Source organism: Leiobunum rupestre, chromosome 6 (assembly GCF_980474605.1).
Source record: "Leiobunum rupestre chromosome 6, qqLeiRupe1.1.hap1, whole genome shotgun sequence".
Lineage (NCBI taxonomy): Eukaryota > Metazoa > Arthropoda > Arachnida > Opiliones > Sclerosomatidae > Leiobunum > Leiobunum rupestre.
The window spans coordinates 58,902,063-59,032,582 of NC_143389.1; the positions used below are offsets into that span (position 1 = coordinate 58,902,063).

The following is a 130,520-nucleotide window of genomic DNA, read 5'->3' on the forward strand; positions in this document are numbered from 1 at the left end:
GAAAGCCATTTATTAGTTTTAGTTTAATAGTTTTAGTTAGATAAAAATGAATTAGAGTCACGTTGAATTGAATTAAGATGTCCGAGAAAAAGAAGCATTCTGGTTCTTTTTATAAAAAAAAGGAAATTAAGAGAAGCCGTTGAAGCAGAAAAGCAAAGCGACAGCTTTAAAAAAATCCGCAAAATTGTGTTTTAATTAAGTTGTTAAAGCAATTAATGTAAGGAATAAAATAATTAAGTTTACTAAGAACAAACCGTGAGTTAAAAATAAAAATATACATTATTGTTATCTTTAACTCACGGGTTCTTCGTAAACTTAATTCTTTTATTTCACATATATTAAAGTTCTAAAGTTCTAAAGTATTTTAATTCCGACAAAAGGCGATGCTCATCACGTCAGAGTAAAAGAGAAGGTCAGCTTAGACCTGACCTAGATATTTCACGTGTGAAGTTTACGCGGTTTGGCAGGGACTTCAGGTGGTCCGGGAGAAAGTTCCAGTCCTTGATGGAGGAGGGAACAAATGCGTGCTTCCGAAGCTTAGTTTTCAGATAGGGGATAAAATAGGATTGGCCGTTTTCAAACCGCGGGGGGAACGCATCCACGATGATATTGTACGCGCGATTGGTGAAAAAGCCCCATTCGCCTTATGGATGATGGAATTTATCGCCACAAGACGTTTGATGCGGCGACGCGACGTGAGAGTGGGCCACTTAACATTCTTAAGTACTTGTGAGATACTGATGTCCCACGAGTACGCGACCGATGTGGCAAAACGGACGGCCTTTCGTTGAACCATTTCGAGTTTGTGGGTTTCCGCCGCGGTGTGTGAGCAGTACTCCAAAATCAGAGTGACGTAGGTTTTTATATGGCCGATGCTTTCGTGGGAAAGGAGCAGCCGTGGAGGGTTCGGCTGAGGAAGCCGAGAGCTCGGTGGGCCCTAGAGACAGTCACAGAAACGTGGACATCCCAAGTGAGCGTGGCAGTTAAAGTAACACTGAGATACTTGAACTCTTGAACGTGATCGAAGGCCGTGCCTTCAACTTGGTACCCGAAGGAGGTGGGTTTAAACCCTAGGCGGTGAAGGCTTAGCACTTTGCATTTTTAGTTTAGTTTCAGCTTCCAGTGGCAGCTCCAGTCAAGGTCCAGCTGCAGGGTGGCGTGATCGCAAGGGCAGCAAATTGCTCGAGACAGGGTGACGTCGTTGGCGCAAATGGACAAACGAGAGAATACACCAGAGCCTACGTCATTGACATAAATTGTGAAGAGAAGAGGGCCAAGTACTGAGCCCTGTGGTACGCCTGAAGTGACGGGATACCAATCTGACTCGGCACCACGAAGGACTACACGGAACTCACGCCCCTCCAGGTAGGAGGCTAGCCACCGTAGAGTGGGGCCGCGTACGCCGTAGCTATGTAGTTTCGAAAGAAGACGCTGATGAGGCACCGTGTCAAATGCCTTTCTGAATCTAGGAAGACCACATCCACTTGGGGGGTGGTCTCCAGACCAGTGCACCAAGCGTCCACGCTGGAGTGGAGCTGGGTTTCGGTACTGTAACCGCGGCGGAAGCCGTGCTGGGCTGGAGTAATGGCATTATGGAGCTCCAAGTGGGTGGTGACGGAGGAGGTGACAATGTGCCCAGCAACCTTTAGGAGTTGGGCCAACCGGGAGATTTGTCTGTATTACTCAGGATCATCTGGGGGCACTCCCTTTGGAATCGGCGTTACATTGGCACGCTTTCAGTCCTGGGGGAGTGTGGCTGTGGCGAGAAAGCAAGCAATCATGTCCTCCACCGGAGAGGCCAGCGGTCCCGCGCAACGTTTCAGGATTTCCGGGTGAAGTCCATCGGGCCCTGGTGCTTTATGGGGATTTAGCTGCTGAAATAGCTTTAGGATTCCCGTGCTTGAGATTGTGATATCTTCCATAGGTGGGGGGGGAGACCGTGGGGAGGGGGGATACCGAATCTGGATGAGATGTTGCGTGAGGGGTGTGACGTAAGACCGCCTCAGAGAGGGTAGCCTTAAAAGTGTCCCACTGGTCACACATCCTGGTTTGGGATGCAAAGTAACTAGTGTTCAGCGGAGATAGCTTCAGTATCCGCTTTGCCGATCGCTAGGAGGTGCGGGGGGCAGTCTAATTGGTGAGGGGAGAGCTGGCAGAGTGAATTGAAGGAAGTCGTGGTCCCCGAGACCTGGGCGGTGTATCACGTCACCAACAACTCCTGGGGAAGACTAAAGCGCTAAGTTGAGAATGCTTTCACAGGAAGACGTAGTTCTGGTAGCACTTAGAACGTGCTGCGTGTAGTTGCACGAGAGTACAGTGCCCAAGAACTTCGAATCGAGAGTTAAAGGGGTTTGTAACAGATCCCACTCTATGGATTTATAGTTGAAATCGGCAACTACTAGGATATCAGAGACACACTGGGATAGCTTTTCAAGTAAGGTGTTGACCCGGGCAGAATACGACTTATTGGATAAGGGGGGACGATAAACGCAAGCGACCCTCAGACATTTGGAGCACTACAACCGTCTCAACGGTATCCTAGGAGCGCACTGGATAAGATTTTATGCTATTGGCGACCGCGATCAGGACACCACCATCGTGTCGATTTCGGTCGTGACGATATACGGCAAAGTCCGAGCCAAATATTTCCGAGGAATTTATCGAGGAGTCCAGTTTTGTCTCAGTTAACACGACAATTGCAGGGCGGAGAGTTGAGAGGTAACCTCGGAAGGCTGGGATTTTAATGCAGAGCGATTCCATGTTGGCGTAGAGGAGAGTCCGTGGAGACCGTCGGGACAGTCAGGCCGACACAGTCGCTGAATTGGAAGTGTTTTTTGGCACTGATAAATTCAGTATGGACATTATAATTAATGTACTTAAGGTATATTAGTCTTGACACCTTAGTGTTTCAAGCTCCATGTAAAACGACCATGTACCATAAAGAAGGTATTAAATATGTTTACACAAAGTATTTAGAAAGTGATTAAAGGGATTATTTATTGTTATGAAAACCGTGAATTTATAACACGGACATGGTAATGTTTTTTACGGGGGGGGGGGGGGGGGTACTTTAATTTAGTTTCAAAATAACAGGGGCGCAAAAAATACCCCTCGCCCGGGTGAAAAAAATTACTTGAGCCGGCCCTGAGACTAATCATGGAATGAAACCTTTTTTTATTTTTTTCGGAAAAATACGGAAAATTTTCCGGAAAAAAGACCTCGGTTATTTTACAACACTAATTATTAATGTGAAACGTTTGTACGAACCCCTATTCCCACCGCCTTTTAGTAGGCTGCTTTTTGGCTGCACCTTTTTCCGAGGGCATTTCTCAGAGCTTAGTGGAAAATCATTCGTTCAAAGCAGATTCTGCTAAACAATCCACAGCGTAAACTTGGGGAACGCCTTTTTTATTTCGTAGTATACCGTAGTTCGGATTTCTCATTTTTCTGTTGACTCGCCATTGTCATTTTTTTTTTGTATCGAGGCTCGTACAAAAGCCACGTTGGCTTCGTGAGCTGTTTTTCACTACTAAATAAATAAATAAATAAATAAAATAACTAACAAGGAGACTACCCGAGGTGTTACACACCGATTTTGTTCAAACTCGGGGGATTGGTAGACCTTCATGTAACTTGAAAAATCCTAAAGGGATTTTATTCAATGGGCAACGGGTTTGCCATGGCAACGAAAAATGTTTTTTACATCAGAAAATAACATGGGATTTTGACCGATTTCCCTGTGAAAAAAATTAAAAAAATTGATAAAATGTGACCAATTTTGATTTTTTTCGTCAATTTTTATGAATTTTTTTTTATAATTTTGGTATTTTAATTTTTTCTTAATTTTATAAAATGTTTCACAGGGGGGGGGGGACCCTTGGAATCGGTCAAAATCCCATGTTATTTTCAATGGGAAAATTTCCGTTTCAAGTTGTCAAAAACATTTTTCGTTGCCATGGCAAAACCGTTGCCCATTGAATAAAATCCCTTTAGGATTTTTCAAGTTACATGAAGGTCTACCAATGCCCCGAGTTTGAACAAAATCGGTATGTAACACCTCGGGTAGTCTCCTTGTAAGTGTGAAATCGTGATTTGAAAGGAAATTAGTGTCCCCAATTTTCAAAACACTTTACATTTCCTTTAAAGGGATACATCGTTAGAATTTCAGAAACAGGTCTTGTAAATTATCCCTTTAAGTCGTCTCGATAATGCATTTATGTATTACAATCATAGAATATTATGTGTTTCAAGTTTCAACCATTGAATTGGGAATAGTACCGCTAGAATGACAATTTCAATCTGCCTTCCGCGAAACAAATTTTTCAAAATTGAGAACTCTATCATTTGTCGGTGGCGCCATCCGCTGTTAGCGGCGGGAACTATATACTATGCAATTGAATTAATAGTACTAATTTACTTTGAAAGTGATAGAGGGCGCCACCCGTATAATGATAAAGTTGAAGGCTGAGTGCGCCGACTCGAAATTTCAGAATTTGTTTCGCGAAACCACGACTTCCGAACGCGCCTATGTCATTCTAGCGGTACTATTCCCAATTCAATGGTTTCAACTAATTGTTCTATCAAAGGGAAAAGGGAAAATATTAAAAAAAAATATTATTTAAATAAAAAAATATAATTTATTTACAGTATTTGAATGTGTCAATTCCGAAAAACATTGAGGCAGAACAAAAATTGGGGGAGTGCTTACTTCTGTTTTCGTCTGCTGCATGTATAAACAGTTTGGCTTGCCTCCTTGGAAACCATGTCAAAGATACTTCGGTATCTTTTTTATCTCTCAAAAGATCAAGACGGTTTCCGTTTGAGACGGTCGTGTTCCACGAATCGTCTTTCGACAATGGAGAAAGAGACGAAATGTCTGGACAGTGGTGAGTCTGTGGACATCACTTATCTCGCTCTACGAAAAGCTTTTGATACAGTATCTCATTCGCTCCTCATACGTAAACTATAGGATTTAGAAGTACCCCTCGCGATCGTAGACTTTAGCGTGTGTTACTGAGGGGTAACTTTTCGTCATGGTGTGAGGTTATTAGCGAGGTTGCTCAGATTTCGATGTTGGTACCTACTCTTCTTGTCATTTTTGTTACGACCTCCCTTTAGTTACTAAAGAGTCTTTCCTGAGATTATTCGCTGATGGTCGGAGTATTGAAACCCTCGTCGAATCTCAATGATTTCATAAAGATGTAGATGCTCTTGATGCGTGGGTGTCTACTAACGGTACGCGTTTTAACACGTTCAAGAATCTCGCACTGTGGAGACCGTAACCCTGTTTTTCAGTACCGTCGTAGTGTCGGACTTATTTCAACCAAATCTGTAGTTCGGGACCTGCTTGCTGAGCGCACGAGTGTTACTCACCTGTAGTAGCTCTGCTTCTGCCTACTTTATGTTTAGCGACGGTCGTTTTCGCACTTCAGTTTTAAGGCTTTCAGGGATCTCTATCACCCGTCCTCATCTCGAGTACTGCTTTAGTATTTGGCTTCCCCGCCTAGTGAAAGATAGTGAGAATCTCGAGGGAGTTCAACATTAAACTTGACTCGGATTTGCGCTCTCTAGATCAGCGGTTCCCATTTGTTTTTGCTATGGAGCCCTAAATTATCCAGCTAATTCTGGCTGAACCCCAACTCATTTTTTTTACTTATCTTAAAAGACTCTTGACATAAATAAAGATGGCCTAGCTGCGAATTATCGGAAACCCTGTGACCCTAACCCTTCCGCGGAACACCTTTTAGGAACCACTGCTCTTGATGTTCCATATTCGGAAGAGACAAGGTCTCCTGTCCATCTCTGATCGGATTCTTCGAAATTATCTTGTCAAAATTTTCAAAATCCTCCACGACTGTTTTGCCCTTGCCAAACATGGCTGCCGGAAGTTTAAAATTTCTCGAATGATCTCGCAGGTGACCTTTAAATTAAGTAATCGGTTGTTTAACGTATTTGAAACTGTTTATTTTTTATTTTAAATGCCTTAACTATTTGTAGTATTACCCTATTATTATATTTAAATATCTATTTTTTTTCTCCATACATCCAATAAGAACTTATACGGTAGATATTTCAATAAAAGGGTTTTCCCACTAGGTTTTTACCTAGGCCTTTAAACCGTTGAATTTGTTGAAGTTATTGAACGTACCCAACGTATATTTCATTTCAAAGCCTTCGAGTAGTACGTGCTTTGGAAAATATAATTTCTGATTGGAAGTTAGAATTCTCATCTCCATGTTAAAACCGCCGTCGTCTGCTAAACCCAGTTTTGCGCAAAGTTTTAAATTAATTAAAATTTTAGTTTAATCTGGAAAAATTTTAGAAAATAATTTTCATGTAGAAATCTATAGAAAGCAAGTTATTTTCCGATTTCAGTAGACCTTTAAGCCACGCCCGTTTCTACGGGCATCATCACGGCCAACAAAATCTTCCTTAGATATTCCAAGTGTATACCTATATAGTTTCCTGGTATGATCATAGTATGACAACAGAAATACATGACAAGTTGAGGAACATTTTTTCAAGTTTTTATTTCATGATTTATTTAAAAATTACAAAAAATTATTATTTTATTTTACGTATCTAAATTTGCTGCCTGCAAAACGGGCACCAGGTTTGTAGTTCCATCCTTGTGAGACACTCACGGCAGGCGTTATGCAAACATGGTATTACAATAGTGGTTGGATTATTAACAATGCAAATATGACAGACGTCTTCAATTTGGGGCCGAAGAGCTGCATCAGCGGCTAATTCATTGTTTTCCTAAAAAAACAATGGTCATTGAAATTAGAATATTCAACCGAATAAAGTACGCGTTGCATATAACTAAAATCTCATTAAGATAAGCCGATTTATTACATATTATTGTGTAATAAGTAGGCTTTTCTTAATGCATTTATTCGCGACCGAAACGGGTCTAGGTCGCACAAGTCTTAAGAAGTTACGTGGATTTTGCAATGACGTCGTAGAGCCCAGCTGGTTGCCACAAAGGGAGTTTAGTTTCTTAGATGGCCGTTTGTGGCGCCACGTATTTCTTCCCTATAACGCATAGCTCGTGAAGGGGGATAGCAGCGCGGAACAAACCATAGATATAGGAAACGTATATAAAGGTCTAGATAAAATATTTCATAGGGAGTGAATACGGAGGTGACAGCTAGCAGAAACGCGTAATTTCTGCAGGCGCTATCTATCGGTAAGAAAGCTCGTGCTATCGTCGCGAGAGCTATTGTCTCCTAAAGACTACGGCCTTCGGAAAGGTCAAGCACTTACAAGGAGAGTACCCGAGGTGTTTATTGCCGATTTAGTTCAAAGTCGGCCGTAATGTAGACCTATATAAGATATGAAATTTCCCAAAAGGAGACGTTGCACTACCCATTCGATTTGCCATGGCAACCGAAAATATTTTTGACCACTTAAAACCAAAATAAGATTTTTTCATTATTTTACCCAAAATTTGTTACAAATTTACCCAAATGTGGTCCAAATTACACATTTCGTGATTTTTTTCAAAATTTTCGTAGCTAGGACCGAGCTGTGAAACCGAGAAAATCCCATGCTTTTTTAAAAGGAGATTTTATTGTTTTAAGTGATCAAAAACATTTTCGGTTGCCATAGCAAATCGAATGGGTAGTGCAACGTCTCCTTTTGGGAAATTTCATATTTCATATAGGTCTATATTACGCCCCACTTTGAACAAAATCGGCAATAAACACCTCGGGTACTCTCCTTGTTAGTACTAAAATGCTAAGAGAGCTCGCGCTCTTGGTCACGTGCCTTCCTCGGTGTCTGCTTGGTGTCAATTCCGTATTTTATGTTAGGCTTAGACGCCCCGAAATTTATCTAGACCTTTATATACATTTCTTATATCTATGGGCAAAACTGCGTGAAGCGTTAGCTTGACACCAGCATCCCGAGCATCCACATTACATTCAATTAAATTTCGTCCCTTTCGAGTAGTTACATCCGCCGCCGCTAGGGAGCATAGAAGCGTAACCATAGTTTTCGGTCGCGAATAGTACAATATTTATGTAATTTTTAAATAATCATTTACCACAGGTTCAGTGGCGTCACCAGGATTTCAAAACTGGTGGCGCTTAAGCCATTAGCACTGGTCAGGGGCGTCCTATAGTGAGTGATATGGGGGAGGGGGGGAGCTTCCAAAAGGAGTTTTAAAGTTGAAATATTGAGGCTGACTATGAAAAATTAAATTTTTGATGCCCATTTTTAAGTTCGAAGAAACTTTTCGACAAGTGAATTGGAAAAATTTTGAATTTTAGGTGGCGCTTCTCAGAAATTTTAGGTGGCGCTTCAGAAATTTGACAGGTGGCTCAAGCGCCGCCTAAAACACCCTAGCGACGCCACTGCACAGGTTCATCGTGAGCAACCTCTTCGGCATTTCCCTCGGGTTCATTTTCTTGTTCAACCACTTCTACTGGGCGTAAATCTTGATCCACTACTACTGAAGGTGCATTATCAGGATAGTGAGGTTCGAAAATGATGTGACCATTTCGGTTCCTCACTAACCAGAATGGCATGGGAGAGGACATTTGATTGCCGCGGGGTGGTAGCCGACGTATGGCTATCGCGATTCGTCTGTTGTTTGCTCCACCCATTGAACATTCGATTAGAAATATTTATCACATGTTGATCATTGAAGGGGGGAGGGCGTTAAAGTTATTACCGTTTCCAGCAGGTTGAAGTCTAATCACATTAAGCGGTGCAGATATCTGGGGTACGTTTGCAAGTCGTTGGGGCCGGACCAGGTTTTGCGCAGCCTGCTGGTGGGGTTCGCCTGTTAAACATTCGATTGAAGATACGTATTTCACGTTTTCATAAGAAAAATCTCTATAAAACTTATATTACCGTTTGCTTCTTCATAATTCCCATCTACAGGTGCACCGCCATGATTAGTGTAGTGCTTTGCAACTTCCAGAAAGCGCTCTTTCAAACTGCTCCGAAATTAAGGTTTCGGATTCGGCTAAATATAAAAATTATTATAAATTTTAGCTCTGAAGAAAACGAATTGGTAGAAGATTCAAATAGATATTTCCGAATAAAGATATTACGTGTTGTTTTGGTGATATCGTATATGACCAGATCGAATACTTTGACTTCTTAAAGTTAACACATGATCTCTCCTCTGCGCGTCTTATTATTATAAAGTTTTCTAAATATATAACAATTGTTCATTAGGAACACATCAAACCAGATACCTGTAGACCTTTATTAAAAGGTGGGTAGAAGTTTCGACTCCCTAAATTTATATGAAGACCTATTTCCGTCGTCAGCAAATTACATGCCAAAATAGTGGTAACTCCATTGAATTGGGAATAATACTGCTAGAATTACAATTATGATTTCGGTTACCATAGTTACGCGGGACCTGTTCTGATAAGACTGTACGAAATTCATCTTTATAATTAGGTGGTAGCGCCATCTATACTTTGTAAAGTTATATGGCTAAAAATAAATAATTATTAGCTAACTCACGGTAACCAAAGGATCGTGTTGACAGATTAAAATTATTTTTAAACAACTTCAAAGGTTTGTTTGTTACGAGTAATCATACATTTCAATTTCGCATCAGATTCGCGAAAAAATTCAATTGCAATATAGTTACTACCACTAGAGACAGATGCCGCCACGGTAGAACGATAAAGTTGTTAAAGTCTCCTTATTGAACGAAATTGGTCCCGCGCCAGCCAGATTTAGTTGTACCTCTATTTATTCCCAACTCAATGGGTAACTCCATAGAGATAGAAAAGAAATAGAGGCGCTATTGTATCTGGCGAAGTTGACCGCGAGTGCCGACCCCCTTTTCGCCAATGTAGGAAGCCATGAGATGGGCAGATTACGTGGCGCCATCGATGCGCGGTGAAATGAAATACATTATGCCTTTTGGAAAATCAATTGTAACTTGATGTAAACAAAGGAAGGATAGATGGCGTTGCAAATTCTGCCCATCAGCGCTTCCATACATGCGTGGGAGGGGGGATGAATTTTCCCGGTCAAAAACAGGGGTTCCTTATCGCGGTAATCTTCCCTCTATTTCTTTTCTATCTCTATGGGTAACTCAGTCACACACTATTTTCACCCGATTTGAGAAACAGGCCAAAATAGTGTTGGCCGCGCGGCTAAAATAGCTAAGCATTTGACGACAAGCTAATTTAGCCGGAAAAACAGGCCAAAATAGACACAGCCTTTTAATTTTATAACTACAGGCGAGACAACTCGGCCAAGGCTTAATGTAATTTTTAAATTAAATGCAAATTTCGTAATAGGCGCTTAAATAAAACATCTTCCCAGAAATTGCCAAGAAGTAATATTTCCGACAGCCAGGACTCATAAGTTACTATTTATATAGTGCTTGTTGAAATATTAGAAGGCACTCATGTTTTTGACCGGAAAAATTCATCCCCCCCCACGCGTGTTTGAAAGCGGAGATGGGCAGAATTTGCAACGCCATCTATCCTTCCTTTTTTTACATCAAATGACAATTGATTTTCCAAAAGGCATAATGTATTTCATTTCACCACGCATCGATGGCGCCACGTAATCTGCCCATCTCATGGCTTCCTACATTGGCGAAAAGGGGGTCGGCACTCGCGGTCAACTTCGCCAGATACAATAGTGCCTCTATTTCTTTTCTATCTCTATGACAGAAACCAAGAACTTCCTCTAGATGCTGCCAGCAGCATAGTATTATTGCGTAATACTTGAAACACATGTAAATAACTAAATAAATGAATAAAACAAATAGTGAAAAGAAGATTCAATGTAACTTCAGGGTAAATATATTATTTTAACATTTTTAATTAAATAATATTAAGTTGAAATATATTATAAGCCTAGAATTATATTGTATATTTTGTAAGGGACGGTTTGTAATTTTATCTGACTGAAAATGTTTTCCATAATAAAGGTACAAACCTGAACAGAAATCATCCTCCTTGAAATGCAGGCTGCAGACCTTGTGTGTATCTTTTGGTATAAAATCATCCCGACTAATGTTTTTTAACCATAAACTTCTAAGGCTTTCTTCGCTAGTAAACTCGTGAAAAGGTAGGTCTTTTCTATTTACATGGTTTGATGGTACGCAACACGAAGACATTATGATGAATATTTCTATCTTTTACCTATTTAGTTCCAAAGATGTACCGAGATGTACCTAAACATCTTTTAGTTTTTAAGATTCTTACTCTTAAAACTAATTAGATTTACAGAAAATACTACCTAAGAACGGTTATAAACTCGTGAATTTGTTATTTATATATACTATTAATAAAGATTTGTAATTATTAAAGATTTATAAAGTTTAAGAGAGACATTATTTACGCATCAAAACGCTTTAAACACCTCTACAGCCTTCAAAACTATGTATTCTAATTTGGCGCCTTCGCGTAAAAAACGCGTCTCTTTTTCTTCATTTAATATTTATAAGGTAATATTATTTTAAATTATGAATTATACATAAATATATTGCGAAATGATAGTTTAACATACTATACCTTATTTTTTCTAAATAGGAAAGTGGAAAACCGAAGAAAAAGCATTTTTCCGTGATTTCGCTTGTATTCCCCGCCTTTGATGATAGTAGGTTTTTGGTCGTATGTAGCTCCCCTATCGGGATTATTCATACACGCAAATTAACATTAGATGCGAGGCGATTGCGAGGCAGGCTTGGAAATAAGGTTTATTTCTAAACTGGTCTATTTGGCCAGTGACTCCCAACTCATGAATTATTTAAGTTGTCACGTAGACCAGTTGGTTAATAATACGGTAGATACTTTTGAATTACTAAACTGGACACTGGACCAGTGAACCCCAAGCTTTTGAATAAAAAAACTGGTCCGAGCAATTAATAAACTGGTCTTTGACCCAGTGACCACCACTTATTTCCAAGCCTGTTGCGGGGCCGCTAAAGCGCGCAGCGCGGTACGCGTGATCGAAGTTGGCCGTGTTTAAACGAACAGTTTTTAAATTTATCGTCTCGTGATTCATGACTTGGGTGGAAAGAAATATCGAATCTTGTAGTTAACAGGTTTTATTACGTTTTGAAATGAGTTCTGCGATTGAAAAAGAAGTTGAATTAGAAGAAGACGATGATGATATTCCAGACGTGCAAATTTGCGATAAATTAAGCAAAGATTTTGCTTCTATCACAAATACAGATGAAGCTTGTGCTCAGTTCTATCTTCAAGATAGAAAGTGGGATTTAGAAGTAAGTTATATCTTACTAATTATCAGCCTAAAAACGTTGTCATTATTGAATTGTTACTATAATAACACCATTAGAGATCTGTCAATGATTTTTTCGAAGATCGCTTAGGAGGTAGTAAAGTGAAGGAGTTAAAAAGCACTGATGGAAATGAAGTTGAAGTTGTTCTAGTCGTTGAGTTGGTTAATTCTTACTGATAGCTATTGAAAAATTGTAATAATCATTTTGTAAATTTCAATAATTTATTAAAAAGTGGCAGTCAGGAAAGTATAGCAGCAGCCGCTACTGCTGTGCTACGTAATTCTTCTTTGAGAAGTCAAGATAAACCAACGACTTCAAATACTAAATCACTGGGAAATTCAACCTCAGCTAATGCAACTGACGTTGGAGCAGAATTTCCAGAGGTCTTCAAATTTATCACTTGGAATATTGATGGCCTTGATGCAAAAAATTTACAAATTCGAACCAAAGCTGTTACGGACTACGTTAAAGAGTAACTTTTCTAAACAAGTACCTTTTATCACAAAAATTAATGTGATTTCTTTAAGAGTAAAAGCTGATGTAATATTCTTCCAAGAAGTAATTCCCAAATCAGAAGAATACCTAAGGAGTAACTTAAAAAATTACAAGTTCTTATTCGGAGGAGATAGAGAGTATTATACAGGTTTGGCTTACAACCCCAACACTGTTCAATACCAATTACATTCTGTGGAAGATTTCCCAGATTCATCAATGGGAAGAAATTTGTTATTATTCAAAGTAATTTTATAATATAAACCTAATTCCCTTTTCACAACTTAATTAACGTTGCATTTTTTTAAGGCAAATATTGGAGGTAGTGAGGTTCTCTTCATGAATTCACATATGGAAAGTGGTGGAAGCCACTCTGATGAACGGAAAAACCAATTACGTTCAGCCTTCCAAAAAATAACAGAATGCTCTTCGGATTTGAATGTCATTTTAGCTGGTGACTTAAATCTAAGGGACAGAGAAGTACAGCCGTTGAGTTTGCGAATATATAGCAATTTTATTTTTGTTTTAAATGTTTCAGCTATCTGAACTTGGTGGGATTCCTAAAGGAGTGAGGGACGCTTGGATATCTTGCGGAGAAAGAAAAGAATGTGCCTACACTTGGGACACGATGCGTAATGATAACACTATAATGCCCGGGAGTTTTAAGCCAAGAATGAGATTTGATAGGATTTATTACAAGACTGCTGACAAAGCCCCAATTAGAAGCACATTTTTTGGGTTAATTGGCTTATCCCGCTTAACTCCGTACACAACATTCCCATCAGACCATTGGGGTTTATTATGTTTCTTTTCATTAGATGGAAAATCATTTAAGAAGTAGTTGATAATCCAATACAATTTACAGTATTGTTTCTTTTGTAATAAAAATTTATTTTCTAACAAATCTGTAATTGTTTTGGACTTGTGGAATGCTTCTAACTGCCTAATCTAATTACACCTAAATAATGAAAAGTTTATACTGCATCTCTTACAGTGGCGGCGGAAGGTTCGTATTTTGGGGTGTCACAATATATTTCCAAATGGATGAAAGCTGGTTGCAGGGTGGGAAAATATTTTTTTTTTGAAAGTGGACAGGTGACCGGTGACCCCCCCTAGCCTAGAATAAATAAACTGGACCATGACCAGTGCACGTCGTTTGCTTCATTAGAATAGCGTGTTTTAACTTTTAACCGGTTTTAATACGAAGAATTCTAGGGCTGTGCGAGTACTCGGCATTTTTTGAAATCGAATACTCGAACTCGACCTCGAATAAGTAATTGGAGAATACTCGTTGATTACCGAGTACCAAAAATTCGGGTACCCGATTATTCGAATAAGCTGCTCTCTAAACTAATAGAGTATTTGTTTTTTACACACAATCCTAAGGATTTGTGTGTATTAGTCTCACGTACCTATCTAGGTTTCAATGGCGAACTAAAGGGGGCGTAGCGATAGTTTTCGGTCGCGAATTGCCCCCCATCTAGAATTTAAATTGCCATATAACAAACAACGAACACTTAGGGTGGACAAACAGCTCGTAAACCAGGCTTAAAGATAAAACATTTGGCGTTTAAGGCTCACTCCATAGCTAATTTTCAAAAAATTAATAAAATATTACGCTACATTTTAGACTAAAGGACCAGACCGGCAACTTTTCCTTTAAATAATATGTTATTTTAACCAAAGATAATTTAAACTCGTACCCTAGATTCGAATACTGAAAGCTTTCCCATTGACGGTTTTGTTACGAAGCGTTTACCCTTTTCCAGCACGTGACCTCAGAAAAATCGGGCTCCATCGGTTGCAGCCCTATGGCTCTATAGATAGAAAATTAGTAGAGGCCCAATGAAATCTGAGGGTTTGTTCCATAGATATAAGAAATGTATATAAAGGTCTAGATAAATTTCGGGGCGTCTAAGCTTGGAGTAGAAAAGTTGACTGGCTTGGAAAAGAGGGTGGGAAGTCTGTAAGCTCAAAGTTACCCAGAATCCTTTGCTCCGCGGTAGGGGCACCTTAGTGTCGCCCTCATTCGGGTTTTTATTGAAATAAAATTGTAAATATTCGCCATGCTTTAGTTTTGAAGCTTGGAGTAGTTTAGAATGAATTTTTTATTTCCGATTGTATTAGTTCTTTTTTATAATGGATTGTTTTAGTTTAAATTTTTTGGATACCAACATGATCACACATATATCAAATTTTCAAAAATTATTAAAAAAAATGAAGGTAAATTTTGTTCTATTATCTAATATTGTAATATAAACCAAGGCCTAACAAGTTTTTTTCTCTTTTATAAATTAAAATTATTAATTGAATCACATTTGCAATTTTTATAACAGCAGTACTTTTTCATTATGAACAATTCTAACTGTCAATGGCTAAACTATATAATACCGTCTTTAAAACATGATTTTGATTGTTACAAATTTGTCATTCAAACCTCTGAGTTCAAACCTTTAACGGTTTGTTCGGCCTTGGTTCTATAAAATCAAGATCAAATATTCACAACACCCTTGGAAATAACTCTCTTTTTTGTCGCTAGAGTAAGGTAAATCGTGGGCCCCTACCAAAAACGCAGTGCATGCTGGGAGGGCTTAGTCCGAATTGATGGGGGAAGAGACTCAATGCTACCGATATGGGAATTTCCCCTCCAGTCAACTTTTCTACTCCAAGGTCTAAGCCTAACCTAAAATACGGAATTGACACCTAGCAGACACCGAGGAAGGCACGTGACCAAGAGCGCGAGCTCTCTTAGCATTTTAGTACTAAGTGCTTGACCTTTCCGCAGGCCGTAGTCTTTAGGCACCATCTGTTGGTGACTTTTAGTATAATTTTTAAGCAGGAGACCATAGACATAGGAACTATACTTATACCTAGACAAACTGCTGGATCTACGAAATTGAGGCCGGTTTTGAGCAATGGCGCTTTCTTATGCGTGATATGGACAAAATTACGTGGCGCCGCCTACGGCGTCTACGCGCGGCTAACTATACCTAGGCTATAGCCTTGACTATACTAAAAAAAGTAAGTCAGCTGTAAGATGTAAACAAAGGAAGTATGGAGGAATGTACCAATTAATTTCCAAATTATATAATGAAATGTGAGTAAATATTAATGATATTTATCTGTTAATGTAATACTTATGAATATATTAGTTTCAATATTAATATAAATAATAGCAGAAATACATGATAATAGGAATAAAAATAAACAGTGTCTGAGTATTTGGCTATTGACATTGCAATCAAAGGATGTAAAAGGGAGGTATAATTGTGGAAGGGATTCTACACACACTGATAAAGGATTAAAGAACTCTTATTGCCCTTGAAAAAGTATTAGCTTGGTGAGTCTTTTTCGAATAGCTTCTTTCTTCATTTGATTGTTTATGTCTCTGCTTATTTTCCTCAGCCTTATGTTAACGTATATTTTGATAATCTTTTTCATCAAAACATTAACGTGGTGTTGTGATCCAAGTTCGTCATCAAACATGTGTTCAGTAAGAGTTGGAAAAATATTGTCCGTTACTAACTGGCGCAGAACCAAACATTCTATTTTTAAGTCAATGTTTTTAGCCACAGTTTGAATTGATCCAAAGTATCTCACTGCCTTCTCGGTCAAGCTACAAATCTTGAGAACACTAGCTGTCGGATGACATAATCCACCATTGTCCTTTAAAAGGAGAAGAAGTTTGGTTGGATCCCCCTTTACATAGCTATGACTTGATAGTGAGGAATGCCTTTCGTCTAAAGCGTGTAAACATGTTTCGGATTTTAATTCTTTTTGTAATTTCTTTACAACAAAACCAGCCATATAACGGATTATGTTTTCTCGTAAGATGTTGGATGTTGATGTTTCATCAGTAAGAAACATAATAAAGTCATCCATTTCTTCCTCTAGAGATTCTTCTTTAATAACTCTAAGTTCGTTGGTTGGAACTGGCACCATGCACAAATTTGGAACGTGAGTGTTGTCCAAAGCAATTAAGTGGCCAACGTGTTTTTGTATGCAGCAGTGAAGTTTCTACAAGTAGGATTGTTGTTCCAACCTCCTCGCTGACGAATTGTGTTAAAAACTTAAACTATAACTCTAAATGGTCCTGCGAAAGTTTTTAAGTTAAAAGGTACCTTAAAAAATAAACAATTGTTTGCAAAATCTGGTATTTTAAAAAATATACTTCAGTGGTCCATCAGGGGGAACAATGTACTTCTCTCCAATGTCCAAAACACTGTGAATTGTGACACCAAAACCAATAATGGCTGTCTTTCTTTGGCTTTAAAAAATCAAGTTGCCTTCCAGGTCTGTTAAATTGAATAGAAGTTATTTTGTCTCCATTATGTAACATTTGGTTATTTCAAGGTTGGAAAGCCGAATTGGTGCCTTGTAACCTTTAGCCCATGGATTTCGAGAGTTCAATACCTCAAACAAACTGCAAGGGACAGTGAGGTAAGATACGGTGTCAAAATTGTTGAGAAAAGTTGCTTAAAAATTGTTTTTTTGTAGATACCGATCAATTTTTGATATAAATTTAGATGTTGGCCCGCTTCTTTGAAACACTGGATCACCAGCCTCTTTCAAAAATTCTATGCTTTTTGCCACAGAACTGCTAACTGTTTGTGCGGCCAAGTTGACTTTCATTTTTTGAGTTTTAAACTGTATATGAAATTTTGATAATTTGTTAGCCAACGTTAATCCTTCATATTCTTGATACCTCTGAAGGATGGCAATATATGCCCATTCGAATTTCTAAATATTTACATTAAATGTTGTTCAATTTCCTTGATAACTTTTTAAGGTGAATGTTAGATCACTTTTTCCCCTTGCAAAAACCGAAGGAATTGAGTCTTCCTTAAGAATTTTCCGCGTGAGATCTTTCGCGTTTTTGCCAATATGATAATCTGATTCTTTAAAGTGTTTTCCACAAACAAAGTTATACTTTCCGGGTATTAAGTTCAATCGATTTATTGCCTTAAGATATTTTGAGCACAAGTTTAGGTTAGATTGAGGTAATCTTTATTGTGAAAAATGGACAATACAAGGTTTTAAACAAAGACCTGAAATTGTTATGATAAAAACCAGAAATACTTGTGAAATGGTATTTTTTCCTTTGGTGACCGACTTTGACGATTGGAAGCCACACAAGTTTGTACCATTTTCAATTGTTTGAAGTTTAAATTTACGTAAAATATTTTATTTCGCGTTGTATTTTACCAAAAACTAACTTTATTTTCGAAAATTAAACAATTTTTACAAGTCTCGGTAAGCAAATACGTTTTTGCGTCCAGCATTAGAATTTTCCGCTTTTATAGTTTCTCCATTCTCCACCAAACGATTTGGTGGCGCCACGGAATTTTGTCCATATCACACATGAGACGCGCGTGGGACTGAAAACCGGGCACAAAAAGCTAGTGCCTTCAGAATCTGCAATACTCCGTCTAGGTATAAGTATAGTTCCTATGTCTATGCAGGAGACAATCACTGAGACAATGACTCTCGTGACGATAGCACGAGCTTTCTTACCAATAGATAGCGCGTTATAAGGATAATAAAATACGCGAAAAAGTAGATTTGTTTAGGATTTAGATATATTATCCCTTTTAATTATGGACTAATCTACTTTTTCGCGTATTTTATCATCCTTCTCACAGTCCATAGGTGGTTTCTTTCTAACTTAACTTATCGTTATAAGGATAGCCTGCAGAAATTACGCGTTTCTGCTAGCTGTCACCTCCGTATTCACTCCCCTTGAAATATTTTATCTAGACCTATATCTATGGTTTGTTCCGCGCTGCTATCCCCCTTCACGAGGGTGCTGATTCGTTTCTCCGACTTTACGTTTCCCATTACCCCGACTTCCCATTACTCCGACTTCCCATTACTCCGACTTTCCATTTCTCTGCGTAGTAGGATTTGTTGGTCGGGAAAATTCTAAACTATTGAGCGGGATGTTTTTAATATAGACGGGTAAGTTCGAATATCAATTGTTTAATGATTTATTTCTTCAATTGTCCTTAAGATCCATTTAAGTCATTACTTGTTTCTGAAAAATCGCAGACAAATTTGAAATTGCAATAAGCATGAGTCTAATTGGTTTTGAAATACATATATTATTTTTTTATTTTTGGGTGTAATAGCACAAAAACGCATGTTTTCTATAAGATTTTTTCTAAAAAATTGTCTCCTAAAATGGCACCACTGAGAAGGCATAGGAATGAAGCCTCGAGAGATTCAGGCACAAGGTTAGTAGAGAAAAATACACTATGATTCAGGCATTGAGTTGGGAATAAATAGAGGTACAACTAAATCTGGCTGACGCGGGACCAATTTATTTCAATAAGGAAACTTTATCAATTTTATCGATCGTTCTACCGTGGCGGCTTCTTTCTCTGGTGGTGGTCATTATATGGCAATTGAATTTTTGGGCGAATCTGACGCGAAATTGAAATGTATGATTTATCGTAACAAACAAACCTTTGAAGTTATTTAAAACAATTTTATTCTGTCAACACGATCCTTTTTAACACAAGTTACAGTGAGTTAGCTAATAATTATTTATTTTCAACCATATAACTTTACAAAATATAGATGGCACTACCGCCTAATTATAAAGATAAATTTCGTAGTCTTCTCAGAACAGGTCCCGCGTAACCATGGCAACCGAAATCGTGATTGTAATTCTAGCAGTATTTTTCCCAATTCAATGGATTCAGGTGGAGTCGGAGAAATGAGGTTGAAGATCTATAATTCAACACAAAAAAGAATTGCTTATGTGGCTGGGAAGATGCATTGCTTCTTAAAACACTGGTTTTCATGATTACAAAACAAAAAGTAACAGGATTTTATTACCTAGACGCCAATCAAATAATCTATTGTCCTACGGCAAAACGGACATTGGTTTTTTGTTTGAAGCATAGAAAAGCACCTGTAACATGCTTTATGGCTACATGGTATTGCACTAGTGCTGGTAATATTGTCATAGCATATATTGCACTCTTCAGATTCATTTTGATCGTTCTAAAACCAAAAGGTTTAATACATTTTGAATATTTCCGTACAATAATTATTTTTTAAAAAACGTCAAAAAAAACTTGGCAAAAACAGATCTACGTCCCTAGTTTACGCTTTCCATTCCCTATCGTTGCGGGGTTTGCCGCGGTCGAAGACGGTGTCCGGATGGGTCCTTGGAGGCCATGGCGAACGTTGATGAATTGCCGGGGCCTTACGGTGGTTGACTGTCCTGGCAGCGCTGTAGCGGAATTTGGAAAAAACGTCAAAAAAAACTGGGCAAAAACAGATCTACGTCAGTAGTTTACGCTTTCCATTCACTATCGTTGCGGCGTTTGCCGCGGTCGAAAACGGTGTCCGGATGGGTCCTTGGAGGCCATGGCGAACTTTAATGAACTGCCGGGGCCTTACGGTGGTTGACTGTCCTGGCAGCGCTGTATGTCACTGAAAAAAACTTTTATTTTTGGGTGTAATAGCACAAAAACGCATGTTTTCTATAAGATTTTTTCTAAAAATTTGTCCCCTAAAATGGCACCACTGAGAAGGCATAGGAATGAAGCCTCGAGAGATTCAGGTGGAGTCGGAGAAATGAGGTTGAAGATCTATAATTCAACATAAAAAATAATTGCTTATGTGGCTGGGAAGATGCATTGCTTCTTAAAACACTGGTTTTTTATGATTACAAAACAAACAGTAACAGGATTTTATTACCTAGACGCCAATCAAATAATCTATTGCCCTACGGCAAAACGGACATTGGTTTTTTGTTTGAAGCATAGAAAAGCACCTGTAACATGCTTTATGGCTACATGGTATTGCTCTAGTGCTGGCAATATTGTCATAGCATATATTGCACTCTTCAGATTCGTTTTGATCGTTCTAAAACCAAAAGGTTTAATACATTTTGAATATTTCCGTACAATATTTATTTTTTTACTTGTGCTTCAAGAAGAACATTCTGAATTAGTGCTGCAACAGGTTCTTCCTCAGAACGATCAGCTTCAATTGGCATTAGGCCGTCGTAAAGATCATAATCTCTTAACATGCCTTCAACTGATTCAAGAACGCTCATTTATAATATATGTCAATGAAAAGTTTTTTGGCACACAAATTCAAGTTTACGCTTACCATTCACTATCGTTGCGGCGTTTGTCGCGATCGAAGACGGTGTCCGGATGGGTCCTTGGAGGCCATAGCGGACGCCGACGATCTGCCGGGGTCTTACGGTGGTTGACTGTCCTGGCAGCGCTGTGGCGGAATTTTGAATATATGTCAATGAAAAAACTTTGCATAAACAGATCTACGTCCCTAGTTTACGCTTACCATTCACTATCGTTGCGGCGTTTGTCGCGGTCGAAGACGGTGACCGGTTGGGTCCTTGGAGGCCATGGCGGACGCCGACGATCTGCCGGGGTCTTACGGTGGTTGACTGTCCTGGCAGCGCTGTGGCGGAATTTTGAATATATGTCAATGAAAAAAACTTTGCAAAAACAGATCTACGTCCCTAGTTTACGCTTACCATTAACCATTCCAAGAACCGCTGGAGCGTAGGCGGCGTCTTTTCGTGGAGCTTCGACCAGCTCTAATCTCATTCCGAGGGGTGAATTTGGATCGCGCACTACCCTCATGCGCACCGTCTCAATAGCAGCTGCAACTGCTGCTGCTGCTGCTGGTAGTTGTGGTGGTGGTGATGGTGGTAGTAGTTGTTGGGCTACTACCAGAGGCGCCACTGGTGGAGACGTTTGTGGAGACTGTCCTGGAGACGGGGGTGGAGATGGTTGTTGCGACGGTCGTGGAGACCGTGGAGAAGCTGGTGGAGACTGTCGTGGAGATGGTGGTGGAAACGGTGGTGGAGATGGAGGTGGTTGGTTGCCTGGAATTTGCGGGTCTCCGAAATCTTGGTCATCTTCGTCATTCTCAGGGCATATAAAGTGCTTTGCTCGCTCTAAGAATTGAACGATGTCGATTTGTTCGCTCTGAAATTCTTCGGTAAGAGCTCGTATTCGGCTACCAAAATTGTTACAGTTTGTATAATTGACACCCTTTAAAAGCAGAATTAAGTCAAAATATTGCTTACTTATCATTTTGTACGTAACGCTTATTACGTGTCGATCGAATTTTCATCCCTTCAAGAGCGGCGGAGTGGTCTCGTCTTTGAGAGTCTTCCGTTAATTGGAGATGATCTAAAGAACAGAAAATTACTGGTTAATATTAAGAACCGACAATATGGTTTTAATTTATACCAATGTATTTCCAAATTCCAATATTTTGATAGTTCACTAATCTGTTAAATCTTGAATTCCACGATCCATTATCATTATTGGTCCTCCTCAGTAAGTTCCAGACAGATATAACCGCCGGCGTTACAACTCTAATCCAGTAGTCTTGGACATACTGAGCAAGTCCATTTAATGCTGCAAACTTAGTGTTGGGTAGCTAAATAAATAATTACGTTATTGTAGCCGTTATACTCATTACTATTATATTACGAAAAGTCGAATAATTTATCTACGCACATAGGCCATTGCTGCCATTCTAAATCTAATGATATCCAATCCTTCCTGAATCCGTGCTGCTGGTAAGAGAGGAAGCGCCATAATCATTTTCAATGCGTCTCTAGCTGGTCCGTTAACTTTGTAGATATTTATCAAATGCATGGTTTGGATTTTTCGATATATAGCCTAATTTATTTTACAAAAATGGATGTTTTAAATTTACTACACAAATTACTGCGACATCAATGTAAAATGTATAAGGTGCTTTTATTTACCTGCGCAAAGTGGAACCAGCACCCATTCATTTGGGCGGCGGGAAAATGACGCCTGAGACTGTTTTGAAGGCCTAATTCATAATCAGTCATTATTTCGGTCGGACATAGTGCAGGAAACTCTTGTGAAACGTACTGGAAGAGTTCGTTGTACGCCTGCTGTGATTTTACAGTCATCAGCGCGTAAACGGCTGAGAAAACCTGCACCAATTTAAAGTTCCTATTGTCAGTACTTCTGCTAAAATAAGTAAAATATAACTTACATAGTTTGTACGGTTGGCTGCCAAATGAATCACAACTAACTGTTTGAAGAGTTTGGGAACTTTAAATGTGCCGTCTACAAACATTGACGTTGCTTCTGGCATCACATTGTCCGCCATGTACTGAGACACAAAAACCAGAGTGTGAAAAAGGGGTAGCATCACTCTGAAAAATGGGTTCCCACAAGAATCTCTAGAAAAGTGTTCAGCTATGCCTCTTGGACCCATATTTTCTGCAGCACCCTGAACGCTGTTGGGATTCACCGGAAATCTTTCCCGTGCTGCTCTACCCATCATGCTTTTCATGTTGGTATAAGTCACGTCGGTGACGTCATGTCTAAATATCAAATATACCGTTGTCATTTTCAAATCGTCTTTGCAAAACTGTCTGATTTTCGGAAGAAAATTATTTACTTACTCCATACGAAGGCGGTCGAAAACTGTCTTCTGAGACGAGGCGAAACTTGAGGCTGCTAAAGTCCGTAATTTACCTTTGAACTCCATTTTCTTGGTTCTTCTTGCTGGTGGGTTGTGATTGTGTCCATGGTTATTACACATCTCCAAACGCTCAGCACCAGGTCGCAAAACTGCAGTTTGTTTGCACTTTAATACGGTGTTAGTTTGGAAATAACACCGAAAGTAAATGGAGCCATTGGGCTTTTTTTTATTTCTTAAATACAAATAACCATCCTGCTTAAACACGCGACTGCCTTTTTGTTCACCTGTAATAATTTCCATGACTATTCTGGAAAGCAAAATCTCGTTGGAAAAGATTTTCAAGACGTGTATAATACAATTTATTTGCGGAACAAGTGGACAACGTTCGGTTTTATTCTGGAGGGCTGACGCGCTGTCCCTCTAGCCACTGGCTAACCACTCGAATTGTTGGGGGAGGTGGGCGTTTTTTATTTCAGAGCTAACAGTGAAGTTTACCTATTTCGCGCAAATTGGCTAAATTCTAGGAAGCCGGACTCTCCCATTGCCCTACAAGTTTCGGCCCATTAATCAAGTGGAGATAAGATTTTAAAGTTTGACAGGGTTTTTTTCCCACGTAGGCACTACAATTTGGGGCCCCCTCTTGCCCACCAATTTTAAATATATTTACTTCAACCATAAGTAACATAATAAACATAAGTATGACACTACCTATTTACCTAATGCATTTTTTTAATAATAGTCTGTTTCACCATTGACAACGTAAATTATTATGTCACTTAAGACTAATAACTCTCGGCGAATTCCTCTTAGTCTTTGGAAATCAACGAGTGATACAGCCAAGGCCCATTAAAAATTGAAATGCTTTAAAAAATGTAAATAACGCTTACTTTGTGTGAACATATTTATGCATAATTATATCAGGAGCTAACCATCTAATTGTACCACTATTGAGTAAACGCAATATTTCTTGCCCCGCCCCCAATCCCCATATAGGGCGGGCACGAAATAAAAAGAGAAAGTGAGTCTACATCTCTGCTACTGACGGTCATTTCATAATAGTCGTAAAAATATAGCGAAGAGAATTATATACAAGCCTTAAATCATTATACAATGGGTATTATCCTTTTTAAATGGAGTTAATATAAACCCATAAAATATGTGCATTAGTTGATAGTCACAAGTTTGAAATTTTTCAGCAATTTCTCTATTAATTCCGCTACGGAAAATTTACCAATATGAAAAAATAGGGCCCCTTTTTTAATAAATTTGGGGCCCCCTCTAGTTTTCCACGTAGGCACGTGCCTACTCGTGCCTATTTCTGGCGGCGTCATTGGACTCTCAGGGCCTAAAAAGAGAATGAATTCGTGATCATTACCATCCTTAAAATTTGTCAATCCAACTCATAAACGCAAAAATAGACGATTTAATCTTAATTGGAGCCGGCAGGGCGCATTCCATGAGTTTTCTACTCTCTGCGTTATTATTTCAATTAAACTATGATTTTAAATCGTTGTTATTTCAGTTAAACTATGATTTTAAATCGTTATTATTTCAGTTAAACTATGATTTTAAATCGTTGTTATTTCAGTTAAACTATGATTTTAAATCGTTATTATTTCAATGAAACTATGATTTTAAATCGTTATTATTTCAGTTAAACTATGATTTTAAATCGTTATTATTTCAGTTAAACTATGATTTTAAATCGTTATTATTTCAATTAAACTATGATTTTAAATCGTTATTATTTCAATTAAACTATGATTTTAAATCATTATTATTTCAATTAAACTATGATTTTAAATCGTTGTTATTTCAATTAAACTATGATTTTAAATCGTTGTTATTTCAATTAAACTATGATTTTAAATCGTTGTTATTTCAGTTAAACTATGATTTTAAATCGTTATTATTTCAGTTAAACTATGATTTTAAATCGTTGTTATTTCAGTTAAACTATGATTTTAAATCGTTGTTATTTCAATTAAACTATGATTAACAGATCAAATTAATGAAATTAAACTTTAATCCTCAATCCCTGGTTTGTACCGATTACCGAGCGACTTGTATGCTCTTAGACTATTTCGAATTGAACTTGCCTCGAAATTTATGATAAATTCTACCAGTTATTTTGTTTATTCCGTTAATATTTTATAAACTAAATATGTCTTCCTGTCTTCGGGAAGGGGGAAGATCAGTATTGTTTTCTTATAATTGTGATTATATCTCGGGACGTGGTATATAGAACTTAGGTTTCAACCAAAACAAAAACTATAAATTAAAATCAGAAGTTAAAATTCAATGCCTAGCAAAAAATCGTTCAAAAATTACGTAAACCTCAAACTGATTACTACCCTCCAACGCGTTATAACCCAGTCACTCACAAACAACATTGCTTATGTGGTCAAAGTTGGTATTTTTTTTAATGATTAGACAACACGCGACAAAATGAAAAAAAAAAACAGCCTTCAATTAATAAAATATCAACTACATCTCCTACCTAGACGCTTCAATATGTTTTTTGTTATTAAAGGTAGCCTCGAACGTAGCAAAGTATTTTACGGTTCTCAGTGACTTCTAAGATAAGATTTCAATATTTTGGTTCTAATCGGGAATATCAAAGTTTATTGTCGCCGCCGTTACCATGCATATACACTGAAACCTATAGTTCACATTAGGTGAATTTTCGGTATTAATTGCGCGACGAATTTAATCTCCGTAGTTTTGCGAAAACTACATTTCGCGCCAAATGAAAAAAAAGTATAAGAAACCAAATTTTTTACTCAAATTAAACTAATGTAGGAATTAAACGACAAAACTGGTAAAAAAGACCGTATATTTAATAAAAATAAATCGCAGTACTTCGGCAAAATATGCCTTCAAGGCGGTACAAGATTTGAAAGAAGACTAAGATTTGAAAAATTAAAAGCACGCGCGGTGGAATGCCTAATGAACGCGAGCCGTAAAAAGAGAGCTAGAAATAACTACACAGAAAAACTAAAGGGGGAAAAATATTACAGAAATAGAAAATTTAACGGAACGAAAGCTTTTCGTTCAGTCCGGCTGGGAATTCCGTTCCGAATTTGAAAATCAGTCGGTTTTCTTCAGTAACTCTAAAAGGTCGGTCACCGTTAAGAACCTTGAGAACGCGGACCGACCTTTTAGAGTTACTGAAGAAAACCGACTGATTTTCAAATTCGGAACGGAATTCCCAGCCGGACTGAACGAAAAGCTTTCGTTCCGTTAAATTTTCTATTTCTGTAATATTTTTCCCCCTTTAGTTTTTCTGTGTAGTTATTTCTAGCTCTCTTTTTACGGCTCGCGTTCATTAGGCATTCCACCGCGCGTGCTTTTAATTTTTCAAATCTTAGTCTTCTTTCAAATCTTGTACCGCCTTGAAGGCATATTTTGCCGAAGTACTGCGATTTATTTTTATTAAATATACGGTCTTTTTTACCAGTTTTGTCGTTTAATTCTTATATATTGACCGTTGGTGGCCTCCTACTTTTAAACTAATGTAGTATTGTTTCTGATATTTTTAAATAAAGGTTTGATTTATACATGAAAATATTTTAGCAAAACGTGTATTATTCTATATTAAAGTGTTTCTCATTATTTATACTGAAAAGAAATCTTGTCCAATGAAATAAATGCATCCTTAGAATATTTAGTACTCAGCTAGAGAAAAAAATCTAAATCTTCGAAGCGTGTTCGGAGCCTTATAAAATAGCTGAAAGCACTGAAGGAATATTCAATTATTTGTATTTTTTTTTATTTTCTATTTTTAACTCTAGTCTCCGTCATACATGAAGATGACATTGTAGTTCTCCCCTTCTTTTACAACTTAACGACTTCTTCTGAGAATTGCTTAAAAGGAGGGACGATGTGTCCCACGAAAGTGCCCCTAAGCTCCTTTGACGAGCCGCATATCGGCATCTTTCTCCAAACCTTTATGGCCCATTTTTCAATGTCAAAAAGGAAGGGGGCGGCTCAGATTTCCAATTAGCGTGAACTCAGGGACCCATCTTCGTTTGCTAAAAAACTCAAAAATCATGAATATTGGGACACTGTGTAACGTCCATAGCCCTATATGACATCATGTTTTAGCACTTAACTCGCCTTTTAAACTATACCTCCTAAATCCAGAATACTCCTACGGGCCCCTCTAATACCGAATTTTGGTTACAAAAAATTGTAACAAAATAGGTTGTGTCGGAAAACTTTTGGTGGTAGAAAACAATATATCGAAGGTAGAAATCAGCTCAGAGTTAATTTTCAATAACGTCCGTCCGTCGCGGTAAAACGTTTGATGCAGGGTTAGAAATAAGGATTTTTTTTAAAGTGGACATGTGACCAGTGACCCCCTGAATAAATAAACTGGACCATGACCAGTGCACGTCGTCTGCTACATTAGAATAGCGTGTTTTAACTTTTAACCGTTTAAGTGTTTTTAATTGGGTGAATTCGAATTGGAGTGTACAAACTAGTTAAATTAAACGTAAAATATCATTTATAACTTACTAGTATTTTAATGACTATTTATGAGTGTACAAAAAATGTATATAAAAAAATTAAAACACCTGGAATTAATTTAAAAAATTAATAAAAAATACGCCTCTGGCCTGGGCCGATCTAAAACTAAGAAAAGTAGTTAAGTTTAGATATTTCCTATCAACCCACCACTTTCCTTTCTACCACGAATAGGGCCGACCTAATTAACGATGGGGGTCCCGCTGACTGGCTTAAAAATTATCTAAAAATTCAAATTAAATGATATCGTCTCTACCGGTCCGTATGTAGTATGTGCCAAGAACTAGCTAAAAATATAACTTTCAATCAGTTTTAAATTTAAATAAGAAATCGAATGTTTACGGCAAAAACAAAAAAAAAAAACACTAAAAGGGATCCGCAACTTACGTTGCATATTTGAATTTAAGGTACCCTAAATATGCTAATCATTCCCTCTGCGTAGCTTCGGCGCCTACTTCGTATTCCCACAATACCCAACTTTTCACAAATTTCTGCAATGCAGCTGGTTGCGGATCCCTTTAAGTAAATTTCATAAACATAGTCGTGACATTTATTTTGGAAATGTGTGGAGACATATGCAAATCAATATTCATCTATAGCTAGGTTTCTACAATAATATGAAAAATAATTTAATGCAAGATTACATTTACTTCTTACATCCAATTTTAATGTAAGGGTTGAAAACAAAAAAATCTTTCAATATTGGTTTTAACCACTATCTAAATATTGATTTCGTATATAGAAATTAACGTACGCATATGAAACTATTCCTCTGGTCACACCAAGCGTCTCTCTCGCAGGCCGATTCAAATTTATATACAAAAACGTGGTCTCGACACTTTAGCTTGACAGTGATATCAGAGTATTCTAAAGGTCTTGAACAATTCCTACATGGTTTTGTTTCAACCCTTCCACTATACTCCAAAAATTGGTAAGCAACGTCGCAGCGCTTCTTTCGCTGGCCATTGTTAGCGCGGAAACTTGGGTATTGGCTTTTCTTATAATTTGGCCAAGAATAGATTTTTTAAGGGACAACTGGGAATATAGTTGGCGTTTTCTGACCTAGAGCTAAAGACGGCACAGTTCAAAAGCGCGAATTGTCCCTCGTCTTTTTTCGTGATAGGAAATTTGACCTTGGAAATGAATGCGTTAGTAGCATACTACCATAAGTCACATTCGATAAGTTTAACTCGTTCGATATTTAGTCACTTCGTCGCTGACTCGCTATGGTCGTCTTCTAATTGCTATAACCTTGAGAATGTAAATTCGGAATTTCCATTGCCAAGTAAACAAAATCCCAATAAATTAAAAATGAAAGTAAATATTTGTAAACTTATTGTTGTCCATGGATTGTAAAGTTAAAAGAATAAATATAAAAAAAATAAAAGAATTGCACATGGAAGTATTGTTCAATTTTAAAATAAATATTTATTGTAAATCTTCGAGTTCGCGGCTCTAGTCTTTATCAACTGATTTTAACAATGGCTCGGTTTACTTAAATTTACCATTCCCCCCAAGGTTTGATTTCTATGCAGTGGCGTAAATAGCGCCCGCGAGAACTAGGGGCCCCCCAAATGTGTATGCCTAAAATCGGCGCTATTTGAAAGGGCCCCGAGTCGTTTTGCGCGGGGGGGGGGGGGGGGCGGATTTCCTAGTTACGCCACTTTTTTTTATCCATATAGGGTGTATTCTAGTGACGTCATCATGACTGTAGTGGAAGGCTAGTGTCATCCACCTTTCCCCAATAACTATCTACCTTAGAGCAATGGCCGCCATCTTCTCGTGAATACCACCTATACGCTATCAATTGATCGGAAGGTACGAAAAACGATTAACACAGCAGTGAAACTATTATGTGAACCTACAGAAAAATAAAAACATTTTTTTATTACACTTCTTAAAAATGAAGTAAAAAATAGAATTTGAATTAAAAATGTAATATCGTTACCATATATAAAATCAATCAGTAAACAAACGAAACGACAATTGAAAAAAATTAAATGTAAATTTAATTAGTAAAACCATAAACTTATGTTAAAACCAATAATACCTTAAAAACGATTTAAACTACCGACGTAGTATACAATATTTTCCTTGTGATTGCGGACACTTAAAATTAGAAACAAGACGTACACGTACGACGGTCAGAATACACACAATCCTTCTGATGTGTTAAGTTTGTTTGACCTATTCACAGCGAGGGCAGGTCACTTCCTTGATTAACGACGCACCCCTCAAAAGATTAAATCCGATTTAATCGTGATTATTTTAGTCAAATTCAATTTAATCACGATTAAGTTGATAAAATTCAATTTAATCACGATTAAGTTGATAAAATTCAATTTAATCACGATTAAGTTGATCAAATTCAATTTAATCACGATTAAGTTGATCAAATTCAATTTAATCACGATTAAGTTGATCAAATTCAATTTAATCACGATTAAGTTGATCAAATCACGTTTAATCATGATTAGAATGTTTAAATCTGATTTAATCATGATTAAATGATTAAATCTGATTTAATCATGATTAAATGATTAAATCTGATTTAATCATGATTAAATGATTAAATCTGATTAAAATGATAAAATCTGTTTAAAATGATTAAATCCTGATTAAAAATTATATCGTGATTAGTATGATTAAATCGTACTTTAGTTTTGATTTTAATGACAAATTCCCGATTCGACCGATTATATTGATTAAATCGTGATTATGCCACATTCGACCAAAAGCATAAGTTTCGGTAGCGAATAGACTTAGGGTTGGTTTTCACTAGCGCAAAACCGTCGTGACGGCGGGCGTGAACGCAAAAATTTTCTATTAGGCCTAACGAGGATTTCAAAAGTTAGCGCCCGCCGTCACGGCGGTTTTGCCTTAGTGTAAACCAGCCTTTATGCGAAAACATTGCGCCATCTAAATTATGAAACTAGTTATAAAAATAAAGAAGAGATAAACTAGATTTACCAAAACATTTTTCAACAAACTTACATTAAAAAATATACTAAACTATATGTCCTATAATTAATATAAATATAATTATATAAAGGGAAAGCTATTTAAGACACCAGGGAGAGCGGATGAGTGACCGAACGATCCCAATCATCCCAGTCGATGGAGTTTTCCCTCCGCCGTAGTAACTAAAGACGTTTCGGAGAAATGGGAAGTCGGGGAAATGGGATGTCGAAGTAATGGGAAGTCGGAGTAATGGGAAGTCGAAGTAATGGGAAGTCGAAGTAATGGGAAGTCGGAGTAATGAAGCCTCGAGAGATAGGTTGAGTCGGAGAAATGAGGTCGAACCTTCACGAGCTATGCGTTATAGGGAAGAAATACGTGGCGCCACAAACGGCCATCTAAGAAACTAAACTCCCTTTGTGGCAACCAGCTGGGCTCTACGACGTCATTGCAAAATCCACGTAACTTCTTAAGACTTGTGTATATAGTTACGTGGATTTTGCTTTCAGGCGACGATTTCTAGTCCCTCCAGAACGGTGTGGTGGCGCTACGTGCTTCTTCCCTATAACGCATGCCACGGGGGGGGGGGGGGGGGGATGAAATTTCCATAACAGAAAGCAGCTCTTTTTTTCCCCTGTCTGGGCCTCTACTTATTTTCTATCTCTATGGTTGCAGCAGCTGCACCGGTAAGGCGCAAACCATGGAGCGAATTTTTTCTGAGTTCCACCGGGAAGTGGGTAAACGCTATCGGCAACCGCGAGAGAGTGATTTCGAATCTAGGGTACGAGTTTAAATTATCTTTGTTTTAACTGAAATTCGAAGAACGTTTTTTTTTTGATAGACACAAATCGGTGTCGACCCAGGCAAGACCTTAGACACCAACACACAATAAATGATTAATCAGGGTGAGATAAGTGTAACGGCCACGCCAACGGGGGGATACTTGGGGACAGGGGTGGGGACACCCTTGGCGGAAGTATTCCGATTACCCATTGGGGAATTGGTAGTCGTCCTCACACGGCCATCCACAAACTCTGCCTCCCAAACGCCTGAGATTACAGGAGTACGCCACCAGGCCTAAGTCCCGGCTCGACCTGCAAGGGTCTACCTCTGGTGAGACCCAATTGGTGGGGCAAGGGTCCAATAGGGGTGAGACCCTAGGCAAGAACCGAAATCAAAAGCGAAATCAACGCCGCAGTGAAAAGAAACGGTTGAAGGAGAACCACAATGGGGCGATTCCTCCTCCTCTTCAAACAAAAGATCTAGGGAGCATGACTCTCCAGATTCTCAGTCCCAGGCCTCTAAGAGGTCTAAGGCCCAGTACCAGACCTTAAGTGTGGTCTTAAATTCAGTAAAGATGGCCATTGTCAATGATGGATTTCCAGTGAATGCGATCTCGGTAGAAGAGATGACCACAATCCAGCATGGGGTTCTGTAGCGTATAGACTGGATACCTTCGCGTGACCCTCTACCTCGCTTCTGGAACTTTGAGCTTAGTTTAGGGGCTGTTCTCTACCTTTGTAAGGATGAACTTGCAGCGGATTGGTTGACGAGTGCGTTCGACCACAAGGAACAGGTACTTGGGGGCGCGCGGCTATCAGTAATGAAGGCCAGCGACCTACCAAAGCCATTCAAGGTTGCATTCCGCACCAAGGACATTTACACGAAGGACGCTAAAATCCTTGTTAAAAGGCTTCGAACACGCAATGTTGGAAAGTCGTCACCAAGGCTGAAGAACCAACTGCCATCCGCTGGATTTTTCCAGATGGTTGGAGAGTCGGTCAAGGCCATCAAGAAAGCTGGGCTTCGAGCTAAAAAGCGGCTTCGACGGGGGTATTTTTAAGGTACTCCATGATCCTAGCTTGACGATCCCGAAAGCCCAGGAAGGCGGGGTTGGCCCCGTATCTGGAAATGTTCCAGGAACTAATGCCTCAGAGGACTCAGAAATGGAAGGTGAGACTTTGGGTTGCGGGGACTCCGAAGGGGACACTCTTACGGAGGACCTAAAATCCATTGGCTTATCGGACATCTATGAGACCAAAGAGGATGCTCTTCTGGAGGGTGCAACGAGGGGAGCGGCTGGGAACCCTGACTGGGCTGCGTAGATTAGTCAGGACTTTGAACATGTTTTCAGAGAAGGGATCAGCTTATTACTAGACCCAGTAACTTTAACTGATGCACCAATTTATAGTGAATGGATAAAGCAAGATAATCGAGAATTACACGCGACGGCTTGAGGGTATGCGATTTCGTTTGGCAGGTATCTGATTTCAAATATTTCCCTAGCCCTGTGAAAACGATACGAGTTAAAGTTACCATTGACACTAGTGGGAGTGGTGTCATTCTCACACCTACCACCGGGGACGGCTCGGCAGTTCCGGCTGGAAACAAAGTTCTCCCTACTTAAGACGACGATGAAGGTGCTGCAATTTAATTTGTATCACTGCAAGGCAGCCTCTGCAGTACTCCGCAGAAGATTTGTCAAGGAGTGCTTCGATGTTGCACTCATTCACGAGCCTTGGGTTGTCAATGGCAAGATACTTGGTCTCCAAAGCGCAGGTAATATATTTTTGATTATAACTCTGCTATTCCCAGAGCTTGTGTGTTGATACGCAAGGGTATCCATGCCCTTCCGCTATCACTACATACCCCTAGGGATATTGCCACGGTCAAACTTACCACTTCCTCTATAAACGGAGAGGTGGAGCTGACTCTGGCATCAGCGTACTTCCCATATGACGATCCTCTTCCCCACCCCCGCGGGAAGTGGCCAGTTTGGTCAAGCACTGTGAGGGGATGGGAAGGAGGTTGGTGCAATCAGCGTGAAAATGAGCTTATGGAATACCTAGTTAGCACCAAGCTTAATATTCTTAACAGGAACAATCAACCAACTTTTGTTACAATTAACAGAAGTGAAGTCATTGATCTTACACTGTGTACAGAAATTGTCGCAGAAGCAATTACAGACTGGCATGCGTCCAATGAACCGTCTGTCGGATTACAGACACATATGCTTCAACATCTTGGTCAAACCCGTAGTGACTTGTACTGAGGTTCGCAATCCCAGACGTACAAATTGGTCTGGTTATAAGGAAGATCTAAATTTCTTCCTTAAGGATAAGCCAAAGCGTTCATCGGTATTGGATTTCGATTTAGCTGTTGATCGCATGCAACATGCCATTATCGACCCCTATCACCGCAATTGTAAAGCAAAGACTACCAACCAGTCAAGGCTAGTTCCTTGGTGGAATCATGAGATTGGTAGACTTCGCAATGAAACTAGAAGGCTTTTCAACAAAGCTAAGAGAGGTCAGGAGATTGGGCTGCCTATAAGCAGACCATCACTGCCTACCGTAAGGCTATCCGCGATGCTAAAAAAGCTTCATGGAGAAACTTCTGTGAGAATATATCACATGTTCCCAATTACCAGTACTTAAGACGGGTTCTGACATTTCGGCGTTTAAATTACACTTAAGTAATTTTTTCTAAATGTCATAGTCATTGCTTTTAAGTTACTTATGAAAATCAGTTAAGTAGCTGTTAATTTAATACAATTTCTTCTTTAATTTGTAATAAAGACATTTCTAACAAATCTTTATCATATTGTGTTTTTGGAACTTGTGAAATGCTTCTAACGGGCACAAATATTTTTTACATCTAACGGAGCGCAAGATAATACAGATATGAACAAAAGTTTAGGATGGTAAAATTTAATCTAAAATTTCTCCATCTTCAATCTCAGAATCATGCTCCATTTCTGTTTTCACAGATTGGTCAATTTCCAGGGATGCAATGACATCTTTCTCATCATTTAATTCCGTTTTCATGGCTTCTTCAGTTTCATCACCATCCGGAGAAATGGAGTTTGATGAAGATGATGATGTGGAATTCGATTGAGTACTTCCCGATGTAGGAAGGGACTCGTCACTATTGTTAGCAGAAAGCAGAAGCTCTAGTTGAGTTGGCAAAGGTTTAGGATCTTTCTGATTTTTTTTTCTCTTTTTGGCTAGATCAAAATTGAAGGTTTTAAAAGAATATCAGTGAGAGTAATGATGGCCAGTATCGTGGAAAAAATTAATACTTGAGGCGAAATCCTGGTAGGACTACCGGACTCTCGCAAATTGAACCACTTACAGATTTTCCGTAAACTCTTTTTTTTACTTTGAAATTTCTTGTTCATTTTTTGTTGAGATTTCTTCAGTCGTTTATGCTCCATGTAGCTATCATCAAAAATGTAATTCTTGAAACCTCTTTCAATTAAAGGATTGGTCTTGAGTAAATAAAGATAAATGCCCCCAGGAGTTCTCCTTCTGCTGCCATCCTGACATTTTTAGAAGAAATTGTTAATAATTATATTTCCTGATAAATGACCACATTCTTACCAGCACTTTCATTCCTCCATTCTTTTCAATCTCTTCCACGGACTGTAAAGTTTCCATCGTTTTCTTTGTTCCTAAGACTCTGACTGTTCTATCTGCCATAAGATTATTTAGTATTATTTCTTTTACTGGAAAATTATCATGTCGAAATCTTACAGATGAGCTTTTGATTTGGTTCATTGAGTTTAGCTGCAATTATTTTTGACACTTTTTCAGCTTCTTCTTTTCCCACAACGAAACTAACTTTCTTTTTGTCTCCCTGTATCTTATAGCAATCTTTAGAATCTTTGGCTGAACCATTAGTTATATTTGGAGTGCCAGTAAATATTTTCATTAGTTCTGGTTTGCCAAGTGAAAATTTGTTGGCAGTTGTGTAGTCGTAAGTTTCTACGCTTCTGTTGCCTTTAAAATGCTTCATTTTCAAGGCAAACTGATCTAAATCTTCAGCCAGAAGATTTTCACTCATGACTGTGGTCCAAACGTGATTGACTTTACGTTTTGGTATTGTAGTAGTTGATGAGGTGGTAGCTGTATCTTCAGTGGCAACTTCCATTGACTGTAAATTTACCACTTGGTCATCAACTGACTTGGTTGTTTGTATTTTCTTAAGAACATCATCTTCATCATCTGATGAATCACTGGAAACCGCAGCTTTCTCATGTCGGTATGAGAACATTGCGATTCTGGCCAACAAAAACATAAGTTTTGTATTAGTAATAGACATGATGGGTAAAATTATCTGCTAAAAATAAATTATATCTTTACAATATCATCAAGCAAAACCAATGGGGTTTAAACTTAAGTTACTGATTCAAATTAAAAAAATTATTCCCCCCTTTTAGAGCACTATCATTATATTTAAATTTCTGCCCTCCCCCCTTCAATTATAAAGATTAAATGTTCCTGAAGCAAATTATTACTTGTACGATTCCATAAGGAAACTATTAGCGCAGTAGGTGGAAAAAGCGGGGCCAAAATCTTTATCCCAGTGCAGTCGTCGTCATCTTTTTGGTTTCCCTTAAAATTGTCATTTAACATTTCATTAGTTTTTTTCTCTCCATTTTGCAATAGCAGCTTAATCCTCGCATATTGATTTGGTTCGTAATTCATGAACAATTAAAAGAAACACTATTTTTAAAATCTTAAAAAAAAAAGGATTTCCAAAACTTACTTCGGGTGACAGGAATAACTATCTGAGCTTAAATATGACTGACAAAAAATTACAATAAACTAACAGATTTCTTTAATTACTAACAACTTCATTACAATATTATTAATGCGAATTTTCTAAGCTATAGATAGTGACAAGTACATTAAGCTTGACTTACTTCCTATCTTTAAACAGGTATTTTTATAAACTGCGCTATTTAAGATTCCCCTTCTTTTTCATTATCGTTTCCAAGTCTTTCAGTGAAACAGTAGCAGAGCCTCTTTCAGCTGGTACTGGTTGACTTTTATCAGGCTTCCAACCAATGAAATATATGATTTGAAATGTTGCGGGAACACTCCCATCTTCATTTCCATAAGTATTTTTATAAATGGAAGTTGCTGCTATGATTGTTTCTCTCTTAAGTCGGAGTTTCCTAGACCAGGCAGCGTTACTTTCTCCCATGCCTTTCAAATCCCACATCAGCTCTAACATAGAAGGATACCCAACTACAATTTCATCACAGTCAATAGTCAACATGTTGAAACCAGCTCGATTTAAAAGGCTTCCTAAGTCTTGAATAGTTGTAAATGGAGAAATATGTGGTGAAAACCCGCCTTCTCTCTCAATTTCTGCTAGCTGTAAAGAGCATCGTAGCTCAAATAATGTTTCTCCTCCAAAAATAGAAGCAATGAAAACGCCATCTGGCTTTAAGGCTTTGCGAACTTGGGAGAAGGTTCCTGGTAGATTATTGACCCAATGAAGCGAAAGACTGCTCAAAAACATATCAACACTATTTTCCCGAAAAGGAAGATTTTCTTCATCGACTAGTAGTTTAGTTGAAGGAATATCTTTTGGTAATTGACTAAGTTCAAGACACTTTTTAGAAGTTTCACATTGGATGAGTGTGGAAATACTATCCGGAGTTAAATTTTTGCTTAGATGGCCCTTACCGCAGCCTAAATCAACAGCTAGGGGAAAAACCCTTTTAATATCATATACCCGATCGGCCACCCGATGGCCTACCTCATCCTTAAGATAATCGTACAAATGACTGTTTTCAGCTATGGCAGCACGATCTCTTTGGAGAGATTTGGCTTTTCTATCAAAAACATTCATAATGGTCTCTTTCCCAGACAAGTTTTTAGCATGGTAGATCAAATTATGCCTGAACACATTCTTATTTAAAAATCCGAGTACCATTATTCTGAAAGATAAGGCAGTTGTAAATTAACTGCTTTACAGAAAAAACAGCCCTGTACCCCTTCGAAAGACGGGCAAAGGCCACAAATTAATGATATACGGCCTTGGCTGGCACGAAAATATACAAATTTAATCGCTGCTTTTCTCAATTAAATTGAATTAAGTAGTTTTATATCACCTATTATTTTTGTAATATTTTCCTTCCTCAAACGTTGAAAACGGAAGAAATTAATAAACTTTCACTTTTTTTGTCTTATTAGAGAGGAGACACTCGAAATCAAAAATGCATTTCCCTTTCTTGGAGCAGAGCTGCCAGATACCAAAGTAAACTTTGCCAAATGAAAATATAGTCTTTGGGTTAAAGCATGGACGGTTTATAAGAGGACAGGTCAACCAGGCTATTTTTTCTAATATAGCACGTTTGCTTTTTAAAAAAAAAATAGTACGGCCAAGGTCATAAATATTTTTTTCTTAAAATGGCGCGCGCTACGTCCTTGTTTAAATTTATCGATATCAGAAAAGGGAAAAATGAAATCCACGACGATCACAAGTATCCAGAAAGGTTAGTATTCATAAAAGTTTGTTATCATTATTAATTAGAACAATTATTATTTAAAATAAAACTTTCTAAAAATATTTAAGAGCCAGATATTGTTAAGCCTTGACTAAACTTACTAAAGGTGTATTGAAACTAGATGCATGATTTTAAAGGATATTCAATTTTATTAGGAGTGAATATTCCAACTAAAATTTGTTAATAAACTTTCTTATGTTATAGGATTTCTACTAATAATAAGAAACAAAATAAAGACTCAAATCATTACGGCATTCTGGAAACTAAAGGTTCTATAGAGTCACACGACCATTGCGATTTGGAGACATTTGAATATATAGATAATGTGATTAACTGCTGTGATAGTTGCTATACATCCTGTGATACTTCTGTCTGTGATTCTAGTGAAAGGCGTGATATAAAAACCAAAGCTGAAACGAGTAATAAGAAGAAAGTAACGAACAAAGCATCCGGGTACCTTTTACGTATGTCATTTCAAGAGAATCAAATCTAGTAGTTTCATAATTTAGTGATAATTCATTTTCTTATAATAGAGTATACAACTGAAGGATTTAAAGAAACAATCTGCAAAAGTTTTGAGAAGCTGGAGTCGTTAGGGTTTTCTGCAAAAGCAGATCCCAACAAAATAATTATTATCAACGAGTTAATAAAAATTGGAAAGCATGGAAGAGTACCTAGATGGGAAGAAGGATTTGACGCAATATTTGACAAATTTGCAACAATGAAAACGTCTAAATCATTTTGGGGTCCAGCCCAAGAGTTGCAGTCGAATGATCGGGTCCTTTCTCATACAGTTGCGTATATTTCATCAATATCTCCACCGGTAATTTGTCATGCCTTTCAATATTTTTGCTTTAAATGGGCTGTAATGTTGGAAGCCAACTTTCTGGTAGTTTTATTGTATATTTAGTTGATTGGTAAATTTAGAATACATTTTTTCCAACGTTTCCCACTCCTTCAAAGCCAAATTTGTTGTCGTAATTCATATTTATATAATACAAAATTTTCCTTTTTAGATATTTTTATGCCTGTCTGAATATGATAAAAAATTTTGCGCTGCTTTCTTTCTTAAAAATCTACTCGATCTAGTTCACATACATATGGCAAAGAATGATATATTGGAAGAAAAATTCATTGATCAGCCGCCATCTACAATGGAATCCCAAATATTAACAGCTACATCCAATAAATTAAAAGATAAACAAATCTTATATTATGTAGCTGGTGCGACAATTAAGTCGGTATCAAGAAGTGTAAAGTACAGTTTGGAATTTTTAGAAGCTGCGGCTGTGAAAGGATCCTATGAAGAGATTAAACAGTATTTAAATGTAGAATTACCAAGCCTCGATATATCGGCCTGGGTAACCCAAAATAATCGAGGTGGGCTACTTTACGTCAAAAAAAATACATACGAAATGTTTTTAGCAATTAACGGAATTGCCTCAAAATTTTATGGCACCCAAATCCTAATAGAAAACAATAGCAATAGGAAACAAATGGCTAGAGAAAAGGTATTAAGTAATAATGAAGTTAAAATATATTGGCAAAATTTGTTATCTAAATCACGTATCCCCGAAAATAATGAATTTAGAACCAAAATTTTAACAAAGATCACGGAAAGTTTTTTAACTTTAAGAGGTAAAGGACTGCAGCTATATTTAAGAGCCAAACACTTTGGCAAAGAAAACAAAAAACAAAAGTCTGCCCCTTCTTTGAGAAAAGGTCTAAAGGAAAACGCAAATGTTAAATTTTAAATCCTAGTTAATATCTGTGATAATGACAACTAATGGTTGCCATATTTGATCTCAAACTAAATATTATAAACTATGAAATGATTACATTGCCTTTAAAATGTAGACTGTTAAATTTACTAAAAAATGGTTTGTAGGTGAAAAGACAAGTGAATAAAAAAAAATTGATTATATAGATGAAGTAAACTTTAATTTCATTTTAAAAGAGAATAATTTCATTATGGCAATACAATTGTATTACCTTCCGAAGGTGGAGCTATTATGTCGTCTAATTTAATGAATCTATCCACATTTTGACCAAATTGTAAAACATCGGGATTAGAATTTCCACCACACGATGATCTGTGCTTGCCAAATTCTTGTTCCAAGCAATCTTGGTTCAGGTGACAGGTCAAAACAAACGAGGCATCTTTAGACAAGAGGAACCGAACAATTGCAGGAACAGATTGGGCTAAGGGGAAAATATTATATTTAATTACATCATAACTTTATTAGACACTTAACTCCTAGAAATACTAGTACCTGTCATTATTAGACCTTCCATTGTTTCTCTGGTGGGCATCATCATTTTACGTTTACTAGCTGTAGAGTCTGCAGCATTTACCGCTACTTCATTCTCCCACTCCTTGAAATACTGTGTAAAGGACGTTTCCAGCCACTAAACAAATATAAAAACTATTTAGAATAGAGCATGTTAAATTAACATATACAGCTTTTTATTACCTCCAGTCGTGAGTCTTGTGGATCATAGTATGGATTCAAATTAGGATTTCGCTTAATCTGGCCTTCTCTTAGATTTCTACTATTCATGAGGTCAAAAAACTTATCCATGATTCTTATAAATTTTACAGTCTCTGAATATTGATCGCCAAATTCTAATTCAAGGGCATTTGCCACAGTAGCACTGAAAACTTGGGCAGCGAGTCGTACTCTCATTTTTGAATAAGAGTCTAAATACAGATGATCACGAGTTAGTTTTGGTAAAAGTCGAAGGGGCCGTTGAGAATCGGATTCATATAGTTTTAGTAATTGGGTCCATAATATTTCATGACCATTCTTTAAAAGACGTTTTGTTTTACTATGAAAGTTACTATTAGCAAATGCATTTCTTGTTGTTTTTATCAAGTGGGGAGGGTCGCATACAAAATATACCCATCGATCTTCGTCACAGGCGTAAACATTCTTCCATTTGAAACCGTCGCTTACAAAATTCCTAAATGTTTTCCTATTAGTGCTAGCCCCATCAGCTATTACCGCGATAACTTTAATGTCGTGATATTCTAATCTTCCAATAGCCTCTGATATGATTGAGTGTAAATTGTTGCTATCCAGGTTTTTGCAAGGAAAATAGGCAATTGGGAATTTGAAATTTCCCGTAACACTACGAATCATTAGTTGCAGAACATGTGTTGCGACTTCTGGAATATCTTCTTTACTAGACTGTTGTTTTATTTTTAATAATTCGTTGCCAGTGTCATCGAGGTTGCTAAAACCTATTAGTTCTCCGGTGTTGGCTTTATATAAAATGTCCTCTTTGATTTTGATTTCATCCAATATCAAACTTACATAACGTTGATGTTCCATTGGACAGGCGATATCCAACTTCTCTTTTGCCATTTGAAAAGATTCATTACGGAAGCCTGATTTCAAACCAATGTGTGATGAATGATTGTATAAAGTTCTTTTTGAAGGTAGTTCCAGAATACCACTAGATTCTATCGATTTATACGCAGATGGTGACTTTCTATAGAGGTAGATACACCACTGCAGGACTTTTGGGTGCCATCTTCGTAGGTTTTTTGTTCTCGCTTTTAAAGCAGCTAGTTGTTGCTCGAGGAACAATCTCTTGAAACTATTTTTAGGCAGTGAATTTTTCTGATTTTCCAGGATTGCAGAAAAAAACCCAGTGTCTTGATCATTTAGTTGCTCTCCAGTTCTATTTAGTTGATCACGAATTCTTGCTTTCACTATTTTCAGTTTTGCTGTCAAATTCAAATTGCTTTTCTTTTGATCTTTAACTTTCTTTAGCAATTGAGCTCTTGACATAAAGCTATTTCTTGATTCACGGCTTTCTTTTTTCTTTTTAACTACACCCACCAGCAAAGACTTTCGATATTTGAAACAACTGTTGCACATATTAACAGTTTCTGGGTTTTTACCATTTGAATTTCTAAAAGATCGCAAAAAAATATCACAGTTTTGGGCATGCACAGCATTTGTAAAAATATTTTTTATCCCCTTAGGGTTAACCATATTATCGAAATAGTCAACTAAATAGGTACTGAAAGTTCCAGTACACAATTCTAAAGCATCAATTATTTGTAATAAAATCAGCAATGACTCAACATCTTTGATTTCAGGAAGGGCTTGTTTCACAAAATTATTTTCAGCCATACTCTTCCCATAAATCCGTAGAACTCCATTTTGTTGTCCATCTTTTATTTCAAATGACTTTAGAACATAGCCACCTTCTAAATTAATTTGCGAGAAAACTAAACAATTATCCGTGGCTGAAGCATTCCAACCGCGTGGTAGAGCAGCTCCCGCTAATAGTGATTGTTCAAAATGATGAGTGTATTTAGTTTGGTTTAAAATGTTACGATTGGGTTGACTTTCATTTAAAGCGATATTATCTAGTTCACTATCACATTCCATTGACAAAGACTTGTCCACCACTAATGAAAACGATATTTTTGGAGGGCCACTGTGAGATCTTATAGGTGTGCTGGTGCTACAGTCTGGCTTGGGCTCTTCCAAATTTGCAATGGTAGCACAATCAGGTATTCCAGAAAGTGATACATTATCATTCTGATACTGTAATTATAATTTTTAATATCTAATGTTAATCAATTTGCGTATTATAAAAACTGGTAAATTGACCTACCATTAACTGAAGAGAATCCAACGTTTCTGTAAAATGTATAGGATCAGGGTGGTCTTTTGTTGGACCATGACCATTAACAAAATGTTCTGAACACACATAATGGGTATATTGTTCAACCTTTGCTATAGTTAGATCATCATATCGTCCACACGCGGAAATCCAGCGTTTGCATCTTTCTATATCTTTTTTAGGCCGAGGAAAGGGAATGAAAAATACGTTGTTTCCACAAGGCTTAACGGTTTTATCAGTATTACAACATAACGAGTATTTGCATTGCTTTCTAACCATTTTGGAACAATTTAAAGGAGATCTAAATAATAATAAATGAGGTTTTACGCTAATTACACTTTTAAAAGTTTAACTATATTCAATAAACATTATTAATCCACTACACCGGCCAACATGAAGCATCCATTTTATTCTAACGGAAACGCGATCTAGAAGGTTCTCCAAATTCCACCCCTCTCACCTCCCCTCACTCTATGCTGAAGATAGCTCGGTTATACAGTGGAAGGTAGCCGTTGACCTGTCCTCTTATAAACCGTCCATGGTTAAAGGGTGCATCAAAATTCTAAAGGATTATTCTCTTGTTTGTACCTAAAAGCCCTTTAGCTGACACCATATTTGGCGAATTTGAAAATTGGAGTAAAAAAGGAACAAGTTGGCAAGCCAAAATATACCTCTCCTCGGAAGAGTTTTTAATTTTCAGTGAAGCGTAACTATATCCGTGGTTCTGCGGAAGAACCCTCACCTTCGTTCAAGAGGGCTCGGGTTCGAATCCCGGCCGATTAAATAATTATACTACACCCAATGACAAAAAGAGGGCGCTTTTGGAAAATCCTTTTCCCTGATTCTAAGAAACTGCGTACGCAGTGATTACCCTTTGCCCCGAAAATGCGAACGCGTTCGCAGGCCTGACAGACAGACCCACAGACAGACCCACAGACAGACAGACAGACACGGTGGTTGTATAACCCCTCCTAGGGTACAAAGTCCCCTCGGAGAGGTAAAAACGGAATATAATACAAAACTCGAAAAAGGAGCTTGAGTTGAAGAATTAAGTGTCATATTATCCCAACGCCATGCTAATGCTAATTTTTGTCATTAAACCAGAATAATAACCAGCTAGGCTAATACCAAAGATAATTTAAACTCGTACCCTAGATTCGAATACTGAGAGCTTTGTTACGAAGCGTTTACCCTTTTCCGGCACGTGACCTCAGAAAAATCTGGCTCCATCGGTTGCGGTACGGCCAACTTCAATCACGGGTGGCCGCGCTATATAGCGCGTGATCGAAGCGAGAGAGTGATTTCGAATCTTAGACTAGGGTACGAGTTTAATTTATCTTTGCTAATACCCAAGGCACCACCTTAGGCCTAAGTCTTCAAGCGACTTTTGAAGCCTTTAATTCAGGGGGCTGGGTTACACTGCGTAGGAGGGTTGTGGCCCTGCATGCCACGCGATAGAGCCAACAGCTCCCTACACTAACTATTACCGTTAACCTCAACAAGTTTTTATGGAAGGGGAAACCGAAAAGCTCGGGGGAAAACCCCTTAAGCCAGTGGGGAGAGACGCAGAAGGAGTTGTTCCGAGTTTTCACCCAGTGCCACAAGTAGGGATCGAACCCGGCTCCTCTTGCTGCGAGGCGAAAGTGCTAACCACTCCGCCACCCCACTATGTGATGACCATGGTCACTCTTATGGTTCACCAGGTAATCGAGCAGATATTCCAGGGGTTTGTCCTTATTAACTAATTTGCTCATCTGCAAACAGTCTACTAACACAATTTTCAATCTGAGCTATTTGAACACAGTTCTGACTGTCTAACAGTAGTTCTGTTTTGACGCTACGTAACTGTTGCTGCAAGGCTCCTCCAAATTTGGTTTACTCTTATAGCCATATAAGATGGTAGACTAGTTTTCCCTTTCTCCTGACATCCAAAATTCTGCATCAGTCCTTAAGTCAGTCTCCACTCTCCACACAGTTTAAGCACTTTCGATAATTCGAAGAAGTGCTTCTCTTATTCGTAATACTAAAGAATTTCGGTGTCATGACCATTAATTACTTAGAATGAAATAATTGACCTGCTTTATTAATCTAACTATCAAAAGAAACATTCCCTGAAGACATATGGAGAATTTTTAATTCTTTAGAATTCTTCAAAATATGGCGGATAACAGTAAGTTAGTTCAATGGTAAACCTTTTACTCTAACATAAGTAACATCAGGAAACTATAGAGGTATACACTTGGGATGTCTAAGGTTCCATTGGGACGGTGATACGAAAGCGCGTCGAGAAAATGGCGGGGCTTAACTACGTCAAGTGTAAGACGTAACACGACATTTCAAATTCATTGGCTCAATGTTTGACGCGAAAAGAATGCGTCGTCATGGTAACAAATAGGCGGTCTTCCCGCGCACAAAAGGCTCATAAAACAATGGATTTAAAAACCTCGATTAGTTATCGTACTTAATATTTTGAAGTAATATTTTTTTTAATCATAATGTTCTTCGCCAAAGAAAATCTCAAAAAAAAAATTGGCGGCGGGATCAAAATTTATCGGCGGCGTGCTGACAAGTAAATGATTCGACGGCGGCGGTTCGGCGCCAGAGAAAATATCGGTGACGGCGGAGTTGGATCGGCGGCGCTAGGCTCTATCTAGAAGTACTATATTCCCAACTCAATGACTGAGACGATCCGCTTGCATCATGGTCTTTCCCTCGGGGCCCTTAACGAGTCACGGTGTGCAATAACTGGTGGCTTTACCGGGGAGTCGGGATCCAGCTCTTGTAAACCCATAAGGGTGGTGGCGCACTGGGAGATGTTAGCCGTGGTAAAATGGTCCTATCTCCACCTCCAACTTTAGTCATGTAGGGGCCGGAAACTGAGTTTCAGCTCCGGCTAACGGAGAGGGTCCAGGCATCTGTGCCACTTCAGAGGCTTGGGTAGTTTGCTGTGGGGCGGTGGGTCTCCGTATGAGGCGCAGCATGGCGCAGTGACCCTGTTTCCCGTCCTTTTAGAGCACACCGTGATCTCCGGTGCCAGCTGTGCCGGGTTACGTGGGTCGCTGTGTGCCCGTCTGAAGGGCTTGGCTCTCTACCTAAGTAGGTAATATATCGGCTAGCGGTGCTAGAGCATACACTCTCTATTCACCACAGCTGTGCGCGAAGTGGATGCTGGTCGCCCAATTGCTGCGTCTTTTGGCGGGATGAGTGGCTGGCGTTGAGGGTGAGACCGTCAGTAGGATTCTACTGCCCATGGCTGTTTTTCCAGGGCTTGTCAACGCTGGCGTAGGGCATAATGATGAGACCACCGGTGTAGTAGGCCGTCTTGATTACGCTTGGAGCACCGGTATATAAATATCTGACAAAATCTTTATACCCTCGGTACGAGAGACGGGAGCAAAAACGTCACCGGCATATGCTTTTAGGGAATGAGTTTACTCAGAAGTACATGTATTTCTGGTTTACTGTTAGAGGGTGAGGGGGATTGGGAGCAACTTTAAAAATCTTCTCAACATAGTCATTCTCCGTACGTAGAAATAAATACATTCTTGTTTCCCTTTAATAACAATAGTCCTTTCTATAAATTTCTAACTAAGATGGTGAAATTTTCAAAATGTCACTTCGCTAATTCGGACAAAAAGGAACACAATTATATTCTATGGTGCAACCATGGAGAAAACCAAGAATGTATTTATTTATACTCAGGGAGAATTAATATGTCGAGACTATCGACGGACACGTTGAGGCTGAGGGCAGGGGGTGGGGAAAGGAGGTGGTCTTATTTTTTGCGTCCTCGCAGCAGCGTAATTTTTAAGAACCAATGAGATTGCAGTATTATTTGATTTTATTAAAGCGGAGGACGGAGGAGCATACCGGTGGTCCCAACGGGTGGAATTGGAGAAACGCTAAAATAATCTCGACATATTTATCCCTGAGTATAAATAAATACATTCTTGGTGCAACCATGGGCCAAGAAATGATAAATCAAGGACATGACAATTTTTCGAAAACCATACAACGACGGTAACACGCGACTTCTATCGCCCCCTATCGTGAAAATTGTTCAAATAGGGAACTACGTCGTCATTTTAGGAGCGTACTTTCAGAGCCGTACCTAGCCCAAATGGCGCCCTGGGCAAAAAATAAAATAAAATGACACCCCCAGAACCTCAGGTAGAAATTTTTAATTTTTCAATATCCAATTTAAATGAAAATCTTTGATTTTGCGCCCCTTAAATAGAGGTCGGTGTTTGAATAAGAAATTATACGATTGTTTATATTTATCCATAACCGAGAATTATTCAGAAATATTAGAATTTTTTTTATTAATTTTGCATGTTAAATCGTTGTTTAATCGTATAATTTATTCGTATAAAACAAATAATACTAATTTTAATGATTAATTGAAATTTTTGCGGTTAATTTATTTGTTCCGCCTACCTCTACCCTTAAACTTTGGCGCCCTGGGCCACTGCCCCGCTCGCCCTACTCAAGGGACGGTTCTGCGTACTTTTAGAGACCACGTGAGAGGGTTTTAGTAGGGGAAAGGTTTTTAAATTCCAACGCGAACGGCTGGTTGTCCTCCACTCCGCTACACTTTTGAAATTTGGGAATTGCATCCCCACCTCATCTTGTTTTATCAGGTACAAAAAATTCAATAATCATCAACCAATAAATTTTGTTGGGCCATGATAAAATGTAAACATTTTGTTATTACATCTTATGGCATGCCATCCAGGACAAAATTCTCAAATTAACAAATTTATTTGTGAAACGCTGAATCGCATTTATTTTTACATCGAAACCGCGAATCGCATATATTTTTACATCGAAACGCCGAATCGCATTTATTTTTACATCGAAACGCCGAATCGATTTTTTTACATCGAAACCGCGAATCGCATTTATTTTTACATCGAAACGCCGAATCGATTTTTTTACATCGAAACCGCGAATCGCATTTATTTATTCAATGAGTATAGTCCATTTGGCCGACTGTCTATTTGGCCGATTTCTCAGTCGGGCAAATGGACAGTCGGCGTAACGTGTATTTTGTGGTCGGCCAAACGAAACTCTCCCGTTTCTTGGCCCATGTGTAGATGTATTAAATGGATTGAAAAGTATGCGGCGCTAGGCTCTACTTATCTGGACGAGATTCAGGGCTGTTTAAAGCTGGGGTCGTTTGGAAATTCAAAATTGGAACACTAAGGCTTAGAATAATTTTAATTTCGTTGTTATTAGTAATCAAATTACGATAACGAAGTAATTATTTCTTTTGGGCGATTCGTAAATCCCTCCGTTTTAAAAACTCCATCGGACGGCGGATCCACCAAGAAAAAATATAATATTCGTATTTATTTTTGTAGTACGGTGCCCTGGTGGGTAGGTGGCGCTAGTGTAACCCAGTCTATGCCAATCCTTATTCCTGTATGGATTACAGGCCATGTTTCTTCATTCATGGTTTCGTTGCCCGCCCCGCCACCCGCGCGCTCCTTCAAGCAAGCGCCATGGATTACTATCGGAGACTCATCACTGAAAACGGGACAATTCTGCGTCCCGAAGCTTTCCCCGGGGACACCGGGGAGGAGTACCGAAAAAAGGGACAGTCCCGTTCAAAACGGGACGTATAGTCACGTTACGCTAGGCGGGCAGCGGGGCCGGACTTAGAGATCCTGGGCCCATAGGCAGATAAGGAGTCTGGGCACCCTTTTCACGCGCTGCATTTACTCTTATCCCTGGAACTATTTTGTGCCAGAATTTCAATGATTCCGCGTAGAAGTCTGAGCTCTACGGTTATATAACTAAATAAAAGCTCTTAACAATCGTCGTCTAAATATGCGATAATTATGCAACATTGCGATTTAAGGCTGCGTCCGTAAACTGCCAGGCAGAAATTTTGGTAATTTCAAAACAAAATCTTTTAGCTAGGAATTTTCCAATGTAAATTACGATTGATATTATAGATTTATGCTTTCGAATACAGTAATTACGGTCACTGGAGGGGCCCCTTCCAAGGATGGGCCCCTAGGCACTGGTGGGCAGCAGTGATTTCTCGGGCATCTTTATCTGCAAGCTGGTCCGAAGTATTTAGCTACATTATGATTTAAAGTACATTGATGGAAAATATTGTTACTTAAATGCATAGGACGATGAGTTATATTTATTTATTATTGAGCGGAGCGAACGAGCGAAGCGAGTGAGTAGAGCTCTCACTGTGGTGACTTCAATGGGAAAGTTGGCTGTGTGTGTTTGTGTGTCGCACTTGGGGGAGAAGAGAAAGGGACTCTGAACGAGACGGAGAAGAGAGAGGGAAATTCGCGGTAATGTCCGGAAGAGAGGGGGGGGGGACAAGAAAAGAGAGGGGTGGACAAGTAACTGCCGTTCAGGATATAATTTAAGCGAAAAATAAAGAGTGGACTTATAAGTTTTACCATATGGTTTTACGTTCTTTGACCTGTTTGATGAGACGAGCGGAATTTATTATATTTTCTTTGAGCTGAGCAGTATTCAATTCGAAAATGAGCGAATTGAAATAAGGAATTTTAAAAGTAAACAATAAGAGCGGCTTATCCGCCAAAAAAATAACTAGAAAGAATTAAATTACTAATGTTGTAATTGTACTATTTGTGCTAATAAACTGTTTGTACCTTAATAAAATGCATTTAGTTTTCTTTTGGTATTAATGTTCAATTAACATAAATACGACATTACTAAAGTTATACAACTATTCGACAACTCCGTAATTCACGATTATCGTAGCTCCCACGCTCCGCTCAAGTCTTTGTCGAGAATGCCGGCTCCGGGTTTTGAGACGTCCTAGTGTTACTTATGATACAAGAATGTTTTTAAAGGGAATATAACCTCGGGTATTTGGTGTGGAACACCAACGTTTGCAGCTCTGGCCAATCTTGCATTTGGCTTTAAAAATGTTTGGCACAACTGTACAGGGAAATTTGAAAAACTGAAGGGGTCTACCATAAAGATATTGCTTTGCAGGTTATATTCCCTTTAATCATGTTTCGTGCCAACATTTTAAACAAAACACGATGACCAACATTTAATCATGGTAGTTTGTTAATAGGAAGTATTATATTTATAGGCTGAGGCTATTCCTACACCCTGTATGGATAGCCCTTTCCTGATTTTTAAATAAGCCAAAGTATAACAATTAAATTATCGAAATCTGAGGTACAAAGTAAATACTCCGTTTAAAATATCGATTGATTTTGGAATATACTCTCGTCATATAGATCACCTTATATAATCTATAAATCCACGAAATCCACCTAATCTCACAACTGAAAAGTACAAAAGTAATGTAGGATTGTGTACTTAGGTTATGTAGGATTGTGGGATAATATTTTGAAACACAAACTTCAATTGCTACTACAGTTACCAAAAGTGATATAATTACCAAAAGGGTAATTCTAATGTTAAAGATTTAATGAATGATGCTATCGAAATAGACCACATAGAAGGCTAGGTTAGGATGGACGATGCGTACCCTTTCTGGTTTGTTATTTCGTGTTTTGTATTAAAACGTAGATCTCTGGCGGTAGCGTTTCCTTCTGAAAAGATTGAGACTGTAGTTATAGATTAAAACATTTAATACTAGTCGAATCTGATGTCTACTGATGTATGCTCTCTCTCTCTTTATATATATATATATATATATATATATATATATATATATATATATATATATATATACACTTGATTAAACTGATTATGTTATCAGTTTATCATAAAAAACATAAGGTCCCATATGACCAACATTTTAGTCTAGTGCGCCATCTTGTAGTTACAAGTACTTCACCTTCGAGTGGGACAAAATCAACAAACCTGCTAGCTTTCCCCAGTGCTTCCTTAGTTCTCGCAGCTCCCGCCAGGCGACATTATTTCTACTTTTAAACTTCACTCCCCCCTCCAATGAATAACCTCGCTCCTCCCCTCCGAACTTTTACTTCGAGTGTAGCATTGACACACTTTTGGTAATTATATCACTTTTGCAGTTACCTATATTATGTTACTGCTCATATTTTTAGTAATGGCGGCACAACTATTTGAAAATTAATATATTTTTTAACTGAATTATATCTACGAGAATTAACGAACCGTTTCCGTTATAAATTTATAGAAAATTTGTTTGGTGGGACTGAAAATTCATACTTTTTAGTAGCAACCCACGGTTCTTACAAGCGGCAACCAATGTAACTCAAACTCTGACCGCCATTTTCATTTTTGTTTTCGATCAAGTGAAAATGCGCTGAGGCATTCTCAATTTTCCGAAGAGAGCTCGTGAGAAGAAATTACATCATATCCTGTTAGAAGGATCGTTAAAATGTTAAGAAGAAAGAATTCTCACTTAAAGATTCTTACTTTCAGGAGACGAATTCTTCGAATTTTGACGAGCCCATCAAGGAAACCAAGTTCAATATTCTCGACAATATTGGCTTCACCCAATGATCGAATACACAAAATCTTTAGACAGAATGGTTTGTTTTGCTTGACACAAATTGATATTAATTTCCTGTACAAGTGCAAAGTTGCAAACTTTCTGTAGTTACTTTATTTCCGGGTTGTTTCGTTCATAAAGCGTATTTTATACTTGCTTTTGAAACATTTGCGTTTCATATTTCATCTATACCTGTTTTGATTAGACATTTATATGAAGTCAATTATGGCAAAGGTAAACCATTCACTTTTGAATATAGATCAGCATATAGAAGTATCACCCGTCAACTGAAGTTTCATACTTTCTAGACGATGTCAAACGTAAATGAGCGATTGCCTTTAGCTTTTTTATATGAAATCCTAAGTATAAAATACTTTCGCAACTTCAGCAGTTCCTTAAAAAATCATACGAGCCGTCGACCATCAACACGTCCAGGGACCTAAGGGGAAATGTACACGAAAAGGAACCGTTTCTTGCAAGCTACGAAGCAATTTCGGTCTTTGAAAGGTTTTTGGAAAACGACGTTGATAGTTCTGAAAGTGTGGTTTTTCTTTTCCGCTTTCATTTTGCACATTTACTTGGTCCTTCAGATTTATTTCATCTGCTCCTCGGCTAAAATTGAATGGTGGATAACCAGCTACGTCTTGATTGTCCTGCTATCGGCCATTACCGTTCACTTCGTCATTTTCCGGGCCAAAATTCTCAGGAGACTTTGGAGGAACCTGTACGATCACCTATTACTTACCAAAGAAGTGGAAGTCTTTTCTCGAAAGTGCAAGGTACATTTAATTGTTTTTTTGTCTTTGTTTTCTAATGTAAGCGATGTTAAAACGGTCATCTATTCCAGTACATTGTCTTGGGATCTATGATGTATCTATGCGTAATAGAGGCTTGCAGTATCATAACAGCTATTAAAATTCGTCCCCATGTCTTGACCTTGGAAATGGACGTCGTATGCCCTAAATGCGGCCAGTACAACCTCACTACCAGCACTTTGTCCGCGATTATTGTCGTCGATTACTCCTTGTACGCATTTTGCGTCTTAGGTTCTTTAACCGTGTACCCCATGTTCTTTACTATAACTTGCATGATGGTGTCAAAGTTTGTGGATAATTACTCCTTCATTTTGAGAGACACAAAAAGTCGAGTGGAAATGTTGAGCCTTCAGGACGTGCAAGTCTTCAGACGGGAATTCAAGAAGGTTTCGTCGCTAACCCAGTCCGTCAACCGCGTTTTCAGCTCTCTGGTTCTTATCTGGTATATTTTCGCGGTTGTGATAGCGTGTCAGGGCATTACCTACTTGTTGACTTCTTTGGACGACGTTGAAAATTTGTTTTCCATCGTCTATTACGTACCTTTGTATTTTCAATGCTTCTTTATTCTGCTTGTTGTCACGATTGTGGGGTCCAAGATTCCGGATAAAGTGGAGGAAGCCTTCGTTCACGTTCAAGATCTTGCCAATTGCAGCAACTACGGTGACCATAAAGTCAAGCCGTTAGAAAGGGAAGTTTACCAAGAGTTACGATTGTTGATGACGCAAATGACCAATCCCATTACGGGTTTAACAGCTGGCGGCTGCTTTTTAATTACTAAAACATTTTGTGTTTCGTTTTTGGGAGCCGCCACTACGTATTCAGTTATTCTGATTCAATTGAATCCCGATATTCAAAAGAAGTTGCAAAGCTAGAATTAAGATAAAAAGTGACACATGGCCGAAATCCGTTCAAACGATTCGATTGTCCGGGATTCGACGCATAATAATAAATAATATTTTAGTGCCCTGATAGATGTCGCTAGCTGTCCGTGAACGAAACGTTTTTCAGTCTTTTTTTAATAAAAAGTAAAATTTCGACGCCATGTTGATTTTTGCGAATACCATGTTTTGGTTTTCAGTTGTATAAGTTAATTTTTATAAATGTATTTTCTTATTTTACCTTTAAGGTTATAATTTTTGTGTTTAATATAAAAAGTACAGTGAATTCACAGAAAATTGGCACATAAACCGTTGGATGTAAGTTGAATACTTCTTTAATTCGTCCAAATTAAATTTGAAACATTTTGTTTCTAATACCTCTAATACTAAGGCTTATTTTTTACCTACTGCAGATTCTTACCAAATGCATATAGACTTTTAATATCTTATGCGAAACCAAATTCTAACCTTGCTAAGCTTTTGTCACGTCCATATTTTTACTATCATAATCCTCATCCATTTCCACATCTGCCTACCTCATACATGAACAAGTCATAATAAATGCTTAATCCATAAAGTGGTGGGTTTTATTTGGATGTGGATTTGATTGCTCTGCTTTAATTTTTCATACTATTCACGTGTGCCATTTAATTTTCAAACTCTGCCCTAGGTCATTGGCTTCTGTAGTTACTTATATCTTTAAGGCTCTTCCAAAATTTTCACAAATATTAACTAAATCTACCATGCGTACACGAATGCTGCAATATGGTATCCAATAATTTGAGTAATATACATAATTGCTTCATTATTGACTACTAGTACTTCAATACAGTTTAAATATTATTTTTTATCTAAAAAATATGACTTTAAAATAACCGTTACGCGTGTTTTAATTTATAAACATTTGGACTGACGTTTTGTTACTGTCAATAAAATAAATTGAACCAACAAAAGAAAGAATATCATCAAAAAATATATTTATAAAATGTAAGTATTAGTTATATTAGTAATAAAAACACTGTGAAGTGCAAATTAAAATGCTTTTAATTGACTCAATTATCAGTAAAATATCTCATTGAAATGACATTAAATATTTTTATTACATCACCTTTTTTAATTTGCATTTTGCCATTTGATCCTGGGGCAGAGGCCACAAATAATATTTGCTTACACACATTAACAATAGTTTGTTATTAATAGATCAATAAAAACCCGGTTCAATGGCGTATGATTTAAAAAAAGAAGAAGATGTTAAAGATTTTCTAGAAAATTTGTCCATCGAATACCGTTTTGAATGTTTTCACGAAAAGAAACCAGATGGTTGTCATCGACTAGCTGACTTTTTGGAAGCAGTGAAGAAAGATTTTAAGAAAGCAGCCAAAATTTACCAATCAAACTGTGACGAGAATAAACATGCCCTAAGCTGTTTGAAATCTGGGAATTATTCGTTTTTGGGTAAAGGCTGCAAGCAAGATAAGAATCAAGCATTCAAATACTATGATATTGGCTGCAATCTTGACAGTCCGGAATGTTGTCTACACGCTGGCTTAATGATGAACAATACTAAAGATGCCACTTGGGAAAAGTCTAAAGAAGGAATAGTGTATTTTGAAAAAGGTTGCAACCTGCAAAACTCCTCGAGTTGTCACTTTGCTAGCAGTTTTTATCTCGGAGGAGCTACCGGGCTTTCAAAAGATATGGAGAAGGCATTTGAGTATGCGAAAAAAGGTTGCGAACTATCAAATATTTATTCATGTGCTAACTTAAGCCAAATGTACAAGAATGGACATGGCACCCCCAAAAATGAAGAATTATCGGAAAAATACAAAGCGATAGCCATTGATATGAGAGACCAAATGAGTAAACAATCTAGGCAAATAGATTTTGAACAAGGTGCATGAACTATATTTAAAAAAATTCATGTACAATAGGCTAAGTTAGGGTTACTATAAATTAATTTTCTTTAGTCACGCCTAGTGTAATTATTATGTGTGTAGAAATTGAAAATTACCAGTAAAGTTGTTTTTGATGTTACTGGTGTATTGTTTATTACTTAATAAAGTTTTTGTTTTGAACAATGTTTTCTCATCAAAATAATCAAAACTTAAAACAAAGAGTCGTTAGTTTTTACAAGTTTGTTATGTAAATATTAAATACAAATGAAAAATTATTATAAACGCCTTTTGGATTTTTTGTTTTTACCCAAATTACGTACCTGTTTTTAGCAACCAACTGATCCCTCACTAAAAAGATTCAGATTGGGATAAATTTATGAATGTATTTTTTAATAACTCAAAAATATTACATTTTTGGGTTGATCTCAAAGTTTTTTTAATATTTTGCGAGTTACTTTTGGTCCTAGTTTGCATTGACACGAGCGCCCTTGCCTAGAAAGTCTAAAGCCTAGGACTAATCCGACTAGAACTTTTGTGTGTTTTTTTTTATACACACATCGGTGTCGACCCAAGGCCTTAGACACCAACACACAATAACTGATTAATCAGAGTGAGATAAGTGAAACGGCCACGTCAACGGGGGGATACATATGGACAGGGGTGGGGACACCCGTGGCGGAAGTATTCCGACCACCCGTTGGGGGATTGGTGGTCGTCCTCACACGGCCATCCACAAACTCTGCCTCCCAGACGCTTGGGATTACAGGAGTACGCCACTAGGACTAGAATTTGAAGAAGAAAGTCATCAAAAGCCCCCCCCCCCTTTTTTAATCGCAATATCTATTCTTTTAATTGATTATTACATTATGTCAGTATTGATAGTTATGTTGAAGGGGGCACCTGGTAAAAAACATTTTCTATAATTGATATAAATGAATTGTTGTATCGAAATATAAATTCGTATTTTATCGTTTTGTATTTGACTGGGGAATGATAATTTACTTTAACGGAGTAGAAATTTCATATAGGTAGTCATTTTTTTCTATTTTACCTCCATGAAACAATTAGTGCTACCTGGTAATAGTAAGCGTATGCTAATTTTCATAATCGATTTAATTGTAACAGTTCTTTGAGATAAGTCACGCATTATTTTCCTCATTCAACTGACCTCCCAACCTTTCGATAGAATAAAATAAAAGCAAACTTTTGCCATAAAAACCCGATTGTTTTTAAAAGTTCTTGATAGACGGGCGGGTTGGGTCATTGGTAATTCTGTACTTAGCTAATAAAAATATGTTTCCGAATTAGTCGTATGATACACCCATAGTTATATTAGAAGTATATAATATTTATCTTAAAAGGAGTATGAACTACCATGTCAAGAACCGATTTACGTAAGGTAGAACTTGGAACCAGTTTAGTTTTCTTTTCACAAGGAATCTGTAGTTGGTTTTCACCATGAATTTTATTAATTTCAACGGTGAATATCGAACAGCATTAGGCAGTCTAGTCTCAGTCGCTGGGGTGGGAGGGGCTTAATCGTTATGACGTTGGTCACGCGCCGCCGCTCAAAAATGGTATCGAAGGGAAATGTTTTGAAATTGAAACTTGACTAACTTTCAGTGCCAAGTCTTAGCGCGAAATATACTTTCTAAAATTTCAATACTCATCTTTTTGATTGAATGAAAATAGATAAGAATATTAATGATAAATTCCTTTATTTATTATTGTCAGTAGTTCTTTTTATATAGTAACGTAGCCTTAGTTTTCGGTCGCGAATTGATTTTGTAGTAGTAGAGGCTTAGATTAATAATAGGTAACACTATTATTAATCCAAGGTAGAGGTATTTTTCTAAGAATCATTAGTCATTTTCTTCGCCGGTTAAATCGCGCAATCCCGGAAACGTTTTGTGAATCCAGTTAACGACAAACGCCAGTCTGTCTTCTGATTGACTCAAGTGAATACGTAAAACGCAGAAAAGCACCGCCCATTTTAGCCCCAGATGGTAGAAAGGCTTTTAAAAACCTTGGTAGCATGGTTCTACCAATAAGCCTTTCTATAAAGTCATTACGCTTGTCGAACTTGTTTTAATGTATCGCTTTCGTCACGAGATACGTAGGAGTTCAGTTCAGTTTCGAAGTTTAGATCTTTATAAAAAGGGCGACTCGTCGATATTTAATTCGTGTCTTGTTCAACTTGCTAAAATGTTCCTCGCGCTCTTTAATATTTTAGCGTAAAAGGCTCGCGCATTTTTATTTCAGGGAGCACGCGCGAAATCGCTCGAGCCCATTTGCGCTAAAATATCAAGATGCGCGTGGAACTTTAAATAAGTTGAATAAGACATGAATAGAGTTTATGCTAGCGTCTATTGACTGGCATAGCGAAACGTCACTTCTACGTCACGAGTGACGCGCCCGATACATCTAAACAAGAAGGCCAATGTGACTTTATAGAAAGGCCAATTCGTCACCTGAGAGCAAAATCCACGTAACTTTTCAAAGGTCAATTTGAGAAATTAAGCACTAAACATTTTAATGTTTATATCAAATCGCGTAAAAATACTCCGAGCTTTTTTATTGGCTTTTAAAGGTAAATAAACATCAAAAAATGATTTCTTTTATTTTTAAAAACATAAGGAGCTATAGTTTATTTTCTACACGATTTACGTGTTTCTTTTTCCAAGTTTTTTAAAGCAATATCCACGTAGGTCAAGTTACTTGTTTCTCTTCCTAAGAAATATAAGTACTATCGACATTGGTTTTGTTATACTCTGAATTGTTATCTGAGACCTCAGAGCAGGAATTTCTAGGGACATTAGTACATTCCGGTTATATCAAGAAGGCTAACTCGTAGAATGTTTGATTATAAACACGGCGGCAAATTTAAAAATCGTTTGGTTTTCGTGGGAGTAAGTTCAAACTGGATAATACTGAACATTTTAATTTTATTCAAAAACAAAGGAACATATCATTTTACATGAGAAATAACATAGTTAAATATACCGTTGAATAAAATATGTTATGTCATAGCTTAACAATATCGTTTTAAATATTATAAAGCATAATACATTAAAAGAAATATGCTTTTCAAAATTAAAGTAAAGTTATTTCTAACGTATCTTTGGGCGTATTTACTCTTCAAAAGAGATATTTGAATTTAAATTCAAATAAAATGGGGCAACATCATTTGGCATATAACGACAAAGTGTAACGAGATCATTTCTCTTGGCTCTATCAACTTTGATAGGCTCCTTGTATGGAGATTGAAGGTTGAAAGACTGAATATTCTTAAAGGAATTCCTTTAAGAATTCTCTGAACGCTACCCATATTCCAAAATTCTTTGTTAAGTAGTGTTGCTGAGCAGAATTAATTTTCCCCGTGCATTGAAGGTGACATTCGTCAGGCTGATCACACACTCCAGTTACAGTTCGTGGTCTTTGATATTTTATATTTTTCTTTTACCCATGTTGTACTCATATCACTTTTGATATCTTACATGGTTTTCCGGGTTTCTTTTTCTTTTACGTGACCGACTTTTGCCTGGAACTTCAGGCTCAATTTCAATTCCAACGTATTGTAGTCAATAGGAGTTGGAAATGTTTCTACTAATTCCGTCAGGGGCGGCTCAAGGGCCGGGCAATTGCCCGGGGCGCCGGTTCGAGAGGGGCGCCGAAATTGAGTTGTGCGCCTTTTTGGTTTACCAAGAATTGGATTTGTTTATAATTTTTTTAATGAAAGCGTAACAATAATTTGAAAAATATTTAGCTAATTAGAAATACAAATCGTTTTCCCAACCAAAATGTCCAACATCGTCGATGAACTTTTTTTGCTACTAATTTATTTTGCAATTCTGACGGATGAAGCATTTTTCTGGTATTAACATTATAAACCAGGGTATATAATAATAAGAAGAAAAAGTGGTTGGGCGATACTACAAGAATAGAAGTGTGCCAGAATTTTTAGCCCGGTGTACTATCATCATAGTGCCCTACGCCAGCGTCCCAAAGCCCGGACAGATGACAAATCCAGCATGGGTAGTAGTAACCTACTAATGATGGTCGCACCTTTGATGCAAACCACTCAACCCAGCTAAAGGTGCGGCAATGGGTTGACCAATTCTCACTTCGCACACAGTGGTGGGATTAAGAGTGGATGCTATAGCAACAACTCCAGCTGACAACCTACCTACGTAGGTCATACCCTTTGGAGAGAGCTCCTAAAGGGGAACGACGGGAACACAGCAGTCCACATAACCCGGCACAGCTGGCACCGTAGATCCCGGTGTGCTCCAAAAGGCCAGGAAACAGGACCACCGTGCCCTCATATGGAGGCCCGCCACCCCACAGCAGGCTACCCAATCCGCCGAGGTGGCCAGTTTGCACCGACCATCTCCGTTAGGGTGACCCGAAGCTCAGTTTCCAGCCCAAACCTGACCGAAGTCGGAGGTGTAGGTACACCGGGCTATAAATTCTGACACACTGTCAGGATACAACATTTGAAATAATCGACTCAATTCAAGTACATTTCGTTGACCATCTCCGTAGTATAATTCGACCATCCTGGACCGCTGTTCAGGATGGTCGAATTATACTACTGGAGTACGTTCAGAGAAAGATTTTAAAACCAAGCTGTCTCTTTAAATAATAAAATGGAACCACACTTTAAGCGACAGAGTAGTGCAAAATAAAAAAACACGTGGGAAATTCAGTTGGCATAAATTAGACGGTTTCGTGGACTTCTTGCAACATTCTTGCCCCAAATAAGACGCGTGAATTCTGGAATTGATCTACTATGTAAATTGTATTTTCTCTAAAAAAAGATTTAAAATGATTTGGCTTAAAAAGCAGTCCCTATTTTTATCTTTACCAACATACGATCATTTCAAATTAGATAGGTTTCTCTTTCTTTTTCATGAGTCGTAAACCTTTTTGGGTAGTACCAACTTGGTTTTTTTCATGACGTATTATTTCAATGAAAAATTGTCCGTTTTTGACCAAACCAATTTCGTTAATGGTGTTCGAGTACGCTCTACAACTTGTTGATTGAAAATTTTCGTCTACCACCTATCGTTCAATACTATACTGTCCTATGCAGCTGTAGTCTGGTGGCCAAGGGTTACTCTTAAAACGGTGCAGTCAGAACTGCGTACTCTTCAAAAGCTAGCTTGCGTTGGCAAAACAAGAGCTATGAGAACAGCCTCAACTGCTTCTCTAGAAATTCTACTCAATATTCTTCCTCTACATTTGTTTATAGAGGAAGCTGCTACTTTTGGTGCCTATAGGCTAAACCAAAACGGGTGGTGGATGGCCAATAGTTGGGAAAAGAGCCACACTACGCTTTTTAGGGATATTTCCAGTCGGTTACCTGTTCTTCCAATGGGTTCTGACAACATGGCTGCTAAACTTCGTTTTAGTAAGCCTTTCGGCGTGAACTTCCCTAGCCGCACAGAATGGTCAAATGTTACCCTCGGTACCAGAGGGGAAGTTGTCTATTTCACCGATGGGTCTAAAACCCATTTAGGTGCGGGCGCAGGGATGAACTGCCTAACGACCAAATACGGCTTCTACGAGAGCCTTGGGATTTATGCAAGTGTCTTTCAGGCAGAGATTTCTGCTATCTGCTTCTGTGTTGACTTCTGTCTTAAGAAGAACTATCGCGGGAAAGTTATCCAAATTTGTTCGGATAGCCAGGCTGCTTTAAAAGCTCTAAACCAGTCTAGTGTTTCTTCCAGACTGGTTCTTAGCTGCTTGGATCTCCTTTCCAATATCGGTATGCTTAATAAGGTTCAACTTTATTGGGTCCCAGGATATAAGGGGTATCATGGGAATGAAAAGGCTGACATCTTGGCCAGGGAGGGTGCGACGGCTGGGTTATGTGGGCCAGAACCTGCTGTCCCTATCCCCCGTGGCTTGATACGCAGCCTGGTCTCCAAGTACATGACTAACCATCAACTTGAGCTCTGGCTCGAGATGGATGGCCAAAGACAGGCTAAGGCGTTTATTCCTGGCCCCTCTAGGTAAAGGGCGAAAGAACTGCTTTCGCTCTCAAAATCTAGTATAAGGTGGGTTACTGGCCTGCTTACAGGTCACTGCCAGCTCAACAGACATTTAAATCTTATTGGTATCAGCGATGACCCACTATGTAGGGCCTGTATGGCCGAGGAGGAAACTGCCTCTCACGTTCTCTGTAGCTGCGATTTTTATGCGGCTCAAAGGCTAGAGCATCTTGGGATGCATCAATTGGAAACTAACGACTTCTTTAATATGCCAGCCAAAAGTATCTTAAGGTTTGTGTCGGAGATAGGACTTTTCTAAGTCATAGGTCAGGGGAGAACAATGGACCTAGGGTCGAAGTGCAAGGTTGGGCATTCATGCCTCCCCGCCCCCTCTCAATAATAATTATAATTATCGTTCAAAAAATAAAAATTTCAAAACGGTGAAAAATTTTACGATTTTTCTGAAAATTCCAAAAGAAAAGGGTCCTTTCTTATAAACGCCTGAGCCGATCAAATTAGGACAACCTATATATTAACGATAATACTATACTTAAGGTATACTAGTCTTGCCACCTTACCTAGTGTTTCAAACTCCATGTAAAATGACCATGTACCATAAAGAAGGTATTAAATATGTTTACACAAAGTATTTAGAAAGAGATTATTTATTGTTATGAAAACGGTAAATTTATAACATGGACACGGTAATGTTTTTACGGGGGGGGGGGTAGTTTAATTTAGCCTCAAAATGAGAGGGGCGCCAAAAATCCCCATTGCCCGGGTGAAAAAAAATTCTTGAGCCGGCCCGGCCGTCAGTTAAACCAGCATCAACATTTTCAGAGTCAGGAAGATTGGTATCAACAATAACAGTAGCTAAAAACATGAGTTTAAATTTTAGTAAATTTGTTAGAAATATAAGGTAAAAAGTTACTATATTATTAACTTTGTAAGTCTCCATTAAATATCCTTTCTTCAGATTGTGTATTCATCTTCAGACCCGTAGGGCGTAGACTAGAATACAGTACAATAAATTGAAGACTAAAGAAAACAATAAAAATATATATTTTTAATTATTACCTAGTTCGTTGTAGAAAAAATTATCTATTTGAAGATCAACACTTTTACAGTTAAATAAATGATTTTACCAACCTTGGACCAATTCGACAAATCCTTTGTCAAATGCCTACACGATAAAGGAAGCAGTAGCAGGCGACGCGTTAGTTACTTGGTTTTGCTTTGAAAGGGTTGAAGATATTCTAGTTACGTGATTATTGAAACATTAATATCTTCGTAAATAATTAAGTTAAAAAAGTGAGGTTTACGCAATAACATTGTTTTTAATTAAATTACTTATATAACACTAAAAAGCAAAAACCACGTAATTCATGTTACGTGGATTTTGCTCTCAGGTGACGAATTGTTTTTGTAAGAGACCGATTCCGCCATGTATTGACCGAAATTGAAAGTATTTATAATGGCATGGCAATATTAACAAATACCAAATTTGGTAAAATACTGTATGAATGTGTAATTTAAAATAAATACCTTTTTTATGCTAATCAACAAAATAATAGATATGAAATATAATAAATAGTCTTAGTCAATAGCTACGCCGCAAAATTTTCGTTTTGAAAACGAAAACATTTGAGAGAGTTGGCCGTTTTCGGTCTATCGAAATCTGGAAGCCTTGCCTACCTTCCGGCCTGTATCTGCATACCGAAAATGGCCGACGATTACGCCGCCGAAAATATTTTAATAAACTGATCGGCGGCGTTTTTTACCGTTATTTTTAATTATTAACATGCTATGTAATAATACTAGCTGGGGTACCCGGTATTTCCCGGGGAAATATGGCTATTTGTTTAACCAAGGAAAAAGCGCCAATGACGACACTCCGATACATTCAATACGAAAATAGAATTCTGCAATAACTCTCCACGCATAGCACCGTATCCAATATAACCAACTGGTTAATGACAATATTAACCAATTATTATTATTACATAATAATTTGCTTTTATTATACGGCCTAGTGTCTATAGAAGAAGGTTTTAAAAAGAAATTGCAATAATTTAACCTTTTTTCGTATGTATGCCTAAAGTCTAAAGAACTAAGAAACTCGATCTTTTGGCTAAGATCAAAGTGTAGTAACTTGTATATAGCGGATATACCTAATTATTAAATTAATTCAATTAATTAAAGTTGTTTTGCCGACCGTAACCGTCGAAAACCACAGTCAGGGTAAAATGAGATAAATATATGCAGAAACGGCAGGAAAAGCATATAGTTTATGATGTATCGGTAAATTTTCTAAAACGTTTTTCATTTAAATTTGGGTCCTGGTGAGTCGTGACCCTTGACCCATCTTTGAATGATTTATTTCGAGGGTTCCAGCATTTATTTTGAGAGCCAATGGCCCCCGGACTCAGTGGCTTAACTATTGACCCGCAGAGCCCGCGACCGCGGGGTCGCCATGACATTTTCGCAAAATAGGGGGCCCTTTCGTCTTAAGAATTAATTTTTTGCTACGAAAATTGTACTAATGCTTGATAACCAATAAAAAGTTTTTTTTTTATAAAAGGCCCTTTTGATATCCCACGGGGGGCCCAAACGTTGCCGTTACGCCACTGCCCGGACTGCCCCTAATTTCCAGTCGTCTGCTAGTGCAACCGCGCTTAAAACCGTCGTTTATCCGTGGCATGTAGAAAAATCAGTTTAGGCTTAATTAATTTGCTAAAAAGCAAAAAAAACATTATCTCACAAAGCAATTAAACTGAATATTTATATAAATTAGTATTATAAGCTTTAAAATATAGCGAGGGATAAAAAAATGGGAATTTTCAATAAAAAAAAGGGGGAGAAATGAGCATCCCCGAACAACCCCGTCTCAAACTCAGCGGGGTGCCAAAGGGCAGGCAGAAAATGTCCCGGTCGCAGAAGCAGGCACGACGCTCAATCTTCGCCAAAATCATGTTTTGCGGGAAGTATAAATGCAAGGGGAGTGTTGCAGGTAAGAAAATTCAAGGCGGACAGGCATAAGAAAAACTGGGCCTTTAATGAAATTATCACAAGAGAAAATTTTTAAATATTAAATGTGGAAGCCCTGCACCGGAGCTATAAGCCAGCGTTGCCAGGTGTACGATGCGGATCGTATTTGTACGATAATTGAACCCGCGGTACGATATACGATCCGAAGGCTGTATCGTACGGCAAAAATACGATCCAAAGTACGATCCGTGTAAAAAACTGTTTTCTTTGGAGCGGAAACTTTTATATATCTCTAAATATTGCATCTTTAGCAATTCAAAGGTTATCTCTCAGATTCCAGACTCCCACTCGAGGGGTCGGACATTTACCAGAATCCCGTACACTTTGTCTAAAATCGCAAAATCTTTTAATTCTCTCTATGGTAAATTAATATTGAAATCCCAAAATCACTTCAAAAAGTACTGATAAAATCACCAAAATCTCTACGAAATCCCGAAATCCCGTACAAAATAATGGCAAGTGTCCCACCTCTCGCTCCCACTTCCAAACACGCTCTTGCGGTTTGGGGGGGGGGGGGGGTGGTAATTGTCGCCACGAATCGGAAATATTTCCAAAATATTTTCTCATAAAAGTGAGCTAAATTATACGACATAATAGGTTAAACAAACTGTTTTTTTTTATCTTTAAATATCTTTTGGGCTTAAATGACTTGTTCTCTTCTTAATCTAGTACGATCATAAGTATCATAAGAACAATAAGTATGACACTTCCTATTGCTTTAATGCTAATTTTCTAACCGAACCTTTTTTCGGCACTGATACTCTCTTCAAGCTATGACTTGGCCTCGCGACTTACCGTTTTGGATGACTACTTTTTGATAAAAATGTAAGCCTAATATCGGAGAGCACGTTCTGGAGTCGCGAGGGGCTTTGGCTTTGTTTCGAAGCCCGCGCGCGAATCACGCGTGATAAAAAACATGAGCTCGTGGCGCCGAGAAAAACTTTTTTAATTTTTATAATTTTATCATAATATTCCGCCTATCTATCGGAAACCAGATATTTCGGCTTAGCGGAAGTCTCGCATATTTTAGACACTAGAGGGCTCTGCGCCGAGAAAACATCTTGATTACGCAATAACTATGAAAATCAGTTTGGTTGTAAATCTCGTTAATTGTCATACTCATTGTTATTATGTTTATCCAGAGCTTGGCATCTGGCAACCCTGCTATAAGCTGCAGTTCCAAGTTCTTCCTCGCGTAAATTAGTTCTTGACCATGTTTCTGGTCTCATTCCTGCCACCAGGTTTAACGTAAATTAGGGATGATTGCCGCTAGTTACGTTAAAAACAAGTGGCAGCACGTGTAATGAAAACGGAACATGTACCTTCGCAGGCACTACTAGGCGAAACTATAAAGTCCAGGGGGGCGGAAAATATGGTAGTCACGTGACTTTGTGGAGAGCTGCAGGGCCATCTATCCTAAGAAATACGAACTATTATTCATTTTATTTTGCGGTTTAAATTTTGATCGATAATAATTATTATTCAAAACATTTTGTATAGAAAGGTGTAAGTCTGTAGTATCTGGAAGGAATTTTTTTTTCTTTAACGTCGCACGGCCAAATTTGAACACGAGTTACCGAATCGAAGTTGGCTGTGAAATGGTAGTCATGTGATTTAGTTTTCCCATTTGAACAAGTTGGTTAAGGCCAAATTTACTTTATAGTTTCGCCTAATAATTGTACCCCGCATTACGACTCAAAACGTAGAAATTATAAATAATTGAATATCCCTACGCCGCGGCGTAGGGATATTCAATTATTTATAATTATAAACGACGTTTTTTTCAGGTAATATATACGGAAGGATAAATAAACTAAAAACCACTTTGTGTACAATCAAAAAGTCGTTATGCGCTATGTACATAATTAACAAGATGTCACGGACATTTAAATACACAAAATCCGCCCCGATGTTATAACTACATTTTAAATATGAAATTTAAACAAATTTTCAATCATGTTGTACATTAACTTAATAAACACAAGAGATTTATCGAAAATTAATTTTTCGAGTTACCTGGTTTTGTTAATAAAGTAGCGAAACACGAAAACGTTCATTTCAATTAATTTTTAGACAAACCCAGAGGAATTTGATCGAAAATGAATTTTTCGAGTTACCTTGTTTTTGGAAATAAGGTAGTGAAACACGAAAACGTTCATTTCAATTAATATTTAGACAAACCCAGAGGAATTTTATGGAAAATGAATTTTTCGAGTTACCTGGTTTTGTTAATAAAGTAGCGAAACACGAAAACGTTCATTTCAATTAATTTTTAGACAAACCCAGAGGAATTTGATCGAAAATGAATTTTTCGAGTTACCTTGTTTTTGGAAATAAGGTAGTGAAACACGAAAACGTTCATTTCAATTAATATTTAGACAAACCCAGAGGAATTTTATGGAAAATGAATTTTTCGAGTTACCTGGTTTTGGAAATAAAGTAGCGAAACACAAAAACGTTCATTTCAATTAATTTTTAGACAAACCCAGAGGAATTTTATCGAAAATAAATTTTTCGAGTTACCGGATTTTAAAAATAAGGTAGCGAAACACGAAAACGTTCATTTCAATTAATTTTTAGACAAACCGAATTTTTCAAGTTACCTGTTTTTGGAAATAAGGTTAAATTAAAAACCATGGTAAAAACCGACAATTTATTTTTTGGGACAATGTAGAAACAAAAATTGGCAGACCTGAGGAAGTATCCAAATGGGACGCGAAAGTAGTCTAGTTTTTAATAAAACTTTTTATTGTACACAAAGTGGTATAGGTTTATTTATCCTTCCGTATTCACATGTACAAGTGTCGTGAATTTTAATCAATTAGATTTTACTTTTATTTTTTATAAAGGTAATATATTTTTAGAAAGTCGCAATATTGAATATTTTTCTTTCTTGAGAAATGAGTTGTAGCCGTCGAAGGTACATAATCAATTAATCAACTAGGCTAATACTCAAGGCACCACCTTAGGCCCAAGTCATCTAGCGACTTTTAATGCCTTCGAGCTTAGAAAAGATGGCGCCATCTACTTTAATACCTGTCAACTTAATGCGTAAAGAAATAGCAGACGACTTTTGAACATGAATATTCTTTAACTGAAACTTTCAGCTTTCCCACATTCGATTTAAAACTCAGTCGGTAGGCGGCAATATTTCTGACCAAGGTTTGCACTACGCACGAAGCTTATATGAAGGCATGTGCGCCCGTAGGCAATATACAACCACCGTGTCTGTCTGTCTGTGGGTGGGTACCCAGTTTCTTAGAATCAGGGAAAAGGTTTTTCCAAAAGCGCCCCCTTTTTGTCATTGGGTGTAGTATAATATTTTAATCAGCCGGGATTCGAACCCGAGCCCTCTTGCACGACAGGTGAGCGTTCTACCGCAGAACCACGGATACAGGTATATTTTGGCTTGCCAACTTGCTCTATATAGTTTGAGCTAGGAGCAACAAACACAAAGAAAATGCAGCTAGCGTTTAAACACGCTAACCAGGGTTCGTACAGAACCTGGATAAGTCAGGGATCTGTAAAACGGAGGAAAATGTCAGGGTTAAGTCCGGGATTTAAATAATTTCGTAGAAAGTCAGGGATTTTAGTTAGTCAACCAAACCACACATTAACAAAGAATTTTTGACCTAAAATAATTAAAAAAATGTCCAAAAAAGCAAAAATATAACCAAAAAGGCTCAGGAATATTGGCAAAAAGTGGTCAGGGATAACCTGAAAAAGTCAGGGATTTTAGACCAGAAATTTTCGACGAACCCTGGCTAACGCAGTGTTGTGTACAAATTTCATTGGACGAACCTTTACGCTGATCGTTTTACAGAAAGGGGGAAGACAATTTTTGAATTTTCCCCTTCCGACGGCAGCAGGCGCTAAAGTGTCTAACCAATGAAAACTGTACGCAAGAAAATGCACGACTTTTGACGGGTTGCGTTCTCCTTGTGTGTGGTGCTATGTTTGTTGCTGCTAGGTTTAAGGCAGCGGTTCCCAAAAGGATCCGTGGAAGGGTCACAGGGGTTCCGAGAATTAGCTTGGGGTTCCGCCAGAATTAGGTGGATAATTTAGGGTTCCATAGTAAAAAAAATTGGGAACCACTAGTCTAAGGAGGGGGAACTTCATACCGTTATTAGTGCATTAATATATTTATGTATATATATATATATATATATATATATATATATATATATATATATGGCGCTACAGTAGGATGCGGGACCTAAAATCCAGAGCTGCCAGTTGTGCTCTTTTACAGCCCAATTGGGCTTCTTTTTATGTGTTTGCGGGAAAAAAATGAATTGGGCTGTAGGGCTGGTTTTTGGGCTACTTTTCGGAGGTTTTCGATTATATACACTAAAACCGATTTCTTTCTCAATATATGAATTTCCTTTTTAAAGTAATTCCAATCGCGGGGTAAATAAATATTTCGAATAATAAAGATTGGAGTTTCTATACAATTTCAAATGGCACTTAAAACTATTGAGAAAGTGCGCGTCATCACGCAAACACCAATATTTTGTAAAGCGCGCCTTTTAAAAAATAAATTCGCCAAATTGGGCTAGAATTTGGGCATTTTTATAAAATATGGCCATTTTAAATTGGTCTGGAAATTGGGCTCCTTTGAATAGCTGTTGGGCGGTAGAGGTAAAATTATATCTGGCAGCTCTGCGAAAATCTATTACGTGTTAACATCTCGCGTGATTGTTTTAAGTGGCTTAAAACTAAATATATGGTATACTTTTGGCGACAGGTATAATTTGCTCTTTGTCTACTTGTTTGTTCTCGCATCAATTGACGTGTAGCGTTCATGAGAAAAAGCGAGGAAAATAGAAAGATCGGTTCTCTCTCATTTCTATTAAAAAAAAGCGCTTGTTTTTGCATTTCCCGAGCCGCTGTGTCAGTGAAGGTCGTTTCTGTTCTGTGGGAAAAACGCCGCGGACGAAAAAAAATTCCCAATATTAATACTACTAATACTCTCGCTAATACTCCCTTGAGAATCGACCGTGTTATAACACTTCAAAGGTTATATTTTTTCTCTCGAAATATTCGGTAATTATTAAACAGCTCGAGTTAAAAAAATAAGTGGTATAGATTGATAATTCAGGTTCATAATTTTAATCGAAATATCCCTTATAGTAAATTTTATTGGCGCGTAATATAGTGGGTTATGAGGGAGACATTGAATAACTATGGAGGTAACACGGGGTCAGGTTGACAAAAAGAAGTGGGTTTGGGTTTATTCAATTGTTAAAATGGTAGATTTTGATGGTTTTCTTCTGAAAAATCATAATTCGATAGCTTAGTTCTTAAATAAGGTTTCTCAAAAAAATGAGTTTGAGAAAAAAATATTTAAGTTTTAAAATATATGCTTTTTAGTAGTAATAAGAAAACGACGACTTTGAAACTATAGACTGTTTCGCTCCAAAACATGGGCGCCGCCATCACTAGTGTGACAGTAGTAGATGATTATAGTTCGAGCTATAGTTGTGATTTAAGATTTTAATTAATTTTATTAAATTTTAATAACAGTATCCTTTAATCCTACCCCCCTTTTACATTCGTTTCGCTCAGTGTCGTATTTATGGTCTACGGGACCCGACCACGAAACTGGTTTTGGGGCCCAATCTTATCATTGTACTTTTCTAGAATCCTTTGAGAGCCCTGCCGGGCCTTTATTTGCCACTATTTGGGTTTTGTTACAATTGTTGAGCGATTAGATTTATTTCTTGTATATAGCTAAGGTAACCATCATGCGGGAATATTCTACAAAATCAATCGATATTTTAAGTGGGATATTTACTACAAAATCAATCGATATTTTAAGTGGGATATTTACTACAAAATCAATCGATATTTTAAGTGGAATATTTACTATAAAATCAATCGATATTTTAAGTGGAATATTTACTATAAAATCAATCGATATTTTAAGTGGGATATTTACTGCAAAATCAATCGATATTTTAAGTGGAATATTTACTATAAAATCAATCGATATTTTAAGTGGAATATTTACTGCAAAATCAATCGATATTTTAAGTGGAATATTTACTGTTTAATTGTTAAGTTTTTTTTTAAAACCATGGATAGTAGATTTTAGAGGATCGGTTAAAAGCCTGGTTTTTAGCCCCCGTAAACCAATCACACTAAGGGAGTCGTCCAAGGTTATTTGAAAAAACAAGTATCGCTAAGAGTGGACGATACTGTTCGAAAAAAGAAAAAAGATAAACACGAAGTACATTTTTACGCCAAAAGGTTTTTTTTAACGTTTTTATAGATTAAATACGATATACTAAATATCAGTTGATAGTTTTTATTGAATTAAAAAACCAAAATTAAAAATTACTAAAATATAAAGCGCAAAAAATTACGTAACAATATCAACCGCATTAAATTGCCATTTTGAAATTTTAAGATCACGTGGTACAAACGACCTGGCTAGACTCCCTCGGAGTCTCTCGAGCGGATTGATACGCGGGGAGGAATAAAATGCACTGTGGAAGGGTATCGAAAACCTGTCCTCTTAATTTACTGTCCATGTTTAAACCAACTCTCATACGAAATAAGAAATAAATGAAAAATTATGCGATACGGTATTTATTTTGCTGTAAACTGGTGGAAATTATATATACTGGCTACTAAGAAATTACTAAGATAGCCCTACGTCCACGTTTTGAAATGGTATTTCGAGTTACCTGAGAAGTACTATTTTGCTTATTTGTTGCTTCACTATGTAAATGATTGAAACCGTCTTTACTTTGCTTGTATTGTATGAAAACTAGTGTAATTCGAAATGATAAATTTTGGAAACTGTTGACTAAATTGCGTGTTTAATAGTTTCAAATCTTAAAGGAAGTATGATGTTCCCAAATATTTCTTTCATCGGGTTTAACTGAAGCTAGAAGTGACGTTAGTAGACGATTTTTCGATTTATTTCCTTTCAAAACGAGCCAAAACTAGAAAAATATATTAATTCAACGTTTGGATAAATTAAATTTAAAATTAAAAAGATGGATAATTTACAAAAAAATTTTAAAAACATCGAGCAAAATTGTAAATTTAGTCGTTTCAAATCTTAAAGGGAGTATGAACTTCCATATTTATGGTGGATAAACGAGTTTCAAATATATTCCACCAGGTTTAACTGAAGCTTGAAGTTACTGGCGCTAGTTACGTTAAAAACTTTAAAAGCGAGCCCAAACTAGAACATATAGGTGATTCTAAAAAATATTGGTGGTTAATTTCAAAGTATTTGAGAGCACGCATTTTTTTCGTTTTCAACGCGCGTGCAAAAATGCGCGAGCCACAATCTAGTCCAGGGCTCCCAGAGTTCCTATAATTCCTGTAAATTCCTATAATTCCTGTAAATTCCTATAATTTCAATATGCTCCTATAATTTCCTATTTTCTCAAAATTGTTCCTATAAATTCCTATTTTTTAGAAATTTTCTAGTTTTTCTATAGCTTTATCCAGAAATTCCTATAATTTTAAAAATAATGTATTAGAAAACAGCCTTAACGTTTGCGAAAAATTTGCCTTCTAAATAGAGCTTAGCTCTGGCTTAGGTCCGGTGTTCCCGAAAACATCAACGGTTGGGCTCCCAGAGTTAATATCAAATCCTATAATTTCAATATACTCCTATAATTTCCTATTTTTTCAAAATTGTTCGTACAACTTCCTATTTTTAGCTAAAATGTTCCTATAAATTCCTATTTTTAGCTAAAATGTTCTTATAAATTCCTATTTTTTCTATTAAATTTCCTCTAATTCCTATAATATTAAAAAAAATCGCTGGGAGCCCTGATCTACTAATATATCAAGAGCCCAATAAATTAACTAATTAATACATGCATTTGTCGATATTATATTTCAGACTCACCTATTAAAAGTTTGGATAAATTAAATTTAAAACAAAGTGAAATAAATTTATTTTAAACCATAATTGCAACTTTTTGGTTTCTGTCTAAACTAGCAAGCATTAGAGGGCTAATATATTTTCCATTGGAGCTAGGGTTCTTGACATTATTATATTGTTAGTGTATTTTGACGGTCGCCATCCCGAATTGGCCGGAAAATACTGTTATTATTTGATTATTTTTTATTAGTAGGAGAGCCGAGGCGGCGGTATAGAACGTATAAATTTGTTCACTGTTTTCTTTTAAATTCTATTTCGGAAGAATTTTTTTCTCCCTCCCGAAATAAGTCAACCGTTAAAAGTCGGTATGGAAGTTTGTAGAGGAAAAAAAAAGTTAAATTACCCCTTCCCCCATCCACCCCTTCTCAATTTTTTTTGGTGTTGGGGGAGGAATGGGGAGAGGGGGTTCAATGTTATTGTACCCGGAGCGCCGTTTAAAGGTCCTCCAGTTAAGAAAGAAATCCTGGGAAAATTTTCATCTACGAAATATTTCTCGTAAAACGAGTAAAAAGCTTAGCATTCCCCCCTCTTCTCCTTCCCCAATATTATTATTATCCGTGGATGAGTTGGCCGATTTCTTTGAAAGTTTGGTGTCCTCCGCCTTCGAGACATTTGCCGGGATGTTTAAACGATTCGTTTTACCTCCTACATTACGCCATTTTATTTGGCAATTCGTCTATAATGCTTTGTCTATCCTTCAAAGGTCAGGTGGATCCAAAAATTAAGATTTGTTTACAAAAATTAAGATTATTTTATAAAGATTAAGATTATTTTAAAAAGATTAAGATTATTTTAAAAAGATTAAGATTATTTTAAAAAGATTAAGATTATTTTAAAAATATTAAGATTATTTTATAAAAATTAAGATTTGCTTACAAGAATTAAGATTCGCTTACAAGAATTAAGATTCGCTTACAAGAATTAAGATTCGCTTACAAGAATTAAGATTCGCTTACAAGAATTAAGATTCGCTTACAAGAATTAAGATTCGCTTACAAGAATTAAGATTCGCTTACAAGAATTAAGATTCGGTTACAAAAAATAAGATTTGTTTCCAAAAACTAAGATTCGTTTTTAAGAATTAAGATTCGTTTTTAAGAATTAAGATTCGCTTACAAGAATTAAGATTCGGTTACAAAAAATAAGATTAAGATTCGGTTACAAAAAATAAGATTAAGATTCGGTTACAAGAATTAAGATTCGGTTACAAAAACTAATATTCATCGACACAATATATAATTAAATCTTACTGAAGTACCATTTTAGGTACAATGGTTGTTATACATTTTTCTATTTATAAAAAAAGCATGTGTGACGTTCTATAACGTCATAGTACCAGTTCCGTGTTTTGCGAAGGTTTGAACATTTGCCATTTTGGATTTTGTGTAAAAAAATCCTGCAGTTTAATTTAACGATCTTTCCTGTAAAGATGTAGGGTTTTGGATTTTTACTTAAATTTAAATTTGGTGTGGAATTTTGACAAGTGGCAGATCCCTTGGGTACCATAATAATAATCAGATACGCCCAAGTCACCTTGCAACCTTCAATGCCTTTAAATCAGGTGGCCTAGTTACACTGCGTAGAGAGGGGGTCAAGCCCTTCATACCCCTCAAGCCAAAAGATCCCCACTCAGCGTTAACCTCAACAAGTTTTTATAGAAAGAGAAATCCGAAGTACTCGAGGGAAATCCCTTTAACCAGTGGGGAGATATTGCTCAACGCTGGTATTTATTAGTTGTATTTCTATTACTGTATTAGACTATACGAACCATTCAAGAAGCTTTAATAAAGTCTATTTAAAAGTAGGACATTTTTAGAGCTGAAACCTTTTTGAAATAAACTTAACGCAATTTATGTTCAGTAGTATTTCATGTACGTATAATAATACTATACGTATTATCAGAAGCGTATATTATATCTCTTAGGACAGTGGTTTTCAACCTGTGTACCGGAAACATTAAAAAAAAATATATAAGAAGTTTAAAATCCCAAATAACAAATTTCTAATCTAGCTATAATCTAGTCTTTGTGATGTTTTGATTAATAAATATAGATGTACCGACATGGGTACAGCCGGTCGGCTGATATATCGGCTATTCATGGGTGATAATATCGACCGATATTAATAGTTATCTATCATAACAGTAGTGTATAATATACACTCTATATGATAAAATCATTATAAAAGACGGTTCAGTCACTTCAGTGCACTGTCATACCATTTTATTCTAATTTTTCATTAAAAGAAGTTTTGCAAGAGCATTTCCAAATGCGCGTCTTTTCATTTTACGTTATACATATTTTCTATCACAAATTGAATATTCAGTTCATCGATAATTTTGTTATTTTTCGGTTTTTCCTGAAAATATTTTTCTTATACCGATGTAAGAAAAATAGGCCGATATATTGGTTACCGATATATCGGTACATCCCTATAATAATAATTTGATAATTCAGCATTTTTGTTAATAAATAATTATAAATATTATTATTATAAATAATAATTTACTTATTTATGATTAAAAAAATCATATATTGGAAATCTAGGGGCGTTTTGGCTTTCAAAAATTGGTTTTCTTAAAATTTCATGGGAAAATAAAGCTTGAAAACCACTGTCCTTCGAACACGTACATTCGCAAGTTCCCGCTGATTTTTCAAAGTACTTTTTTTCGTTGCGAAATTCACCATACAGCGAGTTTCTAAAACTATTACACTGGAAAAGTTATTTATAAATTAGTAAACATTCTTACGCAACATAATACAGAGTAATTTTAACATTTTACATGGTTAGATTAAGTAATTAACTTTAAATATTTTAGCCGTGATACAGGGTAGACATCCGCGTCGAGCTTGCGTAGGTACTTGTTTCATTTTTACGGCCCGTAAGAGATATAAAGTTTATAAATATTCTATGTAATCTAAAAGTTAGCTTTGGTATTTTCCATTATTTCCGAAGCAAGTTATTCACTCGAAAATTTTGCCTTTCCAGTCACGATCGTGTTGGATGTAGCGAGACAATGTTCGCTCGTTGTAGCGCGTATAGAAATTGATTGTTTTTGGATTTACGTCAAATCGAGAAAGTTTATTTGAGTATCTATCTTCCCAAATTATTTTTATTTTTTGGATACGCTCAATTTTCCGAGATTCACTTAACTTATTTTTCAAACAAATTGGGAGATAAATAAAAAATAAGGTCGATGCGTTGCTCTAAAAGAATTCCCGTGTTTCTCCGGCTGATGGGAAAACGGATGATTTGAATACAATCGCCCCGAAAAAGGAATTAGTCGATAAATCAATAAATGGTTTTTAATGCACCCTGTTCGAGTCTCAAACTTATTAATTGAATAAAAAGTATCGTTCAAATTGATTTTATTGTATTTTATTTATCGGTAAAAAAAGGCTTTATAGCGTTGTTGTTTGAGAAATGGAATTATAAGTTTATCGTATATAGCGGTTAGTTACATATTTTATTAGGAATATGATATCTATATTTGGTATATTTACGTATTCTTTTAGCAATAAATGATTCGTTATAAATATAAGGGTTAAGTCTTTCTCAAAAAATTATTCTGACTCTTACTATTTCATCATTATGGTTTTCAATTAAATTCCTATGATAATTTATTGCAATAAGAAATAAAAATATAATTAGATGGCCGTATTTTATTTAGTATCGGAATGTTAATTAGTGTGAATATAATACGATTTAGCCCTTACTATTTTATAGGTGGGGTGGCGTAGTGGTTAGCACTTTCGCCTCGCAGCAAGAGGAGCCGGGTTCGATCCCAACTTGTGGCATTGGGTGAAAACTCGGAACAACTCCTTCTGCGTTGAGTTTGCAAGTTCTCTCCCCCCTTGTTTTAAGGGGTTTTCCCCCAAGATCTTCGGTTTCCCCTTCCATAAAAACTTGTTGAGTTTAACGGTAATAGTTAGTGTAGGGAGCTCTTGGCTCGCGTTGCTTGCCACCACCCTCCTACGCGTTGTAACCCGGCCACCTGAACTAAAGGCTTTAAAAGTCGCTCGATGACTTAGGCCTAGGGTGGTGCCTTGGGTATTAGCCAGCTGATTATTAAGCACCTAATTGCCATTAATTAGGCTGAAGTGAAGGTATTATTTAGAAATTTTAAAATAATTAATCAAATGGCTTCAAATAGAACGAACTATAAACAGTAATTTAGTAAGATTTTATATCGCGTGACAAATTTAATTCGCGTGAGATTAAGATATTTCTTCGCGTTTTTCTTAGAGCACCCTCGATCGCAATCATACCTGTTAGCGCTATTAAATGCTAGAGGACCACAGTACTTCCCCGTTTGGGTAAGCTGTTACCTCAAATTCCTCGCTGATTAAGGGAGTAGACAATAAATTCTAAAATCTTCTGCTCGCACGCGCTACGGATTATTTTTAACGTAACTATCGCCAGTTAAATCAGATGGTAGAAATTTTTAATTTATTGTACCATCATAAATAACTTTAAACTCCTTTTAACTTGGCTTTTCTTAATCATGTTCACCCCAATGGTGTGTACGACACTTGGTCGGAAGATATTACGGCAATTTACGGCGTAGATAATTTGTTAGATTTGGTAATTAACCCTTTCAGTTTTTAAAGTTGAAAAATATTTACAAAAATGTCGTTCACCGTAAAAATGAGCTCGCCAAATTGTTATCTCTAGGTGGCGCTCGATGAATTCTCATCTACCCAAATAAAAAGGTTAATTCTCCAAACATTGGCAGGGGTGATTTTACGGCTAGGCGCGCCTAGGGCCCCGCAACTACGAAGGGCACCATTTTGCCCACTCGAGGGGCGGAGCGAAAGAGATTTTGGGTTAGAGTTTGAAAGGACCCAAATTGGGCCCCATAATCACGCTTCGACTAGAATTTCAAATTGGTATAAACGCGCCTCTGCACATTCTTCGGTTTCCCCTTTTCATAAAAACTTGCTGAGGTTGACGGTAATAGTAAGTGTAGGGAGCTGTTGGCTCGCGTGGCTTGAGGGGCTTAAGTTTCCATCACTCTTCTACGCAATTTAACCCGGCGACTGGTAATTAGCTTCACAAGCTATAGTTGACTTAGGCCCGTGTGGTTTTTGGGTATCAGCTTAACTGATTATTAGCTGATAGTCGTTCTTGATAATTAATGCAAAAATAGGCAATATAATTTGATACAAAACCCAATATTTATTCAAAGGTAAAAATCTTTAAAGTTACCTCCTTACTTTTCTCGTAATAGGGTTAATTTTGGCCTTTTTAATTATTAAATAACGTAATCACTTATCAGAATAATTAGCGCTTTTTTCACGTGTACGAATTGTATTTTTCGGGAAAAATTGAAAATACTTCCTCGGTGGAAATGAAAAGATACACACGTACGAACCCCTTAAAATAAATCATCAAAATTAGCGCGGCTTCAAGCGTTTAGCGGCTGCCAAAACCGCCGGGAGAATAATAGAGAAGCGTTAAATATTTATCGAGAACACAAACGCCCTATGGTTAAAAAGTCACTTTCCCGATAGAAATTTCTAATAATATCCGCGCCTGTTGATACGATTCGTAAAACGAGGAGACTCTTAAGCGTTCTCCAAATTGCCAATTTGCCCATTACGAATATAATGACTGGTTCTGTAAATATTCTAACGAGTGGGAAAAAATAATGAAGACCGTTGCGACGGGCTTATAATAATCACATCTCGCTTTTTGTCTCCTCTGAGAAATCACGGCCGATCTCCCCTCTTTTCGCTCCTCTCTCCCGTAATAGGCCTAATAATTGTTGTTTTCCCACGATTACCGTCCTCTCCTAACTATCCCGCGAATTTGACGCCGTGCGTCCCGTTCGCGACTCCCCTCGACCAACGGGAGAGTCACTCTCTCGAGAATTTTCCTCCTCTATAAGTTTTAATGTCAAGGTTGTTTCATAAGGGGGGATGTTTGAATCGTGGGCGGTAGGTGAGAGTGCCAGATACGTAATATTCACCCTCGGTATCTAGGCGCATTCTTTTCGAAGTTTTATTGAATTTATTTTCCTGTACGAATAGATTCAAACATTTATAGTTTTATTTTGCCGTTAGGTGGGCCGGTTGGAGCCTAATGTTATGGTTCCTATTTTTTTCACTTTCATTTTTGTCACATCCATGGTGATCAGACTTAAATTTCACCTTATGTTCCTTTAATTTCACATTTTATTTTTAATTTAGGATGTTCCTTTAATTTCACATTTTATTTTTTATTTATCATGTTCCTGTAATTTCACATTTTATTTTTAATTTCACCTATGTTTCTTTAATTTCACATTTTATTTTTAATTTCACCTATGTTTCTTTAATTTCACATTTTGTTTTTAATTTCACCTATGTTTCTTTAATTTCACATTTTATTTTTAATTTAACATGTACCTTTAATTTCGTCTATGTTTCTTTAATTTCACATATTCCATTAATTTAACATGTTCCTTTAATTTAACCTATGTTCCGTTAATTTCACTTATTTTCCTTTAATTTCACCTATGTTCCTTTAATTTCACCTATGTTTCTTTAATTTCACATATTATTTTCAATTTAACATGTTCCTTTAATTTCACATATGTTACTTTTAATTTAACCTATGTTACTTTAATTTCACATATTTTTCTTTAATTTCGCCGTTTTCTATTTGTACATGTTGTTCAAATTTTGATTTTAAATTTTATTTTACTATATGGTTTATTATACTTTTTGCAAGCTCCTTTGGACTATATATACCTTTATTTTCGAATGACTAGCCTATTATTGGTCCGATATTTTCCTTCATTTTTCCTATTTTGTTTCCATGTTATCCTATAAAATTTCCAAAGCATTTTCCTGGTCACACGAAATTTAATTGCTTTAGAATATTTAGTATAATTACTATTAAGATCTTTCGTTTGAATTTCTTCAATTCATATTTGTGTCGCGTATTTGACATTATATAGATATAATAGAAAATTCCCAAAAATATTCTCTATACGCGTACGAAGATAATAAAATTAATTCACTAAACATGTTCATCGTTGGGAAAATTAAAAATGCATTTTACCCTGAATTCTAACCTTCAAGTCAGGAATTGACAACCACAAAAATGTCATTGTAACAGGGTTGCTATTTTTTTTAAATCTGTTTGATTTAAATTGGATTTTAATTGATTTTATTTTAAAGCTTTGTTTGTGTCACTTTTTCTTGACAAATCGATTTCTTATTTAAGCGCGGTACTGGTGCGCACTAAAATTTAAATTAATCTTAGATAAATTTAATTATTAAAAACTAAATTTAATTTAGTTTGCTAGACAATGCTAGAGATGCTACTTTTGTACATTTTCATACATACATTGAAATATAATATAGGATTAATATCAATGATTTTTTCTTAAATTAACTTAATTTAAATCAATTTGACAACGCTGCCGTTAAAAATTAAACCTCTCATGGGGCAATTTCGCGGTGTCACGTACGCAGATTGAGTGACAAATTATGACAATGATGACACTTAGCAAACAACTCGAAATATATTTCAAACTAAAAAGATTTTGAGTTTTTCGAAGGTGAGAGGGGAAACTACGTTTTTAAATAAATTTCTGAAACGACCAAACTAGATATAAAACCCTGTACAACAACAATTTATATTAATGAATAGGGTTATTGATTTAATTACATTTTTATTGCTGCTAACCGTTATAAAGGCGTCAATTATTTGTCAATTGTCAAAACAAGCGAGATGTAGCCGGGGATCGTCTTCATTATTCGACGTAGCTAGCCACAATAAATAAAAGGCCTAATTAAAAGTCAAGATAATCATTTTAAGCCGTTTTACCGGTTCTCTAAACAAACTATCATTCCTTGCTTCGCTATTTCGAGTAAATTACGAAGTGAGGGGAAAATGTTTGTTTGTATCGTATCAAAAGTAATATAACACGAGGAAGTGTTATGATTCGATGACGTAGCCATGACGTTATTAAGTAGGTAACTACATATGCACGAAGAAATAAATAATTAAAATATAATAAATGGTTTAAGCCAGGCCCGTCTTAAGACCTTTTGGGGCTCTGGGCTAAATTATTTCGTAAGACCTTTACAATCCCCAACGGTCAACCTTTCTATGTCCGTTGCGTGCGGTCCGTTGTCTAAATTCAACTACGCAATAATCAACCCAAAACTTTTAATTTCAAAAGTATAACATAGGCCTACTGAAAAGAAGATTTTTACTGACAGTGACTCTCTGTTAGGTTTTAGAAATTGTTGGTACCGTAGGATACGCGATGTGGCGATGAGTCAAATTACTTTAGACAAATACCAAATATTAAACGAGCATAAATAAGTCAATTCAATTGTATTTTTATTTCCTGAAAAATAACGTGCTTAGAGAAGCACTTTTTACAATTTTACAGGGTTTTATATTACTTTTTTCCTTCGCGACAATGTAATTTATACAATTATTTTTTAGTACATGAGGGTATACACATTTAAATGACTAATAAAATTATATTTTACACAAGATTATTTGCCAAGTCTAAACATATTAAATAATATTTAACCAACTAAACCCTTATCCCTAGAGGCCCCTGGGCTGTAGCCCATTTAGCCCATGCCTGAAAACGTCCCTGGTTTATGGCAAGACAAGCTCTTATTGAATTCCTTAACGCGTTTTATTAGGAAGGGACTGTCTTTTAGCCGTAGTATGTTACTTTTGATTGTATCCCGGGATATCAAATTACCCGTTGGAAGTATTTTAAACAATATACATGAACTCGCGAACGGTCGATCACGTCGTACGGTGTCATTTAAAAAAAAACTATTTATTTTTTTCTAGTTTAAAACGAATAAAAAAAAATGAAGGGGGGTATTTTAAAGTAGTAAATATCACCTTTCAGTCTAAATCGAATATAGTGTCGTATCAGGGAAGCATGACGAAACGACCCTTTTTTTTTTAAAAAAGTCACTTATTTTAAGAAGACGATGAAGGGGGAAAGAGTAGAGAAAAGTTCTTTTTCGCAAAAAGCATCCACAAATCTGGGAAACTGGCAAATTTCATTTTCTCGCGCGAAATTTTTAAAGAGTTTGTAGAGAAGAGTTTCTTCGTTTTCTTTCAGAGAGAGACGTCGGTTGGATTTCAATTTCGTCTGTTTTTTTTTAAAGGGGGTTTTAAAATTAACTCGTTCTCTGATGGATTCCTTTCGGCTATCAAATTTATGTTCTACCTGTTTATGATTTGGTTTTCGTTTATTTTTCACTTCGCGACGTTTATTTCGTAATTATTGTACCTATATATATAATTGTTACTATATATATATATATATATATATATATATATATATATATATATAGTAACAATCATTTACAAGATTTTATTAGCTACAACATCGATCATAATTTAGCGCTGTTTATGCATATTAGATGCAGATTAGGCGAAAATATTTATTTGGGAAAGTAAGCGTTCCGTAACCCAGGCACATGCAGACTTTCGAATGGTCAACGAAAATGACCTCACCCGAAGTAAATGGAACAATAATAATATAGTTTATAATTTAATTAACAAAGCTGGCAGTAAATTACTTCATTTCAATGAAAAATATATTTTAAATTAAAGATAGACTGATCACAGCAAGTAACATTAACTTAATTTAATAAATATATTGTTATATAAAATACCTGGAAAGGCTGGAGAAAATTAACATTTAGTAATTTTAAGTTCTTTCATATTTAATATAATTTATAATTTAAACAATATGTTTACAATATTATACAACTGAATACAGCTACATTATAGAAATGACATTACATTTTATGAATGGGAAATGAATAAATAGTTTAGAAGGCAGGAAAGTGAATGGTATTAATTAGTAGAGAATTCACTTCCTAACAAAAATTTCGTGACGAAATTATTCACATTTTTTTATAGTATGATTGAATATTTCGCTTCGGGTGTAATTTTATTATCATCCCGAATATATCAAAACGGGGTTCAGCATTCGTTCAGGATTATTCGATTTTCTCCCTTTAGGAAGGGAGGGGGGCTGGAAATAAAGCCCCTCTGGAAAGTAAATAAGTGTCGAGAGTGTCTGGGTGCCCTCCACTCCTCCTGAAAGTGAAGGCCCCGAAGGGACTTCACCACTATCCTCCGCCGTGTAAATTATTAAGCGTATATTCGCGATACACGATAGTTATGGGTAAAGTCTGCGACACATAAGGGCTAAGCGAGATCCAATACTAACTTGTTTTGATAGGTTTTTATCTGATAACCGGCTTTTACAAATTGATGAACGCGTTATTTTCGTGACGTTGTTAAGGTTGTGGTAGACAATTTTATATTATTTGTGTTACTAATAAACTAATTATCCAATTACGGGTTTGTTACGGGGCGTTGTAGTTTGATTTAACTCAAATAGTATTCTTTAAAAAATAATTGTTGAAAAATTTAAAAATTGTTTTAAAAAAACTTACGATTTAACCATAAAAAGGCGGAATAAAATATTTTAAAAGGCTTTAAATTCAATTAAGATTGAATTTCATTTATATATTAATATATATTCATTTATTTAACCGATAGAAACGAAGTATTCACGAATTAGACTGGAAAAGAGCCTTTGTTTAAAATTAAATAAATTAATTAAAATCCGTTTAAAAAAAAATAATGGTTTGATCGTTTTTAAACATTGCCAACCCTGCCACTATTATGACCTAATTTTAGACCCATCACATTAATTTTAAGTCACCCGGTGACACGAAGGGTGCAACAGATTTTGTTTACGACCCTTCTTGTCACCTATCGTAAAGGCGTGACATCCCTAAGGGCGGAGGTAGGGAGCCAAACACAGTCAGTGACGGCTCTCGAAATATCAGGCCGTCGCGATGATTTCCATCCCCGGCAACATCAGCCGGTTCTCTCCGCGACTATAAAATATGGTAAACCTCGCTCCGTCCGCCGATGCCGCGGGGCTTTCGTTCGTAGTACGCCGCCACGGAATACCACTACTCGCTATTGGTTGGCAACTCGCTCGGGTGATAGCGTTAGGAGCCCGGGGGGGGGGACGTTACGAGGAGGGTGACTACGTCTCGTCCATTGTTCCCACGATGTCGGCTTTGAATCGTTTTTCCCACGAGTGTCTGTTGCTTTGCCAGTGGTCTCAGTCCACTAACTGCCCTCCCTCTCTCTTCCAATTTGAAACCCCCTATTTTTATCCTCTCGCTACTAGCGACGATGATTTTTTTAGATCCCTCTCGTTCGTTCGGAACTTCATCACTCGTCGTCGCCACTCTCACTTGTTTTCTTTGTGATTAGATTGTGACGGCAATTTTACTGCTTTTCGGGAAAGACAATTTCTCAGCGAAACGCGGAAAAGGACGCGTTTTTAAGTTCGTTTAATTTTTTTATCGGTTTATTTCGTATCCGCGATTTCGTATCGATAAAATAAAACGAGGTTTTTGGTTCGCGAGCATCGTGTAAGGTGGCGCTAGTAACGCTTGTCTCGTGAGAAAAAAGTGCTCCTTCGAGGTTTCGTCGCGTACCCGACGGCCTCTCCACGCGATTTTCGCGGTAAAACATCATGACCGAGGCCTACCGTCGTCCGTAATCTCATCTCGATAAAGGATGATACGCTTTTGTGACAGTTTAGTTTTATATTAGTATTAACGTTTCGACGTATAAATAAAAAGTGGAAGGTATACTATAGATGCGAGATATGAATGACGTATATCCGCCGGAGGTAAGCCCTTTTTTGAGTTTTTGTTCGGTGTTAAGCCTCGGTTCGTAGCCCCGACTCGACGCGATTGTCACCCCGTATCCACGCCGCGTTTGTAATTACCGACGAAATGTAACGTTCCGCGGTGTCCTTTTCTTTCCTTTACAGAGCCATCAGTATGGTTTTTTGGGCGGTAGCCAAGGAAGGGTGGCCGGTCTCGGCTTCAATCACAACCACAATAACAACAACGGCAGCAGTCATCGGAGCGCCGATGAAAACAACCGAATACGCGTGACTTCTCCGATGCCGCTTCCGCAGTACTCGACGCTCGTCTCAGCTTCCAACAATCATGTCTCTTTGGAATCCATGTCGGCGCAGGTATGTTTATAACCGTTTTTATCTTATTTTTCTAGTAACCTATTTAACGAATGAACTTATTTTGATAGGGTGAAATGGCTTCTCGTCAGCAAAGTTCCATGATGATGGAGTTGGGAAACCACGTTCGTATGAACGGAGGCGGGGATAGCCGGCATTCCCTTTCCCAACAGCAGCAGCAACAACACCAGCAGCAGTTGAACAATCAGGCTTCCAGAAGGCGAGCGGCTGGAGGCGCCTTCGAGCCCAATCCGGTGGACCTCTCCAGTCAGAATCAGTTTGATGGGAACAGTTTAAATCACGAAAACGAACATCACTACCGCAACGGAGTCGCGTCTATGCGCGGTAAGCCTTATTTAAATGGAGTATAATTAATATATTGAACGGGGATTAAGGATAATTTGTACACTCGCGCCATCTTTATTACTTGAAGGGTAATTTTTAATAATAATAATAATTAGTGCTCCAAAAAAATTCGATTGACGTAATCGCCAGAGAATGTAAAGTTTTATGATGAATGTAGACAAGGTGATGCTCTTGGCGTGAAGGGGGAAATCGCCATGACGCCTTCTACCGTAGAGCTGATGACGTCACGTGAAAGTTATCATAAAAAGGGGCAAATATTTCATAGTTTTAAAATTAAACTAAAGAAAATCAATTTGAGGGAAAACAAGTGAAAGAGGAGGGTCCGGATATAATCCCCTCCCAAAACCCCGTAATTTATATCAACCACGTATTAAACTACCATTTACGTCGAGATAATTCGCATTGTAGAATAATACGGTAAAATCTGTACAAATTAGGCAACGATTAATAATATTTCGGACGGCGGGGAGGGTCCGTCAGCGCGCCTTAATCCGCTCCCGAAATGAAAATTCATTAGCATCTTATATTACGGTGGACAACCCTATTACGATTGGGGCAAGAAGGAGAGGTGGGGTACTTTCGTTAACCGGCGGCCGAGGGGGGGGGGGGGGGACCATTTCGACTCTCCGTCTTTCTCTCTTCTCTGACTGCCTGATAATACCGCGTATACACCGTGCATGCGGATATCGTGTGTTTAGGGCGTTCTGAGTGTGGGAAAATTCTGGGCCACTACCAGATGCGCTCCGATAATTAATTGCGGAGGCCTAACCCCTCCCCCCTCCGCTCGGCCCTTTACATCCCCCCCACGCTAAAATCCAGCGTAGGCCACCCCCCCCAGCAGTGCACCCCCTCATTTCGGGGGGTGGGTAGTCCTTCCACCCCTCACCTCCCCGATTTACTCTTTTCTAACTACTCTTCACTCGGTGGTTCGGTGGGAGGGGTCTCGCGATTATATATTTTTACCGTTATCTCTTACGGGCTCTACGGGCTGCCTTCTCCGCGAAAGGTATTTTGCGTTTGAACTTTCGCCGAATAAGCCGTACGCTTTTCCCTTCCCGTCGCACGTGCCGCGACACCGGTGCCGAACTCCGCTTAGTTGTCGGAAGAATTGTCTCTTTGAATTACCCGGACTGGAAGGACCCTTCATGCCGTCGGACTCGGATTTTATTTGCAATTTCTTATTTTGGAAGTTTTAATTTTTGTCGTGGGTTCGAACCGTTGACTGAAAGATTTTTGAGCGAGGTTCTCCCCCCCCCCCCCCGGAACAATCGCGTGCGCGCGCGCGTGGTTACCGCATCCCCTTCTCGTCTCTCTCTCTCTCTCTCTCTCTCTCTCTCTCTCTCTCAACCAGCATCTGCCAACTCTCTCGCGCCTTATCTTTTCTTTATATTATTTGTTTTTTTTTTAATATTATTTTTCCGGTTTTTGGGCAAATAGAGTTGGAATAGAATCGTCTTTATCATTCGTTTGGCCGGACGCCGCCGGTTCGAGTTGGAAGTTGTTATTGTTTTGTTTTTGATTCCGAAGTGGACGGATTCAATTGTATTCGTTTAAGAAACGTCGCTTTAAATTCCTCGAAGACTAAACGGAATTGACTGTAGTTCGCGTCTTTAAAACTTGACTTGATCGGCATGGCGGGTCATCACGCGCACCACCCCTCCATTGACTTTGCCTTCGACGATTGTGGAATTTCCTATCTGGAACCGACGGCCTATCATATTCCTTACCATTATTCCGGTAATATACGTTTTATTTGTATTCAAATAGGTCCATTTCCAAACTGTCGCGCGGATCGCGAAAACGTCCGAAACAGGGTTGCCACAGTTTCGGGAATACAGGATATTTGAAAAAAAGTTGGGGAATTTAAATTTATTTTTGAAATGTCACAAAGACGATTTAAAAACGTCGCGATGAAACTTTTTAGTTGAAACATAAATATACTTAAATAGAACCTGAAGTAAATTTATTAACTTCGGATATAAGTAAATTTTTAAATAATGGTCGAAAAAAAAACTAGGAGAATCTTAAGAAATTTGAACCTAAAAATATCGTGGAAACCTTGTTCAATCGTAGAATGTCAAAAGCGCTTTGAGGACGACGGATCGTGAAGAAGTTCTTAAGTTCTTAAGTTCAGTAATAGCTTAACAAAGGGTCGAAACCCATCAAGAAGTAGATGTACACTCTTAAAAATAGGGGTGTAACTAAGGAGTGGTAAAGGTGTCATTTTACAATCGCACCTTAGCTTACACCTTTTTAACTCCAGAAAAAACATTTTATGTAAAAACACCTTTTTGAATTTAACGTTTTCTCATAAGGGTGTTAATATGGCGTCTAACAGTAAAACAATTTGTTTAAATTATATTATGCCAAAATTAATTTGTGAAACTTACCCCTTTAAGAAAGAAAACGATACTGTTATTTACACCTTTAATGGAGTAAAAGGTGCTACTTAAGAAGGATAAATATAACAAAAAGGTGTAAAAAAGGTATTAAAGATTACTTTCAATGAAACATTTTTTCTTGAATTTTTGGGTAATAGTGTAAAAATTAACTAATTTAACACCGTTAATGGGGTGAGTTAACACCTTTACACATAACAAATTTGGACACAAAAATTTTCTTAATAAGGTGTTGAAATACACCTTATTTTTTAGAGGGTACAACAAATAATAAAAAAATTGGAATTCCACCTTTTCAGGATTGATATTTATCTCTATTTAAATCCTGATTATGGATTCCAGTACATTTTTTTGAAAATTTATATTGTTATTCATAGTTTAAAATGGCTCTGAAAAATGCTTGCAAATGGGGCATGGAAAACCTGGTAGAGCCCATACGCGTATGTTTAGGAACCTTTAGTTTGCTTGAGAAATAAAGTAAACCAGGGTTGGCTGTTTTAAATCAAGTCGTTGATATAAATCACACAACGTATTTGAATAGAGGAGTAAAATAGGTTTCTAAATATTAAAATCTGAGAAAAGTGAAATATTAAATAGTAATTAAATTTAATTATGATATCATTTAATCCAAGATTAGCAAACAGATAAAAGTAAAATATCCGTTAATTATACAGAAAAAGAGCCATTAAAGCTAATATAACCTCGGGTATTTGGTGTGCAACACCAACGTTTGCAGCTCTAGCCGCTCTTGCCTTTGGCTTTAAAAATATTTGGCGCCACTGTACGGGAAAAATTGAAGGGGTCTTCCATTAAGATTGCTTTGCAGGTTATATTCCCTTTAATTGTATAAATTAGTGGTATAAAATCCGAAAAGTGCCAACCCTGAAGCAAGTATTTTTGCCAAACTTAGTTGGTGAGCGCAGTTTCTTTTTCTTTTTCGTACATACTTGAAGATATTTCGATGTACACTCTGTTTGAAAAGTCTTCGACAGCTGAAATTTTTGCCCTCTTTTTAATTCTGCTAGAAAACTATAATAGATAGTTCGATGAAACCTATTGCAACTTTTATTTATTTTCCAATATCTTTCGTTATATATCGGTTTCGTCCGCCAAAAATTAATAGTTTGGCCGGAACCGTCAAAACTCATTTTTGACAACTGTTTAAATATTGGCTCTACGGCACTGACTCACGCGTTTTTGAATTCACAATGGTCGATTCATATTTAGAAAGTGGAAAAATTATCCCTCTACAACCAACGGTTGAGAAGTTATAGCGTTTCCAAACTCTCCTCGAAACTAGGAAACACCTAAAATGCATCAAGCGATTATAAATAACGCAACTTCGACGACAATTTGGAAACGCGATAACTTCTCAACCGTTGGTTGTAGAGGGATAATTTTTCCACTTTCTAAATATGAACCGACCATTGTGAATTCAAAAACGCGTGAGTCAGTGCCGTAGAACCAATATTTAAACAGTTGTCAAAAATGAGTTTCGACGGTTCCCGCCAAACTATTAATTTTTGGCGGACAAAACCGATAAATAACGAAAGATATTGGAAAATAAATAAAAGTTGCAATTGGTTTCATTGAGCTATCTATTATAGTTTTCTAGCAGAATTAAAAAGAGGGCAAAAATTTCAGCTGTCGAAGACTTTTCAAACAGAGTGTACATTAATAAAGGTGTGTACCAAAATTATATTATTTAAATTTTATAGAAATATTGTAGCTTAGCCTGAGTCATGAAAATAGCCAACAAGAGCGTTTGTGTGACCGACGTTGTAGAAATTGATTCTCGAGTAGAGATCGGCGGAACAAATAAATAAACCAGCAAAATTTCGATTAATCATAAAAACTTTGGTTAAAGGGAATATAACCTCAGATATTTGGTGTGGAACACCAACGTTTGCAGCTCTGGCCGCTCTTGGCTTTGGCTTTAAAAATGTTTGGCGCCACTGTACAGGGTAATTTGAAAAATTGAAGGGGTCTTCCATAAAGATTGCTTTGCAGGTTATATTCCCTTTAACTGTTTATTTACGAACATTTTATACGAATAAACAAAGATTTAACATGCAAAAATAATCGTTTTTTTTTCTGATATTTTTTGATAATTGTCGGTTATGAATAAAAATAAATAATTGGATAATTTCTTATTCAAACGACGATCTCTATTCTCGAGTCACACTGAATAACTCGGTTTGTGCCTCGTGTTGACCAACAATAGTTTGCCACGATATTGGCTCGTGTAAATAGGCGAATTCCTTAATGTAAATTGTCCCGAGAAAGGTCTGTGACAACGGAAAATGTGTCAAATAGTGGCTTATAAATTGCAAATACGTATTAAAATATCGCGTTTTAAAACAAGTATTTTGATTGTTAAGCTATTTATCTCTAAACAAGTTCATGGTTCATAGTGTTTCCATTTTAAACCATTTCTTATAGTTCTTTTGATCATTTTGGAGATTAAACATTTGGATAATCGCAAAAAAACGAGCAATGAGAGTTTTAGAAATAAGTAGGATTCCATTCTAAGCTTCAGATAAATCGACAAAAACACCAAGATATTTTACTGTAAAACTGGGTAAAACTGGCGATTCTGCAAATAATGCCCTCACGTGTTATACTATTTTATATTTTCCTTATAAAAATAAATTGGTCATCATTTGCTAATATATTCATTTTGTGGCCCAGCCAAAAGTAATGTTATTTGATTTGGTATTATTTAGCCCCAAATGTGTATGGAATTTTTGGAAAATGTCGAGTCCCGTATATTTATTTTTTCCAAATCTATAATTTCTAACTGAATCGTTTATTTTTAATATTAGTATTAGGATAATAGTATACTGCTTTAAAACAATTTGTTATATTACGCTCTGTAGATAGATCACATGAGTCCAATTTCATACATCAATTGAGTCCAAATTCATACATCAATTTTATTTCTTTTGAAAATAAAATTGTATATAACTTTAATCGGATTAATCACAGGAATAATATTTAAATTTAAGTTATCTTAGGGAATAACAATTATGATGTCAATAATAATTATAATCAGCTAGGCTAATACCCGCAGCACCACCCTAAGCCCAAGTCATCTGGCGACTGTTAATGCCTTTAAACAGGTGGCCTGGTTACAATGCGTTGGAGGGTGGTGGCAAGCCCTTCATGCCACGCGAGCCAACAGCTCCGTACACTTAACTACTACCGTTAACCTCTACAAGTTTTTACGGAAACCGAAGATCTCGGGGGGAAACCCCTTTAACCAGTGGGGAGAGAACTTGCAAACTCAACGCGGAAGGAGTAGCTTCGAGTTTTCAAACAGTCTATAATTAAGTGTCGAATAATACGATAGAATGTATTTTAAGGAGTTCCATGCAAGGTATACAGGGTTAAATTTCTTTCGGGAAGAAACCTTTAAAAATAGTCACGTGGTTATAAAATTGCTTTAAAGTTTATCGTTGAACAGCGACTTCCAGCTTCATAAATAAATCTTTAAAAGTTTAACTTTTAAAGAAAGTCATACTTAAAATTTTGTGGTAAGTTATGTTTTTAAATATTTATATTTTTTTAATAGAAAAAATTAATTTGTTAAACTTAATTTAACGGACATAAGTATTATTATTGTGAGTTATGTCTCTGGCTAGAAAATTGTAAAAAAATGAAAGACTTCGACTAGAACACGTTTTTAACCTAGGCTTAGTGAAGCAGCCCGTATGTTTTAACCACGGCCAACCCCGATCGCGGAAGCGCGTTATAGAAGTTGGCAGTGTTATGACGAATTTCCGGGAAAATGTTAACGATTTAGCTAAGACCAAAACAATTTAAGCTATCGCCTATTGAAATAAGAAGTAGGTCTAACCTGCCTCGTACTCCACCGCCAAATTCCATAAACTGTATCCCAAAGTTGACCGAACAACCAGATAAAAGAAATTATGGGCACCCTTATTGCCCAACTTCATATTTCTATCGATACGTCGTATAAATGGATGTATCATAAACAATTAATTTTTTTTTTGGTTTAAAACAGGTTTTTTTTTAAACACGGGTTTATATAACTATTTTTATCGCTTGTGTTAATTCTTTTTAACTGTACACACTGTTCTTTATGAAATAAAATTTAATTAGAGTTAAAAAATATAAAGTACCAAAACTATGCGTCCAGATTAAAATATTACCTTTTTATTTTCTGTTACTATATACTTTGACTATCTTTAACATCTTTGTTGAAAACTTAAATAAAAACACAAGTTTAGATGCTTTCTTTGTGCCTAGTCGATTATTAATAACCAATAAACCACTATAGAACAGTTGTTTAAATAGCATTGAAAGTCGCTTGTTAACTTGGGTTTAAGGTGGTGCCTTGGGTATTAGCTTAGCTGAGTATCGCTTTAAAATGTGTAGTTTTAGATTTAGTTTCGGTTTCGAATATTTAAAAATTCTCGCCAGAAACGAAGTTTTAGTTTTGATTATGTTTAATGGCCAAGAAGACGTTTTAGTTAATTAGTGTTTTTGGTAAGAAAATATACAAATAATTGGGACTAATTCGTAGCAAAGTTTTAAAAAAAATCAAAGGATTAAAAAAACTTGGTTTAAACCAGCTAACCCTGATTGGAAATGCCCAATTTTATAGGCCACCTGACTATCCAACTTGATATTGCTAAAACGTTTGCAGAAATTCCATTTCGCGGGCCCCTGTACCTAGCTTTTTCATTTTGGGAGAATTTTTGTTTAAACAATTTGTCGTTGAGAAGAAATTGACGTTTCGCGGGGACTCATTCGGATCTAGCACAACCACCGTCAACTTCATCGCCAAAGACATTATCTTCCCCCGTTACATTTAGGGGATAAGGCTTAAAACAGATTCCTCAAAAGTAACGGGCACACTAGAGCTTAAAACCCAGTTTAGGTCGGTTTGAATGCCAGTTCACACGTGCGAAATCGCTTCACCCCGGTTCGCTTATAGCCAAAGCTTAACGTCAATTTAAATTATGACTATAATTTTTGAAAATACTAAAATTTATCCAAAAACAATTAGTTAATCATGTTTAATATTCATACCGTAATATTATTTGACATTATATCGAATTGTATTCTCATTATTTTTGAATATACGAGCAATTTTAATCCCGGCTTTGTCGTTTTGAAAGCGATTCTAAGCGAACCGACTTGGACGAGTTGCTGCCCGAACCAACACGAAGCGATTTCAAACGCTGGTTTTGAAAACTAGTTATCTAAAACGAAGTGATTTTAGGGGTAAGTGTGAACCTGGCTAAATGTGTGCCAATGAAACCTCGCTTTTGCCATAGCGGACGAGCAATTTAGCGCCTACAGCTCAGCTTTTATCAGTATGCGTGGCCCGAAAGGAATTTTAACATAGACTCATCGTGGTTCCTTATTGCTGAATTTTAAAAATTAAGAATGATAAATTATCTTTGATCCGCTCTATCAGAAGTGTATATTGCTCTGCAGTGTAGTTTTAGCATTTTACATGGATTGGAAATGTAATAGACTGTAAATTGTGTGTTTTGGGAAATTTATTGGTCTAGATTGATATTTGCCACTACGTTTAACAGAAGCTAAGGTACGCGGCTGGCGCTGGTTACGTTAAATTAGTCGTGGTTAGTGTTCGTTTAGAGCCGCGTGCACACTTTGCCTTGAAATCGATTCCAAACGTTTCGAAAGAGTTGCGTGAACCAGGCTAAATCGTTTGAAACTTACCCAAAACCGCTTTCTACCGCTTACGTGTTAGTAAGGGCTGCGCGAGTAGTGCTTTTACGCTATCGAGTCGGGTTTCGAGTATTCATAAATTTTTCATCGGCTAATATTTTGATCGAGTCGGGTTGTCGAGTATTCGATTATTTCCAAATTTTCCTTTTTCGAGTAGTCGAGTAGTTAGAAAAATCGTTCGGGTACTTGATTAATCGACGAGTTCTATTCGGGTAGTCGAGTAATTAAGAACAATTTAAAATAACCTACTATTTACTACTTAAATGGATGTTAGGTAACAACTAAAGAGTTAAAAAAAGATAAAAATAATTAACAAAACGCTAAACTAAAGAACATTACTCAGGCACTCACGGCAGAGAGAATTCCGATCTCTCTCAAAACTAAAACCAAAGAGAGATTACTCGACGAGTGGTCGATTACCCAAATATAGTCTTCGGGGAGTTTTACAGGTGGCTTATTCGAGTATTCGAGTACCCGATTAGAGCACATTTCTGATACTCGATAATCGACGAGTATTTAAAATTTTCTTATTCGAGTTCGAGTAGCTGACCTCAAAAATTGTCGGGTACTCGATGCTGATCCAGTACTCGCGCAGCCCCAGTGTTAGTTCCCTTTAAACCGTAGAACAACTCGAGGAATTTTAACAATAAACTTTTATAGGATGTGGTCAATCGCTCTGAAATTTGACTGAAAGGTAGAGGTATGGCGTTGAAAATAAGCACGCGGTGAATTCCAAATTAGATTTCCGTTAAAAAAAGAGAAACAATGATCGGAAAACGTATCGAAACGTTTTAGTAGCGTGGCGCTCGGAAGTAAATTGCTGAACTAATTTTTCGTCAGCCTTAATTTCCTCTTTCTCCTTGAGGTGGGGGGGGGGTCACTGTGGGCGGAACCTCCCCGACAACATTGTCGCCCCCCCCCCCCTCCTTGAATAATAGAGTTATAGTCCGGGTGACACGTTGCACGAAGCTAATATTACGAGGTCCGTCACAAGGCGAACGACTTCTGCTCTCTTTCCCAAGATTAAAAATGCAAGGGATTTTTCGGACACGAAGTGACCACCCCGAAAGCCAAGAGCCAGAAAAAGGCTGAGAGAAACGCGGTAAACACGTCTCAATAGTTAGTTCATAAGCGTACTTTTCCGTGTCGGCTCGTTTTGCCGGGGTTCGCATTCTATATAGTTTTCTATTATGTATGCAATTATACGTGCGGCCAACAGCTCGGCTTATATTTTATTTAAGCCAGAAATATCACGTCGCGTGCAACTGCTTCTCGGCTGAAACGCGCTCATCTCCTTCTTACGGTCGTCAAGCGGCCAAAAGTAGGCCGCCAATTAGCTGCCTAATTAATATACTAAAGGCGGTTCGAGTATAGTTTTTTAAATGGTCCCAGGGACCATAAGTATCCCTCCTCCATTTTTTCATTTAACTGGTCTCAGGGACCATAAGTATCCCTCCTCCATTTTTGCATTTAACTGGTCTCAGGGACCATAAGTATCCCTCCTCCATTTTTGCATTTAACTGGTCTCAGGGACCATAAGTATCCCTCCTCCATTTTTTCATTTAACTGGTCTCAGGGACCATAAGTATCCCTCCTCCATTTTTGCATTTAACTGGTCTCAGGGACCATAAGTATCCCTCCTCCATTTTTGCATTTAACTGGTCTCAGGGACCATAAGTATCCCTCCTCCATTTTTACATTTAACTGGTCTCAGGGACCATAAGTATCCCTCCTCCATTTTTGCATTTAACTGGTCTCAGGGACCATAAGTATCCCTCCTCCATTTTTTCATTTAACTGGTCTCAGGGACCATAAGTATCCCTCCTCCATTTTTGCATTTAACTGGTCTCAGGGACCATAAGTATCCCTCCTCCATTTTTACATTTAACTGGTCTTAGGGACCATAAGTATCCCTCCTCCATTTTTGCATTTAACTGGTCTCAGGGACCATAAGTATCCCTCCTCCATTTTTTCATTTAACTGGTCTCAGGGACCATAAGTATCCCTCCTCCATTTTTGCATTTAACTGGTCTCAGGGACCATAAGTATCCGTCCTCCATTTTTGCATTTAACTGGTCTCAGGGACCATAAGTATCCCTCCTCCATTTTTTCTTTTAACTGGTCCCAAGAACCATAAGTATCCCTCTTCCACTTTTTCATTAAACTGGTCTCAGGGACCATTAATATCCCTCCTCTGTTTTTTCATTAAACTGTTCTCAGGAACCATGATTATCCGAGTGGTTGGTCCGACTTTTGAAAATTTAGCGTACGGGATTTTTGAATCTCAAAGTGATTTCAAAAATCAGAAACTGATTCTGATATTTCACAGCGCAATTTTTATGTTGATTTCTAGTTTTTCAAGTTGATTTCAAGATTTATAAAATATTTTTTCTCTAGAGTGTACGATATTCGTACGAATGTCGGACCCCTTGGATTATCCCTACCCCATTTTTTCATTAAACTGGTCTCAGGAACCAAGGAACCATGAGTATTCCTCCTCCAGGTTTTCAGGGCCATTTTATATAATGAGCACTGTGCCCAGGGCCTACGAAAGTCTATGAGTATAACAAAATTCAATAGGCGATATTATAAAGTCAGATATGCTTGCTCAACTTGTTAAAATGGGATAACGAAATAGTACAGTTAAAGCCTACGGATGAATTCATAGGCTCTTTGGTGGGTAAGCTAATGGAAGCATAGTGGAAGGTGGCCTTTCCCATCAAAACAAGAAGGCCACGTTACTTTATTATATCGCCTATTGCGGCCTAATAAATATCTTCTTAGAAATAGGGCCTACAAAGGTCTTAGTGGCCAGGGCCTACGAAGGTCTTAAAAAACAGCACTGGCTGCATGGGTATACTTTACTGAAAGAGCCACACCGGTGTTTGAACAATCTGGGTAGCTCCTCCACTTCCATAACTCGTGATAAAGGATCCACCCAATCATATTCTACTATTTTTTCAGCTCTATATAGGCGATAGCATATTTTTTTTTTTTGGTCTTAGCTAAATTGTTAAAATGTTTCCGGAAATTCGTCATAGCACTGCCAACTTCTATAACGCGCTTCCGCGATCGGGGTTGGCCGTGGTCAAAACTTAGGGGCTGCTTCGCTAAGCCTAGGTTAAAAACGTGTTCTAGTCGAAGTCTTTCATTTTTTTTACAATTTTCTAGTCAGAGACTTAACATCACTATCACAATAATAATACTAATGTTCGAGTCGTCGTTAAACTAATTTTCACAAATTAATATTTTTTTTCTTTTAAAGAAGTATAAATATTTAAAAAAATAACTTACCACAAAATTTTAAGTATGACTTTCTTTAACTTTTAAAGATTTATTTAATGAAGCTGGAAGTCGCTGTTCAACGATAAACTTTAAAGCCATTTTATAACCACGTGACTGTTTTTAACGGTTTCTACCGTTTGATGGCGCTCAAATGTTTCCCGAAATAAATTTTACCAAGTATACCTTGAAATTTATGATACCTAATGGCTGGAAAATAGTAACATCGAAACGCTGGTGTAGGCCTTTAGAAAGTTACGTTAGTTCCACAACGTTCTGGCCATGCAAACACTTTTGTTGGACAAGAAGAACGATCGTTTTTATGATCGAAGCCTAGCTCGAGATATTTAAATCGAATACATTTCGTATATATCCTTTTGATTGAGCAAAACTAAATGCCCACCTGAATTCACGTAAATTGTCATATTTGCTTATAGTAGAAGGGGTAATTTTGTTCGCTAGCTACTCGTGAATTGATAAAATGCACCCAAATCCGTTTGCGAAATCCATTTCGAAGAATGGAAGTGACCTAAATTATTTCTCAAGATAGTTTTACAAAATCCGAGAAATTTCTAAACTGACCGTCGCGAATTCTGCCAAATCGATCAACAACGTTTTCAGCGTCGCTATTAATGTGCCAATTCTGTCGAAATGCGTACGATATATACGGGAGCAATTATCGCGACAGCTTGGGTTGGCGTTCTCCCCTCCGAATCGATCACTTCAACCTTGTCCTCGAGGTCATCGTTTTGAGCGAGTGGGGAAATTTGGGAGGCGTCAACCATCGTGTCCGAATCCAACGGGTCACACCGGCGCGATTGTTGACATCTCGGCTCCAGTCTTAGCTCCGAACGATTGCCGGCTGACTCGTATTATGTCGTGTATTTGGTCGACTATGCTTTTTCTAAACAGCCGTATTCGACGATAGTTTCTTCCGAATATTACCCAGAACATATTTGGATAAATCTACGCTCCTCGTAATCGGTGCACAAGCCCGTATCATTTAGAAATATCCTAGGCCGTACTCAGATTGGTAGTAATAATGTAAGATTGTATTTATTTTTAATTCGGGAAAATGAATATGTTGAGATGATTTTTAGCCTCACCCGATATCATCCATGCTCGAAGAGTAAGCTTTTTAATTACATTCTTGGGTATGGCAGAGGCTCACCCTTTTACAAATGATAATCAAGTCAAATCAATTCCCAGTCGCCACCCTCTAAAAAATAAGGTGTATTTCAACACCTTTTTAAGAACATTTTTTGGGTCCAAATTTGTTCTGTTTGAGGTGTTAACTCACCCCATTAACGGTGTTACATTACTTCATTTTTACACTATTACCCAAAAATTCGAGAAAAAAGGTTTCATTGAAAGTAATCTTTAATACCTTTTTTTTACACCTTTTAGGTATATTTATCCTTCTTAAGTAGCACGTTTTACTCCATTAAAGGTGTAAATAACAGTATTGTTTTCGTTTTTAAATTTAACAAATTAATTTTGGCATAATATAATTTAAACAAATTGTTTTACTGTTAGACACCATATTAACACCCTTATGAGAAAACGTTAAATTCAAAAAGGTGTTTTTACATAAAATGTTTTTTCTGGAGTTAAAAAGGTGTAAGTGATTGTAAAATTACACCTTTACGACTCCTTATAGTTACACCCCTATTTTTAAGAGTGGCAGCTTCTTATTATCCGAAGCAAAGACAATAAAGCATTCTAGATTTGTCGGAGATAATATGATTGTTAAGCGAATTTTAAAGTAATCTAACCGAAGAATATCGGATTGTATTATCAATAAACAATTTATGAAATTTCTGACACTAGAAACTGACCAGGCTATTATGACTATAGGTTAGTATTAAATACCAGTACGCGGCTTGCGTAGCTAGGTCATTACAAATTGACTATATTACGGGCTGTTTCAAAAATTGTCCAAATTGTTAATCGCCGTCGTTTTGAGAGCTCGATTTTTCAATGGGATTTATATTCTTTGGGAATTCTTTTTCGTTTAAATCAGGTTGAATTTCAAATGCTGCATTTAATTAAAATTAATTGTAACTTCTGTAAGTGCTGTGTAACTGAATATTCACCCATCCGCTCTTTAACCAAATTATTAGTTAACTAAATGCCAATATTTCGTGCGTAGTTTAAAATTAACCCATTTTCTACTTTCTGTTAAAGGAAGAGTTGCAGGGCCCCCAGAGGTCCTATAATTCCTATAAAATCCTATATTTTCAAAAATGTCCTATAACATCCTATATTTTTAGGAAAATCTCCCAAAAGTCCTATAAAATCCTATAATTTTGATATTTTGCCCATTTCAAATCCAGCCACTCTCAAGGAGAGTACCCGAGGTGTTTATTGCGAATTTTGTTTTAAGTCGGGCGTAATGTAGACCTTAGACCTATATGAGATACGAAATTTCCCAAAAGGAGACGTTGCGGTACTCATTCGATTTGCCATGGCAACCGAAAATGTGTTTGACCACTTAAAACAATTTTTTATAAGGTCTACCTAACCCCCGAGTTTCAATAAAATCGGTGATAACCACCTTGGGTAGTCTTCTTGTCAGATCAGTTACGAGCCGGGCGGGAGGGTCAGTGTTGAAAATAGGTTCGTTTAGAAAATTAGCATTGAAACAATGGGAAGTGTCATACTTATGATAGCGTGAATATCAACTCTTTTACAATATATCGAGATAAGAATCTAATAAATCATCTATCCAGATCCGAAATATCCCGGACCTTTAGCCTGTTGCGGGGTGTATTTATATTTTTCATAAAAATATCTTCCAATCGGTTTTATTGATAGGAAAATCGCCGTGAATTGATATTGAGCTGCCCGAAGTTTTGTTCACTTGTTGTTCCAAACGAAACGGGGACATTGCGGGTACTTACTAAGACACTGCAGTCCTATATCGCGCATATTTGATGATAACTCTTCCGATCGGCAAAAGTTTCCGTTGTCTCGCCACCTTTTCGGAAAAGTTGCCCTGCATTATTAATCACTCCTTGGGCCCTAAATGCAAGCTCCTCTCCCTCGTTTTATTCCCACGCCCCCCTCCCCCGATCAAAACAAGAGAAGGCGAATCGAAAATAAAAATAGATATTTAAAAAAACAAGCCCTTTTTCGATATTTGGGACTAGTTTAACGATGAATATTTGAAGAGTCCGAGAATTTAGAATGCGAATTGTATAAAACGAAATTTCCGATGTCGAATGGGCGGGGACTCTCACTCTCTCTCTAGTTTATTTTGTACGCGTCGGAAGAATTTGTTTTGGAAACGCCTAGAGTTCCTTTTGTCGCGTTTCCCACGCTGTACCGCCAGTGCCTTTCAACTATTACCTTCTTCACTTCTTCACAATTTGCCGGTTACGTTTAAGTACATAGTTAAAGGGAATAGAACCTTCCAAGGTATTTGGTGTGGAACACCAACACTTCCTAAATTGTCCTCCATTATTAGGCTTTAGAAATTTCTGGCGCTAGTTAGTAAATTCTTGCTCAAATGGTTCTATGGGGTCTTCCGTACAGAAGGCGTTGAGTTTATATTCCCTTTAACCAAAAGTAAATGAACCAAAGTTACCAGACTGCTATACTCCCCGTGTTTTAGGCGTTTTCCTTATGAAGTTACATTATGACCTCGAATTTGAAATTTTGCACGCTCCTAGGCCGAAAAAAAAAGTTTTGTTTTTATGAAGCCATTTCTTATACATTGAAATACCCACTATTCCCAAGTGCAATTTATCGCGTCAAAAGACGGGGATGGAAATTAGCTTTTATTCGACTCTATTTTCTCATCATTTTCATAAAGAAAACCCCCTCCGATTCTGAGCGCTATTTCTATAACTTCGGTTCATTTATTTCTGCTTCTTAATGCCAGTTTTGAATTCTTAAGTAAAACCTAGAACGCAATAGGGGCAAGGTTCGTACGCAACCTAGATAACCTGGACTAGTGAGGAATCTCAAAAATGGAGGGAAAAGGTCGGGGTTCATTATTAAATAATAAATTAATAATTCATTCATTAAACCTTTAGCATACGAAAGTACAGGGATTGTCACACTTTTGGTAATTATGTCACTTTTGATAATACTGACTTGGTGTCTAAAATTTAGTGGGAGTTAAGAGCAGTTTCGGTGTAGACCAAACGCCGTAAGAATTTAAAATTATCACGCTCCAATTAAACACCGCTCCATATTCTCCATAACTAACGTTTCCACAACAAACTTGATGAATGCTTAACGATAACAATCGGGGTTACTCAAATATGGTTGCCACGGTAACTGCTCAGCTGGAAAGGTCAGCAAATCTTTAGAAAGTTCTAGTAAAAACATTAGATATTTTAATTTCGGTTGCAAATGGAAAATGTCTATTAAAATATAGACTAAAAATTGGCAAAGTTTTGTCGTAAAAAGTCTGTAAATGGTCATTGAAAACCTGGAAAAGTCAGTGAATTTGAATCTGAAAAATCTACGACATCCCTGTCTAGTGGCGCGTGAACGTCCACCGATCAAGAGTGTGCTATTTTGGAAGGTCAGATAACGTCGCATATTCATATTAGAAAATATGATTAGAATTTAATAGTGTTGTTAAAATAAAATGCGGAAAAATTTCCGCAAATCGGAAAAATAAAAAATTGAAACACCAATTACTTTTTAAAGCTTTTTAATGTTTTTAACTTTTTATCGATATGAAATGTCTAATATCAGTAAACATACTACAAAACATTAATAGCGTTACATTGTTAATTAGTTTAAACTAGTCTAGAGGTTTAGTTTTACTTTATTATTTGAAAAAATTAGGCGAAAATACCGCTTTATTTAAATTTGTAAACAATATATTAGACTAATCATGGAATGAAAATTTTTTTTCGGAAAAATACGGAAAATGTTCCGGAAAAAAGGCCTCGGTCATTTTCCGGAAACTTTTCCGACTTACGACACTATAATTTAATATAATTCGCAACTACTACCTCTACTAATGAAAGTAGAATAAATCGCGATAATATAGTAACTTCTTAATTGTATATTTTGTAACAGACGATGAACTGGGAACCTCCCAGGTGTTTCGATATTTCCTCTATACGCGCCAGATAGGGATATATTCCTTTCTATATATTCTAAACAAATTGTAGCGAGATAAGACCACGGATTGACTACATTCGGCGGCTCAAAGATCCTAAGTATATAATCGGTTACCTCCGATAAACTAGAACGACGCTTTGCTTCTCCTCCGTCTGTCTGACTGACTCTGTTATGAAATTATTGAAGGATGAAGACTTTGAGGCCGTTGCTTAATCGCGATCCGCAAAGATCCCGATCTTTTATCAAATAGAGGAAACCGCGAACCTGTTGGGAGGTTTCGGAGCTAAGGTATTATAGAGGGGGGGGGGGGGCACCGTGGGTTTAATGGCAGCGGGTGAAAAGAGACCCTTGAGAGTCTCCGCAGGTGGAGTTAGTTTAGTGAAAGAGGAGTCACGGACGGGCCACTGCTCGCCGCTTACTTTTTCTTTTGTTTTCTTATTCTTATTATATGTTTTGGAAGGAATACGTTATTTCAAAAAAGGCTGCAAATGGAATTCGTAATGGGTGTTCTATAGATTCATCCGTTATATACCAGAGTGTAAAGGTTATAGTATGGACCAAGAAATCTCTAATTTAAAAAAAGTTACGTAATTTCAGTCGTGTGTTATGTTCAAGTACAGTCCAGGATAATAAAGAAATATTGAGCGTAAAAAGCTAAAAACAACTAGTTTGATTGTAGTAACGTAATACTTTAATTTGCCATAATAAAACAATAAATAGACTTTTATCCGAATCAGTCTCGCGGATATTAAATTTTTCGTTTCTTTTTTCAATAAAAATTATACAGTTAATCTGAAAATTTCACATTTCTAGGTAATTTAGTTTTTGAGCAAAATGGTTGGGACGATCAAATTAAACACCCTGTATTGTCCACTAATTTCCACTTTGACCATTAAAATCATTGCTCGAGCCGTAGAAATTTGACATTCTATTTGTCACCTGTTTTTTCCCACCTCGGAACGCATCTATAAAATACTTGAATACAGTTCAATTGAAACAGTAGCGGCGCTAAGGTTTTTTCACAGGTGGGCTAGTTATTTTGTGGCCCTTAGCGGGAACCTTGGATTGACCATATTTCGCAAAAGTGGTGAAATCGAAAAAACCCAAAATTTTCCAGGAAGGGAGAAGAGCAAGGTCATTTTATTGTTGCGGCTCTCATCGCGTTTTCTGGACCCCTACTGACCTTGTATCTGACCTGGAGGGGACACGTGCATGCCTGGGATATTTCCCTAATTCCCATAAGCCCCTTTCTTTTCAACTTTCTCTCAATTTCCGCTACCTTCCTCCCGAATCTATATGTTTATGGTCTACTACCTTTTTGAGTAAACAAATTGATTTTGAAAGATTTTTCCCAGAAAAACGTTTCTTCGCAATAAAACAAATTTCTAGAGATAATGAAAATTCATAAATTAAAATATGTGGCCTCTTAATTATGAATATGTGGCCCTTTTAATATAAATATGTGGCCCCTCTCAGAAATGCAGGGGGGCTAAAGCCCACTTCAGCCCACCCTTAGCGCCGCTACTGAATTGAAATCGTAAACTTCAGCGTCCGTAAGTGGGCCAAAACAAACGTAATCGGCCCCTCCCCGGCAACAAAATAAAATAAAAGTTTTGTAAAATTGTCGAGAGTTGAGGTGGACACGCCAGATGAATAAATTCAGTCGCGGAGCTAAACCGAGGGCTGCTTATTTTGACGTGACATCTCCAACGACAGATATATAAATATATAGAATGACCCCCCTCCCCGGAAACGAACTCTCCCACCGCGCTCCATTCAGTATGGAGGGGGATTCGATCCATTCTCGTCTACTGGTCTTTCTATCGCTAGCAACCACCCCGCGCTCTCAATATTGCCCCTCTAGATGGGCTGCACCGCGGGGGGGGGAGGTTTTTTCACTATCCCTACTCACTCCAAGCGATAGACCAGCTCATCACCGTACTAAAAAAGGCCGTAGCCCCTTTAGGACCTCTTTCCCGGTATGCTTTATATCCCCCAGGTTGCCGTCCCCCTTTAGCCGTGGGAAAATTCCCGTATGTTTCCCCTCTCGCTCGCCTCCTACAATCCTCTCTCTCTCTCGCAGTCTTCTCATTCTATTCGTTTCTCTCCACTTAAGTTGGTTCCCTCTCCCCCCTCCTTTTATCCGTTGCTTTTTCTCCGTGGCGCGGCTCCCGGCGGCCGAGCGAACCTGCTGGGATGTCCAGAGAGTCTGGACGCGTTGTTCCCTCCCTCCCTCTCAATCCGCGAGAAAGCGTATTCCTTTGTGCCCCTCCGTCTTCTAAGGATCCCTCGCTCGCAATGGCTAGTAAATTGCTCTGGACATTGATCCGTTTTTACTTTTCTTCTCTCTTATCGTTCCTTTACGAGCGCCGCAGTGGGTTAGCTCCTCTCTCTTTCGCGCGTGTTCTCCTTCCGCCTCCCCTCCTTCGCAGTATGGTGCCGAATTGTTGCGGTGACACGGCTGATTAAATGGACGATTGTTTTCTCTCTTTACCGTCCGTCTCGTTTTCGCTCTACTCTCGCTCTCTCGACAAAAGGACTCGTTCAGTGTCCCTTTAAATGAAATGAATTCTGTTTGGCCTTATATTTCGAAGAGAGAGAAAAAAAGGTTCCTCTTCCTTGTTGTTTCTGCGAAGATGAGTAGGTCCTCGTATTTGCGTGTCCTTTCCCCCCACCCCTTTTTTTCGTGGGAACTTACAAATTTGATAACATCTGTTTTTAACAGATTTTTCTCCACCTCACTCCTCTCGGATTCTGAATACTGTATAAAAAACACCAGTGGCTATTCACTTCTCCAGTGTGTCATCTCTCTCTCTCTCTCGCCCACGCCACAGTAACGTAATAAGTGGTCGATAACAAGAGAGGCTAACGCTTCTTAAGTTTATATTAAAATATAAAGTCTATTTTTACATTAGCTTCTCAATAACTAAGAAAAAACAATTATTTGGAAAACAAAAGATTGTACTTCATAAAATATGACTTTTTAATTTGAACGTGTAGATATTTTCTACAGTACGTCATTTTCATTCAAAAGTTTATATTAAATGAAAATCAAAAGTGGAACTTCTGAGGTTTTTCAAATCTCACAAATAAAAGTTTCCAAACTGCATTTATTTTTGAGAGAGAGAGATGTCCCCCCCCCCCCCTTTCCCTTACTCTCCTTGAGGACGTCTCTGGAGGTCAGGGTCATATTTAAGGACCTACTATGATCAGTAACTACTTCCCGTTCCCCTTTCATCTTATTAAAATCAGCCTAATAGGCTAATACCCAAGGTACCACCTTAGGCCCAAGTCAGCTGGCGACTTTTAATACCCTAATCCCAGATGGCGGGGTTAAATTGCTTTGGAGGGTGGTGGCTAGCCCTTCATGGCATGCCAGGCGAGCCAACAGCTCCCAACACTCACTCTTACCGTTAACTTCTACAAGTCTTTTGGAAAGGGAAAATTATACCTTGTCGAAAATAACGAGATAAAGCATCTGTTAGCTTTTTTTTTATAATAATCCAAATTTTCTGTATTTAAAAAAAAATCCTATTCTTTTATCATTTAAAGATCCTTCGGTGTCATTACTGGGAGGCTCACTTACTCCACCCGATAAAATCAATGGAGAGTCTCACTGTCAACCTGGTCAGCAGCCTAGTCAGGCCCAACACTCCTTACTGACCCTAGGCACACCGGCTAGTCTTAATCTGCCCATGCTAGGGCCTCCACCCCCATCTAGAGTTCACGCACCACCAAGTCCTTTACCCACTCCCTCGCCACCTATAGATGAAAGGCACCAAAGGAGGTGAGAAGCCATCCTTTTTCCCTAATAGGATTTTGCGAAAAATAAACTAATGAAATTTAAATTCCCTAGAAGGAAAGATCAAAAGCTAACGAGAGAGGCGATGAAAAGGTATCTAAGGGAAAGAGGCGACATGGTTTTAGTGATTCTTCACGCTAAGGTCGCCCAGAAGTCTTATGGAAATGAAAAAAGATTCTTCTGCCCCCCTCCATGCATTTATTTATTGGGCGACGGTTGGAGGAAGAAGCAAGAGCAGCTTATGTTAAGGGAAGGCGAAACTGAGCAAGGTGCTCAGCTATGCGCGTTCATAGGAATTGGCAACTCTGACCAAGAGATGCAACAACTAGATTTCAATGGAAAAGTAACATCTAACTGTCTATCATTTATACTCTAGTGCTTATAATTGCAATTGGTGTTTATTTTTAGAGCTATTGCGCTGCAAAAACTCTGTATATTAGTGATTCAGACAAACGAAAACATTTTATGCTCTCAGTGAAAATGTTTTATGGTAGCGGTGAAGACATTGGTGTTTTTCAGAGCAAAAGGATCAAAGTTATCTCAAAACCCTCCAAAAAGAAACAATCCTTGAAGAATGCTGATTGTACGCTTGAAATTTGAATTCTATAAGTTTATATAGTACAGTGTAATGTAATACTTTTATTATTAGTGTGCATTGCCTCAGGGACAAGAGTGGCTCTTTTCAACAGGCTTAGGTCACAAACAGTCAGTACCCGGTACCTACATGTGGAAAATGGAAATTTTCACGCAAGCTCTACTCAGTGGGGCGCTTTTACAATTCATTTACGTAAGGTTTATTCTCATTTTTATCATATAATATTATACTTAAAAATTAAATAAATTTATCAGTTGACGACAACGAATCTGAATCTGAAGAATTCACAGTCCGAGAAGGGTACATTCATTATGGTTCGACAGTAAAACTCGTTTGTTCCGTTACGGGAATGGCTTTGCCAAGACTGGTAACTATCCTGGAAATTCTTACACTTTTTCTTCTTCTTTTTATTAAATTGAATTCTTGTTCTTAAAGATTATTCGCAAAGTTGATAAACAAACTGCGCTGCTCGATGCAGATGACCCTGTATCCCAGCTGCACAAATGTGCCTTTTACATGAAAGATACGGAGAGAATGTATTTGTGCCTCTCTCAAGAAAGGATAATTCAGTTTCAAGTAAAAATATATATATCGTACCTATTTTACTCTTACACATGGTACTTGTTTTCCCTATCAATATTTCACTGTTCTTTTCCCCTTATGAGCGTCACTTCATTTATAGAAACGTATATTTTGCAACTGTAGTGTTTTATTTTTAGTTCCCAAATGCCACATATTTCTATCTGTACCTAAGAGACACTCACCGAACTAGGCCATCACTCTTTATAATCTGTAACTCATTGGATGGTCATTTATTAACTATTTGGTTGATTTCATAATTAGGCAACGCCGTGTCCTAAGGAGCAAAACAAGGAAATGATCAACGATGGGGCTTCGTGGACCATCATAAGCACGGACAAAGCGGAGTACACATTCTTTGAAGGAATGGGACCTGTCAGGACAACTGTAACCCCTGTTCCGGTAGTTCAAAGCTTACACGTAAGTCATTTTAATTTAAGCATTTTGTTTAAAAAAAATATTCTTAAGTATTTCTTTAATTATACGTTCTATTAGCTGAATGGAGGGGGCGATGTTGCTATGCTTGAGTTAATAGGGGAAAATTTTAATCCTAATTTGAGAGTGTGGTTCGGAGATGTGGAAGCTGAAACTATGTACAGGTAACAAACATTAAAATTAATAAACTTTGTTTTATCTAATATCAATTCTAATAATTCTATAATTGTATATCAGATGTGAAGAAGGGATGTTGTGCGTTGTTCCAGATATTTCTGCATTTCGCGAAGGCTGGCAGTGGGTACGGCAGCCTACTCAAGTTCCTGTTTCTCTAGTGCGTAGTGATGGCGTCATTTACGCTACTGGGTTAACTTTTACTTACACTCCCGAGCCAGGACCCAGGCAACATTATCCGGCTGTAGAGGAAATTTTAAGGCCAGCAGATGGTAGAAGCCATCCTCCAGATAGTGACGATCATATGCTGCCTGGTATGACTCATCACTATCACCAATCAACTATGTGATTAGCACCGAGAACCAAAATTTTAGACAATTCCTAAATAAATTAAGACAATCTTGAACAATTTTTTATATACATTATGCAAAAAATATAAACTGATAAAAAAAGCCCAATTGTTGCCTCGGATATAGTTTCTCAATAATGCCATTCTGGACTTACATAGTCACTAATATTAGGTGGCAATCGAGTGAATTCTAGCGAGACAAGTGTTTTTTCCCAAAAAGCGGAGAATTTTATTTATATCAAATGGGCTTCTTACGGGTTTTTTATGAAAAGTTAAAGCATTTGTCATTACGTTGATGGTTTATTAGTTCGCATTTATGTTCATTAAATCTCGGAATTCTAATTTAATCTGGTTGGTTGATTCTGTGTATAATTTGACAGCGTGTTTTATATACCACCTTAGAACTTGTCATATATATCAATCAAGCAAAAAAAGCTGTAAATATAGTACGAAAAGGAAAAAATAATATCCTGGGACAGTAAATTAAAGCTAAATTTTAATCCTAGGGCTTATTTGTAAAATATTTATGTACAGTTCGCACGGAGAAAATTTTATACTGTTATTGAACGGGAAAAAATGATGTTAATTTTATTTTGAATTGGTCTTTTTAGATGTCTTTCGTGGTCACAAGAGCAGTAACTTTTTTAAAGGGTTAGGAAACCATTTCTAAAGAAAAAACATTGTTCAATATTTTTGAAAAAAAAGTCTTGTCACGTAATAGCAAAAGCGCCAATCTAAGGAAAGGGTTGTTTGATGTATGTAAAAAAAGAACCCTTTTTGACAAAAGTATACAAGCGCATTCCACTAAGACCGTGCACTTTTATTTATAAACAAAATTACAAGTAAAAAAAAACAATATTTTAATGACTCTCTCTTTTAACACAAACACTACTTCATTATGTTTTTAGTTCCCAATTCCAGCACCGTAACTAGGATTTAATTTTGGGAGGGAAATCACAATTTCTAGAAATTTTTTATCAAATATAAAAATAATTAAGGGAGGAGAGTACCCAAAGTGGCGTAATGTAGACCTATATGAGATAAGAAATTTCCCAAAAGGAGATGGTGCACTACCCATTCGATTTTATTTATGATCCAATAAAAATTTATTATTATTATTGCCATGGCAACCGAAAATATTTTTGACCACTTAAAACAAAATATCTCCATTTTAAACAGCATAGGATTTTCTCGGTTTCACCTACGAAATTTTTTAAAATCACGAAATGGGTAATTTGGACCACATTTCGGTAAATTTCATCAAGTTTGGGTAAATAGGAATATTTTCGGGGTAAAATTGTAACAATTTTGAGTAAAATAGGGAAAAAAAATTTGTCAGTGGTCAAAAACATTTTCGGTTGCCAGGGCAAATCGAATAGGTAGTGCAACGTCTCCTTTTGGGAAATTTCATATCTCATATCTCATATAGGTCTTCATTACGCCCGACCTTGAACCAAATCGGCAATAAACACCTTGGATACTCTCCTTGTGAGACCAATTGAAAAATTAGACTCTAATTCAAATAAAACTTCTCTGGATTTATAGGAATTCTTTCAAAATTAGTTTTTCTGTATAGATCAAACTGTCCTCTAGTGCTTAAAATAATTGGGTAATTTTTAACTTAATAATTAATTTAGAAATGTGTGCGTAGTTCAAGTAGAACTTAGACAAATCTAGGTAGGGAACCCATTTTTATTGCATTTAATAGACCTACAAATCTTTTAGTGCTTGACATATTTTTGATGTAGACCCAAAAATTAATCGAGCTGTGAAGGGGGGGGGGGGACAGAATAACGTGGGAGACCAGGGAGAGTGAGCTTGATGTATATAGCGAGAAGCCTTCACACCAGGCGCGCAATTTACAAACGTTTACCCGGAAAGGGAGCCGCGGTACACAATATTCAGCCTGGGCGTACAAAAATAAAGAAGGGGCACAGAAAAATAAACAAAAAATTAAGTTCGAATAGCTTGTTGCAATAAGGTACACGTAGCTGTGATGACTGCTGGAGAACCCCTATGCACCGCCGTGAGAACCCCAACGACAGTTTCTGGAAATGCACAGTTGTTTAATGTCTGTAGAAGAGAACGTCTTTAAGGTCGGATTGAGCGGCCGTAGCCAAACGGAGCGAGTTGTCGGTTGCCCGCCTACCCTTGCGGAACACCGATTGCTCCGGCGGTAGGACGTTATTAATCTCCAGGAACCACACTAGGCGGGCGAGTACCAGTTTTTCGTAAATTTTCCCAAGATTGGGTAGCAGCGAGATGTCTCTGTAGGAATTCAAGTCCGTAGGTGATTTGCCCGGTTTTAAAATAGGATGTAAAATGGCCTGTTTCCACCGCGAAGGCATGATGCCCTCCTCTCAAAGGCTGTTATAAAGCGCGAGCAGGGCTGAACGATAAGCCAGGGTTGAGTTCTTTATGATTAAATTTGGCACGTTATCCACCCCCGGAGCTGTATTATGGAGTTCCGAGAGGACGCCGTAAATTTTTCTCTCCGAGAAAGGAGCGTTGTTGCTGGTTGACGGCCTCGCCAAAAATAGTTCTGGAACATACGCCTGAGCAGGGCCGGTGTCGGAAGGGGATGAGCATCCTTGCAGGCTGCCTCGGCTAAGCATTCCGCCACCTCTTTTTGGTCCGTGACTACTGTGGCACCATGATGTAGCGTCAGCAGTTTACGGAGTACTACACCTGTTTTAAACCACCGGACCTGAAACCAAACTTGTGTCAAAGGGGTGTGGGCATACAACCTGTCACAGTAGGCCCTCGAGGAGGCCCTTTTCTTATCCTTGACCAGCCTTTTGTATAAGGCCCTCGCCCTTTTAAAGTCAATGTGATCCAGCGAGTGACCCGAACGCTGGGCCCTGCCGCTTGATCAGTCGTGGCGGCGTCCGAGCATGGGGAGTCCCACCACGGTGGGATGCGAGGGTCCGAGGGACCAGTCCCCGTCAGGCTTGGAAATAAGCGGTGGTCACTGGGTCAAAGACCAGTTTATTAATTTCTCGGACCAGTTTTTTTATTCAAAAGCTAGGGGTTCACTGGTCCAGTGTCCAGTTTATTAATTTAAAATTATCTACCATATTATTAACCAATTGGTCTACGTGACCACTTGGGAGTCACTGGCCAAATAGACCAGTTTAGAAATAAACCTTATTTCCAAGCCTGGTCCCCGTCGTAAGAGGTATCGTTAATAACGCAGCGTCGTAGAGTAAGCGCTCCGCCGACTGAACTGTGAGGGGGTTATCGTCGAGAGATTCATCGAGCAGTATCCGAAAACGTTTCCAGTCCGCATCGTTGAATCGCCAATGGGCGGGTCCCGCAGGGCGAGGGACCGAGGACCAAGTGTTCTCCAAAAGGATTGGGAGATGGTCACTCGTGCCTTTATCGAGGACCGTCCAGGGGAGATGAAGCGCCAGATCGTTGCTAGCAAAAGCGAGGTCGAACATACCCTGTGGACCTCTGGATGGGCGCAGGGTACTTAATCCAGTATTTAACAGCACCAGGTCGTCGCTATCTTCCAGCCAATCTTGGATGCGCTTTCCAGCCGCGTCCGTGTGGCTGCTTCCCCAAAGGGAGTTGTGAGCGTTAAAGACCTCGAGTAAGATGACAGGCGTGTCAACTCCGCGAAGTAAGGTAACAAAGAACTCCTTGGGAGCGTCCCCTTTGGGATCGTAAATGTTAAAAAGGGTGATCCAACCCAGAGAGAAGTGCATTTTGAGAACCAGCGACTCCACCGCGGAACACATCGGGGAGGGGAGCCGAATTATCGGCACCGACTTGTCCACAAAGCACCGCTACTCCACCCCTCTCACCCGTCGCCGGAGGAGGAAAAGTCTGTCGGTCCACCCGAAAGACCTCGTAAAAGCCGAAATGAAGATTACAGTGCGCAGAAGAGGAAAGATAAGTTTCTTGAAGCGCGAGAACTGAAGGTTGTAGATCGCCCAGTAGGTCCACAATGTCCGGGAGCCTAGTTCTCACGCCTTGCACGTTCCATTGGAGAACGTTAAGTGGCGCTTGAGACATTTGGGGGTAAGGGGTCTGGATTCGCCGATAGGAGACCTGGAGTCGGGTTAGCCCCTTGGGACGAGTAGACCGCTATGGTTTCCTGCATAAACTGCTCCACAAAATATTTAATAACGTCCCTCTTCGAAGATTTCCCCTTGAGAGTGTCACAGAGCTCCACAACACTGGCAACCACTTAATTTTCCGAAATTTTTAAATACCCAAGAGATGGCGTTAGATATGACTTTTCAGTTGAAAATGAGGTTTTGGTAAAATAAAAGGTTTATGCAGTATGTTTTTCTCTCGGAGTTGAGGCCCCGGCTTTTCGACGGGGGTCAAGGGTGTGTCGAAAGAGGGAAGAGAATGCTGCTGGGCGTCTTTTGTACTCGCCTCTGACTGGAGCGACTGACCACTGGTCTTTTTGCCACATTTTCGGGAAAAAAGACATTTTTTAAAACATCTTTTGATACAACTTAAGCCAACCTAAGTAATATCATACGTCGCAGCCTAAAAAATATTCTTACGAGCGTTTTAATTTTAAAATGTTGACAATTTTAAATATAACTACTCTAAAAACGGCTCTTGATTTAATATTTACAAATAAAACTATTTTCATACATCAAACATACTTCTAGGGCTTAAGAAATACATAAGGTTTTTGGTTGATTGGTTAAGTATATATAAAAAAGCAACTCATAAGGTTTTATAGCTAATTAACTATGGGATTTAAAATTGACAAATTGTCAATTTTGAGCGTGAGAGGTATTATAATCGATAAAATTAGCGTAGTCAACTTTGAATTGATTCGAAAAAACAACCTTCATGTGTTAAATTTGATTCAGTTACAACATAATTAGTCCATGGTTACAATGTATGAAATTCAACTCTATTCCGATTTGATCAAATCTAGTGGTATGTGTCTAGATTCCAGTTGGATCCAAATTTGGACATTGGATCAAGTCATTTTCGTCAGGGATAGTTTTCACGGGAGGGAAGGTGTTCAACTTCAACAAATCAAATTTAGAGTTAGATGTAAGTCAAGAAAACGTTAATGGTAGCCCCGAATACACTTGTAATAGGTTCCTCTATGTATAAACTACGCAAATAAAGTACAAAGGCTTGTTCGAGGGGGTAGCCGATATATTTCCGATACCCTATTTCTTAAATATTTCCAAACATTTACAGATTTCCAGAAATATCCAAAATATTTCCCTTTATTTATCTAATTTACAATATTTCTTTCGATTTCTCGAGATTTCTAATATTTCTTTGGATTTCTCGATTTCTAGAAATATTTAAAATATTTCCGTTTATTCCTATAGATTTCTAATATTTCTTTGGATTTCTCTAGACTTCCAATATTTCTAATGTATTTCTAGATTTCCAGAAATATCGAAAATATTTGTTTATTTCTCTAGATTTCCAATATTTCTGTTCATTTCTCTATATTTCCAATATTTCTTTGAATTTCTCGAGATTTCTAATATTTCTCCTGTATTTCTAGATTTCCAAAAATATCTAAAATATTTCTCCTGTATTTCTCGATTTCCGGAAATAATTATTTCGATTTCTCACTATTTGTATACCAGATTTCTTAAGTGAATACCCCCTCAGGCTTGTTATATTACGGATGATTATCGCCTCATAGCGAAAGAGACGGTAAATATTGTTTTGTCAGTGGTGACTAGTGACACGAGTTAGTTAATGTAGTCTGCACTCTCTAGTCATTTAAACGCGAGTAATGCAACGGTCAATTGTCCGGCGAAGAGGAAAAGTTTGAAAGGGTAAGAGAGCGATCATCTTTCTTCGAAAATCAGAGGGGTGCCTCTATTGGCTGTGGCAGAAAAAAGAGATATACAGTTGTAAGTATAAGTTCAACGTTGTGTCTCTCACGCTGATCCGAGGGATATCTCTATTCAAGGCTTTTGCGATTTATCCGAAAAGGCATACGCCGCCGTTGTTTATTTGAAGACTACTAGTGTCAACGGTCAAGAAAAAACTCAATTGATCGCCAGCAAGACAAGAGTTGCTCCGTTGAAAACAATTACTATTGCCAGACTAGTGGGGTGGCGGAGTGGTTAGCACTTTCGCCTCGCAGCAAGAGAAGCCGGGTGCGATCCCAGCTTGTGGCACTGGGTGAAAATTCGGAACAACAGTTCTTTCCCCACTGGTTTAAGGGGTTTTCCCTCGAGCTCTTCGGTTTCTTCTTTCATAAAAACTTGTTGAGGTTAACGGCAGTGGTATAGTCCTAAAAAAAAAAGATGCGGGGCGCTAACCAACTTCGCGCGTAATCGAAGTTGGCTGTACCGGCCACTATAAATGTACGTCCAACTTCGATTTTTAGCGTGATCGAAGCTGGCCGTACCTAATTAACGATTTGAATTTATTATTTTATTTTCCTGCTGGCAAAATTTATAATAAATTCACACACCCTTTATTCGAGAAAAACGATTTACGAAATAGAAGCAAGGCGTGCCCTGGAAAGTTGAAAAAAAGAGGCAGGGCGCGCCCTGGCAAAATGGGAAAACCAAGGCGGGGCGGGGCCCTGTCTTTAAAAAAAGCACCGGGGCGACGCCCTGGCCCGACTACACCACTGGTTAACGGTAATTGTTAGTGTAGGGAGCTGTTGGCTCGCGTGGCATGAAGGGCTTGCCACCACCCTCCTACGTAATTTAACCCGGGCACCTGAACTAATGGCTTTAAAAGTCGCTTGATGACAATCTCAATTAAATAATTATTATTTAATTGAGTTTATTGCTGTGAGTATTTCTGTGGAATTTTGATTTATTATCCATCAAATTTCCACATAAATACTCAGCGAAATAATCAAAAAATCTTATTATTTAATTGAGATTGTTGCTTTGTAAAGTAAATCTCGCATAATAATTTTAATATCTGTCCCTTGATAGCAGCATTTAAAAGGAATAAAAACCGTTTTATCAGTTCGCAGAACTGGTTTTTGTATGATACTTGTCCTTTTGTAAAATTGGGGCTACGATACGATTACGTGTCATTAAATAACAGTTGAATGAAATCTATCGAAATAATTTTTTTTAACATATTTGGTATAGTCAAAATTATTTTAATAGACTCTCTAAAACTTTTTTATGTATTTAGTACAATACCTTGTTATATGAGCCTCAACTGCCTTCCATCGCAAATGGGTATGAAAATCCGAGGCTAAACTTGAATTTAGTACCTTTGTACAAACATTAGTTTCTACCGACACACGGAATGGAACTTCGAGACGTAACGGACCGTTAACAAAGTTAGAAAATGATCTTGCCTTAAGGTCATTGGATCATGCTTATTCAACACGAATATTTCTCCAAAGATAAACCACTTACGTCCTTACCTTGACAACAATGGTACTAACAGGGAAACGACCCGAGGTGATAATCACCAATTTTGTTCAAAGTCGGGTATAATGTACACCTCTATGTAACTTGAAAAACCTGCAAGGGAAAAGTTGCGACGGGCTTTCATTTTGCCATGGCAACCCAAAACGTTTTTTTTTTTACAACATGATTTGGAATTATTTCCATTGAAAATAACACGGGAATCTAAAGGATCAAATCAATTTAAATTTTTCTATAACGTTTTTAAAAATTTTAAAATTTTTCATTTTTTAAAAGTTTTCCCTTAGAATCCTTCAGATTCCCCATGTTATTTTCAATGGAAAAATCCCAAATCAGGTTGTCAAAAACGTTTTCGGTTGCCATGGCAAAACGAAAGCACGTCGCAACTTTTTCCTTGCGTGTTTTTTAAGGTACATGTAGGTGTACACTATACCCGAGTTTGAACAAAATCGGTGATTATCACCTCGGGTCGTCTCCTTGTAAGAGTAGGTGGTCGGTTACGTCATGCCAACATGCCCACAGATCAAGCTATACTACCAAGACAAAGCCAACTCACTGAGCTCATTATCAATCATCTGAAAATATTTCATAGTGGCTCACAACTAATCCTCACTAATCTTCAAAAGCATTATTGGATCATAGGCGCTCGTTATGCCATCCGCTATCACATTCGACGATGTGTTAAATGTGTACGTCACCAGGCCTCCACAATGCAACAACTATAATGGGCGACTTACCTTCAGTTCGAGTCAACCCTGCTCGCGCTTTCCTCAAGTGTGGGGTTGATTACGCTGGTCCATTCTTACTCAAAGTCGTCAAGGGTGTGGTCGTAAGATGTTCAAGGCTTACATCGCAGTCTTTGTTTGTTTCACAACACGCGCTTTGCATTTCAAATTAGTCAGCGACATGTCAACCAACGCTTTCATAGCAGCGCTAAAACGATTCGTATCGAGGAGAGGAAAACCTTCAGACATATTTAGCGACTGCGGAACCAACTTCGTAGGAGCAAATTGAGAGTTAAAGGAATTCATCAGACACCTAACGACCACAACAAGCAATGACCAAATCACAAGATGGTTGGCAGACCAAAGTATAATGGGTCATTTCAATCCACCAGCAGGGCCCCATTTTGGAGGAATTTGGGAAGCCGGAGTTAAGTCAATGAAACATCATCTTAAACGTGTCATGGGGTCAAATCAATCTTATCTATGAAGAAATCGAAACCTTACTTTGCCAAATAGAAGCGTGTTTGAATTCAAGTCCTCTCACAGCGCTTAGTTCAGATCCAGATGACCTACAGGCGCTTACTCCAGGGCATTTTTTTAATTGGAGACACATTGAAGAAGGTTTGACAGATCAACAGACCAACACAATGATAACGCTTTAAAGCCTTCTGCCGTCGGAAGGGGAAAATTCGGAAATTGTCTTCCCCCTTTCCATAAAACGTGCAGAGTAAAGGCTCGTCGAATGAAATTTGTACACAACACTGCGTTAGCGTGTTTAAAGGCTAGCTGCGTTATCCTCGTGTGGGGTGCTGTGTGTGTTGCTCCTAGCTGGCAGTTAGGCCAAAAAAATATTTCAGAATTTTTTGGAAACGTTGGCAAAATCAATATCTCACGCGTCCGGTAACGTTAAAAAAAATATTATTGGATAGGTTAGGATTCAGTGGAACTATCCCTTCGGTTATATCAGTAAATATTAATGTTAAATATGGTTTTCGGGGTAATTTAAGGGACCCCAATGTTCGTGGTTTTATATTTCCGCCGGAAAATCGACATAACGTTCCTTAAGTTAAGTCCGATTTTCATGAAAGTTATATTTTTGAATAGCTGGGGTTTCCATATAACCTAGAATTGCAATTACGTTGCTTAATTTTAATTCTAAGTAAGGTTTTTTGGACAGCGTATACGTACCCCCCTCAACTTCCAACATTGGAAATACGCGTGGTTATAGAGACTATACGCGAATTTCTCTCTGGCATTTTCCAAGGCCGTTCTAATATGACCCAAAGTAACAAGTAAGTGTGACACTTATCGGAGTAATACGCGATGCTTACAACGTATGACCTGAAGTAACAAATAAGTGTGACACTTATCGGAGTAATACGCGATGCTTACAACGTATGACCTGAAGTGACAAATAAGTGTGACACCTATTGGAGGCCGTTCTAATATGACGCAAAGTAACAATTAAGTGTGACACTTATTGGAGGCCGTTCTAATATGACCTAAAGTAACAAATAAGTGTGACACGTATTGGAGGCCGTTCTAATATGACCAAAAGTAACAAATAAGTGTGACACTTATCGGAGTAATACGCGATGCTTACAACGTATGACCTGAAGTGACAAATAAGTGTGACACCTATTGGAGGCCGTTCTAATATGACGCAAAGTAACAATTAAGTGTGACACTTATTGGAGGCCGTTCTAATATGACCTAAAGTAACAAATAAGTGTGACACGTATTGGAGGCCGTTCTAATATGACCAAAAGGAACAAATAAGTGTGACACTTATCGGAGTAATACGCGATGCTTACAACGTATGACCTGAAGTAACAAATAAGTGTGACACTTATTGGAGGCCGTTCTAATATGACCAAAAGTAACAAATAAGTGTGACACTTATCGGAGCAGTACGCGGTGCTTGAAACGTGTGACCAGAAATAATCAATAAGAGGGACACTCAACGTGTGACGATAAGTAACAAATACATGTGATACTCAACGTCTGACCAGAATTAACAAATAAGTGTGACCACAGAAGTAATAAATAAGTATAAGTGCAAATAAGTATGGCCGTGGATATATATTGGTTATGTCACCGGCGTTGCAGGTTGCTGTAAATAGCTCAAACAAACTTAACCCATCAGGAGGATTGTGTGTATTCCGACCGTCGTACGTCTTGTTACTTCTATGCTTTGTACAAGGTTCTAAAAATTAAATACAGCATATCCATGCCTTGATTATCAGATCGGGCCAACTCAAATGGGGGGCCAAAGAGGAAAAATTTGGCATTTGGGAAATGGGGCCAACTACTAGCTAGTCCGGCCCTGATAATCATAGAATTTGTCATAGATCTAGAGTGAAATTACCTTCAACAAGATCACACAGGCCATAATAGTAACCTTACCCCTGCCCTATTATTATTAATAGGCGCTTAATTAAATATAATATAAACAGTTTCTTTGCAGGTCCTGGCTCTCGGAAATATTACTTCTTGGTGATTTCCTTGGAGGATGATTTATTGAAGCGTCTATTGTGGCCTCAGTGGCAGACTTGTAAATAGCGGCAGTCCACGCGTCAAAAACCCCTGAAAAAAATCACGGGACTCCTAAAAAAATGTCTTTAGAAGGGGGTAAAGAGTCCACGGGACTCCCTCAAATCAAAGATAATTTAAACTCGTACCCTAGATTCGAAATCACTCTCTCGCGCGTTGTCGATAGCGTTTACCCACTTCCCGCCGGAACTCAGAAAAAATTCGCTCCATGGTTTGCGCAACCACGGCCAACTTCAATCACACGCTGCCAACCTATATCGCTTGATCGAAGTTGGCCGTGCCACAACCGATAGAGCCCGATTTTTCTGAGGTCACGTGCCGGAAAAGGGTAAACGCTTCGTAACAAAACCGTCAATGGGAAAGCTCTCAGTATTCGAATCTAGGGTACGAGTTTAAATTATCTTTGCTCAAATTATATGTAAAAAGAGGGAAAATTTTGAGAATTAAATAAAAAGTAGAATTATTTTTCTCTTTGAGGCATCTGTATACAGTGATTTCAGTATCACGTGACACGACGTCACCTATGCTTTTTCCCATAGAGGTAAAATACCGCACAAAATGGCGACCATAGCCAAAGCTACGAACTGAAACTACTCTATAGTGTATACTGACCGTCACTATTTCAGCTCTCCTCTTTTAACTTAAACAGGTGTGGACCGTGTGGGGAATAATTTTCATACTTCGTTAGTCTTGCTCTGTATTCCATTAGGCACAGTAATTGTAACAGTGCCATTGAAGACGAAAATTTTGCTTTATTAAAATGAATAAAGGTAGAAAAAAAATTAAGCTCTATGGGTTTGGAATGAAGACTTTAATGGTTAAATTAATTGTGATAATATTTACGAGCATTTTAATTTACCCGATCACGATTATATATGAAAATACGTAAACTTTGGTGTTGGGAATATATAATGAAATAATGCTCCAGTTCGATTTCTGACTGTCTCTTTTAAAATTACAATAAAAAATTTATAGGCTCAGCCTGGTTAGGTGACATTTATTTTCGAATATAATATGGAGGAATAAAGAGAGATTAAAGAAAACATAAATTTAAACGGGGGGGGGGGGGGGCGAAGAGAGAGGGACGAGTCCTGGAGGGTGGGGTGCATTTGGCCGACTCCGCATTTGGCCGACTCCTCATTTGACCGACTTTTCATTTGGCCGACTGCTCATATGTCCGAATGCCCATTTGGCCGACAGCTCATTTGGTCGACTTTTCGGTCGGCCAAATGAGCAGACCATATGGCCGACTACTCATTAGGCCGACTACTCATTTGGCCGACTACTCTTTTAGCTGAAATTCTGGTCGGCCAAATGAGCAGCCCGTTTTACCGACTGCTCATTTGTCCGACTACTCATTTGACCGACTGCTCGTTTGGCCAACTGCTCGTTTGGCCGACTGCTCGTTTGAACGACTGCTCATTTCACTGACTCTTATACTATAGCCTGTCCTTATCTATGTCTTTAGTGTTAGGTTGACTTATAGAACGGGCAATGTATTCTAAGTATTGGCGCCTGACGGCGCCACGCACTCGCTTCGCTCGAGCGCTGGGGGGCCGGACCGGCGCCCCCCCAGCCCCGTTCTTTATAACCAAGCTGGGCCTTCTAAAACGCGACCTAGAGGACAGTACCTAGCCAAACGCACCTAGTATCGTCTAAATGACATATGAGCAGTCGGCGAAATGAGTAGTCGGCCAAATGAGTAGTCGGCCAAATGAGTAGTCGGCCAAATGAGTAGTCGGCCAAATGAGTAGTCGGCCAAATGAGTAGTCGGCCAAATGAGTAGTCGGCCAAACGAGTAGTCGGCCAAACGAGTAGTCGGCCAAACGAGCAGTCGGCCAAACGAGCAGTCGGCCAAACGAGCAGTCGGCCAAACGAGCAGTCGGCTAAATGAGTAGTCGGAAAAATGAGCAGTCGGTCTAATGCACTGTCCATTTGGCCGACTGCCCATTTGGCCGAATTCTCAGTCGGCCAAATGGACAGTCGGACAAATGTTCAGTCGGTCAAATGAGCAGTCCATTTGGCCGACTGTCCATATGACCGACTTCTCAGTCGGACAAATGTGCAGTCGGCCAAATGGACAGTCGGCGTAACGTGTATTTTGTGGTCGGCCAAATGAGAAGTCGGCCAAACGAAACTCTCCCGTCCTGGACTCGTCAAAAAAATAGATCGGCGGAGGGGTCCGAGTCCCGTGGACTCTCTTAAAAATATACACTATTTACAAGTCTGCTCAGTGGCCGCTGATAAAGCAAAGGCCCAAAGTTACGGGCCACCGAGGGCCAAAATGGGTATCGCGCCTGAGAGTTTTTCATACCCCATTCATGGACGTATCGTTCATATTTGTTTCGCGGGGACTTTTGCGTAAAATTTTTATTCAGCGGCTCAAAAACTCCCTTTGTCAACAACAAACTGAAGGTTCGGTACAGGTATGGTTAGTAGAGTTCGTACGGGGACCTCGACCCCAACTATCAAAAATTAAGTGGGGTTGGCCATTTTTCGGGCTTAAGGTTTTTGTAATTTTAAACGGTTGCAACGCACTAAAAATTGTTTTATAATTGTTGTCTCGACTGCAGAGTGCAGTGGTATTATCTTTGTAAGCTATTTTATTGTGAAACAATGACTAAAATTTTGAGCAGCCTTTACAAGAAAAATCCTTGTATGTACTGCAAGAAAAAAATTACTGAACCTCTGAGGAATTAGATTAAACGACTAATGGATATAGTTTTACTTATTTTTAAATACTGTTAAATATAACTACATGTCACATGTGTAACTACTAACTTCTATTTTGAGGTTAACAGGTATCTATAACTGGCGCATTTTCATAATACGTACAAATAGTTTCTGATCCCAAACTTTTTTTCCGGGGATAGCCCAACCCCGACCCTGACTTTATTTTGACCCAGTACGAACACTAATAGTTAGGTAGAGGAACAGGCCCGTACACGGGGGGGGGGGGGGCGCCAGGGGATGCTCAGCGCCCCCAAATGAGTACTTGATCATCCCCAATCTGACTGACCCAAAAAAAATCGATTGCTCAATTACCGAAAGATATGATCTAAAATATTTGTATATTAATCAAAAAGGAAAATTACTTTTACTAGAGAGCTAGTATCAGTAAATATTTGAAACCATTTTACTAAAGTTCATGAAAATTGCTTTCGCGCGTCTCACTGCACCAGAAAAACTTTTCAATTGTAGAAATATTGAACCAGCTGATCAAAGATGTTTCGACGGATATTTTAGGGCTACAACCGGATTAGTATATTTACTAATTTCATAGGTGGGGAGATAAAAATTACTCAAGGTATTGGCACCCCCAAAAAGAATTTGAGCGCCCCCGAGTTTTGGCGGCTGTGTACGGGCCTGTAGAGGAAACTAATACCAATTAGCCTTTTCAGTTTACATAGAGCCACGTAGTGGCAAATGCAAGAAGCTCATAAACTGCTGGATTTTCGTCTGCTAAGCAGACGCTTTATTGAAAAATTATCTGCTTAGCAGACGAAAATCCAGCAGTTCATGAGCTTCTAGCATTTGCCACTACGTGGCTCTATGTAAACGGAAAAGGCTTATTGAAAGCCGTATCAATTAAGTTATTCGCACGCGCCACCGAAGAGAATTGACCATTTCGCGGGGACCTTACGTCAGTTTTATTCCGGTGGTGAAAAACCCACTTTGAATAACGACGGTGCTGCTCATAGAGTAACCCACTTGCAAAGAGCGTAAGGCCTAAAGCCGCCCTATGGAAGCGCATGAAACATTAATCCTAACGGGCCAAATTGTTTTCGAGGCGTGAATAAATATAGTCCGAAGAGCGATGGGGTTGTTTTTAAATCTTCCAGAGCTTGGTATAAACTTACTTTTTTATCTAGACATATTGTACATTTTCCTTTAGGCAAACTTGTTTATTTCACGCCTCGAAAACAAGACGCTGCGTACGAAAAGTGTTAACAAGTTTCGCTGAAAGCCTTCCACTCCATGGTGCTGCTTTGGCATGGTTAGAAGGAACTAATACCAATCGAATGACGTATCAATTTAATTTTTATCGAGTGCCCTTGAAGAGCAATCGACTTTTCGCGGAGTCCCTTTCACCACTATCACCGATAACGTCAAGAGTGAAAATAGCAGCGAAGCTAAAAAGTGTCAAGATACAAAATTGAACTCAGACTTTTTAAAATTCTTAAAATCCCCTTACCTTAACCTAACTTTTTAGGCCCATTTTTAAATTCCCTGAAGTGTGGCAAACCTGTAGAACATCTCGCTGTACCATTCATGTCATATTTATTGATTAAATAAAACATTTTTTTGTGGTAGTCTTAATAGTCCACTGAAACGTGCGTGAAAATTTATCGGTTTTTGTATTAAATATACATAAGGAAGATATTTTCAAAGGGGGTAAAATATGTTGTTCTTATGATTAACCACGCCAATTCTCAACACAAAATAGAGGAAGAAAATATTATTTTATCGTAAATTAATCTGAATTAAAGCAGTTTGAATATCAATGAAAAACTAATAATTGAACCTTTCTGTAAAATATTTATGTCAAACATCAATAAAATCTTAATAAAAATAAATGTACTTTATTTCTTGTATTTTCCCAAAGAAACATTAACAATTCATATCGAATGTAGTAAAAGACTTCTCACATAAAGAGCATTTCTTTAGCACTGTGTTAAAGAGAATATGAATTTAGAAGGATCTAGCTCTGAAAACCTCACTTCAAAAATGCCAAAGAATTATCTAGCTCGAGAAACCTATAAAGATGAAATGACAAATTTTAAGCAACGAAAGTCCAAAAACCAATCGTACCCCTTTATGAATCCCTTACCAAGTGGCATGAGAGATGCTTATCACCCATCATACTTTTGTGACACCAAAATAAATTGGAGAATGCTCACCACTTCCAGGCCTGAAAGTAAAACTGACGAAGAACTCTTCACAAGGTAAAAGTACAACTTTTAAGAGACTGGAACCAAAAATCATCAATTGCATATTGTTTTGGCAGAATTGTCGAAATGACGCGGCTGCAATATTTAACCACAATGGACAAAAAGATTAAATGTGTTACCAAAGTTGTTAACTTGGAAAAAAGGATGCCAAAAATGAAAGTAAGTGAACAATTCCAGAGTGATTCTTCAGAAAATGAGGAACTGAATAATTTTAGCTTCGATGAGTTTGCGAGAGAAGAAATTAGGTCCAATAATTTGGTTAAAGATGCTAAGATTTTGGATAGTAAGAAATTAATTGATAAAGTTTCCATGTTAACATCTGGAAAACACTCTCGGAATTTCAACGAGCAAAGTAAACTGGATGCTCCAAAGATAATACGGAAGAGAGTGACCTAGGGAGTTCCGATGTTGAAGTTACAGATGAGAAGAAACCCAAACTCAAGAAAAGAACCAGGAAAATTAAACAGCGTGTATCAAATCCAAAGGATTTTGCAATGAGCAAAACTGAAAAAGAAACTCTACCGCAACTGAATAGGCAGTATGACGTCTCTCCTATACCATTAGTTAAACTGACATCTATGAAAGAGGAGAAGAAAAGCAAAATAGTTTATGTTCGCTTACCCAAATTGCAAAATTAATTTGTTACCTATATAAATTCATTGTGAATATATAAAACGTTGGTTTGTTTGAAGCCATAGATCCCATCTGCAAGACCTGCAAATATAAAGAAAATTTAAAAAGAAAGGTAACTTCAGTTTCATGTTTAAAATCAATTAACAATTCTCAAACTCAGCCTTATGAGATTTGATTTAAGAAATTTTTCCTGTTTAATTCATTTCCAAACCCAAAAACCATTAGCTTAACCAAAAAGAAGTATTCAACTCTCGAGTTTGAGAAATGTAGAATATTTCAAATTGGGTACTTTCTGCACAATCTTAAACACGTGTATCGAAATCATCTAAGATTTTTTTTTACGGTTTCGAATGGCTATTTATTTTATAGGTCATTACGGCAACGCGTACTTAATTTAAAAAAAAATATCTCAATAGTATTAAAAAATCAGGAACGAGTTAAAACATTACCGGATTAAATTTGCGGTCATCGGCGCAGCGAAGAATGTAGCGGTTCGGCTTCGAAACGGTTTTCGGTACGTAGAAGCGGTGGCGGTGGTGGACGAGGCGGGATATTAACAGCGAGCGGTTCGGCTAAACTCGATTTTGCGATAAATACAATGTTTTATGATATCTTGAACGGCAAGAATCGGGAACGTGACTTGGGAGGTATGTGGCGCGTTATCTCAAAATATTAAAATAAAACTCGAGGAGAATAAAAATTGTGTGAAAACATTTATTTGCGAAACTGATGTTCAATGATATTTTAAAAGATTTAGAACAGGACAAATTTACTCAAAATATTCACTTTTTAAGCTTACCTAAATAAATTAGGAGCAACTAGATACTACACCAAGACTGAGTGTTATTATCGTTAAAACGCGAAACAAATATTCAGGATTCATTAGATAACATCTACATTTTTTACAACGTTTTAGTTTTCACACACCCCTCTTGGATGGCTAAAAAACACTGCCCTACAAAAACTAAGGTTTACAGCTTAATCAAACAAAACTTTAAATTAAGAACACTACCGCCATATTAACGAAGTAAAAAAACTTATGTGCAATTATAATTATAAAACGAAAAGGGCTCATTAATCGTTAACATTCTTTGTTCGATTATAGTTCGCATTTTCAGTTTACACGTATTATTCGACAGCATAAAGAGGAGGGGGCTTTTTAATAAAATACAGCCCGTGTCATACCGAGATAACTATACACGTTTTATGTTTATGATTTTTCCAAATATTTTTTGGCGCAAAAATTATGGGAAAGAAAAGAATTGACAACAAAGAACTTTATCCGAAAGCCCTTCAAAATAAAAGATTAAAACCTTGGACAAGAGATTGGAATATAATCTGCCACGTTTATTTTTAGACTTTACTGCAATAGCTCAGCTAAAAATTTATGTCCATATCTTTTAGAGACCGTGACGGAAATATCGGATCCGGTTATAGCGTCCGCATGGTCAGGACCTTTTTATTCAAGAGAACGTATTCGTACACGCGAATTTTGTTACGCGTTACTATTAGCTTATATGTCATGAGGGATGATTAAGCGAGAAAACATAAGAACCACGGATTGTTTTCCCGATACAAACAAAACTTTTTCATAATGCGAATAACTGAATAGGGGACAAAACTGACTAGAGTTAAGTGTTAAAATAGAGAATAGAACCTTTGCGTTGAGGGTGGTGGAGACCTTCTTGAATACATATAGTCTGTGGTGGCTCGGGGTCTTCGGTCGTATGGATCTTCGTGAGTTGGAATAGTCGTTGGTGGCAATCGGCGTGTGTATGGGTCATCCAAAGGTCTTCGAGAGTATGGATCTTCCCTAAGTGGCGGAGCTCTTCTTTCATATGGAACTGGATACGGCCTTGCTCGGTCTCGACTATAATATGGATCTCTCGGTGGTGCTGCCATAGATGAATCATATCCACGGCGATATTCGTCATAGTAAGATGTATCAGTGTAGTAACTTTCTCTTGAATACCCATTTCTTGGAGGTCCACCTCCACGCCTAAAGGAACAGTTAATAAGAGGTTTTTCATATATATTAAGTGCCACAAATTAAAGAGCAATGTGTCTGACCTCATTGGATCTCCAGGAGCGCGCCCAGGGGCGCCTGGTTCTGGATGGAGTTTGCTGGTTGATGGCTAAATAAAGTTTTGAAACTCGCTTGATACCAGAATTTATGACTCTAGAAATTATTCAGAAAAACATACCTCAACACTGATGCAAGAGCCCATAAAATTAAAATTGTTTAATGCTTTTATGGCTGCATCTGCTTCTTCGGGTGAACTCATGTGCTAGGTATAAAAAAATTATGAAAATAAAGCATTTCAATAATTAACTATACCAAACACTTACAACAAATCCATATTTATTAATGACATCACATTCAGCTACAACACCATATTTTTCAAATAAAGATTTGAGATCTTGGTTGGAACAACCATCTGGCAAATGGCCAACGAAGATTTTGGTTCTCTAAAAAATTAGACATAAAACTAATTAGTTAACATGAAATACTTATTAAATTATCAAAAAGAAAGTTCAATACATTGATACCCACTGGTGCCATAGCAATGTATAATGTGTACACAGCTTATACTTCCGTTATCCTTTGTAGATAACAAGAGCTGATACTGAAAGTTAGGTTACTGTTACTTGGCATATCAGAAAAACAATATTCTACCTTAATAAGAACTTAAATCCACCTGACATTATCAGGAAAATAATAATTCAAAATTATCATAAGACAACAAGACATTTAAAAATGAAAAAAATGAAAAAAAAAAAAAAAACAACTTTAGAAATCAGTTAGATTAGCAAATTATGTTTCAAATAAACTGAAAACCTATTGCTAAGGACTCATTTTCCAATTAAAATTGTACCGAATCTGGCACCTGACTTAGGCTAAATTACAGGCCTTTGTTGTTATTGTAGGCTTAGTGTAAAAGCCGGTTATTTAAAAAATATTATGATAAATATTCCGTTCATAACTAAAAACAATAATATTACCCGAAGATTATGTCTTGATCGAAAATAGTAGCAGTTGAAGTATTGAAACGCGAATTAAAAGTAATAAATTCTTTCGACAAAACCGACTTTACCCAAGATTAAATTTTTTCTCGCAACAAAATGGCGCTACTTTTTTAGACAAAAGAATTTGGTCCGATTGTGACGCCATCTCCCGGCTTCGGTCGCCATAAATGAATCTTGGAGAATGAATCAGGGAGGATACGAATCATATCCAGCGTTGCCAGTTCCTGAAACACAAATTATCGTACCACAGCCAAAAAATTATCGATCTCAGAAAACAATTATCGTATGCCTGAAAACTGGCGGTAAATCTAAATTGTGTGTGAAATAGTGACGTTAAACTTGTGAAATCGTAATTTTTAATAACACTTAAAGGCCTAGGTTTTCTTCTGCCTGTCACCCTTTAAATTTTACTTTCCTTCCAAACAAATACCCTGGTGGTAGGCCAACGTTTTCTGCTGTAGGCCTACCACCAGGGTATTTGTTTGGAAGGAAAGTAAATTTAAAGGGTGACAGGCAGAAGTAAACCTAGGCCTTTAAAGTTCAACCGATTGAAAACTTATCTTTAAAAATCGTAGTTTTAACTTGTTTTCAGCTAATTTAAAAATTATCATACATTATCGTACGCGTGAGCTAAATTATCGAAAAATTCTTACTATATAGCCATTGAAAATATCGTACGTCCCAAAAATTATCTCGAAATTATCGACGTGTACGATAATTATTGTATGTCTGGCAACGCTGATATTCATATCCATCCACGGGCCCGGCGGTTGGTGTAAGGGGGGGGGGTGTTTTACGAGCAATGGCTATTTATTTATTTAATTAATTACTTGGAAAGCCTCAGGGGCTTATGCCCAAGCATCGGAATAAAGGGAGTAGAAACAAAACCAACAATAATATAATTACACTACAAAAGAGAGATACAAATATTACTAGAATACAAAGAAAAAATAAAAATACTACGAAATTCACTAATACAGATAGGGAGACACTAGGTTTACTCAGCTAGGTAGGTCCGTAACAAATTTTTAAAAACAGGGTAAGATTTTTGCGTGACCATATCATCCGGAAGGCTATTCCAGTCATTAATGACGCTGTGGAAAAATGGTTTTGCCGGGTTGCTACACTGGCCCTAGGTTTGGACAGCTTTAGGGTATGACCTCGAGTAGTGGATTTAGAATTGAGGGTGAAAAAGTCAGAGAAATGTAGATCGAGAACGTTATCGAAAAACTTATGGAGTAGGCACAAATTATTGAATTTGTGCCTAGTGGAGATGGGTTGAAATCCTAGGGTTTTCAACCTGGAAGGGGCATGGTTTTTTTTCAAACAAGTGACTAACTTTGAAAATTTATTTTGAGCTTTCTGCAAAGAAGAGAGATCAGTAACTAGGTGTGGAGTCCAAATAGCTCTTTATATAAAATACGAGAGGTCACGTGATTAAGTTAGATTCATCGTGCAGTAAGTTAGAGAGCACGCACATGTTTTTGTTTTTATTGAGTTCGCGCGAAAACGAACGAGACCCTTTACACGGAAATATTAGGAAGCGCGCGCTCCAAAAAATAACACTTTTTATACATGTATCCGTATATATTATTTTATAGAAAGAGCTATTGGGGAACAGTAATCGATAAGTGGTAAAGCCAGGGAGTTATATAATGGTTTAATAAGGGGTGGGGATCGAAAATTTAAGGTGCGGCGAATAAGACCAGCAATGGAGCATATGCGCTTAGTAATTTTGTGGGTATGAGTCGAAAATTTAAGACTGGGATCCAATGTGATACCGAGGTCACGTTTAGAAAGAGTCGATCAAATAGCGGAGCCCATGATAGTGTAAACATAGTTTGGGTTTTTACGACCGAGATGTAGCACCGAACAATTCGCCGTGAGAGTTAGCCCAGGCAACTACCGCATCGAGGTCAGCCTGGAGTGCCAAATTGTCGGAGTGTAGTTTAATTTTGTGAGACTGTTTTGTGTCATCAGCGAATAGTAAAACCAAGGCAACACACACAACAGCAGGCAGAGAATTTATTAAAATGTTAAAGAGCAGGGGACCCAAGACCGACCCTTGAGGGCCCCCGGGGTCACAGTACTCCAAGCTGAAGCCTGACCTTGCAGGACTACCCTTTGCTTACGGTCCACGAGGTAATTCTTTAATCAACACAAGGTGGCCCCCTCAATACCAGCCACCTGAAGCGCCTCGAGTAGAATGTTGTGCGGAATCGAATCGAAGGCCTTGGAAAAATCTAGGAAAATAATGTCTACACCATAGCCCTCATCAAGCCAACGAGACCAGGTATTAGTGGCAAGTAACAGGTTCGTCAGGCAATAGACCGCTTGGAAAGAAAACCGTGCTGGGAGGGGGAGAAAAAATTTGTATTGTGCAAAAAAGAAGTAATTTGGTCATGGACTAGGTGTTCAGAAAATTTAGGAACCTGATTGAGATTGTTAATTGGGCGGTAAGCTGTGGGGTCAGATCTAGAACCTTTTTTACGGATGGGGGTTATGTGGTCCTCTTTCCAAGGTAGTGGGAGTTCACAAAGAGCAAATGAGCGAGAAATGATTATGTACAAGGGGAAAAACAGCTCATTAGCAAGGGACCGAAGCAGAAGAGGGTGGAGACCGTCCGGCCCTGGGGATTTAGAAGCTATAAGCTGACGTATAATCGGTAAATATCTAAAGGCTCGCAGGAGAAGGACGTAAGAGTGCGCTTCACAAGCACAGAGGGAACGGGAGCAACTAAGGGAACGGGAGCTACTAAGGGAACTGGAGACGCCAAGGTAGTAGGAGAAACTAAGGGAACTGAAGAAACTAAGGGAGCCCCGCTGGCACAAACAGTGGAGGCAAAGAAGTTATTTAAAACATTTGCCGCCTCAGATAAGGTGCCAGTAAGAGAACCATCAGGTTTAATAAGCTCATAAATAGGCGCACGGGCCAAACGGAACCTATTAATGTGACCCCAAAACGATTTAGGGTTGTCGCGGATCTGAGCAGTTAGGTCAGCCTCATATCTCCGTCGGGCATTACGAACATGGTTGGTAAAGGCATTACGAGCCGCTCAGTACTGGGCATGCAAAGCGTCCAGGACAAGTGGGGAGACAGTACGTTTTTTGCCCCGAAGAAAACGGGACCAGGGAGCAGCCTTAAATTTTCGACTCCGGGACAAACGAAGGTCAGGCCTACGCAATGGGACAAAGGAGGTGATACCTGTGTTAAGTACGGCGAGAAACGCATCCCAGGACTCGGAGATGCTGGCGGAACACAGAACCAGTGACCAATCGATAGAGGATAAAAAGGCACTGAAGGACTCATAGTCCCCTTTGAAGAAATTTGGTCTAGGGATGAAAGTGGGACGTGACCCACACAAGAGAGACTGAAATAATACAACACCGTGGTCACTACGGCCGAGTCAAAGGCTAGCGAAGAATCCGAAGTTAACACCAAGTCGAGAACATTGTGTCGACAGAATGGGCCACCATTCCTTGTGGGGACCTCAATAATTTGGGGTAAAGATAAATGAAGTATACATTCAAGGAAGGCTTTAGTAAACCGACAAGCGCTAGGGGCAGGGCGGAGAGATGACCAGTCAATATGGGGGTAATTAAAGTCACCGACAATTAAAAGGGACCAGCGACGTCGCACACAATAATCATTCATAGCCTTTAGAAAAATACAGAACAAACCATGGTTAACATATTTACAGTTATTAGATCGATATAAAACAGCAATTATAGTAACCTTCGGGGGAGGGGCATGGTGCGTAACGGAAACAATTAAGATATCAAGTCCTTCTACGTTGGGAGTAAAATTCTCAAGGGCAATATCACCAAAAGTAAGAGTACGTGCAGTAAGTTAACTTTTTATTAGTCCAATCTTTTTTATAACTTATAATAAGTCCACTCTTTATTTTTCGCTTAAATTATATCCTGAACGGCAGTGCCTTGTCCCCCCCCCCTCTCTCTCGCGGCGAAGGTCTCCCTCTCTTCCGGACATTACCGCGAATTTCCCTCTGTCTTCTCCGTCTCGTTCTGAGTGGGAAAGGCTCATTTCCCCAACCCTATCTAGTATTTGGAGAAACGAACGGTTGGCGAAATGAACAATTGGCGAAATGAAGAGTTGGGGAAATGAGCTATTCATTTCCTCAACTCTTCATTTCGCCAACCCTATCTAGTATTTGGAGAAACGAACGGTTGGTGAAATGAACAGTTGGGGAAATGACCTATTCATTTCCCCAACTCCGTAAAAAAAACTAGTTGGCGAAATGAACAGTTGGAGATATGAACAGTTGGGGAAATGAGCAGTTGGTCAAATGAAAAGTTGGATATATGAACTGTTGGAGATATGAAAAGTTGGGGAAATGAACTACACCCCCACTCACTCGCTTCGCTCGTTCGCTCCGCTCAATTAATTGATTTTAATATAATTTATAAATATTAAATATTCATAAATAATGGCGAATTATAATAATAATAATAATAACTAGTGAGCCTCCTATCTTAATTGATTTTAGTAGTATGTCTATGACGATGATAGCAGAGAGGGTAAAGCAATATCCACTTTTGATGATAGTAACTGACTAAGTGGGACAAGTGGGGGTAAAAAGGGGGATATAAAAACAAGAAGGACTGCCAACATTTTGCTTTGCCCGTCAGAATGAAAATAGTAGTTTGTTATCACTTGAGTTACATGATGTTATTTTTTTAAATGGGATTGATGAATGCTGAATTTATAATACGACATATTCTCCATTATTTATGAATATTTAGATAAATTTTTCACTAGTCAAATTGACTAGT

The 130,520-nt window shown here is 37.8% G+C and overlaps 9 protein-coding genes and 1 long non-coding RNA gene across 27 annotated transcripts; 5 read left to right on the top strand and 5 right to left on the bottom strand.

Moving 5' to 3' along the window:
* The first annotated feature begins 11,940 nt into the window (after window positions 1-11,940).
* On the top strand, window positions 11,941-13,641 carry LOC149942832 (tyrosyl-DNA phosphodiesterase 2-like). Its single transcript, XM_090177696.1, has 6 exons — window positions 11,941-12,220; window positions 12,295-12,395; window positions 12,471-12,710; window positions 12,766-12,976; window positions 13,040-13,210; window positions 13,269-13,641. Exons 1-6 carry the CDS (start codon window positions 12,059-12,061, stop codon window positions 13,569-13,571), a joined length of 1,188 nt encoding a protein of 395 aa, XP_090033822.1. The 5' UTR covers window positions 11,941-12,058; the 3' UTR covers window positions 13,572-13,641.
* A 1,654-nt stretch (window positions 13,642-15,295) lies between these two features.
* Window positions 15,296-17,961, top strand: LOC149942833 (uncharacterized). 7 transcript variants are annotated; one of them, XR_016481200.1, is made up of 8 exons: window positions 15,296-15,827; window positions 15,926-16,070; window positions 16,136-16,223; window positions 16,300-16,557; window positions 16,625-16,847; window positions 16,907-17,023; window positions 17,084-17,170; window positions 17,228-17,961. It is a non-coding gene; the product is annotated as an uncharacterized LOC149942833 (long non-coding RNA). The 7 variants fall into 7 exon arrangements; XR_016481204.1 differs by lacking the exon at window positions 15,296-15,827 and having other exon boundaries at window positions 15,873-16,070; window positions 16,625-16,687; window positions 16,737-16,847; XR_016481205.1 differs by lacking the exon at window positions 15,296-15,827 and having other exon boundaries at window positions 15,874-16,070; window positions 16,625-16,687; window positions 16,740-16,847.
* A 2,693-nt stretch (window positions 17,962-20,654) lies between these two features.
* Window positions 20,655-22,866, bottom strand: LOC149942834 (uncharacterized). The gene is made up of 9 exons (XM_090179521.1): window positions 22,760-22,866; window positions 22,500-22,687; window positions 22,246-22,410; window positions 21,973-22,165; window positions 21,807-21,912; window positions 21,249-21,736; window positions 21,053-21,172; window positions 20,858-20,977; window positions 20,655-20,782 (listed from the first exon to the last, which is right to left on the bottom strand). The coding sequence occupies exons 2-9, from the start codon at window positions 22,671-22,673 to the stop codon at window positions 20,655-20,657; spliced, it is 1,494 nt and encodes a 497-aa protein (XP_090035647.1). The 5' UTR covers window positions 22,674-22,687; window positions 22,760-22,866.
* On the bottom strand, window positions 22,723-23,494 carry LOC149942835 (uncharacterized). Its single transcript, XM_090179522.1, has 3 exons — window positions 23,175-23,494; window positions 22,793-23,093; window positions 22,723-22,734 (listed from the first exon to the last, which is right to left on the bottom strand). Exons 1-3 carry the CDS (start codon window positions 23,492-23,494, stop codon window positions 22,723-22,725), a joined length of 633 nt encoding a protein of 210 aa, XP_090035648.1.
* Window positions 23,495-34,234: 10,740 nt separating this feature from the next.
* On the bottom strand, window positions 34,235-37,746 carry Phax (phosphorylated adaptor for RNA export). Of its 5 annotated transcripts, none has more exons than XM_090177874.1 (5): window positions 35,982-36,078; window positions 35,218-35,744; window positions 35,065-35,156; window positions 34,817-35,003; window positions 34,236-34,688 (listed from the first exon to the last, which is right to left on the bottom strand). In XM_090177874.1, the coding sequence occupies exons 1-5, from the start codon at window positions 35,993-35,995 to the stop codon at window positions 34,393-34,395; spliced, it is 1,116 nt and encodes a 371-aa protein (XP_090034000.1). In that variant the 5' UTR covers window positions 35,996-36,078; the 3' UTR covers window positions 34,236-34,392. The 5 variants fall into 5 exon arrangements, with proteins under 5 accessions (XP_090034001.1, XP_090034000.1, XP_090033999.1 ...); XM_090177876.1 differs by lacking the exon at window positions 35,982-36,078 and adding an exon at window positions 37,590-37,746 and having other exon boundaries at window positions 34,237-34,688; XM_090177875.1 differs by lacking the exon at window positions 35,982-36,078 and having other exon boundaries at window positions 34,235-34,688; window positions 34,844-35,003; window positions 35,218-35,789.
* On the bottom strand, window positions 35,988-37,583 carry LOC149942837 (arginine-hydroxylase NDUFAF5, mitochondrial). The gene is made up of 2 exons (XM_090177878.1): window positions 36,390-37,583; window positions 35,988-36,078 (listed from the first exon to the last, which is right to left on the bottom strand). Exon 1 carries the CDS (start codon window positions 37,409-37,411, stop codon window positions 36,425-36,427), a length of 987 nt encoding a protein of 328 aa, XP_090034004.1. The 5' UTR covers window positions 37,412-37,583; the 3' UTR covers window positions 35,988-36,078; window positions 36,390-36,424.
* Window positions 37,747-37,887: 141 nt separating the features above from the next.
* Window positions 37,888-39,739, top strand: LOC149942838 (uncharacterized). Its single transcript, XM_090179523.1, has 4 exons — window positions 37,888-37,973; window positions 38,190-38,449; window positions 38,519-38,808; window positions 39,002-39,739. The coding sequence occupies exons 1-4, from the start codon at window positions 37,888-37,890 to the stop codon at window positions 39,737-39,739; spliced, it is 1,374 nt and encodes a 457-aa protein (XP_090035649.1).
* Window positions 39,740-52,959: 13,220 nt separating this feature from the next.
* On the top strand, window positions 52,960-107,327 carry Su(H) (recombining binding protein suppressor of hairless). Of its 4 annotated transcripts, none has more exons than XM_090177072.1 (12): window positions 52,960-53,092; window positions 83,477-83,686; window positions 83,755-84,028; window positions 104,098-104,332; window positions 104,402-104,690; window positions 104,756-104,930; window positions 104,997-105,134; window positions 105,197-105,309; window positions 105,378-105,518; window positions 105,786-105,941; window positions 106,017-106,120; window positions 106,194-107,327. In XM_090177072.1, exons 2-12 carry the CDS (start codon window positions 83,612-83,614, stop codon window positions 106,477-106,479), a joined length of 1,986 nt encoding a protein of 661 aa, XP_090033198.1. In that variant the 5' UTR covers window positions 52,960-53,092; window positions 83,477-83,611; the 3' UTR covers window positions 106,480-107,327. The 4 variants fall into 4 exon arrangements, with proteins under 4 accessions (XP_090033198.1, XP_090033196.1, XP_090033197.1 ...); XM_090177070.1 differs by lacking the exon at window positions 52,960-53,092 and adding an exon at window positions 83,123-83,332; XM_090177071.1 differs by lacking the exon at window positions 52,960-53,092 and adding an exon at window positions 83,128-83,332 and having other exon boundaries at window positions 104,405-104,690.
* Window positions 52,976-54,852, top strand: Coa7 (Cytochrome c oxidase assembly factor 7). Of its 3 annotated transcripts, none has more exons than XM_090177074.1 (2): window positions 52,976-53,092; window positions 53,975-54,852. In XM_090177074.1, exon 2 carries the CDS (start codon window positions 53,995-53,997, stop codon window positions 54,673-54,675), a length of 681 nt encoding a protein of 226 aa, XP_090033200.1. In that variant the 5' UTR covers window positions 52,976-53,092; window positions 53,975-53,994; the 3' UTR covers window positions 54,676-54,852. The 3 variants fall into 3 exon arrangements, with proteins under 3 accessions (XP_090033200.1, XP_090033202.1, XP_090033201.1); XM_090177076.1 differs by lacking the exon at window positions 52,976-53,092 and adding an exon at window positions 53,336-53,354; XM_090177075.1 differs by lacking the exon at window positions 52,976-53,092 and adding an exon at window positions 53,616-53,761.
* Window positions 107,328-121,683: 14,356 nt separating the features above from the next.
* On the bottom strand, window positions 121,684-125,880 carry LOC149942841 (uncharacterized). 3 transcript variants are annotated; one of them, XM_090178561.1, is made up of 9 exons: window positions 125,704-125,880; window positions 125,255-125,327; window positions 125,050-125,169; window positions 124,905-124,988; window positions 124,771-124,835; window positions 124,358-124,699; window positions 122,714-122,781; window positions 121,947-122,643; window positions 121,684-121,872 (listed from the first exon to the last, which is right to left on the bottom strand). In XM_090178561.1, the coding sequence occupies exons 2-7, from the start codon at window positions 125,261-125,263 to the stop codon at window positions 122,724-122,726; spliced, it is 678 nt and encodes a 225-aa protein (XP_090034687.1). In that variant the 5' UTR covers window positions 125,264-125,327; window positions 125,704-125,880; the 3' UTR covers window positions 121,684-121,872; window positions 121,947-122,643; window positions 122,714-122,723. The 3 variants fall into 3 exon arrangements, with proteins under 3 accessions (XP_090034687.1, XP_090034686.1, XP_090034685.1); XM_090178560.1 differs by having other exon boundaries at window positions 125,243-125,327; XM_090178559.1 differs by lacking the exon at window positions 125,704-125,880 and having other exon boundaries at window positions 121,947-122,646; window positions 122,718-122,781; window positions 125,243-125,340.
* Window positions 125,881-130,520: the final 4,640 nt, after the last annotated feature.

Bases quoted from the DNA above. Each gene is read 5' to 3' on its own strand.
- LOC149942832 (XM_090177696.1), top strand. From the start codon at position 12,059: ATGAGTTCTGCGATTGAAAAAGAAGTTGAATTAGAAGAAGACGATGAT. The intron at 12,977-13,039 runs GTAATTTTATAA...CATTTTTTTAAG, and splicing joins GAAATTTGTTATTATTCAAA to GCAAATATTGGAGGTAGTGA. The intron at 13,211-13,268 runs GTACAGCCGTTG...TAAATGTTTCAG, and splicing joins TAAATCTAAGGGACAGAGAA to CTATCTGAACTTGGTGGGAT.
- LOC149942834 (XM_090179521.1), bottom strand. From the start codon at position 22,673: ATGACTGTAAAATCACAGCAGGCGTACAACGAACTCTTCCAGTACGTT. The intron at 21,737-21,806 runs GTAAGCAATATT...CAATTTTGGTAG, and splicing joins CGTTACGTACAAAATGATAA to CCGAATACGAGCTCTTACCG. The intron at 20,978-21,052 runs GTAAGCGTAAAC...ATTCCGCCACAG, and splicing joins CGCCGCAACGATAGTGAATG to CGCTGCCAGGACAGTCAACC.
- LOC149942835 (XM_090179522.1), bottom strand. From the start codon at position 23,494: ATGGAAATTATTACAGGTGAACAAAAAGGCAGTCGCGTGTTTAAGCAG. The intron at 23,094-23,174 runs GTAAGTAAATAA...TTTGATATTTAG, and splicing joins TTCGACCGCCTTCGTATGGA to ACATGACGTCACCGACGTGA.
- Phax (XM_090177873.1), bottom strand. From the start codon at position 35,785: ATGTCTATTACTAATACAAAACTTATGTTTTTGTTGGCCAGAATCGCA. The intron at 35,157-35,217 runs GTAAGATTTCGA...ATCTTATGGCAG, and splicing joins ACCAAATCAAAAGCTCATCT to ATAGAACAGTCAGAGTCTTA. The intron at 35,004-35,064 runs GTAAGAATGTGG...TAAAAATGTCAG, and splicing joins ATGGAGGAATGAAAGTGCTG to GATGGCAGCAGAAGGAGAAC.
- LOC149942837 (XM_090177878.1), bottom strand. From the start codon at position 37,411: ATGGTACTCGGATTTTTAAATAAGAATGTGTTCAGGCATAATTTGATC.
- LOC149942838 (XM_090179523.1), top strand. From the start codon at position 37,888: ATGGCGCGCGCTACGTCCTTGTTTAAATTTATCGATATCAGAAAAGGG. The intron at 37,974-38,189 runs GTTAGTATTCAT...CTTATGTTATAG, and splicing joins GATCACAAGTATCCAGAAAG to GATTTCTACTAATAATAAGA. The intron at 38,809-39,001 runs GTAATTTGTCAT...TTTCCTTTTTAG, and splicing joins TTTCATCAATATCTCCACCG to ATATTTTTATGCCTGTCTGA.
- Coa7 (XM_090177074.1), top strand. From the start codon at position 53,995: ATGGCGTATGATTTAAAAAAAGAAGAAGATGTTAAAGATTTTCTAGAA.
- LOC149942841 (XM_090178560.1), bottom strand. From the start codon at position 125,263: ATGGCACCAGTGGGTATCAAT. The intron at 124,836-124,904 runs GTATGTTTTTCT...AACTTTATTTAG, and splicing joins GCTCTTGCATCAGTGTTGAG to CCATCAACCAGCAAACTCCA. The intron at 124,700-124,770 runs GTCAGACACATT...CTGTTCCTTTAG, and splicing joins GCTCCTGGAGATCCAATGAG to GCGTGGAGGTGGACCTCCAA.